Source organism: Cricetulus griseus, assembly GCF_003668045.3.
Source record: "Cricetulus griseus strain 17A/GY chromosome 1 unlocalized genomic scaffold, alternate assembly CriGri-PICRH-1.0 chr1_1, whole genome shotgun sequence".
NCBI classification, from domain to species: domain Eukaryota; kingdom Metazoa; phylum Chordata; class Mammalia; order Rodentia; family Cricetidae; genus Cricetulus; species Cricetulus griseus.
Window position 1 is genome coordinate 30,231,383 of NW_023276807.1, and position 144,179 is coordinate 30,375,561.

Below are 144,179 nucleotides of genomic sequence, written 5' to 3' on the forward strand. Positions count from 1 at the left end.
TAAAACTGGTTGATGCTGGGATGAACAGGGAAGTCTAACACTCAGGGTCCAGGAGAAAGTCCAAGCAGTCTTAAGTAGAGTTGGCTAAAGGAAATACTCTCCATCACTCCAAGTTGTTAAAAATGTGTGAAAGGTGGACCTGGGGGCTTCAGGACTTTTGCCTGGGGGAGACTGAGAAAATGGCCTCTCTTCAGGATATCAGAAAGATGTGTAAATTCTTCAGAAATCCAGGTGTTAGAATTTCTGCCTTGGCAACCATTTGGAAGTGTTTTGACTTTTTCAGAATTCAAAATATGTATGTAATAGTGTGGTTTATTTGAAGCAGAGATTTGAGGAGAAAGAGAGAAAGAGGAGAAACAGGGCCCTGGAGTCAGTAACCAAAGGTGAAAGGGTCCCAGGGTATCATTTGGAACCATGGCTTTAGTCCTAAGAAGTAACAACTGCAACCAAACCCAGACCCTTGACCTCAGCCCAGCAAGCTGCAGTCCAGACCTGACACATCCCAGCTATGTAATCCTGAGCATTTAAGCCCCTTGGGGTGTATTTATTGGTACACAAACGGGGGCACTAACAGTGCCCACTTAGGGAGAGTTCTTGTAAAAGCTAAACGGAATGACACAGCAGAGCATCCAGCTAGCATATTGCGTAGCACAGGGAAAGGCACCGATACAATAAATTCATAACACCTAAGCTGTGTTTATTTATAGCAGCAGTCTGGAACACCTTAAAATGGAGTCAACTAGTTATTACTCATCACACGACTATAGGTGATTTATCTTGTGAGTCACAATTAAGTGCAGGAAACGAAGGGTGAGCAAACTCATGAAACTAAAAGCAGAGAACTTGAGTCTACAAAGTAAAGTCACTAGAAGACATTTATTTTTTGCCAAATCCCTTATAAGAGCAGTGGCAAATTCTCACAATTGTGAAGTCTGGGCTGGAAGGTAGGAGAGGCATCTGCTGGGAGGAGAGAGGGCATAGCCTGGCTGTTGTGGGGATGACTCCTAACTCAATGCCAGCAAATCAGTTCTCAGGTCTTAGGAGGAAAATACATAGCTAGAGAAGGCGAATACAGGGACTTTACCTGAAGACCCAAGGCTGCAGGATCTCCACCACACAGGGCAAGAGTAGGATATCCAGGAGGAGCCCTACCGAGGGTGCAGCATCCATAGTAGTAGAAACCAGAGGCCTCAAACCGGACCAATGACTCTTCTCAATGAATACTTGCAAATAAAGATGTATGGACATAGGGGTTCATGGTGTGGCTCACTGTGTCACTGCAACTTTCTTGAGAAGATTTTTAAGTTTTTGTTTTATTTATTTTACTATTATTTTCTGTTTTCTCTTAAATCTTGTTTTATTTGTGGGTTTGCAGGGGCAGAGGTTGGATGCGAAGGGATGGGGAAATGAATGGGATGAAGATATGTGCTATAACCAAATAATCCAATTAAAAAGTGGGGTACAGAACTAAATAGAGAATTCTCAATAGAGAAATCTAAAATGGCTAATAGACACATAAGAAAGTGTTCAACATCCTTAGCCATCATGGAAATGCAAATCAAAACAACTCTGAGATATCATCTTGAGATATCAACTCCTGGCAGAATGGCTAAAATAAAAAAAATGCCAACAACAGTTTATGCTGGAGAGGATATGGAGAATGGGGAACAATCTTCCATTGCTGGTGGGAGTGCCAACTTGTACAGCTACTTTAGAAATCAGTATGGAGATTCCTCAGGAAAATGGGAATCAACCTACCACAAGATCCAGCAATTCCACTATTAGGCATATACCCAAAAGATGCACATTCATACAACAAGGACATCTTGTCAACTATGTTGATAGTAGCATTATTTGTAATAGCCAGAACCTGGAAGCAACCTCAATGCCCCTCAACTGAAGAATGGATAGAGAAAATGTGGTACATTTACACAATGGAGTACTACTCAGTGGGGAAAAAAAAAACAAAAACAATGGAATCTTGAAATTCGCAGGCAAATGGATGGAACTAGAAGAAACCATCCCGAGCTAGGTAACCCAGTCACAAAAAGACAAACATGGTGTGTACTCATTCATATATGGATTTTAGACATAGAGCAAAGGATTCCTAGCCTACAATCCATATCACCAGAGAAGCTAGGAAACAAGGAGGACTCTAAGAGAGACATATATGGTCCCCCAAAGAAGGGGAAAGGGACAAGATCTCCTGAGCAAATTGGGAGCATGTAGGGAGGGGAGAGAGAGCTAGGAGAAAGAGAGGGGGAGAAGAGGAGAGGAGGACATGAGGGAGCAGGAAGATTGAGTTGGGTAATAGAGGAGAGCAAGATAAGAGATACCATAATAGAGGAAGCTATTTAGGGTTAAAGAGAAATCAGGCACTAGGGAAATGTCTGGAGATCTACAAGGATGACACCAACTAACAATCTAAGCAATAGTGGAGAGGTTAAATGCCCTCCCCCGATAATGAGATTGATGACTACCTTTTATGCCATCCTAGAGCCTTCATCCAGTAGCTGATGGAAGAAGGGGACACCCACAGCTAAACACTGAGTTGATCACCTGGAATTCAGTTGCAGAGAGGGAGAAGTGATGAGCAAAGGGTTAAAGACCAGGCTGGTAAAACCCACAGAAACAGCTGACCTGAACAAGGGGTTGCTCATGGACCCCAGACTGATAGCTGGGAAACCAACATAGGACTACTGATCCAGAACCCCTGAATGTGGTGTCAGTGAGGAGGCCTTGGCAATCTATGGGGCCTCTGGTAGTAGATCAGTATTTATGCCTAGCATATGAATGGACTTTGGGAGCCCATTCCACATAGGCCTAGGCCCTGCTCCAAATGATATGACAGACTTTGAAGATTCCCCCATGGAAGGTCTCACCCTCCCTGGGGAGCAGAAAGGAGATGAGATAGGGGGTTAGTGGGGGCCAGGAGAGGAGGGCTGGGAGAGGGAACTGGGATTGACATGTAAAACAAGCTTATTTCCAATTTATATAAAAATAGAAAAACAAAAAACAAACAAAAACAAGATATGTGATGTAAAAGACACATAGAATAAATAAATAAAATAAAAACCAAAGCAGACAACAGCCCAAAAAGAAATCACATCCTTTTTTAGAGTGTGCCACCGAACACACACACACACACACACACACACACACACTTGAGAGGGGTTTCACATTTTCACTAAGCCTTAGCAAAGGCACTACTGTATGCTTGGCATGACACACACAACATGAGGCAGTGAAGAAAGCTGACCAGAAATGCATTTTTGCAGACTACATTGCAATGCAGGAAGTCAGGCAAGAAATTAGATAAATATATATTCTGCAAAGTTGTTATAAAGTAAATGCCAGGGAGAAAAATGCACCCGGGAGAAGAAGTAGGATGTGTTAAAGTGAGGAGGGGGTGCAGTCTCAGGAAGGGTGTCTCGGGTAGGCTTCAGAGAGATGCTTCAGGAAGATGCTTCAGCGAAGATTTGACAGATGTCAGTATGCAGTGCATGTTGGTACTTGGAACAAGAATGTTTAAGGCAGAAGGAACAGGCTGGAGTGGACATAATTCAGATGCCAGCCAAGAAGCAGGTGTGACTGACAGAGTAAGTCAGAAGAATAATAGCCTTAAAGAGGCTCATTTCTTCTAAGAACCTTGGAACCTGGGGGATACCAAGGAACATGTGCTCCTCCCTCTTAGCGTTAACAGCTTGGAAGTCCTGAGTGGTAGCACCCTTAACAGGGTTGCCAGCAAGCACACAGCATTCACAATGGTATGAGAAACCAATGGTTCAGCTTGTGTGATAACCTCTAATGTCTTAGACCAAACTGAGTTGGGCAGATCAAGGTTTACATAAACTCCTAGATCCAATAGTGTGGCATTTGGTTACTTAGTTGCCCAAAGGCTAGGGGGTATTTGAGTAACTGCAGACACATCATACTATGCAACTTATTACTGACTCTGCATAGGAGTGCCTTGGCTAATTATGGTTTAACATGCGCTTAATATCTCTGCTCTACCTCACGCCCAACCTCAGCCGACCCTTGCGTAGCAGAGCACCAGTTCTTTCCTCTTGTAATTGAGAAGCTAATGGGGAGGGGGCTGTGGCTAGCTTCCACTACCCAGCACACTGGAAATGGGGTTATTGATAGAAAAAAATCAAACCAAAGTACAGGTTTATAGGCATTAGTTGCCTGTTGCTGTATTAGAGCAACTGTGGAGAAAGGGCATATTTTGGCTTCTAGTTCCAAGGGGGACACCGTCTAGGGTAGGGAAGGTGTGGCTGCAAGAGTGTGAGGTAGGCTTGGGGAAGTAGGGAAAGTGCACAGGAAGTGGGGCCAAGCTCTATAGCCTCAAAGTCCCGCCCCTAGTGATGTAATTCCTCCAGCAAGGCTCTACCTTCTAAAGCTTCCTTACCTGTTCCAAATACCACCGGCAACTGAGGACAAGTGTCCAAATACACAAGTCCAAGGAGTACATTTCATTTTCGAGAGACCCCTATTAAAAATATGCTACCTTCAGTGCATGACAAAGCTGAAAAGGCCCAAGTTCAGTCATCATAAATTAGGGTATTTGAATATTAATCTTAAACATCAGTTTGTCTTCCAAAGGTTGCCCTTTCCCTTGTCTGTGATGTTGAAAGAGCCATTCTGGTCATGAGTGCTGATCTACCATCTCAATAAAGGAAGAAGGCAACTCCAGCCTGAGAGTATAAATTACTTGTTCTCTCTCACCTTACTTAGTTCTCTGTAAAGGCTGACCATAATTAGCAGGCAGGGGAAAGATTTGTGCAACAAATATACATTATAGGGAAAATCTGTGTAGGACTTTGAAAAGACCCAAAGAGGTGAAGGATGTCTTTACAGGGGACCTGAGGCATTGTCTTACCTCCCATCCAGATTAACTGAGTTCATGTGGCCTCACAGCTTTCTTGTGAGCTACTGAAGACTTGAGACTGGCAAGATCCAATTCTCTATCCTACAGTAGGCAAAGCCAGTTTGCACATATGAAACCAGTTTCAGACTTACTAATAGCTTTTTTATGTCTGTGGTTCTTTTAACCTGGTTTTAAACATGTTATTTCCTTATTTATAAAATAAGATTTTAGATTTTTTACACTTTTATTACTAATGCAATTTTTCATGAAAAGTGTGACTTTACTTACTAAAATGTATTATCCCTTGGGTTGACCAGATGGCTCAGCAGTTAAGAGCACTCATTGCTCTTGCAGAGGACCGGGGCTTGGTACCCACATGGAGGCACACAACAGGTTATAAGTCCATTCCCAGGAAATTCAATGCCCTCTTCTGGAGTCCACAGGGTTGTACATATACATGATATATATAAAAGCTCACACAACATATACATGTACACACAAAAATAAATAGGAATGAATAAATAGGAATAGCTAATTTTCAGATGGGGATGTAGTTCTGTGGTCCGATTTTCAACTTTATCATGGCATGAATTCCAGACATTTTCAGTAGAAGTCTACTGTGGTTTGAATATGAGATGTCCCCCACAATTTCCTTTGCTAAGTATGTGTGAGGTCCTAAGATCAACCTTAAAAATTTATCTTTCAAGCAGACTCTATAGTCATACATGTTACACTTCTATTCTCTCCCAAGATAAGAATGCCACATGTAAATATAGCCATTGTCCCACTGCACCAGCTATTCCTATCTTTGGTTTCAAGGGTATGCTGTTAGAGGTTCAGTTATTCCCATCCAGTCTATTTATATGTCAAATTTTCTTGCTTCTTTCTATTTTTATTTACTATCCTAGTTTTCTGAATGGGCATGATTTAGCCACTCTTTCTTTGGCAAGAAATATGTGATTCTATACTGAAGTTTATTTCAATTAAAAAATCAGTTAAATGGGACTTATTTCTTACCAAAGACACTAAAAATACCAGATGACTCAAATATCATATATTAAACCACAATTTTATGATGAGTTAAATCAGATTATGCAGATATGTAGAACCTAGAATCATAACCTAAGATAATACCCAATAGAGGAAGCCAAATGAACAGCACTATTAGACATTAGCAGAGCCATGGACCACTGTTGAAAGACTTGTGAGGGAGACATTATTGCAATGTGAAAGGCCTTTCCAGAGCTTTGGGAATGTATCAGCAAGTGGCTTTTGCAAAGGACACAGGTTTGTTTGGTTCCTTGCATCCACATGGAAGCTCATAACTGTCTGCAACTCCAGGTCTAATGGAATAGCCATCCTCTTCTGGCCTCCAGGGGCTCTGAACACATATTGTATATATGCATGTGTGCAGGCAAACATTCATACATATTAAGTAAATAAATGAATAAATCTGTCTATCTTAAGAAAATAGCAGCCTGGTCACTCTGTATCTCCATTCTACTTTTCCTTGAGTATCCTAGACTTTCTATCTAGAAACAAAATCCAAATATTAGTTAGGGCTCCTGTTGCTGTGAAGAGACATCATGACCATGACAACTCTTGTAAAGGGAAAACATTAAAACCTCTTACATTTTCAGAAGTTTAGTCCATTATCATCATGGTGAGACATGGTGGTGTGCAGGCAGACTTGGGGCTGGAGAAATAGCTGAGAGTCCTACATCTTGACTCACAGGCAACAGCAAGGGGTCTGTCTCACTGGAGTGGTTGGAGCATATATGAGACCCCAAAGCCCACATCTACAGGGGCACACTTCCTCCATCAAGATCATGCCCACTCCAACAAGGCCACACCTCCTAATAGTGCCACTCCCTTTGGGGGCCATTTTCTTTCAAACCACCACACTGAAGTCCCAAACCCAAACTGAAAACCTAGAACCTTGACATGGTCGGGTCACTAGCAGCCTGAAGGCTTTTAGAGAGGACATAGCAGGATGACTTGATGGTAGCGTAAGAGTGTGGCCTTGTTGCACATTTCCTTACAGTGGTTGCATTGTTTAAGTTTATAATGAAGGGGAAACACACAGCACCTCTTGACTGGTCCACTTATTATAGCTAAATTAAACCCATGTTGCTTTGATTCCCTTCTCTTGAGCAGGAAAAGAAGACAGTTTTCTCTGTGTCAATATAAAAACACTTAGTCATTTTCATGTATTAATGGCACATGTCCTTGGCCTGTGTATGGTCACAAACCCTCAATTGGGCCAAGGACAAACAGGTTTGCTGAATCATGGTGTTGCCTGATGCTGAACTTCAGAGTCTATCCTAACACAATGTCCAAAGCAAGTTCATCAGTTTGTGCAGTGAGCTTGATTTCAACTCCAAACCTGATTAAAGGTTTAGTTTCCAAATGCCTCGTTTATTGCTATTTTTCCTCTGTCTCAGTTGAAATCCTCCAAGCCCCGATAATAGGTATTTGAAAAGTTCAGATAAAAATATATGAACTCTCAGTATCTAATCCAGCTAAAGAAAAATGACCATGGGATTAACATAAACCCCACTCACGGTGCCAAAGATATCCCAAATCTTTCTAATCTCCACAATGGAAACTTTGGCAGCAGGGCTCTGTAGTGACAAACAGACTCCTAGCAACCCTTCCTCCAAGGAAATCCCACTAATCCAGACACCCATGAATTTAGGTGTCACTTCACACCAAGAAAAACTAGCAACCAGTTCTTGAATAGAGAATGTTATAAAAAGTATTTCCTGGGACTGGAAAAAATGACTCAGTGGTTAAGAGCACTTGCTGCTCTTGCAGAGAACCCAGCTCTTATGCCAGGCGGTTCATAACCACCTTTAACTCCAGCTTCAGAAGATACAGTGCCTTTGTGGGTCATCCACGGACACCTGGGTTGTACTCCCCCTACTCACCTACCTATTATCAGCAAGTATGTCACCAGCCTGGCTTTTCCCCTTGTGTGGCAAGGTAAAACTTCATGAGATTGAACCAGTACAAGTTTTGGTTCATTTGGTCATGTAGCACCAAAGAAATGATTGGCTGATCACTATAAACAAAATATAAACTGTGTATCCTGTAACCCTGGCTTTTGCTTTCTCCTCCCTAATCTCCTAGCCCAGTAGTGTCTTCTTCAGAGGAGTTGTGTTGAAAGATTTGCCTCCTGGAATAGCTTCCTTCAAATTTAGGTCTCTGAAAACTTTGGTATAGGAAGCTGGGTCACACACAGACCAGGCTGCATGTGTGATACCTGGGAGCTGGAAATGCAGAATCATAGACCACTCCTCAGAGACACACTGTAACAAGGTTCTCTGGGAAATCATACCACAGCCAAAACTGAGAAGCTCTGAGTTAGGAGAGCTGGCCATTTCCAAAGCTCATCAGTAGATGGCACAAAGGGACAGGACTTGTGTGGGATGAAGAGGAAGTCAGAGGAAGTCATACTTACATTCAAAATGTAAGTATGAACTTCTAAATATAGATCTCTAGAAAAATAATATAACGAGCCAGTTCAAAAAATAAAAAATGATAAAAACTTTGATCAAATGTATGCGAGTACTGGTAGAATAAAACTATTAAAGCAATCAGGTCTTGCTCCAATGTTTCTGTCTTTCTATGACTTTACTGAGGAACAGCTCGAGTCTCCACATCAAATGATGAGTGACATAGAAGGAATTATGTATGTCCCTGCTACCTTCTCACTTCTTAGGCAGACCCTCTTCCTCTCCAGGTTTTGGAGTCTAATCATGGTGTCTAGGTTACACGATAAGATCCCAATATATTTCTGTTATTGTCTTTTCCTCCTTCTGATCATTAATCTTAACAAGGAATAACTTATTGTGGGCCTGACAATGAGTTAGCTGGCAAAAGTATTTGCCACCAAGACTTTGCTTCTAGCGATCCATGTGATGGAAGAAGAGAACTGACCTTTTTAGGTTGTTCTCTGACTCCTTCAGGAATGCACATCCAAGCACCTGCATACACACACACACACACACACACACACACACACACACACACACACACACGAACATGTGCAATGCACACACACACGCTTGTGCACACACACTTGTGACAGCATTTATGTGTATTTATTTACTTACTTACTCATTATGAATTATTTTCTCTGCAGTGTCAAAGCATGGTACCAGGGCTGGTGAGATGTCTCAATGGTTAAGTCTGCTTACTGATCTTGCAAAAGATCCAAGTTTTATTCCCAGAACACATATCTGATAGTCCACAACCATCTTTAGCTCTAGCTCCAGGGGGATCCTATGCCTCTGGCCTCTATGAGCACCTGCACTCATATTTACACCAACACACACACACACACACACAAAAAAAAAAAAAAATTAAATATTATCCACCAGTCCGGAAGCAGTCATTTCTAACATATGATTTCTGCATCAACAGCAGCAGTATCTGGGAGCCTGTTATAAGTGCATTCTCACTCCTTAACCTAGACATGGGGAACCTGCATCTCAGGGGTGACACCCACAAATCTCTTCTTTAACAAGTTTTCCATATGATAATGATGCATCTAGGAACAGACTGCATTACAGCTAACTATAAAACAGGGAGAACGTGAGACCCCAAACATAGTAGTATTTTCTAGATGACATAACCCCTTACTTGTCACCTGACTTAGGGCCAACCTCAGTGTGTATTTGAGTCACCTAGCAACTTCAAAAATTATTACCCTTGGAAATGAGAATTGATCAAATCCAAATGTCTAGTTAGCCACTGCCCCCCACACACACACACACACACACACACACACACACACACACACACACACACACACACACACACACACACACGTGTGTCATCTATGTGACTCTAAAATGCAACCAGAACTGGAAACCAGAGGACAACTCTGGGCAATGCATCCATCACGCAGAAACTTTAGCAACACCTGAATCTGGATCTGCCACAGACAGTACCAGAAACAAGTCTCCTTGGGCCAGACAACCTGTGGGCTAGAAATGTCCACTTCTCTGCTAGGCAGGAAGGATGAGAGTCACTTGCCCTTGAATGCCTTGGCTTTCTATGTGAATGAACAGTGGAAACATCTCCTAGGGGTCCATGCTTGAGTGCCAACATCTGCTCATGTTCTCACTCCTCTGTAGCCTTAGCTGGGAAAAAAATTTTAGCTACAGCAAAAGAAGTTTGGGGACAGGAGAGAGCCAAGCACTTCTGGTGGCCTTTGGAGATACCTAGGGTCTGGGGCCTTAGCCCACTTCTAGGACATCATTGCTTCCTTTCCCACACAGATGCCTTTCTGATGTGCACTATCATAGCAGGTGGAGGCCTCAGACATACAGTGTGCTCAGGACCAGAGGGCATTTCCTGGTAATTTGATGCATTCTGGTTTATAGAGTAGAGGAAAGTGTTTTTGCACATGGTTGGCTGGTGCTTCAAAATACCACCACCATTATTCCCAGGATTGAAATATGTTTTGCTTACATAAATGTCATTATGGACTTAAAGCACAGTTGGAATTATCACCATGCTATTTAATTTCCTATCTGTACTTCTAATTTGATGTCGTCAAAAATAAAGGTTCCCCCACACAAAAATATTCATCCTGAAGTGGCCAGAGAGATTTCTCGAGTTCCCATTAGGTTTGTTGTATCCTCTGGTAAAAGGAAGATAAAACTTGCCTAGGTGTTGGAGGAGAGTCTAAGACATCAACACGTCTCTTCTGGCCATGGACAAGGTGAAACTATTAATACTTGACGTAAATATCTCCATGTGTCAGCCTTTTGCATGTAGTCTGCTTTTCCCAAACCCGTTGCAATTACCACAGCTGATGTCTTCTGGGGCTTATTACCATATTAAGGAAGGTTTTACTAACTGACAGTCAATGTTGGCATCCATACCAGCTAGTTGTGTGATCTTGAACCTGTTCACCTTCCTGGAAGTCTGCTCTTTGGAAAGAGAACACAGGTACCTATCTCCATCACTGGGTTCTTGAGATGAATTGGCTAAATACAGGACTTAAAACACTTGGTGGCAAAAAAATTATGAATGTTGGGTATTGTGATAGCACTTTGCATATTTCCTCTTAAAATCTCAATACAGAATAAGTATTTATTAAAAATACAACAATAGGGCTGGAGAGATGGCTCAGCCATTAAAGACTAGGCTCACAACCAAAAATATAACAATGAACCTATGACATATTTAACTTATTGTTTTTTGTGTCACCAATTACCAGTTAACCCTTAATTGCTCTTGACCAGTATATGATTTTAATAATTTCCCTTTAGAGCCATTTCCAATGTTCTGAGTTGATTTTAATGGCATAGTTAAAATTGCCCTCCCTCTTTAGGGTTTGATGAACACATGTTATGGTAGTTTGAATAAAGACATGTCCTCCACAGGTTCACATCTTTGAACACTTGGTCTTACGTCCATTGGTGGTGCTGTTGGGGAACATTAGGGAGCTTGCCTATACAGCCTTGCTGGAGGATGGCACTGGGGTGGGCTTTGAGGGTATATAGCCTTCCCTCACTTTCAGTGTGCTTTTTCTGTGAGTGAATAAAGACACAACCTCTTGGCTTCCTGCTCCTGCTTGCTGCTGCCATGCCTCTCCCCGATTTTGGACTTGACTGCTGCAACTGTAAGCTGAAATGATAGGGATGTCTGACCATCATTGTGCATCACAGTATCCTGAGCCTCCAAGGGCAGAAGACCACGACAGCACTTTACCTTCAGTGTGTGGGTGTTCCCTAAATAAATGTTTGCTATTCTTTTACTCGGGTGTTCACAGAGTTCCTTAACCCGCCCTTTATTGACAGAGAAAATCTTTCAACACCAAAATGAGCCCCTTCTTCCATACGTCACTTCTGGTCATGGTGTTTTCTCAGCAACAGAAGTAACTAATACAAATGTTCTGGAGGAAATCCTTAGGACACATGTATGCCATGTAATCTGTCTGAGATTTAGCTTCAGTGTAAAAGCCGGAAACTACCTCTGTTGGCCCAAAACTGAAGGAACATGCTGTTTTTGCCTCACTCCACAGCCTGTGGACATCTGGTAGCCTGTCTCTTTGCAGAGGCTGCTCCGCTATGAACTCTTAGTGCTGACCCCCAAATGATGGCACTGAGGAGCTTCTGTGGCACACCAAGGTCCAATTCCTGAGTAAAGACAGGTCTCACAAAGCAAACATTGGAAAGACCTCGGAGTTCTACCAGTCTCATTATTTAGCTGTTGAACTTGGTGGGGTCCGTCAACTCCTCTGAGACTCCATTTTCTTATTTGGTGAATTTGAGGGAATCCAATAACTATCTTTAAGTGTAGATGGAACAATGGATCTAGACATGAGGATGAATGGATCCTCTGTGTGTGTTCATTGCACACAGGGACTGGGTTAGAATCCTGCTTCTCTCCTACAGGAACACACTCACCCCCTTGTCCTCTAACTGCTTTTCTCCATTTCTGAGCCTCTCATTTCTCATCAACAAAATTAGGGTCATGGTCTCTCTGTCTCTCTATCTCTGTCTCTTTCAATGAGTTTTTATAGAAGCACAGGCACCTCTTTCCTCTAGGTTGTCAATTTCATTCCTGTATAATTATTGATAATTGTACTTTCTGTTCCTTTTTAGTTTTGAGGCATCTGTTGCAATGTTTATGCTGTTTATGTCTCTCAATATTTCCTCACTGGCTGTGCCTATGGACATGTGAATGTTGTTCAGAAAGAATCTTAATATCACACATCACATTGGGATGGCCCACAGCACCTCCTAGCAGAGACATAGAATTTTAGATGGAGGAGAAAGTCTACTGCAAATTCAGTGGCATTTCAAGTCATTGTCTAAGTAATATTTTTGGCCTTTTTTGGAGTATTTAGAGAAACAATCAGTTATGTAATATGAATAATTTGCCATTCAAGTATTCCTATTAAAATGGAATTATGCTTATAATTACTTTTCATGTGGCAAAGGTACTTATTTTTTATTATTTTTGTTTTGGTTTATTTTGTTTTTGAGACAGTGTCTCACTATATATCCCTGAACGAGTTGGAAGTTATGTAGACCATGCTGACCTCAAACATATAGAGAGCCACCTGCCTCTCTCTCTCTCTCTCTCTCTCTCTCCCTGATGCTGGGATTAAAGGTGTGTGCCACCACACCCAGTTGTGTATATGTTTTAATGAAATAAGTACTGAATCTTTTATGCATATTGTCTCTGCCAGTGCAAATAGTCATGGGGAGATTTTTAGGGCTAGCTGCTGTCCATGGAAATACAATCTAGGAATTACTAATAAAATTAGTATAAAATTATATAATCACCAGCATTCTGCCTGGCGCTTATATAAACTCTCTCCTGAGATTTCCCTGAAAGTTGCCATGACTATTAGAGAGCTCACATTATTTTGGTTGATAATTTATATACTATTTCTTCCTGTGAATATGATAAGTTTTATAGGAGGGGATTGAATACAGGGTGGCTGGCTCAGTAAGGTCAGTGACTACCAGTCCCCTGGCCTGAGTATGGAGCTTAAAAAGGTGAGTCTGGATTTCTGCCCTCAGACACTCTTACTTAATTAGTTCAGGGTGTAGTCTGTGTTTTGGAATTTTTAGACTTTTCATCTTAGAATAATTATAGAGCTGTGGGAAACTACAAAGACAATACAAAGAGGTCCCTTGGGCCCTCCACTCAGCCTCCCTCAGTGCTAACAGCTGACGTGACTATAGCTAAACATCAGAGCCAAGGCATTGGCATCAGAATAATCAGGCTTACAGGCAGGAGCCACCAACCCCATCTTTTCTGTCTTATTTTTTGAGACAGGGTCTCTCATTGAACCTGGGGATTACTGATTGGCTAGACTGGCTAATATCATCCAGGGACTTGTCTCTCCCCTTCCTCCCAGTGCTGGGCTACAGGAGCATGCTGCAGTGCTGGCTCTGTAAACAGGAACATGCTGCAGTGCTGGGTGCCGGGGCATGCTGCAGTGCTGGGTTCAGGGGCATGCTGCACTGCTGGGTACAGGGGCATGCTGCAGTGCTGGGTGCAGGGACATGCTGCAGTGCTGGGTGCAGGGGCATGCTGCAATGCTGGGTACAGGGGCATGCTGCAGTGCTGGGTGCAGGGGCATGCTGCACTGCTGGGTACAGGGGCATGCTGCAGTGCTGGGTTCAGGGGCATGCTGCACTGCTGGGTTCAGGGGCATGCTGCACTGCTGGGTTCAGGGGCATGCTGCACTGCTGGGTACAGGGGCATGCTGCACTGCTGGGTTCAGGGGCATGCTGCACTGCTGGGTACAGGGGCATGCTGCAGTGCTGGGTGCAGGGACATGCTGCAGTGCTGGGTGCAGGGGCATGCTGCAATGCTGGGTACAGGGGCATGCTGCAGTGCTGGGTACAGGGGCATGCTGCAATGCTGGGTACAGGGCCATGCTGCAGTGCTGGGTGCAGGGGCATGCTGCACTGCTGGGTACAGGGGCATGCTGCAATGCTGGGTACAGGGCCATGCTGCAGTGCTGGGTGCAGGGACATGCTGCAGTGCTGGGTGCAGGGGCATGCTGCACTGCTGGGTACAGGGGCATGCTGCAGTGCTGGGTGCAGGGACATGCTGCAGTGCTGGGTGCAGGGGCATGCTGCAATGCTGGGTACAGGGGCATGCTGCAATGCGGCCTGTGTAAGCAGGGGCTATGGGAGCCTCAGGCTTGACAGCAAGCACCTTACCAACTGAGCCACTCCTAGGCCAAATGAGGTCAAGTGGTCTACCAAATAGTGAAGGTTCTTGGAAACCCCCTACCCAGAGTGGTATGCACAATTCCTTTTAATCACAGTCATTTATTCTGCACATGAACACATGTACATGCATGTGTGTGTTCACACACACACACACACACATCACACACCACAGAGATATGTTGTATGAGTGTGTACAGTGTCAAACGCTCACAGGCACATAACCTAAAATCTCTAAACTTTTAATAAAAGACTCTGAGACTGAAGTGACTGACATCCAAGAGAAATTGTCACTGTAAGAAGACAGCAGTTGATGATTGCACAAAACAGATCCTGGGTCAGACCCTAAGTCAGGAAGAAGTCTGTCATTCCTAAGACAATAGACAAAGGTGTATGGCTCCTTGGATTAAGGTCCATATCAGCATTGCAAAGGAAATACCATGGATTTTGAAAATGTCACTTATACCTACAATGGATTAAAGCTTGATAACATGGTGTGTGTGTGTGTGTGTGTGTGTGTGTGTGTGTGTGTGAGAGAGAGAGAGAGAGAGAGAGAGAGAGAGAGAGAGAGAGAGAGAGGATAAGCATGCCCATTGATCATGCTGAAAATGCATGTTTGCTACCACTCTCCTCTATAAATAAATCAGTGCTTCCTTCTCTGCCACTCGGGAAATTAAACTCTGTCCCAGCAACTTTGCATAGTTTTTCTCTCTAAAAGAGTGGAAATGAGCATTAGTCAGAGACACAGCGTGGGTGATGAATGGGCCTTGCATCTCTGAACTAACTGTGGTTACCCAGGGATGTTTGCCATCAGAACAGGTTCCTTCCCAGCCTGTGTCTGGAGCTAAGAACATTCCCTGGCCATATGAAAGGAGTACAGTCCCCTTTACTCAGAGCAAAGCATGCACGGGGATGGTGGTGGGCCACTTTTGCCATGCCATCTGTAACTAAGGTTTGGCCTTTTGGGGTCTGTAAGATCTCACCAGGTCTCGCAAGTCCCACAGCTCCACTTTTCTGGGGTACATACAGACATATTCCAGCCCTTCAGAATGTCCCACCCCCAAATACACCCACAGAATATGACAAAGGTGCTGGGTGGTGCATGGGAGACTTGTCCTCAGATCCTTCTTAGATTGCCCTTTGTCATCTTCCTTTGTGGAAATGAGACTTCTCTTCCTGTGACCTCTCTAAGGCTCCCTCTCAGTGTCCCAGTGTTACCCTCACAACTCTTGTTTCTGACCAGGAGCCTGTGTGTTGGGGAAGGGGGGGCTTTCATCTTCCAGAAAGTTACAGAGCATGAGGCATGTTTGGAAAGATTCTTTATGCCTAATGTGTCGGAGAGAGGGTCTGGTCTGAAGTAGCTATTTTTGTGAGTGCTGTCAGTGGCCCTGCGGAGTCTATGACCTATGACCATTCAGTCAAGGGGACGATGATGAAGGTACCCAGTTCTAAAAATGCCACTTTGCAGCTCTGGTCACAGATCCCTAAAGTCAGTGCTGGGAAGGGAAAGAGGCAGGATGAGATCAATCAGGAAGGAATGCATTCTTCTTAGAGATTTAGCTACAAACCACAATTCATTCATTTTTATCAATCCATCCTTTTCACTTCATTAGCCGTGGACTTGTAGCATCCTAGGTAGAGCCATCTGAACATGCTGGTTACCATAGATTGGCTGGGGTAAGACAACAGTGTCTTGGAAAATCACCAAATCTAACCTTTCTGTAAACAGAGGTTACTGGCTAGGAACTGCAATTTTGGAGCTGTGGGTGAGGTGTTCCCTGCAGTTCCCTTCTTGGCTTTAACACTTAGGTTAATCTCCACCTTTCTGCTCAGTTTAAACCTCCTACTGGCTGTTGTGATCTAGTGAGATTCTGAGAAAGACAACAATGCTTAACAGCTGAACCACTGACTTGTAGTTGAACAGAAACAGGTGACTCTCTCATCTACAAATGTTGACTAGCAGAGGTTAAAAAAAAGGGGGGGACAGTATAAGCACACTGAGTTCCAAGTGACAACCTATTTATAATAAAAACCAAGTCTGAGCTAGAGAGATTTATCAGCATTTAAGGAGGCTTATCAGAGTCCACTTCCCAGCACCCATGTCTGGCAGCTCAAGCCAGGAAGTTCAGCTCTGGGAAATCTGGCACCTTCCTCTGGCCACCGGAGGCATTGGCACACAAGTGTACACATTTACACAAAAAGAATACATACAAATAAAATAAATAAATTAGTAAGTAAAATAAATCTGTAGCATTAACTGCAAGAAACATCCATGGCTAGGTGCAGGCTTTGTTTTGGTTCAATATGGCAATGGTATCTATCTCTCAGGTCCTACTGAGTCACTGTGCTGGAGCAGAGCTGGCCAGCCTTGCCCGTGCAGTGATGTGTGCTGTTCACCAGAGGAGCTTTTGTGTTTTTCACCTGTTTATCTTGTGAGAGGGCTGCAGCTCAGTGATAAAGCCTTTCAGAGTGCAGAACATTGCTACACAGGGCATGGCTTCCTGACTGAGGAAGCCAGATGAGAAGCAAAAGGAGGCAGCCACAACTGTCATGCTTGTAGATTTCACTGGTCAGCAGTAAGAAGTCAAGTTTCCAGGCCTGAGGCTTTTCCATTTGAATGCTAGGTTGTTAACAGATTGACACACAGAAATAAAACTCGGTGTCACAGAGAAATGCCAGCAATGGAATGGAAAGCTTGGGCTGGGAGCCCTCAGATGCAGGAAGAGTCCTAGGCTCTGGAAACACAAAAGCTGGGAACACTGGGTGAACAAGAATGCAGAGGCCATGCATAGCTGGGCATGTGTCCGGTGCACGACTCTGCATGTAGCCAAGCAATAGTGCTTCTATTCAAGATGGTCCTCTAGCTACAAAGATGGTAGCTCCCCCAGTTCTCACTTTACCTGTATCTATTAACTCATTTGAGCCTCTCAGAAAAAACAAATATTGATGCTTCTGTTCCCTACAGGAAGGGCAGGTGCTGGGAAGGTGGCTTGTTGAACTTACTGTAAGTTACTCAAGTTAGTTCAAGGGCTATATGTAGTCTCCCCAGTTGAGAAGTGGTGTGTGGTTAAATGAGCTCCACTAGAAACTTAGGTTTGGCTCTCAACTCTTTGGTTAACTGACTTTTTAAATTCAGTTATTATTTTACTTTATGTGTATTGGTGTTTTGACTGCATGTATGTGTGTACACTACTTTTATGCCTGCAGAGGCCAGAAGACGGCATCAGATCACCTGGAACTGGAGTTAGAGATTGTTGTGAGCTGCCCATGGAGATGTTGGGGATTGAACCCAGGTCTTCTGGAAGAGCAGCCAGTGCTCTTAATTGCTGAGCCATCTCTCCAGCCCCTCTCCAGCCTTTTCCTTTCCTTTCCTTTCCTTTCCTTTCCTTTCCTTTCCTTTCCTTTCCTTTCCTTTCCTTTCCTTCCCTTCCCTTCCCTTCCCTTCCCTTCCCTTTCCTATTCTCTCTCTCCCTCCCTTCCTCCCTTTTTAAATTGATCTCACTAGCTGGCCTGCAACTCACAAAGGTTCACCTAACTCTCCCTTCCTCCTGAGTGGTGAGATTGGAGGCATGTGCTGTGTTGTTGGGAGCTTAGAATGGTGCCCACAGAAAGGCAAGCTCTGGGATAGTGTTCTGCTTGAGTTAGCATCATCCTTTCCCAGGTTCCAGATCCATGAGTTCCAGAGACCATGAGTGCCTGCTGTTTCAAGGGAATTTCCAATTACAGGAGTGCAAAGCCTTTTCAACTCAGCATATAAACAGCAGTGATTCCTCCCCGTGGCCCTTCTCAGATCACCACTTGTCTCGGTATGTGAAGAATTAGACCAGTTTTTAACATCACCAACTATGTAGTTGGTGGCTTTGAATTCCCCAGACCCAGTGGGGCTACCTGCCTGAAGCAGCCTCCATCTTTGTATTCAGCTGCTCTCCAATTACTTTGGTCCACGCCTTATTACCTACTCAAAAATCTTTCAAGTCCAGCTTTATCACCTGCCCAAAACTCTTTCAACATCGAGCATTGTTCTGGCAAATAAATAAATGAAAAAAGGAAGAAAGCAAGCTGGAAGTTGGACACACACTGTGGATACAGTATTCTTTTGTGATGAGTAGTAACACATTTTGCTTTCATTTTTTCTTTAATTTTTATATTTAATTAATGTGTGTATTGTCTATTGTAGCAGAGTGTATGGTGACAGGAGAACTAATAGTTGGACTTGGTTTTCAACTGCTTTTATGTGTGTCCCAGGGATCAAACTCAGGTCAGCATGCTTGATATCAAGTGTCTTTACCAACTGGGCCATCTTGGTAGACCCCTTGCTTCAATTTCTTCCCATTCATTAATTCATGCATCAAATATTTAGTGAAGGACTACTTTTTCCATACACTACTACTGATGCTATGGGATTCGATACCCAATAATCCATCAGTGTTCCTGCCCTTGTGGATATCATTGCTATAAGGGAAACCAATTGAAACATGAGACAATAGATGCAGAGATAATAAGTGATGCTGGAGAGAATAAAGGATGGAGATTTAGATAATGGGTCAATGGCATCAAAGGATATTGTTGGAAGGCTGAGAACACATGATGTGGACCAATAATGGCTTTATAAAAGTTGAATTAGCCTGGCCTCTATGCAATGTGGATAGAGAGTTTATTGAAACCAGGAAGGAAGCTAGGAGACCAGCCAGGGTTCTTGGGCAGGAGTCTAGGTAATAGATAAAAATGGTTGTAATAGATGCCAGAGAAGAGGGATTTGTCAAATGTGAGATGGGCTTTGAAGACTCTCAGCAGGTGTGGTAGGAAGCCTGGATATGAGTGAGAGAGGCCTGAACAGTGCCGCTCATCCAGAGATGGGTGTGATTTACTGCAAGGAGCTAAGCTGGTTGACCAGTAAGCCCAGAGATCTCCCTATCTCTGCTTGTCCAGCTTTGGGTTTAAAATTCCACACCACCACATTCAGCTTTATTTTTTTAAACATAATTTCTTTATCGCTTCTTTGGGAATTGCACATCATGCACCCTAATTCTGCTCACTTCCTGGTCCCCCCACATTCTCCCCTCACTCCTGCATTGCCTCCCCCAAAGAAAATTTAAAAAATCAAACCAAACCAAACAAAACAAAGCAAGCAGAGACAGAACAAAACAAACAAAAGTCCCACAAACAAAGCAAACAAACAAACAAATGAAAAATCTCTGTTTCTTCTTTCCCACCTCTTCAATACCTCTTCACTCGTCCTGGTGGCATTGGGAGCAGTGTGTCACATAGTTTACCCTTTTGTTCAATCACCTTTACTAGCAAATGTTCATTTCAATGAGTCCTTCGTCTGGTTCAAGGCCTCTCTGTTCTGGTACACCATCTTCTTTGGATGCTCGGTGTAACTTCTTTGGGATCTCCCACGCCCACGCTAAGACATGGAGATACTGTGGGTATTATTCCACAGGGCCAGCACCTTCGTGAACTCTAGCAGGTCCCAGATGGGGCAGATGTTAGGGTGGCCAACCCAAAGCCTAGCTGTGGGTCTGGGTGGTAGCTAAACTGGTCATTCTGGGCCACTATGGCTGTCTGCCTCAGACAAGAGGGCAGAGCCAGCTCCCCAAGCCCACACCAAAAGGGTCAGTTCTCCCTCCCCTGTGAGAGGTGTGATAGGTGACCAGGGGTCAATTCTCCTGTGAGGGTTGGGCTAGCTCTCTTGCTGCAGTGTTCAGTGAAAGGTAGGGCCAGCTTTCCCTGGGCCAGTGAAGGGCAGAGCCAGCTCAGGATGGACCTCTAATTTCATACACATGGTTCCTATGGCCCCTGAGGTGACATGGTCCACAGACATCCACACAGACTCCAGCTGCAGTTGGACCACGGGCCCAGATATGGCCCTAAGCAGCAGCTTGGGCCTGGACAATATCCTGGCTCCAAGTAGAAGCACTGTCCACTCAAATTAGGATAGTTCTGGTGCCAGCATGGCCCCTGGGGAGATACCACCAAGGCCTCAAGTTGCGGCCCCAATCCAGGGGTTTGGGGTTCTGTATGACCTTTGGTGGCAATGTGGGACTTGAACTACAACACGGACCTCAGCCATGGTAGGACCAGAGACCCAGATATGGTCCTAGGCAACGGCCAGATCTGGATGTCACCATTGCTCAGGTAGCAGTACATGCCACTCAGAGCAGCATGGCCCCAGCAGCAGTGTGGCTCTCAGACACCAACATGACCTTCAGTGGTAACAGGAGCCTCGGACATCAACACAGACCCAGGCTGCAGTAGTCTATGGACCCAGACATAGCCTTCAGCTGCATCTCTGATTGAGATATCACCATGGCATTGGGGAGCAGCACAGGTCACTCAAATCTGCATGGTCTTAGCTGCATCATGACCCTCAGACACCAACATAGACTGTGGTGGCTGACCTGACCCTGGGCATTCACATGACCTTTGGTGGAAACAGAGTCACATATGTCCACGCACACTATGGCTGTTATAGGTCCATGGATCCAGACATGGCCCTTGACAGCAACCTGGTTCCAGATAATACCATGATCCCAAGTGGCAGCACAAACCAATCAGATCTGTATGGCGCCACCTACAGCATGGCCCTCAGACTCCAACAAGGCCACAGACTGTGGCCCAGACCTCAGGCTTCCATGTGACCTTTGGTGGTGACATGGGCCATGTACTTCAACACATAACCCAGCTGCAGCTGGACCACATAGCCTCAGGCAGCAGTTTGTCCTGGTTGACATCCTGGCTGCAGGAAGAAACACTGGCTACTCAGATCAGGATGGTTCTGGCAGCTGTGCAATCCCCAGACACCAAAAACATCACAGGTTATTGTCCAGAACCTGGCTGTGGTAGGACCAAAGACCCAGACATGGTCCTTGGCATCAGCCCAGGTCTGGATGTCACCCCACCCAGATAGGCAAGGCCCCAGTGGCAGTGAGGGTTCCTGGACACCAGCACGTCCCCAGGTAAAGGTCCAGACCCCTGGAATCAGCATGGCCCTCACATGACAATGACAGCATGGCCCAATCGTAGCAACACACATCCAGATTTATCAGTAGTATATTGTCACTACAGAGGTTCTGATCAAACTTAGGTCCCTGTGCTTACAAGGCAAGCGTTTGCTAACTGAGCCACTGATGGGGGATGTCCTTCTGTATATATGTTTCTCTTATTGGTTAATGAATAAAACACTGCTTGGCCAATGAGGCAGGAGGACAGGTGACAGGAGGACAAGGAGAATTCTGGGAAAGGTAAGCAGAGTGAGCCCGCTACACAGAGTCTCGATGCTGCTAAGGTGTAACAACATGCCAGGGCATTACCAGGTAAGCCACAGCCTCATGGCAAGACATAGGTAGATAGAAATGGGTTAATTATTAAGACATAGCTATCCAATAAGAAGCCCTAGTCACTGACCAACAGTTTCATAGTTAATATAGCATTTGTGTGTTTATTTGGGGCTGAGCAGGGTAGCAGGAACAGCCGGGCCAGAAAGCTCTCGTTACAGAGCCACCTCCCAGCCCTAAGACCAGGGGCTCTTAACAGCTGTTTCTTCATCCAGCCTCACTTTACTTGTAACTCCTGTAGTACTTTGTACATGATAAATGGATGATAAAATTCTTGAAACGTGTAAAGCACATGATATTATCAGTGAACCAATATTCCTAAATTTTGACATTTGTTCTGAAGTTGCTGGTTTGGGAAGAAAAAAGGATTTTTTTTCTATCTTATTTTTTCTATTGAAAATCAGGATGTTTTTAGCAATGTACTTCATGCTGATGGCAATCAAGTATGGATATGGGTAAATGATGCCTCCATCAAATTAGGCTGTAGACAATCTGTGGGATGTTTTCTTGATTAATGATTGATGTAGGAGAACCCAGCCTACTGTGGGCGGCACCTTCCTTAGGCATGTGCTTCTTCTGGGCTGTATATTAAAGCCAGCTGAGCATGTGATACCCAGGGAGCCAGCAGGCAGCATTTCTCTGTGGTCTCGGCTTCAGTTATTGCCTGACTTCCCTAAGTGATAGTTTGTGACCTGGAAGTGTAAGCCAAACAAATCCTTCCCTCTCCAAGTTGCTACAGCATTTTATCACAGCAACAGAAAGGAAGTAGAACAGACCCAACAGTCAGTCCCATTGGCGGAATGGCGAGGGCCCCAGAAGCTGTCTCCAATATGACAAGGAAAAGCTTTAACGATATATACAGAGTGACCACTGTGGGGCTCCAGCTTGACAATGGGATTAGAGGGATAAAGATCCCCCCCTCCAATACCATGTCTCTTATATCACAGAGGAAAGGCTGGCCACTGTCTCAAATTCTTGCTTCGCATTATAACTCCATAAAGACAAATGGCATATCATATTAATTTTCATGGAGGCTGTGTTCCACCACACTAGTCCTGCCATTAAATGTGAATCTTCCCATTGTTCTCTTGTTAAAATACTTAGGGAATTAAAATGTACTCTCGAATTGCCTACTGACTTTCAGTTCAGCTATCTTAGATATACCCAAAAAATGGTCATTTGATCTCATCAACTTACAGAGTGATATAAAGGCCACCAAGATGGCTCAACAGGTAAATATATTTGCTTCCAGGCCCAGGGATCTGAGTTTCACCCTGGGGACATGGTGAAAGAGGAAAACAAACTCCCCCCAAAAGGTGTCCTCTGACCTCTGCACTCTTACCAGGGCAAATGCACACCCTCACATTTACACAAAATAAAGTCATACACTGTAATAGAAAAGAAAGCGATATGAGCATGACCCCAGTTTCCTGACTGTGCTGCTGTGGCTGGAAATCTAGACAAGACAGCTCACAAACAACGGCTGCTCATTTTAATCACTCACTAGCATTCTGCTGGAGTCCTGCATCTCACCCCTTTGCCTTCTCCAGACTGTGCTTGGTGAGACATCCTGCTCACGTATTCTCACACAGTTTTGATTGACTTATCAGTATTCCAAGGAAGACATGCAGCCTTTGTTCTCTGAAAAAGTCTCTGTTACACAGATGTCTCTGAGTGAGCTGGCCCAAATACTGAGTTGGAGATGACCCCTGAGCAGAACAGGGCAGGTTTTCTGAGGGCTGGTCAATTTATTTGAACACTCTGAATAGTGCAGTAAGCACATTTTTATGCTTTTGGTAATTTTATTGGCTGTCTGAAATTTTGCTAATTTGTTACATTGTAGCAAACAGAACAATATTAAAATGTAAGGAGGGACAAAAGTCTACCCTGTTTTTATTGAGCTTATTAATGGTAGGCTTCCTTGTAAGTATAGATTCTAAAGCTTTACATTTGAGTTAATGTGCTGGTTAATTTTTGTCAATTTGATACAAACTAGAGAAAACCTTCATTGAGGGCTTGCCTCCATCAGTTTTGCCTGTGTGCTATGTCTGTGGGGCACAGTCTTGATTAATGATTGATTTGGGAGGCCGCAGCCACTGTTGGTGATACCACCCTTGGGTAGGTGGTCCTGGATTATATAAGAAAGCAAGCTGAACAAGCCAGAAAGCAAAGTTTTCCGATGGTCTTTTAATTTTGTATCCACATACCTGCCTTGAGTTCCTGCTCTAGCCTCTCACAGTGATGGACTGTTGACTGGGGGTGAAGCAAGTCCCTTCTTCCCAAAGTTGGTTTTAGTCATGAAGTTTTATCACCACAAAACTAGGACAGTAAACCAAGACAGAATAAATCCTCTGGGCTCTTGGGATTAAGATAACTGAGTAAATCTGACGAGTTTCCATATGCTTGGTATGATAATGCACTCTGCATGGCGTCTTAGGAAGAAGACAGGTGTGGGGAAGAGGGTGATGGAGATTTTGGCTTAATTCTGTCCATCATTGCTGTGTCACGTGATGTACCAATTAAGTATGTCCACCCCAGATGGGACGAACTCAATTTTCCCAATATAAAATACAGGTTTAGACTCACTAATTTCAAAGGTCCTCAGAGAAATACTATCATATGAATTACATATAGCATCCCATCCAGAATTTTCTTTTAAACAACCAGTTAAGGTTTTATTCTCTCCCACAATTAAAGTGGCCTGATTATATCACAGGGGGATTTAGGAAATAAAATGAAATAAAAAGGGAGAGCAGAATTAGTGGTGATTCCTTCTATCTGGAGTTAAGAGCTGTTAATACACTGACACATTTCCTTCTCAGCTTCACATATGTACAAGTATTCTCACAACAAGGAAACATAATTATATGCATGTCTCACATAACTTACACCTTTCCTTATAGCATTAATTGCCTTGAGAACATACTTGCAAAAAACTGTATAATGATTCAACCCACAGACTTACAATAATTTATTTGATTAGCCTTTAGTACTTGGTGCAAGTCAAAGAGATACTATTAGGAATATTTTATTATTATGTTATTGCAAATAGATATTTAGACAACTTGTGATTTTTGTGTCATCACTGAAGAAAGATTATATAAATGGCTTTGCTAAATGTCAGGAATTTTATTCTGCTGCCCTGGTAAAGTGAATAATGAGGTATTTCCCCCTTCTCTGTTATCTGAATGAGTTGGTATTGGTGCTTAATCTCATTGGCTTTTACACTCTTCTTATTGATATGCACCCAAGGCTATGAAATCCACCCCAAGTCCTGCTTTAGTTGAGATTGATTATGCCACTATCATTTGGTTTAAAATAGTCTTTAAAAATTCTTTCTTTTAGAATGCCTCTCTGGCTGAAGGGTGACTCAGAATAGGATAATTTGATTTCAGGCACCTGAGGTTACTCAGTATCCTATTTTGTAGGATTGTAGCTTAATTCCATGTACAATCTTCATGTCAAGAGTTATGAAAATGTTGGCCTTTTCACATAAAAATTATTAAACATTACTTTCTTCTCTGCTACTGTGATAGAACACCTTGACAAAAGCAAAGTAGGGGGAAATATCTTATTTTAGCCTACAGGGGCTGGAGTCCATCACTGCAGGGTAGGCATGGCAGCAGAAGCAGAGAGGAAGAGAGAGAACAGGAAGTGTGACAAAAGAACAGGAAGCGTGACAAGGCTGTACAACCTCTAAGTCCACTCTCAGTGACATACTTCCTTTAGCAAGACTTTACCTCCTATAGGTTCCATAACCTCCCCCAAAACAGTGCCACCAACTAGAGACCGAGTTGAAACACAGGAGCCTATGAAAGGGTGGGCATTTTTCAGTCCAAACACAGCAGCGGGCATTCTTGCGTGCACACGAAAATCATTTGTGTTCTTTAGCTACTGGGTGAGTCTATGAATATCAATGAGCTTAGGTTTGCTGGTAGAGCTGTTTAAATCTTCCTTTATCTTTGCTGACATCTTTTCTCCTAAGACTAGGGGGAGGGGCATTAAAACACCTAACTGTAAGTGCAAAGCTGTTTGCGTCTTTAATTGTGTCACTTTCTTCCTTGTGGACCTGGAGATTTCATCGGGAGGTGCGCTCACACCAACAGCTGGAATGCTTTTGCTGATTGTAAAATGGAGACATATGTATCCCTGTCTCCTAATCGCGCCTCTTCATCTACCTCCTGGGCTATCAATGCAGACACTCCTGATTATATATACTTGCTAGCCTATTTTCAGTTTGGGTCTGTAGATTACAGATCTTTATCTAAGGGAGGGCCTGTGTTTTATTTCTATCTATGCAGTCTGATCGTCTGATTGTTTCTTCTTTGAATTGAAATGTTTACCATCCATTGACATTTAAAGTCATTATCAGCTGTTTTCATTTAATCCATCATCTTAGAGTTGATTTTCGGTTTTTTTCCATGTGCTCAACATTCCTATTCTTTTTCTCCTTTTCTTGGGTAAAACTTGTTTTATTTTGGGTTTTTTTTTTGGGGGGGGGGAGTATCATTTGTTCTCTTCCATGGGTTTGTCATTTAAAGTCTCCCTTCTCTACATTTTGATGTTTGTCTGGTCTAGCAATGACAAATATGTCTTTAACCTACCCTTATTTACTTTAAGAAATATCATTATTACTTTTTGAAAGTAAGAAAATCATGACAGTACATTTTCATTTGTATTCCTATGATTTTTTTTGTGTTCTTATTATATATTTTACTCCCATATAGGGTAAAACCCTAATATTCATTATTGTTAATTTTTTGAATAACTGTGGTTAAATATGAATATAATAAGAGCATTTTTTATTTTCCTATGAATTCATTGCTCTGGTGCTCCATATTCATTCCTCCCAACCCTAGTTTCCACAATTATTCTGTTTTTTCCCCTTCTTCCTCTGAGCTTCTAGTCCATAAAATTTTGCTTCAACATTACCAGGCTGGTCTCAAACTCACAGAGATCTGCCTGCCTCTGCCTCCCAAGTGCTGGGACTAAAGGTGTGTGCCACCACCCCTGGGTATTTTTCCCTTGAGAAAGTTTTTCATCTTTTCTTTACATTCCTTAGTAATATTATCAAGGTGTATCTTTTATACCTTAAGTCTATTCATCTTAAGTATACACTTTAGTGATCACTAATAACTGTGTAGAGTTATGTTGCTCTCTCCAGAAAACTCCAGCCCCTCCCCCACCTACTTTTGGGTAGAAATTTATTTTAGACTCAACAGTTCAGGGAAACCACTGATCTGCCATTAGGGTCATTTCATATAAATAGGATTAGACACTAATTTTGCCTATTGAAGTTTTGCCTTCGTATTTGAAAGTCATTTCTTTTGCTGTAAGTAGAAATGCAAGTTGGTAATTGAATCTTTTTCCTCCTGTTTGATTTTAAGTATGTCGTTCCATGTTTTGGCTGCCATCGTTTCTGATGCCAGTCATCTTTCTTATGACTGTTCTACGTGTAATGCCTTTTCCTCTTCCTGCTTCTGCTAGTCTTGTTTTGATTTGGGATTTTAAGAGTTTGTGATATATCTGGAAATGGTTCTGGGGCCTGAGTGGGCTTCACTCAATGGGCAACATGGCTGTTATGTCTTTGGTTGCTTCATGCTGCCTCTCTCTTCCTTTTAGAACCTCAGTTGTGTATGTTGGCTTTCCTCTCTTCCTGTTGTCTATACAGCTTTTTCTTCTGCTTGATACCTGACCTGGATAAAGTACTGGTTTGAAATTAGTAGGGATATGGGACTAGTTTTTAAATTATTTGGACTTTCCTTCTCAAGATGGCCCTAGAGTGGTTAAAAGTAAAATAATTTGACATCTTTCCCTTCCATTTTAAGCAGATTCTCCTTAAAACACAGTACAGTCCTAACCCCGAGACACAATTATAATAGATTTTAATTACTTCTGACTTTCTTATGTATCCCAATATTATATTTATTTAAAAGTTTACCAATTGCATTCAGTGTTTATTGTACACCAGCATTTTTAAAGAAACAAACCAAAACTGCTTTTTTTGGTTTTGCTTTCCTGTCCATTTTTCAGACTCCTTACTTCTTAGTCCTGTTTTGATAAACACCTCTTCCCATTCTTCAAGATGGTTCGCCCCTTGTTTGTTGCTTTCAGATGCTCCACAGTTAAAGTTAAGATGAAAAGTTCTCCACATTCAAAGATTAAATTCTCTTCTCTTCCCCTTCCTGTGATTCAACTAGGTTAGCTGGTCAGCAAGTTCCAGAGATACCCCTGATTCCACCTCCCCACAACTTAGTTTATACTTCTGAGGCATGGAGATACTATATATACTTGGAAAACAAAATTAAATTTGAAGGAAAAAGCAACCTATAAGAACCATAAATGAAATAAAACAAATGAATGAAACTTGGCATCTCCTTGGTAGGAGAGAGGGATGGCTTTGCCTGACAATGGAATATAATCATCTGTATGTGCTTCCTGAGCTACATCCTAAAGCTAAAAAGAGCTAGAAAGAAAATTCTCCCTGATAACACTCATCCTACCATCCCGAGGCTGCTGGGTAGGCACACCAGCATAAGATACAACTGATGACTAACTACCTTGTTGGTTAGACTTGATGATACTTGATGGGGAAGGAAGTGAACAAAGATATATGATGAATAAGTTTCGGCATTATCATCCAGTATTAAACTTGGAATTATAAGTCTGAGCTCATATGTCATCTTCAAAATATATTTAGGTGTTTCCTAGCTCTGTCCAGTTGAAAGGCTTATAAAAAAATAGCCAGTGCAGTGCAAAGAGCATCTTGAGCTATGTTGATTTCGATCTTAAAATATTTTGAAGTACTTAGTAAATGGAACCATGACTCCTTGGAGAAAAGCCTGACTCCCTTATCTGGGGCAGGAAATGAACAAGATGGGACTGGAACATCTTGTCATAACAGAAGGCACGGTACTCCCTCAAAGACTGCTGGCATCTGTTAGAAGGACTCTGAAGCCAAGCCCATCAGACTCCCAACAGCCACAGTTGAGATGTGTGGACACCAATAAGCTCAAACTGTAATGGATTAGAAGTCATTGAAAATGTCTAATCCATAAGTTTATATATAGTTAAAAAAAACTATGCATGATCTTTGGAGCATTATAGGAAAGCATGCTGTGAAATACACAAAAAGAAATGCCATCAAGAATACACGAGCAGGATTTAGCATTTGGGTTGAAGGCCCCTAGCATTACAAAGGGAGCCAGCCAGCAGTATGTGCCTGCTCATTGCAGCATACAGCAAGGTTCATGGAGGAACCTCCCCAAGCCTGAGTGTTTTACAGCTCTGGGTCCAACACACAGGGTCTTTAGGGAATGAAGAAACTCACCACACGGCAATGTGTATAACTCATCAATAAAACCCAGATGGAGGGATTTATAAGGGACAAATCACAGTTTCACGATCAACACAATAAGCCCCAAGGAAGAGGGAAAAAAGAGGTATGGAAGAAAACTGTAGACAGTGTGGCTAAAAGAGCTGTGAGAGGCACAATAATTTGGATCTCAGTTTAAATAAGGAAAGAGTTACAGGGGAGGGGAGGAAAAGAAACTGCAGCCAGAGGGGATGATGGGTGAGGAGGAAGGGAAGGTGAAAGAGTATGGCACAGTTGGAGAACAGACTGTTGTGATACTTAGGACCACCAAGAACTACACTAAGAATTTTTTCTGCACCTTTCTCTGTTTTGAGTGGGTGACGATAGACACTGTGATTGCTAAAGAGGACCGTAATAGAGATGCGTGCTACTGGGATATTTACCTCTAAAATGCCCCAGGGAACTTGCTTTGAGACAATTGGAGTGTGGAAGTGGGTGGGGCCAGAAGCTAGGCTCTAAGATCAAAATGTACTTACGGATCACCTTCAGGACATATGAAAGAACAGATAAATGTCTGATTCAGTATTGTGGGACCCAAGGATCTGTCCCCAAGTGATGCTGATACTGTTGGTGCAGGGATATCACTCAGAGCAGTAGGTGCAAGACTAGACCCGAGTTAATCATTCTTGTACCTGGACAGTGAGAACATGCAGTCCTGCTATTGTGTCCTTTCTACTTCTAAATGGGTTTGAAACTCTAATAAAAAGAAACTTTAGGAATCCAAGAGGACATAAAAAAGGAGCTCATTTTTTTTTATAACCCTCAGTGTTAATGAGAACTTCTGTGCTCATTAACAAAACAGATGTGGGAGTTGTTTCCAAGGCCACCTCTGGGTCAAAGGTGCACCGCTCCTCTTGCCCCATGGCAGTGAGCATGTCAGCTCAGCTGTCTCTCTATTGACCAAAGCAAAGTGTGCTTCCTAAGATGCCCCTGTCATGCTGTGCACTGCCCTTCCCTATGCTCACTGGTAAAGCAGTGGTTGGGTGAATTCCAGAAGGTTCTGGCAACTTCTCCTGGAAAGGACACTTCTGAACAGAGCTGTGTCCTGGCTCAGCTGTCCTAGATTGGAAGATGTCCAAGTTTCTATGTGAAGAAGCTTATCCCTCTGCAAGAATCTCCCTGGGATGACTAGTTCAGGAGGCAGCTCTACTGGGCAGGGTTCTTCTGCTCACCTCTTAGCATTCATATGTGTGTTTATCTTCTCATATTTTGGATATTTGTTGGGGTATCCCTCAAAGGTTAGGCATTCATTTAGACCCTAGAAATAATAGATTACAGAAATTAGAAACCTCATAAATCAGAATTTTAGTTATAGACAACTCTTAGACATTTACCTGCATGTTACTACTGCTATGAAATATTTTTATTTTATTTTAAAATGGAGAGAGAAGGGGGGAGGGAGGGAGAGGGAGGGAGAGAGGGAGAGGGTGGTGGTGGTGGTGAACTTATCCATTGTGGACACCCCAGAAGCCAGAGGTTGATCTCTGGTATCCTCTTTTATGACTCACCACCTTACTTTTTGAGGCAGCATCTCTCACTGACCCTGAAGCTTGCCATTTCCACTAGATCAGCATCTGCAGGACTCTGGGACCCACCTAGTCTTTTCTCCCAGCACCTGGGATCCTGATACATACTATGGTACCCAGGTTTTATGTGGATGCTGGAGATCTGACCTCAGGTCTTCACACTTGTGCTGCAAACTCCTTACCCACTGAGACATCTCCTCAGTTCTGCAGCTGTGCAATCTTAAAGCAAACTCTGAGGTATTCCGTGGGATGTGGGGAAAAAATACCACTTTATTCAGCCTCTTAAGTGGATGATGCTGCTGTTCACAATCCTTCTTGTTTTGGATATACTTCATAGGTTTGTTGTATTTACATATGTGAGATCCCTTTGGCCTTCTTAGAAATTTTGCCTAACACTCTTTCTTGTCACTGCTTTTTTGCTGTGAATAGACAACATGACCAAGGCAACTTTTATAAAAGAAAGTATTTAATTGGGGACTTGCTCACAGTTTCAGAGTTTTAGTCCATTATCATCAGTTGTGGGGAGCATGGTATTGGAACAGTAGATGAGAGTTACATTCTGATGCCTGCAGAGAGAGAGAGAGAGAGAGAGAAGAGAAAGACACTGGGTTTTTGAAACTTCAAAGCCCACCCCTCAGTGAAACACTCCCTTCAACAAGTCCATATCTTCCAATTCTTTCAAACACTTTCACTCCCTGGTGCCTAAGCATTTCAATGTATGAGCTGAGCATATGGGGACCATTTTTCTTCCAACTACCACATATTCCATGGTTGACCAGATAGACACTAAGGACCCCTCAAGGTTTTACAGCATCGGGTTCTGGCTTCCCTGTTTGCTTCACGTTTAACTTTCCATGAGACTTAGCCCAAATGTCTTACTGTTTCCTTGCCTTGTGGAGTTTTCCAGCCACTGTCTCTTAGCTGGGGAGCTCGCTTCATCCCCCAGTCTCCCAACATCTTGCCAATATGTCAAGGTCTGAGAAGAGGCCTGGTCCTAGTTCCTGGTGCCCATTTTCCATCCTAACCTGCCTCCAAACATCCAGCATCCATTGCTCTTCTTCCAATGCTCTCACTGAATGCTTCTTGGACCACTTCTCTATCATCACTACCGCTTTGTATAAGCATCTCTGTGTCATATTTTAAGTTCCTGGATGATGTGGAAACTTAGTTTTTTTAAAAAAATCTTTAAGAACATCTGGTACAAACTATTGTACACATTCATCCTCAAAAAGTGCTATTTGAGTTCTATGAATGTGTGATTACATATATTTCCTACAGTGCTTGAACAACATGCACACACACACACACACACACACACACACACACACACACACACACACACACACACTTCCTCAGTCTCAGTATCTACTTGCAGAAGAATTACCTTTGAATGCCTGATTAAATCCTGGCATTCAAAGTTTAACCAAGCATAAAACGTCAACCCTCAGTCTAAAATGCCACCTCCACCTTTCTCATCTGTGGATAAAGTTAGAATATTTTATCCAATGATGTACTGAAAAGGCACCTGTTTGTTCTAAACCATGATCCTCTTCTGGCCACTAGAAATACAGCTCCTTTCTATTTGTGATAAATCCTGTAGGGTGTTGGTGTATTTTCTTGAGTCCTGTGTGACTAATGCAGTTTAAGGCAGTCTTATATTGTTCCTTCTCACTCCTACTATGAAAACAAACAAACAGACAAACAAAAGGTCATTCCCACTTGATTGGTTTAGTTATTACACATGTGCCATCCTCTGTCCCTGGAACTCCACAAGGCTCAGGACAGCCACAACCCTGCCCTTCAGGGATTCACAATCAGGACAAAGAGAAAGTAAAGATAAGTGTCCCTTCAAAGTCTCAGGCAAAGCTGAGCCCTGAGGCTGTGACAATGACCCACATGAATGGATTTACCCATTAGACCCTGCCATCTGTCCCTGGGTGCGACAGCCACTGCAAGTCCTTTCCACTGACTGCTTTTGGTCTGAATGACCTTGGAGATAGCCTGGAATGCTGAGCTTCGAAGGGTGCTTTTGAGTCCCTGGTCTGCACTTAACGTGCCTCAAATAGAATTTGCACAAACCTCTAATTTTTCCCTCTTACCCAGAAGCCTATCTCGATGACTGACAACCAGCTCTTACCCCCTCCACTAATGGATTTCTATTCAGCCCATGTCTGGCATGCACATAGGTGCCCAGAACATATGTGGCTACTCTGAGTGGCATGAAGCAATTAGCAGAGCCCAGGCAAGCTGCAAAATGCCCCAACTTCCCGCTTACCGTCCCAGGCAGAAACCTGGCAAACCTTAACCTAGGGAGGCTCCTCTGCTCAACAGCTCTCACCCTCCCCTCCCAAAGCAGAACCTCTGCTGTCAGATTTTTTTTCCTCCACTGCTTTTTGCAGACATAAGCTGAAACAACAGCCATGACTCAGTTCCTCACGAACACTGCCTGAATTGATTTAGTCCGAGTTCAGATTTAGCACGTAATCATGTTCAATTTGCTCTACTGCACTGCCTAGAGATAAAAGGCTTGTGGAAGGGGGGTGGCAGCTTCGGCTTGTGTCGGTCTCTATGATGATGTCATTGGCATGAGAGAGCCAGCCGGGCCCTTCTTTACTCTGTTGTGCTGCCTCAGACGCTGCGTGCAGCGGGAGCAGGCTCGAGGTGTCTGAGCCTCCAACCAGCTCTGCAACCCACTCCGCAGGAGCAGGGCAGCCCCAGGACCTGGCCACAACAGTACCCATCCAGACGTGCCCGTTCACTCCCAACTCTGAAGCTGCCTAACTCTTCACTGAGAATTCCGAAGGGGGGAATGCCAGCCCCTAGCATGGACTGTGATGTTTCCACTCTGGTCGCCTGTGTGGTGGATGTCGAGGTCTTTACCAATCAGGAGGTTAAGGTATGCAGCTGGAGTCTTCCTTTTCATTGTTGCTGTTCCCGGAGCTACTTGGCAGAGCCTTTTCTAGTGTAGGGAAAATATGACTTGGGTTAATCAGTTGTAGCTTTATTGTCTGTGCTGTGAAGACAAGCGAAAGTGCATGGTGATGCTAGCTAGACTAAGTTAGGCGAGACCAGCATGCTTAATTTGAATGTGATTGGATATTCCATGGTCAGTTTATTCTTGTCTTCTGCATTAAGTGACCTATGGTCACCCCTTTCCCTGGGGACATGTTTTCCTAGTCTCTTTACAGTTTCTCCATCAATCTGGTTAATGTTCAGGTCCTGGGTATTGAGAGGGGTTTGAAATCATTGATGAATAGAAGAAAGTACAGGCAATCACCAGTACATTGAGGATGTCCTGACAATGGGGTGATACCCTTTCATGGCATGTCACTTAAATGCCCTGTGATGTGGCGCTCAGACTGAACAAAAGCGGTCCTACAGCAGTGTGTAGAAATTTGAAGTCAGAGAGCAGTGCTTAAAGTTGCTTTTGTCAGGAGCAAAATCAGCCAGTTGTTGTGCTCACATAGCTGTCTGTGAGGAAAGTTCAGGCAGAAATCCATGTCTCCATCCTAAGACTTAGAGTCACACTCATGCTAACCTTGGGTGTGCAGCAGCTGGGTCTGTTACCGGCAACTGTCCTCTAATTGCAATGATTCTCTTGGGGATGCTTTTTTTCAATTTGGTTTTCTATTATGAAAAAGATTCCTTGTAAAATGAGAATCTTTCCTTCTCACTGTCTAAATAAAGACCTAGCTGAGCTTCTTATTTATAAACAGAGAGGTAAGGGAGAGGCAGGGGAAGAGAGAAGAAAGGAGACAGTAACTCATGGGGAAGCAGGAAGAAGAAAGGGAGGATGTGCTACAGTCAGGGACCACCAATGTTCTAACCCTTACCTAGTGAAGCCCTGATTCTTTAAGCTGTGAGTGCAGGTGGAGATTAATATGTCACCAGCCCACCACACATGACTGTATCACTCAAGCCTGCAATTCTGCACACACTTTTGTATTGATCAGTCTTCTGGTTTGTTGTTCTTCAAATCTGAAGCATGCACCTCTGTATGTACCCAGTGTAAGTTCAACTCTCTACTGCTTCTCATAGGGAGGGTTGAAGAATTCAAATAGGAAGGTCTGGGCTTAGTTGTCAATGTCTCCTGGGTGGAAATGTGTGTGTGACACAGTTCTTCCACCCTTATGTGGCATGCACACTCTAAGAGGGACAGCTGTCATTAAACCCCCTCCAGGTTGAGGTTAGAGGGAGCTTCAGATCTACTATGGGTCACCAGCTAAAGTCACCCTAGCACTGCTGGGTCAGCACGAGAGAGTAAAACTGCATAGCCCCCTCTGTCTCCCCAGTTCTTTGCCTATATCCTGTCCCAGAAATCTCTCTAGCTACTCTCAACTCTTTAAAGCTCAAGAGACACTAGTGAGGAAGATATTTGTTAGAGTAAACTGGGTACTATACCTATATAAGAGGGATTAAAAACACACATGCATGCACATGCAAACAGACACACATATGAGCACACACACACACACACACACACACACACACACACACACACACACACACACACACACCATGTCTCTGTGATAAGGACATAAAATAACCATTCACTCAGTGTGTCCTGGAGATAGAGATTGTTCTGTGGGGCCAAAGGGACACATGGTACTTAGGGCTGGCTGAATTAGAGGGGTTGGTTGGCTTCCTGGAGGGACTGGCAGGTTTGTACCACCCTGCACTTGAGTGACTCAGTCTGTTGGACTGCAGCATTGTCTGTGATGTCAGAGGGGGAGGCAGATGGCCAGAGTGAATGATCACCAAACAGCCCAAGCTTCCCTCAGAGGCATAGAGTCTGGAGAGAGTCTGTGTGCTCTTTCCACCACCATCTCTGAGTCAGGGTGGTTTTGTTTATTGCGAGAGGCTCCTGATTTTCATGCCTCAGTTTACTCATCTATAATGTGGGAATAGTACTTTCCCCCATATTGGCTTATCCAGAGGAATAAAGAGATGTACAAATGTGAGAAAATTGAATGCACTACTCAACTTGTAGTCAGAAGACAATAAATGTCAGCTCTCTTTATTATGGTCATCATTTCCAACATGCTCTGAAGGACAGGGAAGTCTGACCAACTAGCCAAGGGAATCCAATTCCAGCATGGGATAATTCAGAATATAGAGAGTGCTTCCCTTCCACTCCCAGTGTCTCTCTCACACACACACACACACAACCACCACCACACTATCTAGAAAATATGGGTTGCCATTTCAGATATGTGGTCATTTAATTTAATTGGCAGCAGTGGCATCCTTATTAAGGCAAAATTTGTATTGTTTACTAGATACAAGGGAAATCAATGAGACTTATAGAGTTTTATGAGATCATTATGACCTACTAGATATTGTCTTAGGAGATTCAGATATAAAATTTCAGGTGGCAAAATGTGCCCAACTTTAATATTCATAGTTAGGTGCCAATAATAGACAACTGATAGTCAGAAATTCCACACTTCAAATCCTCTAATACTTGATGCCAATGGGACAGGAGAGATGGCTCAGCAGTAAGAATGTACCACTCCTGAAATATATCAGTTCCCAGTAACCACACTGGATTTTATGTTACCCACATCACAACCTCCTATAACTAACTACAGCTCCAAGGAATCTGACTCCCTTCTGGACACTTAGGACACCTGTACCCATATGCATATATACATACACACATAAAAATTTAATAAATACAGGCTGGGGAGATGATTTAGCTCAATTCCCAATACCCACATGGAAGCTTACAAATGCCTATAATTCTAGTTCCAGGGAATCCAGCTTCCTCCTTTGTCCTTCATAGGCACCAGGCACACACATAGTGCATGGATATACATGCAGGCAAAGCACTCATACACATTATATAAAATAATTTTTAAAAATAAAATAAATCTCAAAAAATGTGATGTCAACGATAACAGAGGCCTGCGTCTGGATTGCTTGACTTCAGGCTTTTTCATATTTTCACAGGCCCCCTTTTCTCTATGTAATCCCTACAGGAAAGCTGCCATATTGCAGAGATGAAGCCAATGGGCACTCTTTACAAGTAGGGTGGTTTATGTGAGGGAAGTGTAGCCTGTGCACATGCTGTTTCTCATGGTGACCTAGAAAACCACTCCCACCTGGCTTTTCACCAGGTCCAAAGGGGACCATTCAGACATCAATCCCTGAAAGGTTTTCAATGCTGCTGGAGCAATAGTATAGGAGAAAATCAGACCACTGGTGGTCAGCCGTATTTGCTCTTCTAGAAATCCCATCACTGGTGGTCTTGTGAACTTAAGCTGTTTATTTAGTTGCATGAGAACATGAATAAATACCTAGAAGTGTACAGGCATCACTAGAAAGAAACTGTGGTGATGAATTGGGAGGCATGTATGTGTGGGGGGAGGTGGCTTTCCTTGAATATTTTCATAGTTCTGAAATTAGTCATCTCACATCACCAGGAGCCAAAACTTAAAAAATAATGAAAGGTTAATAATGAAATTTGCTGCTCATTGTCTTCCGGTTCTTAGTTGTAGTAACATTGCTATCCCCTAAAGGGCTTTAAAAAATATTGACGATGCCCAGGCCCTGTGCCCAGAACTTCTAACATATCTGGTATGAATGGAATCTGGGCACAGAGCATCATAGAAAGCTAGTACCTTGTCTCTTCTAGTCATAAATTTGATATATCAAGGTCAGCCAAGAGTTGCCTCTGCTTAAGTACTTTGATCTATATCCTCCAAGCTAAGATTTAATCTATGCAATGTTGATCTTCAAGCTGTAAGAAATCCCAAGACTTTCCCAAAACTGTTTGACCAGTTCACCACATCTGCAGTTTATCTGCCTCCTCTGGGATGATGGTAAACTCTCTCTAGAAACACCACTAGAAGTTATGGGTGGGCAGCTATGTGGGCTCCATGGAGTATTCCGTTCTTCCAGGAGGCATCCAGACCTGGGGCCTCCCCTTCTTGGCAATGGTGGCTTCCCTCACCAATAAAAGGGGAGGGGTTCTTTCTCTATAGGCTGGAGGGTTTCTGATTCTTCAGTAGACCCCTGTCTCTGTGGACATCTATACTGAAGTCAGAAAGCCCACAAAACTCCTGTTTACTAACTAGAGCAAAGGAGAAACATGACAAGTGTCATGGGAAATATAGGCATTTCAAAGAACTTCCAGGCCTAGAACTTTGTTCATTCATTCGAGAACTTCTGCAGAAACAATTGTTATCTCCCAGGCAGTGCGTTCAGCACTAAGGGATAGGCAAGGCAGCCTGTCCTCAGAAAGTGCACATTCTCACTGGGGAGGCACACAGTAAATTAGCTTCCTGAGGGAGGAACTGCAATGGAAAAACAGCTGTCGCTGAATATATGGTCAGTGGAAACCTCTCTGGTTTTAACTGTTATTTAAAAACGTTGTTCAGAGAGATCTGAGACAGGTATAGATCTTAGACAAAACCATTCCAGGGAGAAGGAATGGAAGATTAAAAAAAGAGGACATCCCGCATCCCGTTTCACCTCTTGCCTTTTTCTCTGTTCACCAGAGACCCACACCCACGGAAGTCTACATGTGAACATGTCTGAGTATATGTTTGTGCACTACATGTGTGCAGGAGCCCACAGAGGTCAGAAGCTGCATCATATCCCTTTGCACTGGGGTTATAAGCAGTTGTGAGCTACCATTTTGGTGTAGGGAATTGAAGGCAGGTCCTCTAGAAGGGCAGCAAGTGCTCTTAACCACTGAGCCGTATCGCCAGCCCCAGTAATAATTCCTTATAAGTGCTTAAAAATATGAAAAGCCAAGGTCTTTTCCTTTCTTGTTCTATTTTTATTTGTGGTTTACAAGTAACAGTTGTGTATATCTATGTGCTATTGTGATATGCACTTATACTCTATATTGCTTGACTCAGGTCCCCCCTGGCATTTCCATCCTGTTTCGTAGCAATCCTATCTTCATGGGAGATGTTCAGAGGCCAGTCTACTGCACATTTCAAGACATACAATACCTTATGTGCAAGAGAACACTCATACCCCACGTCTCTAACTGTAAAATGGGGCATGTTGACCACCCTCTCTCCGTGTTCCCCACCAGACCTCAGGAAACTAACTGCTTTTCCACCAAGGGCTCCTGAGATAAGCTACCTGTTTTTAGACTCCATGAATGTACCAGCTCCTTCATGTGACAGTTGTTCTCTGTGTAACTTACTCTTTGTAACAGAATGTCCCCTTCGCATGTTTGTATTATCACCAACTGTATTGTTAAGGTCACTCATGAGTTTCTCTTCCCATTATCTTCCCAACCCATTCAATCTTGGACACATCTCTTAACCGTCTAGGTGCTCCATAATCATGCTGACAAAAAGAGACTGTGCAGTCTGTTTTTTTTCCTATAGAAGTATAGGTGACTGACTCAGTCAGTGTCATGCTGTTGAGTGGGTGATGGAAGAGACCAGCACTGAAGCCTGTTAATACAATGCCATTTCCTCAGCATTTGAACCACTGGGGATGTCAACTGACTTGCATTGTTTGGCAGGAGCAGTGGAAGGATGGAGAGAGGGATGCAAGTGAGCAAGTGGGCCTAGGGGTTCAGTAGCTGCCTTGTAGAGGAACTGGTGGGTGTCCGTTAGAGCTGGGGGAGGGGCTTCATGACCACTTCCGGAACTTTTCACAAGTGATAGGTGAGGATCTGGGTGTGAGCATTACCTTAATGTTTTTACTCTTTGGCTCCTTGTGGGCCTCACCATCCAGCTCCCAAATAAATACAGAGTCTTATTCTAACTTAACAATGTCTGGCTTTCGCTTGACTTGTTTCTAGCCAACTTTTCTTAGTTAGAATTACACCATCTATCTTTTACCTCTGGGTTTTTACCTTTCTCTATTTCTGTGTACCTTTCTTTACTTCTTACTCCATGGCTGGCTGTGTAACGGGTGGCCAGCCACTTGTGTCCTCCTGCTGCTCAGTACTTTCTAGTGAGCTTCAGAATCGGTGTATTAGAGAGAATGTGACCTCTGATGTACTTATTCTTATTTGTTTTTAAGTCAAAAGTTTAATATAGTTGCTACATACTGCTGTTCTATACTGAATAACCCAGCTTCCCAAGGGTTTATGACAACTGAAGGCATGGCAGTTTGCAATTTTATTTAACGTATACCTTTTGTGTTTTAAGAATCTTGTTATACATTCCTTTTTCTTTTTATTTATTCTTCCCTCATATGATACATCCTGACCCCAGCCTCCCCTCCTTCCACTTCTTCCAGCCCTCCTCACCTCACCTCTCCCCCAGATCCACTGATCCTCTATTTCCCTTCAGAAAAGAGCAGGCCTCCAGGGATATCAACCAAACACTGCATAACAAGATGCAATAAGACCAGGTACAACCTTCATGTTTAGGTTGGGTGAGGCGACCCAGTGGCAGGAGGTTAGGGGTCCTAAGAGCAGGCAAAAGAGTCAGAGACAGCGTAGGGTTGGAGGAAGTTTTCTGGGGCTCACTGTGAGCCTGATGTACAGGGTTCACAGTATTCCATTTACTTGTTTCCCCAAGGACTTGATGAGAGATGAACCACAAAGAATTGTAGAGCTTTCCAGATTGTTTGGAATTCAGCTTTTTCCTAGGAAACTCACCCAGAAAAATGAATCTCAGACTCTCAAGGGAGAAGACTTGGTCTGGGATTTTGTTCATGATACAAAATAAGATCTCCTGGTATATTATTATAGCCACATCAATAGTCCATCTAATAGAATTGATTTTTTCTTCTATGACTTGGCTATGCCTTTCTGTACTGACTAAGAACATCAACTCAGGCCATCTTTTTCTAGAACAGGATACATAAGCAATGAACAAAGTTAAGAATAGCAACAATATATTGATCATTTACAATTTTCAGTCACTACACAAAGTATTGTTTCATTCATTCACTCATTCATCAAATATGTATTGAGGATTTTCCAGGGCCAGGTACTCAGAATGGCTCTGGATAGAGAGATGTGCAGACCTGTTGGGCACCAAGCAGTCCTGGCCTTTGTGGCACTCAGTGTTCTTCTCCCCTTCCCCAAAAGGGGAGTGTCATTTTGACAACCGAAGAGCTTCCTTTACTGACAAAGGTTATTTGAGAAAGTTCTAGAATTAGACATCCTGGTCAGACTTCTCTAGTTGGCTATTTATGGTCATATGGTATGATCATAGACGATGAATATTACTGCTCTTATGCTTCAGTTTCCTCAACTGAAAATGGATAAAATCAATTATGCCTACATCAGAGTTTCATGGGAAGGACTCATACATTAGAGATGTAAAGAAGCAATATGACAGCTGGTACGGACAACGGGTGAGACTTTGTCTGGAAATTCCAGCAGGGAGCACAGCTGCTTTTACACTCCAGACTGAAGACCAGGTCTCCCCTACCTGAGAAGATTGTCCTCTTTGACTATGTGCTCATCTGCATGGGACATTCACATGGAATGACAAAGAGAAGAAGGGAACACACACTTAGCCAGCCCGATCCGCCATGATGGCGATAATAGGATCCCACCCCCATTTTTTTCAATTGGGTTTTGAATTTTCTTTCCAAGGCTCTCTTTATCTCTCCCTTACCTGTCTCTCACCAATTTTCTTGGCTAAAGGTGTGAACTGATCTTTGTCCCAGTTCAGCACTGCCCTCACATCAGGGACACCAGGATCCCTGAGCTTTATAATAGAAGTCACTGGCTCTGTGTGCAAATAGAATTACAGCGATGTGGATGCTGACATCCTCTTTGTGTTTCTTCTCTTCTCTTGGTTGTAATTTTCCTGGTACTTCCAAGCCTCCATGGGTAAGACCACCTCTTGAGCTTGAAATAGCAAGAATGTTGGGGGGGGGGGTGTCTGGAGAAACAGGAAGTGTCTCCAGACAAAAACAGTATGTATACAGAAACTTCCTAAAGGGGACGCAGCTAGGTGGAACTGAAAATTTGTCAGGCATAGATAGAACCCTTGCCCCAGCCAAGGAGATTTGGTGGCTATTGTCAGACTCAAAAGGAAACCCAAAACCTTGTTGGGGTCTCCAGGCCCAGAAGACCTTATCCTAGCTGTCCTGCTAATCCCACCTCCTCCTTATCTTTGTTCTTAATGTTCTACAACCATACTCTCCCTGCCCTTGCATCCCACTGAGCTAGACTGCATATGTCCACATGCCTTGATCCTCACTTTCTACAGTGCCATTGATTCTTTTTTCTTTTGTGGTCTTTTGGGACAGGGTTTCTCTGTATTAAGAACCATGGCTGTCCTAGAACTAGCTTATAGACCATGCTGGCCTTGCTTATAGAGATCTGCCTGCCTCTGGCTCCCAAGTGCTGGGATTGAAAACATGCACCACCACTGCCCAGCTCTTTGATTGTCTTTTGAGAGGGTAGGGAGTGCTCTCAAGTAGCTTGGGATGGCCTGGAGTTCACCACATTACTGAGTATGACATTGAACTTCTAATCTTCCAGCCGCTATCTCCCAAGTACAGGGATAATAGGCATGTGCCACTATGCTCTGTTTATATGGCACTTGGGATGGAACCCTGGGTTTCCTGAATGTCAGCAAGTACTAGAACTGTGCCACATCCCCATCACCTAGAGCCATTGATCCTTCATTGCAACATCTAAACCAGCACAACCCACTGAACACTCTGCATTCTTCAATCGGCTTTGCCTTCGGTACAGTCACAAGACAGTATTTTGTGTGTGTGTGTGTGTGTGTTATTAATTGTTCAACTTCCCCACTGGAGGTAGGTGTCAGGAGGGCTATTCTCTTCATCCACTGCTGGTCTGTCCTAAGCATGTGTAGGTCATAGTGCAAAGACTCTGTCTGTTTTAGAAGTACAGTAGGCTGCAGTTCTCAGCACCCAACTGCTCACCACCTCTTGGAAAGGGCTGGGCAGAAACTCCAAACCTAAGCTGCTTTAATAAGAGACCAGTTTGCATGGAAATAACAGAGGTTTTGATGCAAGATGCCCATTAAGGAAAGGAGAGGTTGAGCCCAGAGCTCATTTATTCAAAAATATCTTTAAACACCTCCTTGGGAGCAGGAATGTTAAAGGGAATTACAGACTGATCTCATCCTAGTAATGCTAAACTATAATTACAATACTTTCAATATTGACCTTCAGATATCATTTCTACTTTAAAACTGTGGAGATAGCTGGAAATTAGATTAATTACCCAAGCTGAGTCCAATTTCCCTTTTGCTTCATAGGCATTTTGCCCTAAAAATTCTTCTCAAATGCTTACTAACTTCTGCCATAAAAATGGTTTTCAATTCTGGAATATTTAAAAATAAAATTTGAACTAAAAGCCCTCCTATCCAATGTCTGAATGAATAAGCAGTAAAATCTGAATTATTGATGAGAAAGATAGTGGATAGTCTATTTTATATTCTGCCTTTGAAAGGAGATGCTCCATGTGTTGTGGTCAGCAAAATGGTGCACTGTATAACTAAACATATCATTAACAATAGTTAGCATTGTGCAGCCTCAGAAGACTTGAACTCTTTTTGAAAGAGTGCAACCATGTGGCCACAATTTGATTTGGCTAGGTAGCATCAGTCTTTCAATGCGAAGTTTGGTAGAATCTCTAAATTATATAAGAAAGGAGAGAGTCAAGTTTGTTCATGTTTTAAGTGTGTATGTGCATGTGTGTTTGTTTGCCTGTGCGTGAAGTCCAGAGGATGACCTTGAGTGTTGTCTTCAGAAATGGTGCCCCCGTTCTTTGAGAAGGTCTCTCATTGCCTAGGAACTCATGTATAAAGCTAGCGTGTCTGGTCAGCAAGCCACAGAGAACTTCCTGTCTCTGTTACCCAGCACTGGGACAGCAATCGTATATAGTATACAATCTTACGTTTTCATTTAGGTTCTGATGATCCAACAAACATGTCACTGATTAAGTGTCCAGGCTTCAACTGTATCACAATTTGTGTTGCAGTTGGTTGCAAAGGTATGATAGAAATCTGCTTGGTCTTTGGAGGCAAAGGGATATGGTTACTCTTATGTATGAATTTCTCCATGTGTAAGAAGGAAATACAAGTTTGGATGAAAAGTTGTTGGGATGATAATCACTCAGTGGAAGGAATCCTGATCTATCCCTTTGTGTGCCTTTAGGAATCCATACACTTTCACAATCATGGTTGAGCATGTGATGTAAAGTAGGAGATACTTATACATAGGAAGGGTGGAATAAGAGGCATAGTTTCAACCTCCTAGGCTGGTAGGGGAGTGAAATAGACACATAGAAATGAGGGGAGGCCTTGGTTTGCTCTGGTTTCATTTTATAGACGACTGGAAGTGGTTATAAGCTGGTGTTCTGGGATGACAGGAAACATTCCCAAGGGGTAATTACTGAGTTACAGCTTTATAGGTTAAGAAAGTACTCACCAGATGAGGGCAGGGGGAAGGGATAGAACCCCTGGAGGGGCCTGCCCCAGGGCAGAAATGCCAGGGAGGGTGATTCTAGGAAAAAAGATACCTGGGCAGTTATGAGGTCATACCAAAACTGGGCTCACCTGAGGAAGGAGTTTGGAATACCCCCTCAGTGTCAATAGGACTGGGCTATGGAAGCAATTTTTTTTTTTGGCAGATCAGAGACTTGTCACCAGCTTGGACTGAAAGTTCTTCCTGATTATGTTGTGACTTGTGGATAATGCTGCCAAGAGGGGAGCAGGGAAGAAATGGCTGCAGCATCCCCAGCAGTGAGAGCCTGCAAGGCTCAGCCCCTAGGTCCCAGGATCCTTGAAGCATGCTGATTGCCTTCTAGTTATTCCTCTGGCTTTCTAATGAGGGGAGACGTTAAAATAGGAAAGCAATCATCTTGAGGATATGATTAGGTTCCATTCAATGGGGTTTGTGGGGAAGGAGCTCGAGTCAATGCGATGTGTGTAAGATCAGCATGGTTTTCTAGGATCAGGGATCTAAAGTCAGGCCTCCCATCCCTGTTCCTTTGTGCTCTGTGGGCAAAGCAGAGATACTCAGAGTCACAGGTGGATTTTATGTATACAGCTATTCTGCCTTGATGCCCTCACATTTCTAACAACTTCAAATGAGAAATGCAGTGATTTCCAGTGCTGCATCTAGAATATTCTAGGCTATTCTGGAGGCAGAATGATACAGTTCTTATTTGTTACTTTCTCAGATGTAAAAAGAAGATAAAAATGTAGAAAAAGTACTGTTGGGGCATACATACAACCTCCTACACAAACACACACACACACACACACACACACACACACACACACACGCACACGCACACGCACACGCACACGTACACGCACACGCACACGCACACACACAGAAATCCAATTATTACTTATAATATTCTTATGGGATAACACTCTCAAAGTTGACCATATAAAAAGGGAAAGGTCAATGTTATGTCATTTTACTTGACTGTCACAGCATTCCCCAGTCATTCTCCAACACAGAGCTCCATAAAGGTTGGAGGGAGAAACAGAATGGAGGAGGTGGCAAGGGGATGAGACACCCTTCCCTCTACCCTGGAAGAACAGACTACAGACATTGCACAGACCACTTCATCCCACATTCAACAGAATAGAGTGTGGCATTTGGACCCATCTGTGTGCAAGAGAGGCTGAGAACATCACCTTGTTCTGCATGACCCTCTGCCCAGGCACAAAACCAGGGTTATCTCAGACACAGAGAAAATGGATGGTAATTTCTGTGCAATTAACAGATGCATCCTTCAAATGAAAGACTTAAGCCAATTCCTAGGTTTTCATCTGCTAAGTAGAAGAAGCTAATGAGGCCTTAAAGCATACATCTCAGGACTTCAGTCTGACTATTGTTTCTGGGTCATATAAATTTGGAGTCCCTTAGGGCTTCTTGTCTATATCGCCTATTCAGTTGAGTCTTGAATTGAATCTCAGGCTTCAGAGTTAGAAAGGAGAAAATTAAGGGCCTGCTTCCCAGCATAGCCATCTCTTCTTTAGATTCTAGCCTACCTTTGGAGTCCTCCAGTGATGGGACCCATAATCCTTCACGGATTGTACTGAAGCCCTATAAATAAAAACTACTTATCCCAATTGTTCTGTGCTCTGCAGAGCAAGACTATTCTTTGGCTAGAAAAACACTTTTGGTCTTTGATGCCAACTGATTGGCCCTGACTCTACTCCCCAATCTACTTGTGGTGACTTTTTTCTAGATTATTTGTTCACAAGACATCAATCAAGTTCCTGCTGCCCATAACACAGGTCTGGCTGACTTGCGTTGTTTCAAATTATCCTTTGGTTGTTCATCCCTTTTCTCATCTCTTCAACATGCCTGAATCTCCACACTTCAGCTGATATCCTAATCCATACCAGTTGCCAGCCTCTCAGAGAACGTGCTAAAAGATGATTTAAGGGTGAAAGAAATCACTCGAACGTCAATCATGGCAATAAATTCATTCCTATGGCTCACCTCACAGCCTCTCTTTCCCCATTCTCTACCAGAGCACTTCTTTTCTTTTTTTAATTTTCATTTTATTTTAGTGGTATTTTGCCTATATGTATGTCTGTGTGAGGGTGCTGGATCCTGAAGTTACAGACGGTTGTGAGCCTCCAGGTAGGTGCTGGGAATTGAACCCAGGTCCTCTGGAAGAGCATTCAGTGCTCTTAACCACTCAGCCATCTCACCAGCCCCAAACACTTAATTCACTTATCTATTTTGTCCATTAACTGTTTCTTTTCACGAGAATAAAAGTCTATAGAAACAGAAATTTGTTTATGAATGAATCCACAGATCAGCATGGAATAGGAACACAGAAAATATGTGCTGAGTAGATGGTTGAATATCAATAATAGAGTGATTATATCACCCTGTGAATCCAGCCATTTATGTCTATTATTCCCGGCTTCTGCTATGACTCCCTTCCTCTTCTTTCCCTATGCATAACTCTAGTGAGTGGCCATATAGCCATGAAGCCTCAGATATGCCAGATTTGGATTCCTATGACACATCTTGTTTGACGTGTAAGATACACACACACACCTCTGCCTAGTGCTCCCCTGATATCTTGCATCATCTCTAGCACTGTATTTATTTCAGTGTGTCACCGTGGCCTTCAACACAAACAGTGAGCACTTCGAAGCCAAGGGTCCTGTTTTCCTTCATCTTTGTTCTCCATCACTAAACACTGTAGCTGAAAAAGACAAAATAAGCCGTTGATAATGACTTATAAATACTATTTGGAAAGGTAGGCATGTGGCATATACCTATAATCCCCAAACCCACAAAGCTGATCCAAAACAAACAAACAAACAAACAAAAAAAAAACATGAATTCAAAGCCAACTTGGGCTACAAAACAACACTTGTTAGAAAAAAATCAGTTTCTGTAAATATTTGGCATGAGCTACTCCTGAGATCTGAAGATTAAAGTTTTCTGTTCGGGCAATGTTTATGGAGTGCTCATTATATTCCAGACCTGTGTTAGACTCTGATGATACTGGAGAAATCAGAGGCCCTTTTGGGTTTTGGGGGGAATCTTAGTCTCACTAATAAAATAATCTAAAGATGGACTCACACAGGAGCTTAAGGTTAATTTTATTGGATTTAGAACATAACCCCTCAGGGCAGGCAAGCTGTAACTCTCAGCAACTTCTTGGAGGAGAGGAATATAGGGGAAGGAAGAAAGCTATACGGCTTCCCTGAAGAAGGAGGGAATACATGTGGCAGAGAAGCAGCCACATTGAGGGGCTGTAGAAAAAGAATAAGGAAGTCCAAAGTACCAGAAAAAGCATATTTAGGTTCAGCTCCAATGTGCATGCAAAGAAGAAAAGGAAATAGATCTATCTGAGTCAGGACATCATGGTTCCTCACGGGGACTCTGCTAGGGGCAGGAGTTTGGGATGGAAAAGTCTAATGTCTCATTAAAGGAATGATTGCTCACTTATTTCCTTAGCATGGCTTAAGGGGTGCTTGCCTTCCTAGGGGTGGTCCCTTAGCCAGATGATGGACTGGCCCAACTGGAATGTTAGTTCCGTACAGAGCAGAGATCCTATTCTCATGACAAGAAGGAGTCTTCTTTTAATGTTCCCTTGTTATACCCAATATAAAGAAGTTCCATCAAATAAGTCAATAAAAACACTTCCTGTTAAGCTTTCTCTAGTGGGAGAGGAGAAATGATAAGCAAAGTAATAAAGTTTGCTAACATGACAGGAGTGCGACCTTTAGGAAGAAAAGGGTAAAGGTCAGGAAAGGAAGAGAGCAACTCAGGTCGGATTCTTCCCTACACAGTGGCAGGCAGAAGATGACACTAGCAGAACCTGAAAGCCTCCAGAAACAGAGTTCTTACAGTGAGCACGGCACCACACTGAGGCTCAAGAATTCAAAAATAGAGCTCTCCAGTGAGAAGACTGGTTCGTCAGCCAGAGTACAGGAAGTGTGAGAGCAGCCGAGATAAAACGGGATACCAGTGGGCTATGCGAATAGAGAGAGCTGACTTTCCAAATGCTATGTAAATGTCACCATTGCTATCCTCCTCGTCATCTCTCTGTCCTCGGCCTGCCCTTTTCCTAGTGTCTCATTTCCTTTAGAAGTGTCTCTGCCGCTGGTAGGGTGGTAACCCCCTGTGCCGTGTGCATTTATTCAGATGAACTGCAGAAGTTCAGCTCTCTGAGGCTATAAGAATATCGAGGGTTTTATAGGGCAGCCATTGTTCTAGAATATTCAGTCATGACCATGGTCACTGTGGACCTGGAGAAGGCTAGGAGGAAGGGGTTTGGGAGCATCTATTGACAACATTCATCATTTGACTTCTTTCATGAGAGATGGCCACCCTTGAGGCCACACAGCCTCCTCAGATGTTATCATCTGTTGACTCACTGCTTACTACCCACTCTGCTTCCTTCTACCATCAGAGAGAGGGAGAGAGAGCGAGAGTGAGTGAGAGCGAGAGAGAGAGAGAGAGAGAGAGAGAGAGAGAGAGCATGCATGTACACTTGGGTATGCTCTGCTGTGCATACACTCCACAGAATGCTGCCTTTGCTGCCTCTTGCAGTACCCATCAAAGGCTTCCTCCCCACCACCTCAGCAGTGTGGACTGAGCACATAGGAGCTCGGAGCTAGGCCAGCATCCAAAGCAAAGACTGTAATCAAACAGGTTCAGATGAGAACAGGACAATGCCCCAGTTGTAGGACAGTCAGCTTCTTAGCATGTTCCTTATAGACTGAATTGGTCTGAGTAAGTTTAGTGTCTTAGCCTAATGTCCTTAAAGTCTGATCCTGGTCTTGGCCCCTCTTCATCCACAGAGAACTACTTTCAGCCCTGTGGTTAACAGAGCTACACTGATTCCAAAATAAATGGATAAGGTAGCTGCCTTGTGTTAGCCACTCACACTGAAAGGTGTGAGTTTTCCTTTGAAGCTATAGTAGGGTAGAAATTGACCCACAATGGAGATCTGATAAAACTACATCAATTAAGCAAAAGCCCTATTCATAGTCATCTTAGCCTGGGCTCCCCAGAGAGCTAAGCCAAACACCAAAGCTAAATGAAACAGCCGTGGTAATGACTGAGAGCCAAGAAGCAGGGATGGGACTGAGTAGCTTGGAGCACAGAGGGTCTTACAAGTATCAGGGCAGGTATGGGGCAGATATCCATTATAGGAACTGGTCACTGAACTCCATGAAAAGTGTGGGCAATTGTACATAGCAGGATGCAGAACAATCTGTCCAGGAAAAGAAAAGAAGACCATTTACCCGTTGGCTCCCAGATGCCATGGGAACTTCTTACACGTTAGTAGAAAGTGAATTCTAAGGGTATGCCAGCACAGAAGCCTGGGATGGAAGGAGACAGACATGGTGGAGAAGCCTCCAAGCTGCAAAGTATAAAATGTTAATCAGAATGTGCCTGGGAATCGATGGTGCAGCCAGGACTGGTTAGATGGGAGCTAGGTTATGAGACTATGGAGTGATGCCCTGGGGTTATCTAATGCAGTCGTTTCGTAGTCCTCACTCTTTATTGTCAGCCCATCTTAGTCTAAGAAAGGCATAGGATTGTTTGTATCCTTAGCAATTGCATGCTTCTCCTCAGGAGCCCCCATTCCATGCATAGCCAGGAAAGTATAGTAATTATTCAATGAGGGTTTAAACCCCCACCATCCTCAAAACCCTGGAGATGCTTGCAGTGCAAAACCTTCAGTGACTCAGACGATGTGATAATTGTTCTGTCATTTTCTCTCAAGAAAATCTTCCCTTCCAGCTTTAATTGTAGATTCGTTGTGTTATTGTTGGCCTCAGCAGGGTGTGGTTGAGACAGGCTCTCACGTAGCAGGGGGTGTCCTTGAACTCTAGAGCTTCCTCCCTTCACCTCTCAAATGCTGGGATTGCTTGCATGCTTCACCATGCCCTGTGTGGTACTTTGAATGTAATTGTCCCATTAGGTCATAGGGAATAGCTCTATTAGGAGGAGTGGTTTTGTTGGAGGAAGTATGTCATTTTGGGGTAGGCTTCGAGGTCTCCTATGCTCTAACTCTGCTCAGTATGGTACACAGTTCACACCTTGTTGCCTGAGATCAAGATAGAGAAGTCTCAGCTCCTTCTCCAGCACCGTGTCTGCCTGCATGCTGCCGTGTCCTGCCATGATGATATTGGACTGAACCCCTGAAACTATAAGCCACACCAATTAAGTGTTTTCCTTTATAAGAGTTGTCATGGCCATGGTGTCTCTTCACAGCAAAAGAAACCCTAAGTCAGCCTGATTCCCCCCTCCCTCCTGTCACTTCCACTTGCCTCAGTGCCATCCTGTTGCTTCTTTTCTAACCTCTCCTCATCTTGTCTCCTTTAGCTGACACAAAGCTGTGTTACCTGCATCTCCTAGACCTGCTAAGTCAGCAGGAAATGACTAGATGCTCTGACCATCCCCAGTTAGAAGAGGCAAGGTTTAGAGTAGGTAGACTTGTTAAATAAGACCAGGGCACACGACACATAATAGGTAGAAAACTGGACTTCAAAAGAACTCAAAACAGTGAGATGGCTCTGTGGCAAGGGTGCTTGCTGTCAAGCCTGGCTATCTAAGTTCCATCTCTAGTTCCCACATGACGGAAGGAGAGGACCAACTCCCGCAAATATTCCTCTGACCTCTACATGCACAGCATATACACATGTACACACGTGCATGCACACACATACATACATATGCACAAATTTAATGAATGAATAAAAGAAAAATTAAAAGAATTCCTATTCGTTAGAAGGTACTACTTAGAACATTCATCTTTTATATCTGGCAGAGGACATGTTCCCAGGATGTACACAGCAAGTGCAAAACCAAGTAAAAGAAGAATCCAATTAACGATTGAGAAAAATATGTGAACAGATATTTCGTAAATGAAGATATCTAAATGAAAGAGAAACATTAGTCTTCAGGGGAATGCTAATTAAAACCATTCCAAGACACCATTGCACAGTTAACAGAGTGGCTAAAAAGCAAAAAGACAGCCAGTGCCAAGCATTGGCAAGATTGTGTAACAACTGGAACTCTCATACATTACCAACAGGGGGGCAAATTATTACAACTTCTCTGGAAAGTCATTCACAGTGTCTTCCAGAACTAAATATATGTCTACCCTGACATCCAGGGACTCAAATTTGTGAGATAAATGAGTTCATATGTCTACCAGAAGACACAGACAAAAATGTTTATAGAAACTGACTCATAACAGCTTTAAAGTGGGTATGTTCCAATGTCCCCACCAGGAGAACAGGTGCCTGAGATTATGTGACCTTACACAGCAGAAGGTTATACTCTCCTGTCATATTGTAGAGTTAAGAAGTCAGGCTTTAAGACTACCTAATTCCCACGTACACAATGTTTGGGAATAGGCAAAACTAATCTATAGTGACAGATGCCGGAAGGGTGGCTACTCCAAGGGCTGGGGAACGTGGTTCATTGCTGGCCAGTTAGCATGGAGCCTCCTAAGGTACTGTGAGTGGTGGTTGTGCTGTGGTTAATTATTCTGTACTGTAACTACCCAGACAAGCTGATGTGTTTTGTCTATGTGTCTTAGATATCAATAAAAACAAATTAAGAAGGTGAGTAATTCAGGACAGAAACTAGGTGATCCATCTCACTGGGAAGAAGGTCCAGGATGTACTGTGGAATGAGAAAGACAATGTCACCATGAGGAGATTAGGCACAGACCCAGAAACCTACCCTTCAAAACTTACCTCTACCAGTTAGCCAACTAATTCTGGAAAGTAACCAGTTCAGGCCTTGGTATCCCCATCTACTAAATGGCCAGTTGCTAAGGATACCTTGTGTACCTTAGAGTACACATGAGTCTAATGACTTTCTTCTCTCCCAAGACCCAGATGAGGACACATGCCTTGTGTTAGTCTTGCCCTGCTCAACAACACAGGGCCCTTAGAAACAGCAGGAGGAGGGAGCTCAGCAGTCTGTAGAGCCTACTTAGAGGTCTGCCAGGGTTGCCTGGGTTATGTCAGCACTGTGGTAAAATGAGAAAGTAGGTTCTGGAGTCCTGGGCCTGCCTCCCCCACCATGGATGTGAACTTGTTTCTGGGCCCTTGCTGGCTCATCTCCTGTCCTGTTAGGGAAAGCCTGCTCCCAGCAGGGCAGTGCAGTGCTTAACTAATGCAGTAGGTGTTTGAAAACCAGACCTAAGATTTACTACCACAGGGGTCTTACAAGGGTCCAACAGGTTTTCCTGAGCCCTGGCTGTGAAATTAAGTGGTCACCAGCACATTTGTGAGAAGGAATGAACTGAAACGTGGAAAAGCCCGTGGTGCCTCTCTCAAAGCAAGTGCTGACTTCTGTAAGCCATTGTTTTCCGTGGAGCACATGCCCATTGAGCTCACTGACAGTGGCCTCTGCTTCAGCAGATACCATAGGTAGTGATTAAAAAAAGAAAAAAGAAAAAAAAAAGCTGCTGAGTTGCATAAAGTAGCAAGGCAGGAAAGAACCTTAGAAACGATCTTGTCAAACGTCACGGATTTCTTAAGGTCTGTGAGGGTTTTAAATAATACCATCTGAAAAGCTAACTTAGGCAGAAATGGCAGCTTGTTGAGAGACTGCAGGAGTGTGTTCTGCAGTTGCAGCAAAATGTGAACGGCCCTGCAGAATGGCAGAACTCGTGCCGCCCTGGTGACTTTGGCAGGCCAGCCTGCAGAACCTCACTTGGGTGTCACAGTTAATATGACTCAGCTTGATGGCCCCTGGTGCCGGCCTCAGTATTGTGGCTTATTGTCTAATACAGTATTTGTGCTTGGCCAGAGTGGAATTCAGGGTTATATGCACAAAAACCTGGTTTTCCTACCATGCTGTTGTTCACTCTAGAAAAATAGCCTCTTCATCAGTCAGCCCCCACTCCAGCCACAGACACAGCTTTCTGAATGGACTGGTTTCTCTCCCACACCATTTTATTCCAGCTCTCAACTCTCCTTCTCACCCCCTTCACGATAACTTTGTCCAACAATTTCCCTCAGACCATACAATAGTTTCTTTCACTTTTATTATTCACAGGGCATTTGTGTTTGTCCCTTCATAGTTTCATATATGCAAATCCTGTATTTTTGGTCCCTCTATCCCTCTCGAATTTCCTCCCTGCCTCTACCAGCCCTTTCCCTACTTGCCATAAGTCTCCCTATTTAGACACTTTGGTTTTGTTTAGTGTCCCACAGACATTTAAATCAGGGCCATGTTTGTGATCCTGAGTTTGGAGCTCACCATCAGAGCCTGAGGTCTCAACGGTCCCTCTGTCTCAGTTTTGCTAAGATCGGGTCTCATGTAACCCAAGATAGACTCAAACTTTCTATGTAGGCGAGAATGACCTTGAATTTAGAGTCATCCTTCCCTTAGCTCCCCGCTGCTGGAATTACAGACACAAACATCTACATGCAGTTCCCACAGTGCTGGGGACAGAACCTGGGGCTTGGTGTATCCTAGGCAACACTCTCCCACCAAGGCACACCCTGCCATTTGCAATAGTTTGGGCTCCTTGCTCACCTGGGCTCTCCTTTACTCCAGTTTCAGCAGTGAAGGCAATTTTTCAAAACTGCAAACAGGGTCATGTTTCTCTGTGTACAAAACCTTCCCCTTGCTCCCTATTGTACTCGGAATAAACCCAAAATGGTTTTATGGTCTAGGATGCCCACGAGATTTGATCTGCTACCCACACTCTGAGTTCCTTCTCTTGTTTGTTTGCTTCGGGGCATTTTGGCAGCTTATCTACCTGAAGATCTTTCCCACAGTTTTCTGTGGGGTTGGCTCTTGTTTCCAGGTTGTACCTGGTTGAACCTCAGTTCCCCTGAGGGCCCCTCACCATGGAACCTAAAGTAGCCCATCCCTAACTCAATAAGCCACTCCCCATCCTTCGACCATCCCAATATTCTCATCATCGAATAAGCTCTCCTAGATCATTTGCGTGAACCCTGGGAGGATACCATCGTAGCCAGTGTTGGTCAACAGAGACAGGGCCAAGCTCTCAGTGGACATATGTCCATAGATTGGTGGAATGAAAGAATGTGTCCAATGCCTAGGAGAGCTCCTGGTTTTGGCTTGGGGAATAAATGACTATTTGGATCATTTTCTTGTAGCCAAGCATCCAGGGTTCCTGAACACAAGTATGTATGGCTCTCTGGAGGGCCACTCCATGTGTATCTTTTTACTCCTAATGACCACCCAAAGAAGGCTCAGATGACCCACTGCACAGATGCAAACACTGAGGCCCAGAACAGATACAACTTTTTCAATTATCAAATTCTGCTATTTTCTGTTAGCCAAGTGTACTTGATCTGTTCTTGTTAAAAAAAAAAAAAAAAACAAACCCACATTTCTGTGTTTGAAAACTAGTGGTGTTAACTGCATGTTGATAAATATTTCCCTTCATCTACACCTACTCCGTTTTAACACCAGAGTCTGGATGCTTGTTCCCTCCTACAAGAAAGAAATATGGGCCCAGATTTTCATTGTGAGACAAGATGGCTCGGTTTCCCACACAGATTTCTCTCTCTCTCTCTCTCTCTCTCTCTCTCTCTCTCTCTCTCTCTCTCTCTCTCTCTCTCTCTCTCTGTGTGTGTGTGTGTGTGGTGTGGTATGGTACCTCCTGTTTTTGCCCCTTTGGACATCATCTTAGTTTAAACAGCATTTCTCTACAGTTTGATTTATAGAGAGTTGGGCTCTTGCTGTGAATCCTGGAAACAGGATTCCCCTTCAGCTGTTCTGTTCACTAAATGAACTTCTCAGAACATGGCCATTTAATGGTGAAATATAAATGTCTTGCTGGTGCCAAGAGTCCAAGCTTCTTTTCGGTTACTTAGAATTTCTATCTATTTTCAGTCTAACATTTTTCATTGCTTATTAAACCGTTTTCTCTGGATTTCATCTAAGGAAACGCTTAGTATAGCCTTTCAAATAAAATTTTAAAAGATTAAAAATTTGATTTGGGAGCTGTATAGAACATATAAGCCTAGAGGAGAAAATGGGATTAATTCCATTTTATTTCCTAATCTTTTTTCTCAGGGAACTGAGTTCATTGATAGAGAACTAGTTAGAGGGAGAGCTGGAGAGCTGGCTCAGTGGTTAAGAGCATTGGCTGCTTTTGCAAAAAATTCACGTTTAGTCTCCAGCACCCATGTCAGGGGCTCACAACTGACTGTAATCCCAGCTTCGGGGTGTCTACACCCTCTTCTGGCGATTCTCTGGGCACCTGCACTCATGTGGTACACATATGGATACACACATTTAAAATTAAAAAGACAGAAGTAAAAACAAAAAGAAACAGATAGACGTGGTTATTATTTGAAGCATGATGTAGTATTTCCATAATGACTCCATAGTAAAGTTACCTTGGTGTGTTTCCCCCTTTTTCCCAGTTTTACTTTTATCCTATAGACAATGGACAAATCACTCTTGTTGTTTTGGTTGGTATTTTGTTATTGACACAATCTAGAGCCCTCTGGGAGAGGGAATCTCACTTAAAGAATTGCCTTAATCACACTGGCCCAGGGTTGGGTCTGGGAGAGACTGTCTTGATTGATGGTTGATGTGGGAGGGCCCAGCCCACTGTGAAGGCTGTTACCTCTGAGCAAGCCTTGGGGAGCAAGCCAGTAAGCAGCATTCCTTCATTGTCTGTTTCAGTTCCTTCCTTGAGTCCCAGCCCTGACTTCCCTGGGTGATGGAGTGTGACTTGGGAGTTGTAAGATGAAATAAACCTTTTCCTTCCTTAAGTTGGCTTTGGTCAGTATTTTGTCACAGCCAGAGAGAAGCCAACAAGGACAGGTGGATTTGTATTTAAAATGGATTGTACAGAATACGTAGTTGAACATTTATCTTGTAAATGATTTGATTATCTTTGTCTTCTAATTCATTTGTCCCAATCACTTACATCAAGTGTTATGATTGGTATGGTTGGGCTAAAGTAGACTATATTTTCCATATTTTTCTGTTAAACCTTTTTTGGCCTACTTCTGGGTTGAAGATTTCAATAGTTTCATTTTATCTTAGCTATTGACAACATTACTTTTCAAAATTCTTACTAGTCACCCTAAAGTTACTTTAACAGTGAAAATACAATACATGCTTAATTTGTCTTTTCTTTGTCAAAGATGAATTAGATTCTGGTTTATTCATATTATCATCTTATAATCAGCTGAGCCATGAAGCTGTCTTCCTGTTACTGTGTTCATTTTTCTTAATAATTATACCTAAAAATAATAAATACTGAACATGTACTGGATACCAGACATTAATAGTAATGAATATGTCATTTACTAACTCAGTGAATAATATTCACAAAATCTCAATGAGAAGAAACCCCATGAGTTAATCCCCATTTTACAGATGAGAACAATGAAGCAAAAGGAAGTCAAGGCACCTGAGCTGGGTTGCAGAACAATCATACACAATAGTACTTTTATTTTAGGAGATGGCAGTACTTTTATTTTAGGAGATGGCGACATTGAGTTTGATGCAGTAAAGAGAGCTGGAGGAGGCATAAAGGCTTCTCAGGAGCTCAGGTTTCCAGCAAGAAGAGGGGAAGCTATTCTTAGGACAGGGTGGTGATGCGATCACAGTTGAACCATCTTACGTCAAGAAGCCAGAGCCCAAGCTGTGCCATGAGATGCTAATGTGAACTGGTGAATTGTGCTGACGTGGAATGTGTGCCTAATTTGGACATTTGGCTTTGATCTATAATTGTATGAGCTTTAAAAACAATAAGGTTCTATCAAGTTCTACATTTATGCATATTTAAACCATCTTAAAATAAAAACACCTTAAGTCAACACCGGAGTTCTTTATTGAAGCTGTCTAGGGACACTAGTTCAAAGACACACTGATGGTGTGACTGTGATACACTGCAATAGCTTCCCTAATGTTAGCCAAGGAAAGATGGTTGTTCTAAATGTCCCTCATTATCACCTTGCAAGCTCAGTACAGAGATCCTCGAGAAAAAGTCCATGTAGTCTGCCTTTGCTCTAGTGTTTAAAGACATTGTGCAGGGTCCTGTGAAGAAACTTTCATGTCTAGTCATGAAGCCTTATAGCCCTATATGATCTCTCTGAGACTTATTTTTCTCATTTAGTAAGTTGGAATAACTACGTTTTAGATTTTCCATGAAACAGAGTAGGAAAATAATGCAAGTCACATTAGGTGGAGAATAAAAACAAAAAATAAGTCATTATTGCTGCTGTCTCTGTCATTGCTATACTGAGCAATTTGGTACCAAGTTCTCAGTCAAGACTACACATCCTAAGTATGCTTGCTGTGGAGGCATGGTACACTCTTGATACCACAGTCCCCAGAAGCCACCCTCAAGTCCCCACCTTTAAGTTCATATTATATTTGGTGTCTGCTCTTTTCAATCTGGTAGCTTTATAAAAGAAGCCTCTCCAAGCATGGCAATTTGTATGGTATTCACCAAAGTCAGAGAGAATCTTTTGACTCATGAGTATATTAAGGTTTGACAAAAATTAGAAGAAATGGAGTAACTATTGGCTCAGGGTAACTACTGTCAACATTACATATAAACTTCAGTCATTCCCAGAGAGGAGAGCTAACTTCAGCAACCCTGAGCAAACCTCTGAGAGCCTGGTACCTGCCAGACTTTCCTCATAACCGCCCCCACACCATCCCCTAACATTGTTTTTATTTAAGTTGAATATTTATATGCTATTACCACCTTACCCTGGGTGACATCTTTGACACTCACATGAAATCAGTCAATCATATTACCACCAGGAGTGACTTGGGAAGGCATGTGTTTTACTGTACAGTATTTGACAGAGAGGCTTTTATATAAATTATTTATTTTTAGCATCTCCGTTCCCTTCCAAGCCACTGAGAAGATAATTACATTTCAGACACCACAGTATTAATGCCAGACACTCTATCACAAAGAGACAGAATAGCCTTTGTAATGTCATTTACATAAATTAATGAGTCCCTTCTGGTGTGTCTTGGACCTTCAGGGCTTAACCGCAGCTCTCAGCCAGTTTGACCTTTGGTGGGAACTGAAGCAGGTGGAATGTTTCTAGGGCATTCTGCTTCCATCTCTATTCACACCCTTCCTCATCTCAGACTCTTTTTCTTCCCTCTCTCCCACTGAAATGTTCTGGACTTCAAGAATTACATTTGAGTAACTTGTTTCAGAGGAAATGGAAATTCATTATTTTAGTCAGCACTAGTGGGAAGAATCCTGGAAAACATTTGTCCTGTAAGGAGGAGACAGGAGAGGAATAAAATTCTTCCGTCGTAGCACTTGAAGTATTAGAGAGTGCTTACTGCTTATTGTCCACAGAGCCACTAGGTCCACAGTGACCAACGGCTTAGAATGAGCAGGCATGCTAGAATTCCATTTGATTCTTCAGGGAATCAAGCCTACACATACATGCATATATTCACATGTATCTACACACGCATCTATACAGATTCTCTGCTCGTGGGAAACCATAGTTCTTCAGGATGACAGCTTTGCTTTCAGTTCTCTCTGGACCTTTTAGGAGTTTGTATCTCATTGGGGACCCAGATGCTGGGTTGGTGGACATGTCTGTACCCTCTGGAAGCTGAAGGGAAAATGCTAGTGTCTAGATCCCATTCCTCACAGCAAGGCCAGAAAGTTTTGTTCCTGAGTCTTCCTTGGCTGAGAGTCACCTGTTCCCTTATTCTGTTTGCAGTGACCGCTGGCTGCATCTTCTCCCCTCTCTGGCCTGGCAGAGCTCATGTGTAGTAAATCAGTGTCTGTGCAATCTCCCATGCTGAAAACCCTTTCTTGGAAAAGGTGTTCCACCGAGCGCCTGATACAGGGAGGGGTTTGTCTGTGGGATCATACAAGTTCAGGATTAGGCCCCTCCCTAAAAGATAAGAAAATGGCTTTATGGGAGCACAACCTTTATCTCAAATTTCCCTGAACAGAGCTCAGTCCCAAGGAAGAAAATGAGAAGCATTCTCACAGTGAGAAGAATGGGGAGGGGCTTTAGAGTGCCCTTCTGTTGGTATATCTTGGCAGAACAGAAAGATGCAGGGTGAGACCTCTTCAAGGCCTGGCTTTGAACCCCTTCTGTGTGGTGTCTATTAAAAGCAGACACCAGTAGCAAGGAAGACTCTTAGGAGAATCATATTTTAACCATACAAGAAAGCCATTCACTGTTGGGATGAGTCTTGTTATAGGCAATTGCTAGCATTTTTATCCCATTTATCTCTTCCTGAATTTCCAGAAGACCAAAGTCACTTCTTAAAGAGATATTTATGCACAAATAAGAGGATCGATTGTAAGCCAGAGAGATGACTTAAATATTCTCTAAAGCTACTCCCTCTAGGATGATTTCATTTTAGTGGCTTATGGTGGAAATAAATTCTTTAAAATTTAAAAGTGTAACACCATGGGAAGTTAAATTAGACAAGAATTATGTGTTGTGTAAATTCAGCCTTAAGCAAGTCCATGGAATCATTAAGATCCTGTTTATTAAGTATCTCAGAAGTCAGATGGGAAGTCCTAAGGATTAATTAATCCCTCTGCATAATAATTTTTAAGTCAGAAGGAAATGTGTGGTGGTAAGGTGTGTCGCCAGGAAAAGCAATAAGAGAGGTCCTAAGGCCTGTGGCATTTGCCAAGTCTCTATGAGCCATCATAACGTTTTCTACTTTTTTGACTCAGAGCACTGTATTATTGGTATTCCCAGTGTGGCTCAAGTTTTCCAAACTGCATGCATTTTAAGCCTCTCTCTCTCTCTCTCTCTCTCTCTCTCTCTCTCTCTCTCTCTCTCTCTCTCTCTCTCTCTCTGTGTGTGTGTGTGTGTGTGTGTGTGTGTGTGTGTGTCTGTGTCTGTATGTATGTGGATGTCTGTGTGTGTTGTATATGTGCTGTTTTCTCTCTGTGTGTGTGTATGGACTTGTTTGTGTAGGTGTTGACCATATGTGTAGAGACTAGAGGTCAAAATCTTTTCTTTATTGTCTGCAACCTTTAATTTTTTTTTTTTTTTGAGTCAAGGTCTCTCACTGAACCCACCTCTTGTCTGTTCAGCTAGATGGGCTGGCCAATGAGCTTTTGAGATCCTCCCATCTGTATCTCCTACCCTGATACTCTCTGCTGGGAACACATGCAGAGACACTATGCCTGGCTTCTTAAAGTGGTTTGGGGAATACAAAGGTTCAGCAGGCACCTTACAGGCTAGGCCATCTCCTCAGTGATATCTTTTTTTTTTCTTTTTGGTTGTTTTGAGGCAGGGTTTCTCTGTGGCTTTGGAGGCTGTCCTGGAACTAGCTCTTGTAGACGAGGCTGGTCTCGAACTCACAGAGATCGGCCTGCCTCTGCCTCCCGATGCTGGGATTAAAGGCGTGCGCCACCAACGCTCGGCTTCCTCGGTGATATCTTAAGACATTTCTCTATTTCCCTCCTTCTCCTTCTTCCTCTTTCTCTCCTCTTCCTTCACCTTCCACCAACCACATGTAGCTTGAAATAGTCCTTTCATCATTACTGTAGACTACAGGCATCATCTGATTCCTTATTCTACGCCCTCCCCCCCAGCAGGATAGATACTATTTCTAAGGGATCTTCCTCTGAGCAGCCTCCACTGTTAAACAGTACAGTTTTGGAAGAGTGTATGCTTTGTGTATGTTTGGTTTAATAGTACTCGGGGTTGGACCTAGGGTGTTGTGTATGCTAAGAAAACACTCCACCCCTGAGCTATAACCACAACCCTCTTAGTAATGTTTCATTTTGAGACAGTTTCTCACTAAATTGCCCAGATTGGCTTTGAACTCACAATCCTCCTGCCTCAACCTCCCAATTAGATAACAGGCCTTTTCTGCTGGTCCTTGATGGAGGTATCTGTTTAAGAAAAAAATTCCTTTTAATTAACGCCAAGTAAACAATTCAGTGTTTAGATCTTTACTCCCAATGCTCATTATTTCATTGGTAAAGGTGGAATTTGGTAGTCAAAGATGATGAATATTTTTGAAGGTTTTTTGTGAATCTTACCCAGGTGTTTTCCAGAAAAGAGAAAACTTATTCTTCAGTGCATGAGACCACCTATCTCACATGTACACATACACTTAAATAATATATTGGGATTGAGTTACCTATTTAGGTCTTTGGTTGTCTTTAGATTAAGGTTTTGGATGCTCTACTTTTAGCTCTGTTCTGAAATGCACACCTTTTTTTACTTTTGTATATTTTTATTGAGTCTTTGTGGGTTTCACATCATACATCCAGATCCATTCATCTCCCCATCTCTTTGTATCCACCCTTGCGATCCCCCAAACAGAACAAAATTTAAAAGGAAAAAACAAAAACAAACTAACATACACAAAAATGTCTGGGCATGGAAGTTTGCAGTGTGACACAGTGACACAATGAGTCACACAGTATATATTATATACCCTTTAGTTCTACATCAGACTGGTTCCAGGCCTCACTCTTGATACTGGGCCCCACTGGGACTCCTCTTGGATATTCTGTTGTTGCCCTGTGTCATGGAGATCCTGCAGCTTTGGGTCTGCAGGTCTGGTTCCTTCACACGTTCCAGAAGTTCATAGGTGAAGTGGGTGTTAGGGTGAGCCAACTCATAGCCCTGGTTCTGCGTCTGGATGGTAGCTGGGTTGGTCAGCCTCCGTCATCGACACCACAAGAGTAAACTCTCTAACATTGCCCTGGCTAGCTCAACCCACTGCAGCAGGCCTCAAGAAATTGGGCCAGTTCCCCTGCTCTCATGCCCTTGAGGCTGGTTCACCGGTGCCAACACCACCAGGGCCAGCTCTACTATTTTTCCCAGGCAAAGTGGAAGTGCAGAATCTGCTGTCCTGGGTGCTGCAGTGGAGAGTACAGGGCTGGCTCTCCTGCTCTTCTCTTGCTCCAAAGGCCAGCTCTCGCTCATGCCACATCGTTCCCTCATCCATGCCACAGAATGGTACATGAGGAAGGTTAAGCTTCCCTGCTCTTATGCCCTCAGAGCTGTCTCACCTTCACCCCTACCAGCAGGGTCAGCTCTAGTGTGCTGTCAGACAGGGGCTGCTCTCCAGACACCTACCTTTCTTAAACATCCTTTATTGTTCCTTACAAATCTCAGGGCAAGGTTGAAATCCCTCAACTTGTTACAATTCCCCCATTATTCTGTCCTTGATTGTCTGACATCGGTGTGCCAAGAGACCCACAAATACACTTCAGGCCAATTGTGAACCATTCCCCAGCTCTCAATATCATCTGTTTGTCCCTTAAACTGCATTCCTTGCAAGATGCCCAAACCAGTGCTCTCTAGGCACCTTCTCCCCGTTTTCTAGATAATTGCCACTTACCCATAATGTGTCCAGGAGCCACCTCCTGTTGTGGCTTGATTGTGAAATGTCCCCTGTAGGCTCATGTGTTTGAACACTAGGTCTCCAACTGCTGATGCTGTTGAGGAAGACTTTAGGATGTGGGGACCTACTAAAAGAAATGGGTAGCTGGGGATGGGCCCCCACTTCCTGCACTTCCTGTTCATTCTCTGCTCCTGAGAGCAGATAAAACATAAGGAGCCAGGGTACCAGGGTTTCTTCGGGGCCACCAACCATTTCCCACATCATGGCAGAGAGACTTATCATTAGCTATGAATGCTAGGCCTTAGCTTATGATCATTTCTGACTAGCTTTTTTTTTTTTCTTTAACTTGAATTAACCCGTTTCTCTTCATCTACATTTTGCCTCGGGGCTTTTTAAACTCTCTTTTTGTATGTCCTGATCTGTGTCTGCTGCTGAGTGGCTGGCTGGCTGGCTGGCCCTGGGTGTTTTGCTCTCTCCCTCGTTCTCTTCTCTCTTCTTCTCTCAAGCCTAGATTCCTCCGCCTATTTATTCTCTTTGCCTGGCAGCCCCAGCTCTTCCACTTCTGCCTAGCTATAGGCCATTCAGCATTTTATTAGACCAATCAGATTCTTTAGGCAGGCAAGATGAAACAAATGCTGCACATCTGTACCTAATCAAACACACATCCTTACATCGTTAAACAAATACAGCATAAAACATGGAACACATCTTTGCCTAATTAAAGTAATATTCCAGCCTCTGCTCTTGCCACAGCATCTCTTCTGCCATGATGGCCTCTATCCCTCTGGAACTGTAAGCAAGAACAAACCTTTTCTCTTCCAGTGCTTTTGTTGGGCTCTTATAACACCACCATGACAATGAAACTAGGCCATCTCTCTTGGTGAGAAATACTCTTACCAATTTCAGATCCCCCTTCTGTGCTCTGCTGGCTTCTGGGCAAGTTTCCCTCATAGCCCTCAGACACTGTATTGTCTTTACTGCTACTTCTTGGGACCTGACAGTAGCCATCAGGTGACAGCTTCCTGGTGTGTGCTCAGGAAAGGTGGAGGAAAAGGGGAAGCAAACTATCATTCCCCATATTAAAAGTCCACATTTGCCTTAGGAAGGGTATCCCCATTGAATTCTTGATTCTGATATTATAATAATACATCCTGCCTCCTCCTCTCACCAGATGGGTAGAGCTCTGGCATTTACTTGCTAATTGACTAAAACCTTTCAATACAAAAGTATAGTTACCATATGTCTACTGTTTATGATCACCCATGAAATCATAGAAAAAGAATTCTTTGATATAAATTTGATTAGTTCCAAAGCTCATTTATTATTATGCACAAATTAAAATAGAAATTATAATTTTATTAAGCCAGTTATCAGAGCATTTGATTTGCTTAATTCTAAGGAGAAGACAGTGTGATGCTATGAACATTGAGAATGCTGGGATGACAGATGAAAAGGATGATGGATGGATGGGTGGAAAATAAACACAAGAATTTTCTTGTCAAAAAGAAAACATTTTTCCTATTCTATAATAGTGCTCTGCATAATATCCCGTATATCCCATAATAACCCAAGCAGGGTTGCTTCTATATCATTGCCACAAACCATTTAAGATTCAATTAAATTATTAAGGTTTTTTTTAATTAGAGTTCTACCCGATGGATGATGAATCAGCAATGAAATGTTTGTAACACAAGCACAAGACAAAAAAAGTAAAATGAAACAAAAAGTCCACAGAAACAAAAACATGGAGTTTGTTTTGTGTTGACTACTCGTGGGTGCGGGGTCTGCCCTGTAGTGTGGTTGATATACCCAGAAACACTTCACTGAAGACAGAAAACTGACTTTCCCTTTGCTAGCCATTTTCTCTGAGAGTACAGGACTAAGGGCTGTTCACCTGGCTGTGAACTTTGTGGCACCTTCTCACCTGAATGTGTTTCACTAGTTTCACAGAGAGGCTGTGAGAATATGCTGGAGTTTCTCCAAAGTGCGCATGTACCTTTATCTGCTCAAGAATCACACCGGTCACACCACAGCAGCCTTGAAGGACCCATCTTTGCTCTGACCAAAATGAATCTGATGCTTTTCCCCATTTTCTACCCATATTCATGATTGCTGCCCTTGGAAATCTCTTCTATTGTGAGAAGATACTGCATTTGTGGAATCCTTATGGATTTATTTTCCAGCAACAAGATTTCTTTGTATGAATTATAGTGGCAATTTCTGATAGCTGGCTCTTGCTTATCATATTCTATATGCTAGGCATGTTACACGACTCATCCTTAACTCACATGGAGACTCTACATGGTAATCATTTGTATGCCATCTCTAAGACTCAAAGTGATGACTCAGGAATGGGCTCCTTGTCTAATGCCTGTGACAATGGCATAGCCAAAACCTCATCTTTTTTAACTGCAGAGATACCTTGAGAAAATGGAAGTAAGGAAGACATTTTCCATAGTCAAATCAGCATGTGTTTATCTTCAAGTGGCTTAAGCTATTTATCATGAAATTCTTAGTGAGTGCCCATCTGAGTGGTCTTTCTCAAAATTGATGCTCAGATAGCCTGAACCAGAGTAATGTGGACCCATCCCGGCCCACAGATTTAAAGAGTCTGCTCTTGAAGCTATGGAAAGGGAACTTGGATCAGGTCTTCCAGGTGATCCTTACAATCCTGGAGAACTGTGCCCTCAGAGCAGTGCTCCTCAGAGTATGGTGTGGGGCCTTTGCATAAAATTCTTAGGCAGTTATGTAAAGTTTAGAGTTCTAGGACTCATCTCAGATAACATAAACAAAGTCTAAGATATGCTTATATGTTTAATGTGTATTTTGTTGAGTACTCCATTTAACTATTAGTATGAATTTTACAGAGTCACAGATGAGGGGGTCAGTGGGATTCTTGGGTATTCATTTGAATGTAAAAAAATAAAATAAAATAAAATAAAATAAGACCCAGGCTCCATTAGGACCTATTACATAACTTGAAAAAGCAAAGCAAACACATAATGCCAATAAAACAGGGCATAATCAAATGCTGGCCCATGTTATAGCAACTAATCCCATTACAAATGGGTAAGAGAGACAGGAAATAGGGTCAGTATGTTTTATGAAGAACAAGTGTCTTCAGCTATACCATGAAGTTTGAGTTTTTAATATTTTCCCAATTCCCCAACATCTTGATGATTGAGATACCATACTGTTTCAAGAAAGAAAGAAAGAAAGAAAGAAAGAAAGAAAGAAAGAAAGAAAGAAACTGCAGTGAAGAACTCTTTCAGTCCTACGTTTCAGGAAAAGGGTGAGCAGGAATATCTTGAGATTTCAAAAGCCCATACTGGGCCTAGTCTCTCTCTCTCTCTCTCTCTCTCTCTCTCTCTCTCTCTCTCTCTCTCTCTCTCTCTCTCTCTGAATCAGAATGTAGTTCTCCACTACTTCTCCAGCTACCTGCCACTGTGTTCCCTGCCATGATGATAATAGACTCAGCCTCTGAAACTGAAAGCAAGACCCCAATTAAATGCTTACTTATATAAGACTTGCCTGGGTCATGGTGTCTTTTCTCAGCAATAGAACCGCAAGTAAGACTCTATCAGTGAGACCGTTCATTCTGGAGACTGTCTTTGTTAGGGTTTCTATTGCTGTGATGAAACACCATGGCCAAAAAGCAAACTGGGAAGGAAAGGGTTTATTCAGCTTACACTTCCACATTATAGTTCATCACTGAAGGACATGAGGGCAGGAACTCAAACAGGGCAGGATCCCAGAGACAGGAGCTGATGCAGAGACCATTGAGGGGTGCTCTTTACTGGTTTTCTCAGCCTGCCTTCTTATAGAACCCAGGACCAGAAATGGCACGACCCACCAAAGCCTGAGCCCTCCCCCATTGATCACTAAATGAGAAAATGCCTTATAGCTGGATCTCATGGATGCATTTCCTCAGCGGAGGCTCCTTCCTCTCTGATGACTCTAGCTTGTGTCAAGTTAACACACAAACAGCCAGTACAGAGACCTGGGTGGGTGTCGATATCTAACCTGCCAGGTGTCAGGATTCTTGTCTTGACCCAAATAGCCACCTTTGAGCTTATAAGCTTTTCAACTAAATATTATGATTATTTCTCCATGATTCAGTCACTAAGGTTCATTGTTTTCCTGCCTGACAGTGACACTGAGCAGGGCCCGAACAGAAAAATTGCTGAATATTTTGAGTAGCACTCTTTCTTTGGGTTTAAGATTGCTTATCTTTAAAATGAAGGCTTAGGTTTTATCTCATATGTTTAATATTTATTGGAAATGACAGGCTTGACAGGGAGCCGGGGCTCTGCCTTTGCCTCTAGAATTGGTTTTTTTTTTTTTTTTTGGAAAGACTGTGAAACTCTATTTGCATCAACAGCCAGGACGGGCCTCCATGCAGGTCTCTGCCAAATTGATCTGTCTGCTTCAGCCCATCAGTGACCTCAGGTATAAGATTACTTATGTCCCCATCACTGGATCATAAACAGGGATCATTCTCCTGAGCTCTAGTTCAGTGGTCCATGAGCAGTGTGCTTTTACAGTGGGGTTTAGAAGGATGCCTGGGTCCTTGCAGTAGATGAAGAGAGGAAGTCTCTCCAGGGAAGCTTGTAAGACAACAGCACTCTCTCCCGGCCCACCCATGGTGTGACATGTTTGAGGTCATTTGTAGCTGTGTAACTGAGCCGTAACATAAGCTGTGTGTTGGCTCAGTGCTTCTTTTTTGATAAGCATATTAAATCATTAGGAGAGATGATGCTTTGTTCTGAAATACGTGTTCTTAAAGTTTTATATGCAATTAGATGTTTTGAATTTAGCTGTTCTGGGTTATTAGGCCTTGGGAAATAGAAATGTCCCAGAGAGAAATGGACCCTAAGTTCATAGTGCACCCATCACATTTGGCAAACTGTGACAATTATGTAAATGATAACAGGGGCAGAGTAGCAGAGTGGCTAAGGAAATGGGCTTTGGATGGAAAATTCAACTTATTTGTTGCCACAGTAATATCACTCATATCTATAGTCTGTAAGATAAATATTGTTGCTCCAGTTTTACAGATAAAGAGAATAAGGCTTGTTATGTCAGAGAATTAGTAAACATCTCCTTCAAAATCCCACAGCTAGCAACTAAGTTAATGTAACCGAAGACAGATATGCTTACTATGTATCAAATATTATACAATGTTTACAGGTATCAAAACATAGTACCCCATTAATATGCACAATTTTTGTTTTATGTGTCAATTTAGAAAGAAATTTAATTGAAATAATATTTACTTTGTAAGTCTATTGATGAAATCATAAAGATACCTTATAATACCTTTGGAATAATGTCTGATTGTAGCCCCTCATTATGTAATATTTCTAGTTGATAGATTAGAATCACCATTATAATAAACGTTAATTAATAATAAATAATTAACAATAAACATTAGAATAAACACAAAAATAACCAAGTGAGAAAAGCATTTAGCTCAGTTCTTCCCGTTAAGCACCATTTGCAGCCAGAGGAGCCCATTTTTCGAAGGTTAATTAGGCTGTTATGTCATGTGGGTCCTTTCCCTTTTCCAACAGTTACTGGGATCCCGTTGTGCACTTGTTACAGGGACTTTGCTCCTTTGGGACCACCAGCATCTTCTTTACTTGGTGCACACTCTCTTGGCAGAAGAGTAAGAACCTGTAACTGTTTACACCTTCAGGAGCTTGTTAGAAACACAGTCCCAGGCACAAACTCTGAGGATCTGTGTTTCTGGTAGGAAAACCTAGTGTTCTCATACAAAGATCAACTGTGGATGAGAATTAACACAAGGCTTTGCTTTTGAGAACCAGGCCTGGAGTCTCAGGCCTATTAATCAGAGACAGGTGCCATAAGGTAGACATATGTCTAGACCTGTTAGGGACCAGATGCACCTGTTAAAATTGCCAAGTTAATTCCCAGAGAATGCCCCTGGACACACACACACACACACACACACACACACACACACTGAACTAAGCATTTTTTTTTCTCATTTTGCATGTGTATAATCACAAACCTCCCTGGGGCATGTGCAGCTTGATAATGCCTTTCCTAAGATGACATAGTATACACAGTAAACAGTCCCCAGCTTCTATCCCGAAGGGACTAGATAGCATGGACCATGGCCCACCTGGGGAGGATGAATGAACCTCCTTGGCCTATTATTTTTTGAGAAGCTAAAGCTGCTTGGCAGAAGAAATCATTTTCCAAGGTCCCCTGGTCCAGTTTGATATATGACTCTGCAGGGAGAGACAGCCTTCTTAGTTTCAGACACATCTGCTTGTGCTGAGGGCCACGTCTGTGCTACTTGTTCTTAGGCATTTAGCTCACCTGGCTGTGACTGTCTCATATCCTGGAGAGTTCATTTCTACTGTGATGGTCTTTCTGTATCTTCAACAAAAGGCCTTGTAACCATGAAGACTTGAAGTCTCATTAAAGGCCCAGTGTTTGGGTGTGAACACACTTCGAAGGGTTAGATTAAAATACCCTTAATTGTTTTCTGTTTCTTCTTATAAATAGTTACTACCAGGGGATAACATGTAAGGGAGCAAGTGCCTTTAAATGTTCCATTGAATGGCACTGTACTGACATCTCTAATTCAGAATGATAAATCACCTCACCTATTCTGCCAAGCCGTGCCTATTAACAGCACTGTCCAGAGCTAATCTGGCCAAGAGTGCCCGCTTCCCTGGAATTGTCCTTATCCTTTCAAAGCTGGGGGTGCAACGAGTGTGGCTTCTACTCCTACTCCCATCATTAGCCAGCTATGTGGTCTTAACAAAGACACTCAAACATTCTGGGCCACAATTTACAGGATCAATAATGGCAACCAGTAACTTCTTCAAAGTGCCTCCTGCAATGTCAGCTGCTAACACAGTCACTTCATGTGAACAGGCTCACTAAGCAAACCCTTTCTGAGAGCTACCAGATACTAGCACATTTTATAAATGTTCTCATTGAACTTTCTCAGCAACCTCATAGAATGGCTATTGATTTTACTCCCATTTTACAGATGGGAAGAAATAAACTGAGAGGAACAAAAGCAAAGTCTCTTGAACAAAGCCCTGCAATAGAGAAAATAGAATCCAAAAGCAATATGTCCCGAAAGCCATGCTAACAGTTATAAAACATGAGTTTCCCCAGTGTTGTGATTCAAACCAGAATGTCGGCCATAGGCCTAAGTATTTGATCTTAGCCCCCTGTTAGTAACACTAATTGGGAAGATGTAGCCATGCTGGATGAAGTATGTTCCTTTTGAGATTTCAGACTTACTCTACTTCCAGTTAGCTCTCTCTGCTTCCTCTTCACTTTTAAGAATCTGACTCCTCAACATCCTGCTCCTGCCACTTGCTGCCATGGCCCCACTTTGTGGTGGACTCTCAGCCCTCAGGGACCATATGCCAAAATAAACTTTCTTTTGTGGAAGTTGCCTTTGGTCATGGTGTTTTATCATAGCAACAGAAAAGTAATTAATACACCCTTGATCTAGATGATTTTACTGGCCAAGTAGAATTTAGTCACATGGAAGTAGGTTGGAGGAATAGTTTGATCAGAGGCCTGGAGTCAGACTTATCCTGCTGTGCTTCCCTGCAGGGGATAATTCCTTCCTTATATGGAAACAGTTAGCTCTGTCTAGAGACTGTTTTATTATCATAATTATGGGGTGTTGCATGCAGTCAGTGAAGGGGGGGACCATAGGTTGCACTCTCCATCAACCCCCACAACAAAGAATTACATAGCCACAAATGTCTGATCTTGAAACATCCCATAGAAAGATTGTTGTGCTTGCATGTACCCATGGGAGATCTTTGGCATTTTCTTTTATGGCTAAAGTACCCACATGTGTCTATTTGACAATGATGAGTTCCACATTATTGGGATGTGGGCTATGGTAAAGATAGCAGCTCCTTCCACATTTCAGTTTTTATTGATCAATTTTAAACAAGGTAAGTTGAATGGGACAATCTGCCAACTATATGAATTCAGCAGCTATTCAAAAAGACAACAAAAGGATTCCTGGCTGCATACCACATGGATCTGAGAAGCTTTACCAAATAGCCTTGCTCCACAAATTCTGATGCATTTGGTTTTGTGTGACCTTGGTGGCTCTAGCGCATACTCAAAGTTGAGCATCACTAACTGAACTGGATTGAGCTGTGCAGTTGGGTAGAATGGAGATGGGACCGTGACTTTAGGGGTGAGGTCAACATGAAGGACAGAGGGATTTAAAATACTTGCAGCAGCCTTCCAGAGATGCACCACAAACCTTTCATGAGGAAACATGAACCATGCTTTACATCTTCAAAGGCATATTTTACAAAAGACCTGACCTGTATACCTCCCAATATCAATAAACAAGGAATGAATATTATAGGCTAATAGGGATTAGAGACAGGGTAACTGAATTCAGCATTATAGGACTCTCTTTTGCTGTAAGGGACATTAGTGGGATAATCTTCAAAAACTAAGTGTAGTTTGTAGATTTCTGCATTCATTTGTTTCTTATGGCTATGGTAAAACACTGTTGAAAAGTGACTTAAAGCAGGGTGTTGTTCTGCTCACAGTTCAAATCCACCATGGTGGGGAAGGCCAGGTGGCAAGAATCTCAAGCAACTGATGACATTGCATCTCCAGGCAATCAGACTTCACACTGTAAGTCTCCCAAGGAAAGCCAGTCAGCAGGATGACTTACACCCACGGTGGGAATTTATCTAGATCACTAAGCTTCTGTGTTACACAAAATGGGTGAGATCTGGGTAACAGTGTGGAAACTGGAGTCCATTTGGGATAGGACAGAGATGCCTGGCCAAATAGAAGGCAAACACAACCCAGAAAAAAAACAATAAGACATGGGAACAGAAAGTCAGTGGAAGAGGGCAGCTGTCAGTCTTTCATTTTCTGATTAATCTCTGTGCTAAATTTTTTTTTTTGAGAAAAGAAAGCTGTGTTCCCTCCTTGTCTTCTCAGGTAGACCCTTTCTGTGGTCAGGCTGCATTTGAGCTCCACTTCCATGCAAGAAACACTGGGATGCCTGGATGAAACTTATATGTTAGTTACAGGGGAAGTAAACTCAAATGTTAGCCAATGGCTGGCACAAGCTGCCTCATGAGCATTTAGCCATCTCTGGCCCTATCCAGTTCTCAAAATCACACACACACACACACACACACACACACACACACACACACACACACACACAGGCGCGCACGCGCATAGTACTCCTTGAACTCATCTGGAAAGTTCAGTCTCCATCAAGATGAGATAAATTTGAGCTGCTGCTCAGCCACAAGGCTGATTTACTGGAGCCCAGAGAGTTCCCATAGACAGAAGTAGAGCTCCTAGGCTATCAAGTTGAAAAACTACAGTTTAAATTCCTTATTTGTGAGAGATGTTAGGGCTCCTTTCAAACACAGGCAGGCTTTTGTATTTAAAGGGTTCCCCAAAGTATCGTTTTTATCTGAAAGGCCTTGTACCTTGTATAGCTGTTAAGATCCAAGAGAGGAATGTACAAATGGTGAGTGGAGTTGAAATGCATTCCTCCAGATTCAGTGGCTGCAGATGGATGGATAGGTCTCATGGAGCCTGCTCTATGGCCACCTCATGTACTCCTTCACACAGGTGCTCTCCTGTACTAGGGCTTGCCTATCCTCACAGTTAGTGTTAAGGCAAAATACACTTTGTAACCAGCACTACTGAGGTGCAGAAGTCTACTCTCCCCAGCTTTCTGTGTGTATGCATGTGGAACCCTAGGTTGGCATTGGAAGTCATCCTCGATGGCTCTTCTTTTGTATTTGCTGAGGCAGGGGGCTCACAACCAAACTCCTTGATACAGCTGGTCTCTTAGCCTGTTTCTCTAAGAGCTGTCTCTGCCTTCTGAAGCCGTAATTACAGATGGACCCCCCCACACACACACACACATCTGATATTTTCATAGGTTCTAGAGATCAGAACTCTAGCCCTCTTGCTGGGGTGACAAGCAGTTTAACCACTGAGTTAAACTGTTAAACTGAGTTAAACTGTTAAAGTCTCACCAGCCTAAAATCAAATCTTGACTTTCTACCTGTTTTATTCTGAAACATGGAAGAAATTTGACTCCATTTTTGTCTTCTCTCTCTCTCTCTAAAATCCTCTCTGTTTGGGAAAAGGGACCGACTCTCTGGCTTGGTAGTGCCATCCCACTGGATGTCAGTCCACAAGTTCACACCTGTGGAGTATCTTCTGTTTTACAGGCCACTTTTGAATCCTATCTGAACCTTTAGCAGGTATTATTTTCTTGAGCTTGAGACCTAATCAGAACTTTACAGCCAGGTAGGGAAGCAATGTCTATTCAATTGCCTTTCCATCACCCAGTCACCAGTTGGCCTCAGACAACTAAATGGGATTTTTTTTCTTGCTCAAGAAAACAAATTAGAAGATGCTTGTGTTGGACCAGCAATAAATTTAAAAAGCATTTGTGATCTTATGTGGCAAAGTGCTCAGAGAAGAACAGTGATTTTGTGTGTCATCTAAATGGCTTTGTAAAGCTTTGTGTTTGAGAGGAGGTGGCAGAGAGTTAAGTTCAAATTGGGCCAACCCACCAACTATATCTTCATTATGAGCTTCAGAGAGCTGTGAACCATAGGCTCTTGGATATAAATGCAGTGATAGCCTTTATTTTTGTTCTTAACAAAATTAGTGTTTTTCATAATACTGTGCCAGCTGTTTTCACAATCTTAATCTTAGCCCCTTCTGGCTTTTCTCCTAGTCATTATAGGATTTTTCTGAGTCAATTCACTTCCAGATGGATGTTGAATTGAAAATCCTTGTATTTTGTCAGACCATTCAGGTGTGGTTGCTAGGAAAAGATGTCCTTGTTTAAATTTAGCCAAGCAGTTATCCATCACTGCATCCTGGGCTGGTGGTCCCTAATCATCTTCATCCTTTCTCCTTGGTGTGGAGAATATATCCATCACTGTATCCTTGACTGTTGCCCCCCAGTCATCTGCATCCTCTCTCCTTGGCATAGAGAGCTTACACTTCCTGTGAAAATTCTTCTGTCTTCCTTGTTCTGGCCACAGCTTCCTTGGATCTTTTCTTCTTTCCATACCTCTACATCACTTGAAAAAGCTCATAGAGTCCTTTGCAGGTCTTGGTGACACCAGAGCACTCACAGTCTCAGGCCTTTGCCTGGACTGCCACACAGCCACATCCAGTCTACTGCTCTGTATAAAATGGCCATGGCTGGATTTCTGGCTTCCAGGTCTTGGCCCCCTCCAGAAAGCAAGGCACAGGTTCTATCTTTCATCTTGTCCTTTGGAGGTTTTAACTAAGAGCCGGTAGGGTCTTGAACCCTTACTAACTAGACATTTTTAAAAATCTTTTCTTTGGCCTCACAAACATATACCCAAATATTTTTAATATCAGAAGCTAGACCACAGGCAAAAAAAAAAAAATGGCCCTTTTATTTTCTGCTTCCACAATGGAGGAAGTCGATGGACCATGGACCATATGGATAAAGGCTTAGTGAGAGACTCCATTAGCACATGTATCCCTCTAAAAATTATAAAAAATATTCAAAGAAAAAGAAGTCCCCCAGCAAATGTTTTTCTGTTATCAATGGCTTGCAGTCTGGACACCTCCTTGTTGGGTAAAGTTCTGTGTCACTCACAGGCCAAGAAGTGAAGTTCTGTCAATCCCAGTCCAGGAAGGCATCTAACATGTTGCTGGGAAATAAATGATAAAATCATCACAGTGCACGTGTTTCTTCCGGCATGAAATGGAGGAATCTCCACACTGTGGCCCAATCTACTGAAACATTCATCTTTTATCAGTGTCTAACATAGCCAGGCTTTCACAAAGCTGACTGTAGGCAGATGCTGCCTAGAGTCCAATGCCAAAAAGGCACACAAATCACAATTATGTTTTTCATTATTTCTACAAAATTCTTATAGCTCTCTAAAGAGGTGATGGGCATGATCTGACTGTCAGTGCCCTTTGCCTGTTCAGGGAAATGCCTGCACCATAAGGCATGCAGCCATTCTGCTCACTCAGCGTCCAGTCATGGCTTTTGGGACTCTAGAATATTGTAATGGTCCTAAGCTACTGATGATCACACTTGACATTTCTTCCTGCATGCAGGGCCATCCATTTATGAAATTGTGAACTAGCTTTTTCTTTGTGTAGTAAATTATCTAAAGTTAAATGTAAACATTGACCTCAGCAGAGGAATCAGCACACAGCTCCTTAACACTTCTTTATCGGAAAAGTGATAGCCACCCTTTGCCTAGAGACCTGGGAGGGTTAAGGACATCAGTGAAAGAGCCAGCGCAAAAGATAAAAATCTTACACATGAGCAGTGTATGAACCCTGAAGTGATATGTAATAGCCTGATGCTAAGATGCCATCACCATCATGAGTAGAAGGAAGGACCCAAAGCACGACTGCCATGAAATACCATCCTCTGGCATGAACTCGAAGCAGCCACGGATACCCAAACAAGATCAAGCCAGTCAAAATTTCCACATAGATGGGGGAGGTGCTTTCTAGGTCCCATCTCTTGGAGAGGAGCTATTGGCAGTCGGTATCTGCAGAGGGAGAGAACATCACTCTTCTTTGGGGATGTGGCCACTGGACGGTTTTCCATGTCTCTGTTGTTCCACATCCATGCACTTACGGGCACCACTAAGTGTATTTGGACTGTTAAAGAAGAAGAAGACATGGAGTTTGGAAAAGGGGGTATTGAGGGAATATGGTAAGAAGTGAGAAGGGCAATAGATATGATCATATATCATTTTATACATATATGAAATCCTCAAAGGATAAAAAAATTAAAAACTATTTCTATGGATGAAACAGCAGAAAAATGGAGAATCCGATATCCTTGTCTTTTATGAAAGGCAAAAATCGAATGTCTAAATGTCTATCGGCCTCATTGCCTCCCTGTCCAAAATGACACTAACACTAGAGGGCTGTTGAGAAAGCAGCGTGACCATGACCTTCCCACAGCCATTGTTTTTGGGACAGCAGCCCCCCTCCATCACCCTAAATAACTAAGAACCTGGCCATTGCCACCATTCCTTGAGAAAATACAATGAAGACCTGTACAAACAGTGCAGGACAGCGTTCTCTGCTCTTGCCTAGCTGTCTTGGGGTCCATCAAGCTGTAACCTAGCAACCCAACACATGTGTTTCTGAGTCACTGTGTATACCTCAATCCTTGAGGACGCCACCAGAAACCAGCTGAATACCTCTGGCACAGTGAAAACTACCCATTTATTATCAAATCTGGAATGCAATTATGAGCCGCCTTCCTGGGTATTGAAGAAAAAATGAATTTTGTACAACATGCCCTTTACAAAAGTTGTTTGATTTTTATGTCTTTAAAGTGCATTGTGAAAGAATTCCTTGGTTTGTTAGTTTTGTTTTATAGTGCCTCGTGCTTTTACTTATTTTCTGCAGGTTGAACAGCACAAATTGTCAATACTTTATGGTTTTTGACCTTCACGAAATGCAATTTCATGCATTTCAACCCCATATAATCTCAACAAGAAGTCTCTGCTGCACTTCTGGCTTGAAATAGCAAACATTGCAATTATCTGTGTCTTAGTCCCTGTTCTTGGCCTGTGAAGAGACACCATGACCAGGGCAACTCTTATAAAAGAAAGCATTTAATTGGAGGTTTACTTACAGTTTCAGAGGCTTAATCCATTACCAACATAGTGAGGAGCATGGCACTGGGGCAGTAACTGAGAGCTACATCCTGGCCAAGAATGAGAGAGAACTGGGCCTAGCATGGGCTTTTGAAACCCCCAAGCTCACTCCCAGTGGCATTCTTCCTTCAACAAGGCCACATCTACTCCAACAAGGCCACACCTCCTAATTCTTCTCAAATAGTGCCATACCCTGATGATAAAGCATTCAAATATGTGAGCCTATGGGGGCCACACTTATTCAAACCACCACAGTTTGATTTGTCACTACCAAAGTCTCTGAAATGGCAGGAACAAAGTGAAAAAGCTATCTACATCTTAAATATAGGAAAAGGTACCACAAGCCAATCTGATATCCTGCTTACTCTATGTTAGGAGACACAAAAACCAGAAAGGTCAGGGGAGGAAATGGCTCAGTGGGGAGGAGTGTTTGATATGCAGGCAAGAGGGCCTGAGTTCAAATACCCTGCATTTGTGATGAAAACTGGGTGTGGTCATGTGTGGGCCTGTTAATCCCCAGCTCTGGGATTCTGGAGGAGAGACAGGAGGAACCCTGGGGCTTGCTGGCTGCCAGCACAGCTCCAGATCCAGTGAGAAATCCTGTCTCAGAGGAATAAGGTGAAGCCTAATAGATTAGGACATCCAACCTCCTCTGCTGGCCTCTGCAAGTGACTGTAGGTGCACATGGACACACACACAAGTGCACATGCAAAAGCACAAGCTCCCACACTCCCGCAATTGTGCACACACTTGCATGTGCACACACACACACAGAGTTTTTTTAAAGAAGAGCATATCGGTACATATTTTAAATTTAGGGGACCCCATGCCTTGATTCAGCATTGCTACTCTAAGTTTCAATATGAAAGTGAATGTGGTCCAATAAAACTTTATTTGCATAAGCAGGCAGAAAATTGGAATTAACTGTGGTTTGCTAACGTGCTTTTCAGGAAACAAGAATGCTAGTAAAAACATATATCCCTAAATAAACTTGTGTGCCTATTGCTGAACTCCAGACAACAGGGGAGATCTGTGATCCCCAAAGACAAAATCAAGTGACAGTCATGCTTCTGTTGATTCATAGAAGAGGGCATGGTGTAAGACAGTTGGCTAGAAATTGACAGAGTCTGAGGAGAGAACGGGGTGATTGTTAGCGTGCTTGTCTTGCCTCACCCATACAAGGTTCTAGGTGCCACCTCCAGGAGCACATTTGCATACACAGGTTCTGGAATAAAGTAAAATGGTTGTTTTTAATTATTCTTGTTGGGTGTGTGGTGTACGTGGCAAGTACGCAAATGTCATAGCATACATGAAGGTCAGAGGAAAACTGTGGAGTTATTTTCTTCAATTTTATTAGGGTTCTGAGATTTGAACCAGGGTTGTCCGGCATACAGGGCAACAGGGTTACACACTGAGCCATTTCACTGTCCCCAAACTAAAGCGTAAACCAGGTTTTCTTATCAAGCAATTCTTGTGTGAAGGTGAAATAAATCCATTCTTGGCAATTCAAGGACTCAAGATGCTTGCTACCAATTACCTTTGGGAAAGGCTATGACTCAAAAATGTCTGTCCTTCCCCACACAGCAGAAAGCATTGTCCAAGGAAGAAGGGGACAAGGAGACACTTGAGGCCATGGAATCATGCAAGACTGAAAGGGAAGCCTCACGTGACTGTCCTACGGTGGGCCCATATGTGAACCTGGGGGATATAGGGGGAGGGGCCCAAAGAGGACATTTAATAGAAAAATCCTAATAAGTTGGAACCTGGAAGGACAAGATTTTGTTGTTAATGAGAGGCCGAAAATCCAAGTTCCTTCCAGTGAGGAGACTGACAGTAAGGCAGGATGGGCTGCTGGCCTAGCATTCATAAAGTTCCGGGTGCTAGCAGACAGACTTGGGTCCTCTACAAGAGCAGTACATGCTTTTAACCACTGAGTCGCCCCCCAGCTCCAGGGTCCTTGGTTTTCAACATTGCTGTGATGACTTCGAGTTTTGTCCTGTTCATGCATCAAGTCCTACCCAAGGTCTAGTGTCATTTCTGCCCTCAGCCGTGTGGCTCCTCTGATGTGTGTTTTATATCATTCAACTTTGAGGTAAGGGTTTGGAATGGGTCATTGCCATATCCTCTCTCAGAAGAGAGGGCTGAAGAATGCTAAAGGGCAACATAATTGGTAGGGACCTCTGGAACAAGAAAAGCTGAGTAATATTTGGAAACCTGATGTTTATTTTCATGTCGTGAAGCCTGGGGGGAAGGTCCTATATTGTTCTTAGGAATGTAGTGCCTAGCCTCAGATGTGACACTGAAGTGACAGGGAACAAAATAAATTGCCCTAGGCTTACCTGGAGGCATGCAGGCACATGGCTCAACAGCTCAGACACGATCTTATGCCATTTAATTCGTTGGACATGGGGTCTTCTAACACAGTGTCCCACCTACCCAATGGGCTGCCCGTAAGAGTGAGACTGTAAAGTACAAACAATGGTTGCAAGAATGAAGACATCAACTGGAGTAACTAACTACAACTCCAAATGTACTCATTAATGCCAAGATGAAGGGCACTGATACACAAGGACCGCCCTCATAAGTGCCAGCAGCATAATTGTAAATTAATGCCTTAGCATGTGCATAAACTCTTACAAGTGTCAAATGGTCCAGTCTGGGATCTTTTAACCTTAGTCTTATGGAATACCAATTATCTGTGGATCTGTGGGAATGAACGTTGTGAATTAATTAGTAAATGTGAGGGCTTGGGACCAGGGCACATTCAATAGCATTGGAGGATATAGAGAAGATGCTGCTCCTGGTCCTGGTAGGTGCTGCTGGTGTTGTTGGTGCTGCTGGTGCTGCTGGTGGTGTTGGTGATGCTGGTGCTGATCTTGGTCCTGGTGCTGCTGATGTTGTTGGTGATGCTGGTGGTGCTGGTGGTGCTGGTGCTGCTGGTGCTGCTGGTGCTGCTGGTACTGCTGGTGTTGTTGGTGCTGCTGGTGCTGCTGGTGATACTGGTGCTGATCTTGGTCCTGGTGCTTCTGGTGCTGCTGATGGTACCCTCTTGTCCACAGGCTGGACTGTAAGGATGTACACCTTTCTTTTTAATTAAAACAATGCTTTCCTTAAAAATATTTTGTGCAGCATGTACAGGTCCACATGTATGTGTGTGGGGGAGATGAGTCACTATTCATTTTATTTTTGAAATGGGGTCTTTTACTGGGTCCTGGGGCTCATCAATTAAGGTAGACTAGCAGGCTACCTAGCCCCAGAGATCCTCCTGTCTCTGCCTCCCTGGCACTGGAATTACAAGTGTACCCCCATAATACCTGAAGTTTTCATGTATGTTCTGAGGGTTGAGCTCAGGCTCTCAGGCTCACATTACAAGCACTGAGCTCTCTCCAGCCCCACTGTATGAAGAAGCTGTTGAACAGGGATTGTCTTGTGGGGGAGGGGTCCAGTAGGTGTGAGTAGTTGCTGTTATTTCTGAAAAGTGAAAATATTCAAAGCCTCTGTGCTCTTGGGAAGAAGCCAAGAGATGTGCTAAGCAGCCAGACTCTGTGGCTGAAAATACAAGCACCATCCTTTTCATTAGCCCACCTAGGAACTTCAGCCACAGCTGAAATGTAGTCTATCACTACATTAACAGCCTTTGGTAGAGAGACACTGGTGGGTACTAAGCTTAGGCAGAGGAGGCATGCACATCTGGGCACATTTCTTCTGTACACAGGACAGCTATGTGTCTCCAGGGACTAGAAGGACATAGTTTAGGGATCACTGGCTCAAAGGATCAGTCAGTTGGGGACTATAGAGCCACTGTGCCAAGACATCCCTGAGGCCACAGCATAATGAATAGCAACTCCCAGCTTCAATGCCCTGGCTTGAACAATGCATTATATAATAATTCTAATTATAGTGGTCACTAACTATGAGTTACCAGTTTCTCCAGCTTCCCTGTCTCACTCCATACTTTCATTTATGCCACACAGAGAGAAATAATTCTGTGGAAATCTTAGTCAAACCATCTTACTTGGCCAGCAAGGGTTTAAGACCTAAATCAAGTATGTGAAAAAAGCATTGAACACATATGTGCACCACAGGCACATTGAGGAAGAAATGCAGTTTCATCACCATGATATGATGTTCAGTTGCTTCTTTTTGTTGTTGTTGTTGGTTTTTCCAGACAGAGTTTCTCTGTATTGTTTTGGAGCCTATCCTGGCACTCGCTCTGGAGACCAGGCTGGCCTTGAACTCACAGAGATCCACCTGCCTCTGCCTCCTGAGTGCTGGGATTAAAGGCGTGTGCCACCAATGCCCAGCTTGTTCAGTTGCTTCTAATCTGAACTGCCCACTTAAAAATTCTGGCATTATTTATATATTTATGTGATTTTTTTTTGGTCTTTTAATGATGTGTTTAGGACCCTTAGATGTTTCTGGGGGAGGTGTAAACTAGTCCAACTCCTGTGGAAATCAGTATGAAGGTTCTCAAGAAATGAAAATTAGATCTACCATGGGAGCCAGCTATATCACTCCTGGGTAATTACCTGAAGCTTATCAACTCAACGACTCTCTTCCTTTTAATGGGTGAAGCTTCTTTTGGATCTCCTGCCATTTTTCCTGGGATTACACAAGAGCTTTTTGTGAGTGATATGCACCAGCAAAACTGTCTGAAGACAAAGGCCATTGTCTATCTTTTCAGATGAGATGCAGCCAAAGAGGTGACAGCTGTATTAGATCTGTTTCTCTTCTCCATAGGTGAGCTAGCCAGAGGTGAGCTAGACTGGATGTTCAGACTAGAAGGCCAGGAGCTATATCTCTATGATGAATTTCTAGCCTGTGGCTAAGGATGATACCCTTAGATAAAGCATTATTTCTGTTCCCATGCCCTTTCTTTCTTCATTTCTTTAACTGTTTCAGGGGGATACTGTAAGAAGAAATGAATATACACATAGAAGGAAACATACTGAAGCTCAATATATTTGGTTTTTGTTTTTTTTTTTGGTTTTTTTTTGTTGTTTTTTTTCCGAAAACCAGTTTCTCTGTAAAGCCTTGGCTGTCCTGGAACTTGCTCTGTAGACCAGGCTGGCCTTGAACTCACAGAGATCCATCTGCCTCTGCCTCTGCCTCCCAAGTGCCAGGATTAAAGGTGTGTACCACCAACACCCAGCTCAGCTGCATATATTTTTCTGTCTCATAAATTCCCAAGTGGAAATTTAGTCACTATAGAGAATGGTAGTCCAAAGTTATGCTCAGGGTTAGCTGTGGCCATAGTTTGGTTTTTGTGAATCTGGTTCAGCCTGCACTGGTATTGACTGTTATGTTTCTGTTTGGAAAAGCTTTCATTTAGGTGTCTTGTATCCTGAATTTATGAGGAGATTGAGGCAATCTCAATCATATGAATATTATTTGAATATCAAGAAAGTTGTACATGAGAAATTCGCATACAGTTTTGTCATTCGAGCCTCTCCTGTTTCAAGTCATTTGACCATGAGGAGAGACACAGAGCCTAAGAGGACTAGAGAAGGGGAGTGGGTGGTGAAATGGCTGACGGGAAAGCCCAAGAAGCAGAAAAACTGCACATTTAGATTTTATGATTGACTCGTAAAAGTTGCTCTCATATCTGCCTCTTTAAATAACACAAATGCCATTTCAATTTCATGGGAAGAAATAACTAAAAAGATTCTACACTGCATTTGCAACCTCGCTTTGATCGTATGCCAAGTAGAAAAATGAACGGATTAAACTTCAAATCGCCTGTCTTCAGAAGGACGTGATAGGAAACTTACTTAGAATTTAGCCTTTTAATGACACATACTTCCTAAACATATGTCCATCAGTTATTGACAGACCAATAGGAAAGCAGGCCTCACCCCCACCTTGAGAATCTGGAAAACCTTATTTATGGGATTCCATTTCTTATCTTCCTTTTTTTTTTTAATGAGTGTGTGTGTGTGTGTGTGTGTGTGTGTGTGTGTGTGTGTGTGTGTGTGTGTGTGTGTGTGTAGGTGCCCTGCAGATGCCAGAAGAAAGCATCAGATCCCCTAGACCTGGAGTTACAAGTGGTTGTGAGTAGTCCAACGTGGTTTCTGGGAACAGAACCCAGGTCCTCTGCAAGAGCAGTAATCTCTCTCAACCACTGAGCCATCTGTCCAGCACCTTGTTTTCCACCTTCTAATTGCATCCCAGTGTGGTATTCCTAAGAGATGTACTTCCCCAAATGAGCCTGCAAGCCCAAGAGCATCAGCAGGCCCCTGACCTGCAGTTTAGAAAGCAAATGAAGTGTATTCCCAGAAATGCCTTGATATGGAAATAGATGTAAGACTCATACAGGCGCTGGCTGCCAGCGGATGCTCAGCTCACATTCATTTTCCATCTCCTTCAATTCCATACCTGCTTAATAACGGTGCAATTGTGTAACAGGGCACTGCCTGGGGAGTGAGGCTTAGAAACCCTCAGAAACGAAGAGGAGGAATGGGGCCAGCAGAAAAACCATGGGAAGCATAAAACCTGTACTTTATTTTTAGATTTAATGATTGAGTCATTTCATTTTAAATGCTCATATCTGCCTCTTAAAATAATGCAAATACCATTTCAGTTTTATAGGGAAAAATCAGTTAGAAAACACCATTTTTAAAGAGATGATCAGGTTAATAAGAATATATGTCTTTCAATCATGTTGCCCTCCTGCCTGGAGTCACAATCTCATTTACATGCATCAAATTAAACACATATTTTATATACCATCTATTCCCTGCATTATTTCCTAACATTGCCTGTGTGTGTGTGTGTGTGTGTGTGTGTGTGTGTGTGTGTGTGTGTGTGTGTGTGAGCACACACACACACACACAATGAAGCAGTGGTCTGACAAAAGACTCTGAGTTTGTGAAAGCCTCTAAAGAAGTGGAAATTAAACCTGGACAGAGGAAGGAAATGTGGTTACGGATGTGTCAGATGCAATCTGACATTTTATATCTTTAAATGGGATATCTTAATCCATTTGCTTAGTTCACATGGGTTGATTTGATTAATGAAAAGAGCGAATACTCCAGAATGTGGCATGTGGGTAGAAGGCTACTCTTCCAATATTAACTTGGTCATTAATTAACTTGGTCATTATTAACTTGGCCCGTGCTCTTTGGGGTCTAAACATCCTGTGTGGCATACAGTGGACACTAACTAAGGAAAGAACAAAAGTCCGAGATAATGGGGGAGCCTTTGTCCTCACTCACTAAACTCTAGTGAAAACCCAGTGGGAGGAAGTTCAAACTGGAGTGGTATTAAAGCTTCTCTGGCATGAAAGCTAAGCTTGGCTTAGACAACTTGGTCTCCTAAAAGAAAATGGTGTGGCCAGGAGAAGAGTGGACAAGGCAGGAAGAAAGCATGGAGAGAGAACAGCCTTGGGACCTTTAAGTGGAGTTTAACTTGAATCTAGGGAACAAAATGAGACAGAGGTGCAGTATGAATTTAGTGGACTACATGATAGCCATTTTACGAATGGCCCTGAATGCTAAGCCGGGCTTCATTCTGAAAACTATGGGGAGCCACCAGGCGATATTATAAAGGAAAGGACATGATTGGAATTTTCTTTCTGAAAGTCCTCTGTAGCTGCCATCTTTCCAGGTTGCTTTTAAAAATGACCAAATAGAAAGCAAGCCTGAAATAATCACAGGGTCAGCTGCAGGGAGCTCAGAGATCAGTAGCAAGATGAAGGCAGCAGGAGAGTTTGATTGAGGACTGGTCAATCCAGAGAATTTAGGAGCTATTGACTGCTGAATGCCAGGGGGGCAGGAGGAGGCAGAATGGTTTGCTTCTGGTTTGGAGGATGGGAACATTTGTAGAGACAGGTAGATAGCAGTTTATAAGTCCCAGCAAAATACTTGGCTTCAGGACCATTAAAGTTAAGGTACTTAAGGCCTATCTCACAGCATCTCCCCAGGAAACAATAAAATCTGGGGTGTCATCTTGTGTGTCATTCCTGAGGCATCACCCACCTTATTGTCTGAGATAGGGTTTTTCCTAGCCTTCAGCTTGCCAAGTAATGTAGGCTGGCTGACCAGTGAGCCCCAGGATTCCTCCTATCTCTGCCATCTCAACTCTGGTATAACAAATTCACACCACCATGACTTGTGTTTTATAACATGGTCAGGATTGTGCTCAGGTCTTTACCTGGCTAGCACTTTACCGACACTTGTAAAGCTTTTCAGATAAGAAAGAAATGTCTGTGGTTAAGTGGGGCTCTACATTTTAAGTACATAACCACCAATAAAATCATGTTAGTGTATTTATAGTTAATTACTGTTTTATATAATTATGAGCAGAAGCAAGGATAGATATAGACAGAGACGTAAGCAAAATGTAACTGAACCTAGGCATAGGGAGATTTATACAGCTACAACTAATAGGCCAAACATAGACATAGAAATAAAATACTGTCTGCCTACTTATATGAGATTACTAAGAACAACTCATACACTTACACTAGGCTCAGCATTTCAGATACCTTAGTTATATTGATTTACTTCATATTCAGGACACCTCTGAGAGATAGATACTGTCATTGTTCCCATTTTATATATAAGAGAATAGAGACATGGGTGTGTCCCGGTAGATTAGGACCATGATTTGAACTAGGTTGTGTAGTTCCAAACACTATACTCCAAACACATTTGTATAGTGCTTCTTATTATCTATACTTGATAGGTAAACCAATACTTGACTATAAATTCAATTCCATCAATTGCATAAGCACAGTGAGAGCCTACATCTATCTGATTGGGTTGATGCTAACCACAGATGTTCTTGCACAATAAAGATCAGAGGAGAGAGATAGATGTCCCAGTGAAGGACAAAGCTGTCACTGACCCTCGAGAAATGCCCTGAGAGAAGGCAGTTATCAATACTGTAACCAGAATGTGGCAGCTGTGAGAGGAATGTCAAATATTCCCTTTGTTTGAAACATGTAACAGGCCCAGTGTGCCAGTTCAAAGAGGTCAGCATTCACGTTGGTCCTCAGAGGGCTTGCTTGTCTAGCCTACCCTCCTCCTCATTCTGGAAGACTACCTCTCTGCTACTTTATGCTGCCAGCTATGCCTTTGATGGAGTAGAAGGTGCCATGGGTGTTCTAATTAGCTTCCTGTTGCTGTGATAAGTACTGAGACCAATAGCAACTTGGAAACAAAAGGCTTATACATCCTTGGGCATAGTCCACCACCAAGGAAAGTCTGGGTAAGCACTCAAGGCAGAAAAAACATGGAGGCAGGAGCTGAGGCAGAGACCATGGAGAAATGTTGCTTACTGGCTTGCTCCCAAGGCTTCCTTATACATTTCAGGACCACCTATACAGGGTAGCACTGCCCACAGTAGTCTGGGTGCTCTCAGATTGACCATTAATCAAGAAAATGCCTCACAGAACTGCCCACAGTCCAGCCCTAATAAGGTTCCTTCTTCCCAAATGATTCTATTTTGCATTAAGTTGACAAAATCTAACCAGTCTACTCAGGGTGACCCAAAAGCTCAAAGATACTCACAAATAGATGATCAGTCGTTACAACCAAGTGCCACATATCCTGGGCAGCCTGGATGGGGCCAGTGTGGGCCACCAAAATATTTGGTACATATAGACAGAGACATAGGGAAAATAACTTGGATTAAGGTAGTGGGAGAGTCTTACCCAGAGAGTAACCTGTCACTGTGTGGAGTCTGAACCAACAAGGGTCCTAAGCCCACGATGTCATCTGCAGATTTCTGTCTTCATTCAGTTATCTGACTCTTGATACTCCTGATTAGATAGCTAGGTTCCAGGCAGACAAGATCAAGCAAGGAGGGGATATTCTTAGCCATGGAGACTGTGTTTCATGGCTGAAATTTTATGACTAATGGACCCATAAGTAATAAGAGTGATTGGACTAACTTCATGCTGAGAGATTCAAGTTTCTCTGCTCTTGTTCTGCTAATTGATAAATGACCAAGATCAGCTAAGAGACTGATTCTGTGATCATGAAAAGAAACGTATGTTTATATATCTTCATCCCTGGTTCTTGGGACAAGAGGTTCGAGCCAGAAGTGATGTGTCTCTTGGTGTAATAATGAGAAAGATGAGGACCCTTTTTAGTCTCAGGTGAGAGTTGTGAAGGCAACCTGTGATTAGAAGATGGGTAAATTCCCGGAAGAGTCACGATGAGGTAGAGTTCATCACCAATAGCCAATGAAGTAGTGAACCATGTCTATGTAGGGAGGCCTCTATTGGAACACAAAAGGTCAGAGTTCAGGAAGCTCCTTGTGGAAGGGCTGGAAGTGTGGTAGGCCTAGGAGCATGGAAGCCCGAGAGTAGAGCGCATGGGTTTCCCACTTTATAGGCATAGGCACTGGAACTTAATTCAGCTGGGCTGAAAACCTGGACTCTAGACCTCTGTGCATGACTGCACACTACACACCATCTCGGGTATACTTCTGGAAAGGCTTGAGGCTCTTCCTTAGGGCCCTTGTTGCTCAGAAGTCTACACAATGAGGTCACATAGAGTTCCCAAGAGTTGCAGCAGTTATAATTGTTTTGTTCTAATTCATTTAAAATTCCTGTATAGTAGGTAATTACCAATACGGAGTCAGGTAGAAATATAAGGGTATTTAATAGGGAAAAGCCTTACTTACAGAGCGGACCAGCCAGCCGGTGGTAGTCTGTACAGCAAGAAGCAAAGAGAAACCGAAACCGAAAACGCAGTCCCCCTACTCACTCTGACCACGCCCTCACAAGCCCTCAGGTACTCTTGTAGCCAGCCCCTAAGAAGGCGTGGCTACAGCTTCCCCTACATTCCTGACTTTATTAGCAAGTTGTATATTATTTTGACAAATGAGGGATTCCCCACATTATAAATTTTTGAACTCATCTTTGCTCACAAGACCATTATCACTCCTGTACATATTTTGGCTTTGGATGTTTGGGGAAATCTGTTTGCATCCTTTGTTTAGTTTATTTTTTGTCTCTGGTTTTTCTGTTTGTTTGTTTGTTTGTTTCTAGTTTTAAACATGTGACAGCTCAGTAGAATAAAGGGAATGGAGAGTTTCTGAATAAAACCTACAGGCACAACCTCACATGGCAATGCTCTGTAACCATGGGGGGGGGGAGCAGGCTAGCATGCCCACAGTGTACACACAGGCCATATAAAGTTCTGTACTGAGAAAGGCTCATGGAGACTGAGGCTCCTTTTGAGGAATGGGATCTTTGTTTATAATTTTTCTCCTGTGTCCTTTTTAAAAAAGATTTTATTTATTTATTATGTATACAGTCTTCTGCCTGCATGCCAGCAGAGGGCACCAGATCTCATTCAAGGTGGTTGTGAGCCACCATGTGGTTGCCGGGAATTGAACTCAGGACCTCTGGAAGAGCAGTCAGTGCTCTTAACCGCTGAGCCATCTCTCCAGCCCTCTCCTGTGTCCTTACATTTTCCAGAGACTCACCTTTTCTCGAAGCAGACCTGTGGCAAGAGGTCTGCCCATTGCTTTTTATCAGTGAAGGAAAGTTATGACTCTCCTGTAGAGATTGGATGGAATGACGGGTGTTGTGGACATGAGCAGAGCCGTGTCAAGGACCCCAGTGCCTCAGTTCTATGGAAATGGCAGAGCCTGCTCCAAGTTAGGCTTGGAGATATAGCAAAGCCTTCCTCTGGTCCATGTATGATTTGCTAATGAATGATTGACCTTTAGCTAAGACTGAAGCATCCTATGGACCACAGCTTTCTCCTTGGGGATGTTTACATCCTGAAACTGCTCCCCTCCAAAGACCTCTGACTCAGACTATCTAATACCTCCTCCTCATGCTGTACATAACAAACACTTTGAGTCTCTTGGTTGTATGTAAGTGCCCTCCATCAGAGCCAGCAGGACTCACTAGGTCCCAGCTTTTCTGTATGTGTATCTGTCATTTCTTCAATGCCTCTTATTTCTTTATCCCCGTGTCAACACAGTCAGGTTTCCAGGACCAAGCTGTGCAGGAGATGGAAACCCTCATGTTCATAATGATCTTGCACTGAGGTAACACCAGAACCAGAGATGGAGCAATGCATGCATTATTAATAAGGACTAAGAAGTCATGGCAGATTAAATCCAGAACTAGGAGTCACCACATGCAGACTAGTTATCCTCTTCAGAGTTGCAGGCTTGGCAGCGGGGTCTTCTGATGGGGGCCATTAAAGCCAGTATCACCCCAACAGATGGATGGGGTTATCCTGTGACTGGTCCATGGTTGCTGTGGAAAGGTGATAATATTTATCCAACAAATGAAAAGCTTGTGATTTTTGAGATGTCAGCTTCTTAATTAAGATAACTTAAACCTACAGGGATCCTAAGAGTAAAATTTTGAAAACTATGTAACGAACATGGCCTGGTTTCACATGATACTGAAGGCTCCACAGACGATCCCACACAGCTGTCTCACAAATACAGCACTGGTCCTTTAGGGTGATGAGAAAATCTGCTTTGTTTTTGTCTTGGGAACTTTGTGCTCCCTTCATATTAGCAGCAGTATTTATGTAGCTATCTTTGGCTTTGCTAGTCAGCCAATGGTACAGCTATCTGGCTTGTAGTGCCTTCCTTTGGTTAGACAAAAACCTAAACCCCAGCAGTGATAAGTCCAACTCTCAAGTGTTTTACAGAGCGAGGGAGAGAACCAACGGAAGTTAGGCTGATCCACTATCTGACTGTAATTAAGGCCAGAGTAAGCATTTTAGCTTTGTATAGTATTTTCTAACATCCTCTTAGTTTCTCCAGCAGAAGGTTCTGCTGTCTCCTCAGTTTTACTGAGCATACACAGAAATATTGTTGACTTAGGAAATAGTGTTTGCTGGCATTTTGGTCAGAAACACATCATCCACCATTCTGCCGTGTGTTGTAACAAGGATATTGCTCACTCCTCAAATCCGATGGTCTCTTTGTAAGGACCCTGGACAGATCCAGAGGCCAAATTTTAAGATCACATCCATCTTTGCCATGTAGATTCTGTGAACTATAGAATGTGTGAGAGTTTCTTTGCCCTGTATATGTTCGCAAAGATGGCAGACACTATGTAAGCCCAACTCTGGCAGAGGTCATAACAATGAAGAACTTCAGCTTCATCAAACACATCCATTAGGCTCTAATTCATGCTTCTCCCTCCACCCAATTTTCTTACTCAACTTCTATCTGGTCTTGTATTACCCTGTCATGTGTTTATAAGGTATACCTTTTAAAAGGTATACGGTATACCTTTTAAATATGGGACGCAGACTGTGGATAAACACTGGTTGCAGATATGAAGCAAGAAACTTAAAGAAAACTTTTAGCCTGTAATGTTTTGAGGAGTTCTCAGCCAAAACTCCAGCATGCATGGGGAGGAGGCATGAAGTCTGACTGCTAGCCAAGGAGCTATTGGCAATTGACAGCTGATGGGGGAGGGAGAGTCTTTTTCTTCAGGTAATCAGCCCCTGAGAGGCTGGTTGTCCATGCTCTAGGAGACAGCCCCACATCCATGCACCTACAGGAAGCACTGAGTGGACTCTGTCAATTCTTTTCTCAAATGAGCACATGAGGGACTGGAGAGATGGTTCAGTGGTTAAGAGCACCAGCTGCTCCTGCAAATGAACCATGTTAAGTTCTCAGCACCCACATGGTACCTCACAGCCACTTGTAACTCCAGTTTCGGGGGACTTTACACCCTCTTGTAGCCCGTAAAGATACCAGGCACATATACTGTGCATCATCATCATAAACATAAATGCTTATACATGCAAAATACAAGTAAATCTTTTAGAATGGGCACATGAAGTTGTGAAGGACAAGTAGGGAAAAATGAGGGATGAATTGGAGGGGAGGGAATTGGGGGTGAATTTGATCAAGATACTATACATATATGAAATTGTTAGACTACACAAATTTAAAGAAAGAAAACTTACATTAAGATCCCTCAAGTAAAGAGCTAAGTACACAGGCTACACTTACAAAAACCAAATATAGCTGGGTAGTGGTGGCGCACACCTTTAATCCCAGCACTCGGGAGGCAGAGGCAGGAGGATCTCTGTGAGTTCGAGGCCAGCCTGGTCTCCAGAGCGAGTGCCAGGATAGGCTCCAAAGCTACACAGAGAAACCCTGTCTTGAAAAACAAAACAAAATATTATAAAAATAAAAAAACCTCAAATCTATCAAAGGGTAGAAAACACAAAATGCAATGTGTTCCATGTAATAAAAGACGTGTCCTCTGGGAGTAAGTAGAAGAGGGGAACCTTTGGTGTAGAGGAAGGCAGCATTGGGAAAGGAGGACAGGGTTGAGTGTTGGCACAGCGGGAGGGATGAAGAAGAACACAGTGTAATAACATGGGTGCAATGCTGTAATGAAGCCCACTACTTTGTGCGCTAACTGTGAAAATGGAAAACCCTCCTGGGCTGAGCATAGTCAGGGGTTGTATAGCTCCTGCAGAGGAGTCCAGTTTTGTTCTTAGTGCCCATTTCAGTGGTTCATCAGTTGTAGCACCAGCTCCAGGTGATTCAATGGCCTCTTCTGGCCTCTATTAGCATACACACACACACACACACACACACACACACACACACACACACACACACACACCATTCTTTAATAGCTGCCATGTGTGTTGCCAATGGTAAACCACAAGCTTTAAAGCCAAAATTAATTTGGGAAAAATTTTATCCACCAGACCCTTTTGGTCATCAATATTATTGATTGCCATTTTAATATTGTGTGATTACGCTGATTGTTTTGTAAGGCCATGTAACTTAGAGAAGCTATTTTACGAATGGCAATGTCCACTATTATAAAATCATGCAGGGGTTAACAATAAACTCCACCAAAAGTAAAAAACTATATCAATGAGCCTCAATATAGCTAAAGTGATATTTGGTTGTGGCTTCAGATTTCTGAGCTGCCATAATCTTCAGGAGTGACCCCTTGCCAAGTGGTGCCCTATCAAGGAAGAACAGTTACATTCCTGAGAGGTTATTCCCATAATCCACACTTTTCCCATACTACGTCATACCATGAGTGACAGCAGCTAGTGCACTGGAAATAGATGGAAGATTAAAGGTGAGATGGCAATCTTCTGGCCATATCATGCCACTTTTCTGAAAACAGAAATTTCCCATAATAAGGTTATGTTAACACATAACCTATGTCTTACTCTTACTTGGGAATGCATTTGCAAGAAAGTACTTTCAAACTTCTGTTTTATTTCTGGTACAGTAAATATTAAGAGAGGGAATCTGCACTATAAAAGCTCTTTAGGCTCTTCAATAATTTCTGAGAGTGTGCATCCTAAGACCAAACATTAGAGAGAGCCACCATAGAATAGCACAGACCAGAAGCTATAGGAAGACCTCACAGCCAAATGTGAGGGGTTCCACAATGGAGAAAACTGTCAGGTGGAGAGGCATATTTGACTATGCACTTGATGGATACTGAGCATCAATGCAGTAATAGATTTGCTGTGGTGGAGCAGCTGATCTTTCTATGTAATTGTTTTATCTATGGATATACTGATAGACTCAATATGGTCTTTCTCTAGCCAAATTGTCATGTATACTGTTTGTTGCCTCAAAACATGAATACTTATAGTGTCACTAATGGAAAACCCCCATTCTTAACTAGATCCCACTCACCCCTACTGCAAGCTCATGAAAACTTGTAGAGGGTGCCTTCCAAACACATGGTAGATATGTATTAGCATCACCCCAGGCATATAGCCTCATATGGTCCAATGGAGACGCTGGCCCCTGAGCACTGAGCTGGATCTCCAAGTAAGGGTGTCAAGAGCTCCTTTTGTGGCATCATGCCCTAGGCTGGGTCCTTAACTATGCAAGAGTGAAAGTTAACTAAATAAGCAAGCAAAACCATGGGTACCTTCATTTCTCTCTGCTCCTGAGAGTGGATGTCTGTGACTAGCTGCTTGGTTCCTGCATTGACCTCCCAAATGATGGGCTGTAACTTGGAGTTATCATCCAAATAAGCCATTTACTTCCTTAGTTTCTTATCTTTTGTCAGGATATTTTGTCATAATAACAGAAATGACCTAGGACCAGCAACAATGGTATGGAAGCATCTGTCAAAGATCAGTACAAAGAACAATTCTAGTGCTGCTGGATGGCCAAGGCTTTTCAACATGGACAGAAGAGGGGCCATTTTCCTAGAGCTCTTGCCCAGCTCATTGACTGCTTTTGTCTAACATGAGTACTTGAGGTCAGCAGCTCAAACTGATTAGCATTGTATTAAAAATGAAGAAGGAGGAGGAGGAGGGGGAGGAAGAGGAGGAGGAGAAAGAGAAGAAGAAGAAGAAGAAGAAGAAGAAGAAGAAGAAGAAGAAGAAGAAGAAGAAGAAGAAGAAAGAAAGAAAGAAAGAAAGAAAGAAAGAAAGAAAGAAAGAAAGAAAGAAAGAGGAGAAAGGAGGGGATACTCAATAGGGGACAAAACCTGGCCCCCACTAGTCAGCCTTAGCTGCTCATTTTCAGACCCTGGAGAGGAGATGGGGAGGTGGATCCTCCCTATTAGGAAGATAAGTGACCCAGAAACATGACTCAAGAATTTTGCCCTAAAACACATGCTAAATATAAAATGAGAATTTTAACATCTTAACCCCCCTCATTCCTGAGAACTCACATAGCTAATCAAACCACTGGCTGAGTTTTGATCAGCTCAGACATTTGCACTGTGCAGGGGGTGACATGTGGTGGGTGCTAAATATCAGAATTCCTATCTAGGAAGACACAGGACTGAGAGAAAGAATTTCTTAATGAGCTCCTTGGAGAGGTAGCTAAAGGCCCAGATTTTAGGGCTGGCTGGTTTATCCCAAAACTTGAAAGGTGAGGGGAAAAATTTTTATTCTATGTCAAGGAAAAATGCTTGGTTTGAGTCTTTAAGAATAAAGAAGCAAAAGGAGCCAAAGCTTTGGGTAGATGCTCTGGGCTATTGGAATGGAATGACGTATTTCACATTCAAGAGAAAGTGTCATCAGGCATGGGAGTCAAGCATGGAAAGAGCTAAGGTGGATTCAGCCTGGGGTGCTACCTGAGCCATGTACATGACAGGCTGAGATGAAATCTTCTAGAGCCAGAAAGACAGGAAACCCTTCCCTGACAGCAGAGGTCTAGTCTAAAAAGCCAGAGGACTCATAGGTTCCAAACCTCACATCATATATTGCTCTTTCATTTGGTCACAACTTTAACCCAGGGTCATTTTTATAGCTATCCTACACTGGCTTATGCTAACAGATTTCTTCCCTTCATTCTAGTAGTGCAATTATTTGTAGCCAGAGTCCATAGCCAGGGTCCTAGGGACTTTCAGCAGTCTTGACTTACTGAGTGAGCCAGAAATATCAAATTGTAAAAGAACGCCAGTGAGGAGGGAAAAGGGTAAATTCATCATTCATCAGGTTAAAATTCTATGAGCCTTGGACTAGAGAGATGGTTTAGTAAATAAGGTAGGGAATCTTTAGAGCCCGATTAAAGGCTAGAGATGGTGGCATGTGGCTATAACCCCTGTGCTTGGGGTGGGGCAGGGACAAGTGGATCATAGAGCTCATTGCCCAGCTAGTCTAGCTGAAATGATGAGCTCCAGTTGACTGAGAGATTGTGCTTCAAAAACTGAAGTGGAGAGGCATTAAGAAAGACACTGAGCATCAACCTATGGTCCTGACCTGTGCACAACTCACTGGCATACTTACACCACACACACACACACACACACACACACACACACACACACTTCTATGACTTCAATGGATTCTATGAAGAATCCATTGTTAAGTTGTTCAGGCATTTACTCTTCTACTTGTTGTGACAAAATACTGTTGACTATTGGAATTTAAAAATCAGGAACTTTTAATTATAGAAATTACTCTCTTGGGCTGGAGAGATGGCTTAGTGGTTAAGAACACTAGTTGGTCTTCCAAAGGTCCTGAGTTCAATTCCCAGCAACCACATGATAGCTCACAATCATCTATAATGAGATCGGCATTCAGGCATACATACAGACAGAACACTGTATATATAATAAATAAATCTTTAAAAAAAGAAATTACTCTCTTAAGACCCATTTGTCTAGTAAGAATATACAGTGCTTAATACACTGGCTTTAGGCTAGGAAGAACTCAATAGATGGTGTTAATTTTGTATACACATGTGTTTAGTTCTATGATTTTTTCCTTTTATTCTTCCTTTATCCCTCTCTTTTGGGTGTTCTCTTATTTGTGTCTGTGTTGACCTCTCATGTTAAATTTTTAGACAACCATACATCAGAACAAAATGACCCCGATCTCTGTACCTTTCTAAAACCTAAGGAGAGACCAAGCCTTGTACCAAGTGAACATGTAACGGGTGTTTTTCAGTTGAATTAAAATTGTGAATCGAATCAAACTTTTTAAATTGCTGCTTTGTATTATGGCATCTTGGCTATAATGCAGGAGGTTTAAAAAAATCAAAACCATGGCAGTTTAATGCAATAAAGGTTGGTTGATTTTTTTTCTATGCCACAACAAAGTTGGCTACAGGCTGGGGTAGGTGTATGGAAAACATTGCTTCTCTTTCGCTTGGCTATCCAGGCTAAGGAAACTGTTGTGCCTGGCCACTGTGCCTTGTTTTAACTTTCTGTTTTCAACAGCCTACCAAGGAAGGTTACCTGCTTTTGCCACATGGCATCATATAAGACCCATGACCAATAGATTTCTTTCTCTGTTTGTTTTTATCAGGAAAAATTTGAGGGACTGTTCCGGACTTACGATGAATGTGTGACGTTCCAGCTGTTTAAAAGTTTCCGACGTGTCCGAATAAATTTCAGCCACCCCAAATCTGCAGCCCGCGCACGGATAGAGCTTCATGAGACCCAGTTCCGAGGGAAGAAACTAAAACTCTATTTTGCACAGGTAACTTTTCACCCTGCTGTTTTGGCCAAGAGGTTTGGAGCACTTGTTGCCTTTGCAGAAGAAACAGGTCTGATTCTAAGCACCACATAGTGGTCCACAAACATCTGGTGCCATCTTCTGACCCCTTAGCATGGGGTCAGAAGGCACACACATGGTACATATATGTAAATGTGAATAAAGCATTCGTGTACACAAAATAAAAATTTAAAAAGCCAGTGTTCATTTAAAAATCAATAGATTAAAATGTAAATGCGGACCTGGAGAGATAGTCCAGCAACTAAGAGTATTGGCTGCTCTTCCAGAGGACTAGGGTTCTCTAGGATTAGGACAAGGATTCTCAGCTCTGTCTGTAACCCCAGTTCCTGGGGATCCAGTGGCTTCTTCTGGCCACAGGCACCGTACATGCATGAATTGGTTTACTGTTATAATTAATTCACAAAGAAAGAAATTCATTGGTTGTGTTAATACCTGTACAAGATAAGCCAGCCAACATTCCAGCATGGAGGAGCCTGGGGACCATAAGGTGGTGGACCCCACCTCCAACTGAGGTGTTTTCAGCAGTTGATGACTGCTAGGAGAGGAGGCAGTTTCCTTGCGGGTGTGGCCTCTGGTAGGTTGACCATGTTCAGGTAGATATGGTCCCACACCCATGGACAGCACCAATTAGACTCAGAGGCTATGAAAACATAAAGAACATGAGGTTGGAAGGGGAGAGGAGTGGCGACAAATGTGATGAAAATACATTTATACATGTATGAAATTCTCAACCAGTTAAGTTTTTAAAACAAGAGGTCATCAGTCACAGATTGAGCAGTGTCTGTGTCTGAGGACAAGGACTGTAACCAGGACGAGTCAGAGAAGCTCACTGGGACTCAGAGTCTTCATCTACAAGATGGAACGATGACATGGAAGACTGTGCACAGCAGTGCCAGGATTCTGGTAAAGGCACAGTAAATTCCAGCTAGGAGCTGCAGTGGAAAATCTCTCACCACAGTGACTCCTAACCTTCCTAGAAAGGGTTATGATTAAAATTTAAATGATAGGTTTGATGGTCGGCTAAAACTATGATTTATTAATGATTCAGATTCGTGACAAAGGCTTATAAATCTATGAAAATTAATTTTATGCTTTGCAAAACCAAATGCGCTAAATATGCTAAATAAGGATAGGTAGTTCTTGGGGATATTCACGAGGTCCACAACACTAGACAATCAGTATCCATTATCTCCATCAAGGCCTCATCCATCAGTAGGCAATAGTCACCTCTCGGATGATCCGTGAGTGGGGTTCCGATATTGGACCACACAAACACAGCACAGCAGAAAGATCCCAGGCATCAGCCTCAGACTCCTGCTAAAACCCGACATCTCTTACAAATTCCTGTAGCTAGGACAGATCTCAGAGCATCATTTATTAAAATCTGCATCAGGGTCAGATGTAATGATTCATTCCTGTAATCCCAGTATGTTAGAGCCTGAGGGGGGAAGACCTTGTATTCAAGGCCACCCTGAGCTACACAGTGAAACCCTATCTCAAAACAAAAAGACTCTATGTGTGTGTATGTATATGTATATATGTGTGCGTGCAGTATATGATAGATTAGGTTCCATTAAAAGATAATATTGAGTTACCATGTGACTTGGCAATACTCTCCTAGGTACTGAAAACAGGGAACTCAAACAAATACTTAGGCAACAATATTCTTAGAAGCATTGTTCACAATAAGTCAAAAGTGAGAGCAACCTAATGTTATTCAACTCATAAAGGGATAAAGAGATGGTGGTATGTTCATACAGAGAAATATTATTCCGCTGCAAAAAGAACTATTGATAATCCATCACTAAAGCCTTTAAATGTGATGGGATGCTAGACACCAAAGCTCACCTTCTCTGTGGTTCCAGTCTCATGAAATAGGTAAGTCCCCAGAATAGACACAGCTTCACAACCATCAAGGGGTAGTAGGATACTACAGGGGTAGTCTTTATTTAAGGGGTGCATAGTTATCCTTGGGAAGGGTCAAAACCATGGTTCTCAGCTTTCCTAATACAGTTCCTCATGTTTTGATGTCTTCCAACCATAAAGTTATTTTCCTTGCTACTTCATAACTGTAATTTTGCCACTGTTATGAATTATAATGGAAATATATTACATTTTTGCAAGTCACAGGTTGGGAACCACTGGGTTAGGAGCTCAGTAGAGTTGCAGCAGTGTGCAATTGAAACAGATAAATGAAAAGCAAAACAGAGGCAGGGAGGGAGATGGTACCTGAGGAAGGACATCATGTCCCCACACTCATAAGAGCACACAGCATAGTGCTGGGGTTGGGCTCAGCAACACGTTTTAGAAGTCTTCGAGGTGACCCTGGTGCTTATCAAAAAACTGGAAACCACTGTTTTCAATACTGAATCAGACAATGAGCACCGGGTGTGCGGTAAGGAGGGATTGCCGCTGAAGTCTGGCCATCAGTGAAGCCCTGCCCAGCTGAAGGCCTGGAAGATCACATGTCTCGTTCTTCTCTGTTTGAAAGGTCCAGACACCTGAGACAGATGGAGACAAACTGCATTTGGCACCCCCACAGCCTGCCAAACAGTTCCTCATCTCGCCTCCTTCATCTCCTCCTGTTGGCTGGAAGCCCATCAGTGATGCCACACCAGTCCTCAACTATGACCTCCTTTATGCCGTGGCCAAACTAGGACCAGGTAAGCTCTTGGCCCTTCTTAAAATGAAGCATCTGTCAGAAACCTAGAACTGCCAACAAGATTAACAAGCTTGCATGCATAGCTTTCCTATCACACCTACATTCCTAATGGAGTCCTTGCTCCCTGTGGACACTGGGAGGGAGGGATGATGGATGAGGACACAGTGCCCAGCTTTGTACCTTCTATTGAGCAATGCAGGGGCCTGCACTAAGAAGACTCTGGTTCTGGGTTTGTAGTGCAGGGCTTTAATACGGAGACAGTGACCCAACCCAGTGCTGGGATTGCTCTGCCCAGCCTGGGGTCTGCAGAGAAAGACACTCTCTCAGCTGGCAAGAGGCTACCATGCTGCCTTATCGGTTTTATTATAGCTACAGACATTAGCATGCACCCTGGAATCCTCTGCTAGGAGGCATGCTCCTCATCAAAATGAAGACTTCCAAATCCCACAAGATATAGCCTGTCTCCATACTCATACATACATTACATAGTACATGCATACATACATACATACATACACAGAGAGATAGTAATATTCACTTTGTTCCAATGTTAGGACACTTTAGCTTACTTGTTCATTCTAGTTATCAGTATAACTGCCACACTTTACTTTCCCACTCCATCTACATAATTGGATTATTTCCAATTTTTTGCACTACCATCAAAGCTACTGTTAGCATTCTTGTACATATCTCTTTCTGCACTTGTCTGATGTTATTTCAGATTTTACACCCAGCACTGATACCATCTCCAATTTTAGCTGGCAAAGCTTCTTTGTACTCCAAATGACTTTTCCCTGTCTTCTACAAGGAGAGGAAGTGATTGGAATGAGAGGGGCTAAAACTAGCACTGTAGAGATGAAGGATGAATGCTGGCCCTCAAATCAGCTCTTTGTGCTGGTGATACCTCTAGGGTGACTGGGGACTTTAAAAATACAACTCCAGTAGACTGACTCCACCCTAAGAGAGGAAAAGTTCAGAAATCTCCTGATTCTAACCTACAGGTGAGCTTCAGAGCCACCTAAATGCCAAATTCTGGGAATAATGAACTTACAATGCAGTCTTCTCAGTATTTCTTACCCAGTCATAGAAATGTTTGATGAAGAGTCACTCATACCCGATACCCAGATTCTCATATATATCATCCTTTGTCAACCATGGGAATTGGCATGAGCAATGGTCCTGGTTTGCCCAGGATGGAAAGATTCCTGGGATGTGAGCCTTCTATGCTAAACCAGGAAATTCCCATGAAGAAATGGCCACCCTACTGTGTCCTCAGATGAAGATTGGGGCTGATTTGGTTAATAAGCATTTTCTGTGAGAGAATGAATACTTGTAGAGTGTGGGTCCTGCCTCAGAAGATAGCTTTTCCAGGTGGACCAGTGAGCCACTTGGCTTCTGGGGTCCTAGAAATGGCCATGATTTCACCCTCAGAGAGCTGCTGTGAGAAGGAGCAGGTGTGCAAGATGGACTGGTTAACAAAGTGATGGCATTTATGAGTGAATGGCTCACTCCTTGGAGGCCTGAATCTACATGGTTTCCACTCATGGAGGGCCATGGCTGAGGAGGGCAGTAGCATGGTGACATACACAAAGTCAGGTCTGCTCAAGTCAAGCCTTGGAAAGCCATTTCCCATCACAGCAGGGACCCTCTCCAGCCCAACGGACTCTGTGGGGTGCCAGCTTGACTCAGGGCAGAACAGGCACACGAGTGAACATGTTGGATAATAGATCTTTCTGTAGAATCACCTGTAGGCTGTAGGCTGGCTGACTTGCACTTTACAGGACTGGAGACTGGGGTCCCAGGGTAAGAACATAAATTGCCAAGAATACAGCCAGGTCATCCCATGGCTGTAAAGGCCACAAGTCAAACTCTAGTACTATCTCAGGCACCATCTACATTTTCTGCTTTTGGGGTTTGTTTGTTTGTTTGTTTGTTTGATGAGACAGGATCTTACTCAGCCTGGACCTCACCAAGTAACCAAGCTGACTGGCCAGTGAGTTTCAGGGGTCCATCTGTCTCTACCTCCCCAGCACTGGGATTATACATGTGCATCATCATGCCCACACGTGTTCTGGAGATGAGGTGTTCATGTTTACATGGCAAGCCCTTAACCCGTTGAGCCATATTCCATTCTGGTCTTCATTCTTTACCAAAGTGGCTCCTTGGTATAAAATTTACTGAGATCACAGCTCAACTGCTCTGTATTCTGCCTACTTGGAGCTGATAATTCAGTAAAATTCTAGTCACTTTTGTTTTTTATCAATGATATGAACTTTCATTTGGAGTCAGTGTCACCAGAGAGTGGTACAGAGAGGAGGTAAGGGCCAGACTCAGTCATCCTCACTGGTTCACAGTCCAGGGTCTGGAAGTGATTGTCAGGGACATGTGTGACCTAAAAGAGAGAAGGAATGCAAGGAGCAGGGAGTAGGCCCTGGCAGGGATACTTTCCGAACCTGCCACAGAAGAGGTGGGGGGGGCAATGACTTACCTCAGACGGTCAGGAAAGGAGGGTGGCCCTTGTGAGAACTGAGCAAAAGTGATTGACAGCATTAAAATGCAGGGTAGCTATGGCCTTCACCTTCCTGCCTCACATAAATGCCTCACATAGCATTTTGCAAGTGCCCTGGCTCTATAGTCACCCCATGTCACAGAGTAGGGGCCTGAGCTGTGGGAAGACAGATGGGCTTCCCCAGGGTGATGCAGCTGGATGGTTCTAGAGTCTCTTCTGATTCCAGGCCATGAAACCACCCCCATCCCCTGGCTTGGCCAGATGCTATTCTTTTGTGGAGTATTGCCAACTTTAGGCCTGTTCTACTTGGACAATGGGTAACTTCTGTTCTAACCCTGAGATGATGGTGGTCTTCAACACCACACCAGTCTTGCAAAAAGCCTACCCAGTGTGTAGAGTGAACAACCATGGACCCATTCACTGCCTTGTGCAATAGCAAATGCCAATATTGCCAACATCCAGGGTTTCTTCCTCTGCAAGGACAACTGGTATTGTGTCCTTGGACCATCTGCCACCTGGATGGATTTTTTTTTTTTTTTGGACATTATTATCTGCATTTCTTGCCAGCAGTTTGAGGCTGTTTCTCTTTGCTTCCATATCCCATGTGGATAAATGACTTGTATCCAATAATGGGGATGAAAATATCACAGAGGTCATATTAGAGGCCATCATCATCACTTGTCCGTTGCTGAAACAGAACACCCAAGACTCGATTTATAAAAAGAAATAGTTTTGTTTTGGCTGGTGGTTCTAGAAGATAGGAAGTCCAAGAACCTAATGTCAGTATCTGCTCAGTTCATATGTCACCCAGAGGACACAAGGCACCCAGGTGTGGGGGCACACACCTTTATTCCCAAGGTTTGGGAGGCAGATGCAGGTGGGTCTCTGTGAGTCTGAGCCAGCCTAGTCCGCATAGCAAGTTCCTGGCCTATATTCATTCTGATCTATATGGTGAGACCTTGTCTTTAAAATGAAACAAACCCACAGAGGATATGAGTTTGGGGTATACTCTATATCAGCCCACACTGTGGTAACTAATCTAAGTCTCATGGGAACAAGACTAGCATTAATCCATTCACTGGTGCTCAGTTATCATCACCCAAACCCTTCCCAGCACTGTTGCAATCAGAAGTGATGACCAATGAGTGCGTCCTCAAGCTACAATACAGGCTATTTCAGGCGCAACAAGGAAGGAGCTAGACTACACACTCCCTACATCCTCTCCTTACCTACAAGTCTGACCTATCCTCCAAAACTTCTATCATCAATTTGTCAACTTGACAGATGTCATAGAAAAGTAGAGAGACAGAAAGACAGACAGATAGATATATGATAGATACATACATATATACATAAATACACAAATGCTCATTTCTCCTTGTGGGCATTTTCTGTTGTTCAACCATGGCTCTTCCCTGATTTTTAAAAGGAATGTGTATGCTTTATTCACATTGGATTCTTCAGCTCCCAGGAACATAGTAGATACTCAATAAATACTGGACAGCTGAATGCATAAATAAACCAATGCCTCGGATATCAGCCTGCTTAGAGATAGTATCTTCAGTGGCAAATTGTTGCTTTCTGTAGCTTTAGCCAGTCTGAGTCACATAGCAGTTAATTAATGTTTGCAATAACAAAAGGACTTCCAGCATTGCCATTAAAAATGATTTCATAAAATTCATTTCTTTAATCCTTTGGCAGAACCATTTCAGTGACAAATTACAACTTATTTCATGTTAAGGTTAACTACCTGAGTTCCAGGTTATTTTTTAATATAATAATTTTATTAATTCTTTGAGAATTTCATACATAGAATTTTGATCATATTCACCCCTATTCCTCTTCATAACTCTTCCCAGAGCCCCTCTCTCCCTCCCCACCTATTCCAACTTTGTATCCTTTTTAAAATAACCCACAGAGTTCCATTTTGGGCTGTCCACATCATGGGTATATGGCCATCTTCTGCAACATGGTCGTCTACCAGGGCCCACATTCTTAAGAAAAACAGACTCACCTTCCCCAAGAACCCACCAACAGTCCATGGCCTCCTCATTGGTGCTGAGTGTTCATGAGCCCCTTTCCTCTCCATACTAGGATGCTGCCTGCCTTGGTCTTGTGAAGTCAGCTACAGCTCCTGTGAGTTCATGAGGGCAGAGGTTACATAATTTCTAGACGACACCTGTCACCCCATCCTTCCCACCTCTCCCTCCTGCAATCTTTCTACACCTTCTTCCCCATTGATCTCTGAGTTCTGGGAAAGGAAATATGCATCGATATCCCTTGTGGCTGATCACTCCACAGTGGTTTATTCTCTGCACTTTGAACAGTTCTGAGTTTCTGCATTAACCAACATCCACTACACATACCCCAGGGTTGTTTAGTTTTTGTTTTGTTTTGTTTTGTTTTGTTTTTTGGAGGGTGCATTCCTTGCTTTACCAAAAATGGCCATTTGGGGCCTGCCACACAGAATTTGCTGTCTTCTTCTCTGTTCATGGGGTGTTTACAGTCTTTATGAAATGAGGGCTTTCTGCACTTCTGACCCAGAGGCGACAACATGGAGGTGGGTGATGAGCTAAATCTATCCATTTCTATTTGTTTTATGATATTTGCCATTCCTAATTTGAAAAGCAGTACAGGGTTATATTCTTTTCATAAGGTAATGAAAAAGAAAGGGAAAATAAAATCCCAACCCAGGAAACACAGTATATCCACAGCAGTAGACAGAAATGGTGGATAGGATGTGTCCCAACTAAACAGGAGGAGGATCTGAGCGGATGTGAAGTGCTGGCCTTTGTTCTGCTCTCTGGAGGGCGCAGAAGGTCATGCTCATTGCCACTGAGAATGCCTGCAGGGAGAGAGGCATTCTGTCTATTCCCTTCTCCCCTCCTGCTATTTTTAGCTCTGCTTAGCGAGATCAATTTTAGTTAACTGCAGAGGAGGGTTTTAAATGGTACTTCAGTTTCAAGTTGCCCACGTCTGCTATATTTAGATCCCCCCTACCAAATTCTACTCTATCAAAACATGTCATAGTAAAGAAGCTTTGCTGCGGTCGCTGCTTAGCACACAGTTTCCCTCAAGTGGAAAATATCTGTCACTAATTAACGTAACTCACAAGGAAGACATATCTAGTCCAAGCTCTGATTCACTGGTAAGAACAATTCCTTTTCAAATATAAATGAGCACCTACATTTTGGGTGTATGCCATGAATATTGCTTGAAAATTCACTTCATGTTTTCAAAATGGCTATTCTCTGATCACAGGCATGGACTACACACACAGCAGCCAGCATCCCCCATTCCCAGTTAGCACACACCTTTAATCCCAGCACTCGGGAGGCAGAGGCAGGTGGATCTCAGTGAGTTTGAAGCCAGTCTGGTCTACAAAATGAGTTCCAGGACAGACAGAAATGTTACACAGAGAAACCCTGTCTCAAAAAAAAAAGACAAAACAAAACAAAACAAAAGAATATCCATCATGAAGTTGGACTGTCATCTTGCTTTGGGAAAATGACTAAAACCCAAGGTGTGTGTTAGAATCTAGATTGCATCTTCTATGTTCTCTATGACCTGAAGCAAGTTCCTTACCCTCCTACCCCACTAGACATGATGAAGCCTGTGTCACAGAGCTGTATAGTAAGCATTACTTTTTTTATGTGATATACTTAGAGACTTAGCCCTGTCCCTGGATGTAGTAAGTGCTCAATAACAGAGATATTACTGAGCATGACAGCTTTCTATGATACAGAGTAAGCAAAGAAAACCTGCTCTAAACAGTGTTCAGCTTGGGAGAGAAAGCTAGAACAATAGTCAAGCTATAGAGAGACAAAGCTCATGGGTGAGTCTGTTACCATAGAGACAGTAGAAAGGGACGAAAGTCACAGGTGTGAGAATTCACACAGGGTTTACATGAGGCTCTGGTCACAACCGAAAGGGAGTCAGCACTGACCAAAGAGGAGACCCAGCTGCTCCCAGAATGAAAGTAGAAGTGAGAGCTTATTGATTATCTGGCATGGGCTAATTACATCTCATCATCATCTCCTCACAAAGTTTACAAAGTCAACAAAGTGCTGTACAGGATCCAGATGCCCTGTGTATTTCCCATCCTCATTAGACAGTCTTTTTATATTACTTTACTCTTTCTTTAAAGACTTTAAACTATCAATTTTAAACTATTTATTTTTTCTATGACTGTCTGTACCCATTTTCTCTTTATTTAGCATCTAGGTTCATTGTTAAACACACGATACCTGTTCATAGGTTTTGTTGGCCTGGACCTGGCCTTTTTTCATGTCTTTAGTCTCCTCTGCCTGCATAGGCCAAATCTTAAACTGCTTGGCTACCCCATCTCGGCTCTGCTTAGGATATGGCATGCTGGTGGCTGGCTCCATCTCCCTCAGTTTCCTGAGAGCCTAGTCTCATGTTGGTAGGTACCACCCCCAGAGCCATATTTACTCACCCCAGCTCTGTAAATTTGTTGTGTCTGTCTGAAGCAGGAGTTTGTACCCAGTGCTAGCTGCTCAAGTGCTTGTCTATATATTAGGACTTCTTAAAAGAGCCAAGACTACCAGACAGACTGCTTTCTCACACCCTATGTGGATATTCAAGCCCCATGTTGGATGCCACAGAAGTTTCTTGGCCTTCTATCCTACTACAGTGGTTCCCAGCTGCCTTGGGTGTATACTAGACTTTATGCAGGTGGTTATTAATAGCTCAGTGCCCTCTGTAAATCAACCCTGTATTTATTGAGCATTAACTAGTGGATATTCACTCATCAGTCTACATCTTGACTTCAGTAATATGGAACACAAACTATCACTAGGGGGTCTAGAGAGAGGCCTCGCTGAATAAAAGCCCTTGCTCTGCAAGAATGAGGATTTCAGTTCAAATCTCCAACTCCAATATAAAATGCCAGACATGGCTAGGTATGCCTGGAACTGGGTCAGTACCAAGGAGGTGGAGAAGGGCAGATCTTGCAAGCTTGGTGGCTAGCTAGCTTAGCTGAATCTGAACTTCTGGTTCCATGAGAGACTATCTTGAGGCACTAAAACAGGGAGTGATGGAGAAACACACATGTGCGCACACACACACACACACACACACACACACACGCGTGCAAATAACACTTGGATTAGATAATTTTGGATAATACAAAAGATGATACATTTAAGTGTTAGAATTGAATGGTTCTGACTACATAAAAAAATATCCAAAGTCTCATTAAAATAGCAACTTGCAGTTTTCTGTCTCTTAGTCATAGAGGCATGGATATGGATAGGAAGAGAGGGGAGAAAGAAGATTTACCATTGACAATTCAGAAAACAAAGAGCAGTGGTGGGGGAGAGAGAATGGGTCTGTCTTTAGGACCAGTTTCCTTTGGGACCCAGCCTGTCTTTCACCTTTTAAGGGTTTTTGAGACCCACTGAGTCAAAGCCCTTTGCAATTTTTCTATTGCTTGGTTATGTAAATGCAAAATGATCAGTTCATCATATTGGAAACCATTTGAGCAACACAGACCACAGCGACATTCTCCCAAGTAATTAATATCATGCATCTTGGGAGAGCTTTCTATGGTTGGCATGAATTGACTTCACCATATCCTAGGAACACAGGCACTAACCCCCTTGCACTGATAATTCTCAGAAACACTATACTTCCTCTGAGTCACATTATTATGTGATAAGGCAGAGTCCCCATCTGTCGTTTTAAGAAGATTAGTTACTGTGGTGAGAAAAATAACAGGAAGTGCTCCAGGTGGCTGGAAGAGCATCCCGGATGGGGTCTTTGCCCAGCAGATGTTGGGAGGAAAGCGTGTGGAAATGCTTTAGAACCAAGTTGAAGAAACCCTGGGACTGATCAGTTTTGGTGGATGATGGGAAAAGAATTCAGGTGCCTGGCTTTAAGGATTTTCACCTAGATGCCTGGAGGACTGATAGAAAGACCCTTGAAGATAAACAAGGTAGAAACAGACGGACAAGGTAAAGATACAGTCCATGTTATATCTAACATGTGAGCGTGGATAGGAGTGGCTACTCACAGAGATGTCAGTCAATAGGGTGAGACCAGCCTGGAAATATACTCCTCTTACAAGGGGATCAGTGTGCAAGAGTAGGAATCTTCCAGAACAGCAGAAGGTGCAGCAGAACAAGCCTCCAACACTGTTAGCCGTTGCTGTATTTGAAAGCCCCTGGGGCAGAGAATCTATCTATTCCCCATCAGGACATATGATGAGGACTAGTCCCCAAAGCCTGAAGTCTCAGGAGGGTTTCTTCTATCTTACAACAGAAAAGGTTTTCTTCCTTTTCTTTCGTTTAGAGTATTAAAATCTAAACGATCTTGACTTTGCTTTGGTGCACATTTGCAGCATCTCCAGACCCTCACACCTTTGTAAGAAGCCAGTGCTTACAAACTCTGTAACCAGTGAAGGGGCTCAGTCACAGCCTAGAGTCAAAAGTGGCATGGTGGTGGCTTCCTGTATCATTTAGACTGGAAGACACTACCATTCAGCATTCCTCAGGACTCTGCTCAACACTGACAGGGGAGTATCTTACCTGCAACACAGTCCTTCCTTCATACCACAGGAACTAGGACATTGTCATCAACCTGACTCTCCCTGCTCAAGAAGAGAGACGACAGAACTTTGACATCTATTCTGAACAGTAGCCAAGCCTTGGTTGGTGTCCATGGCCTGAATTGGCATTTGACTCTTGCCCACACTAGACCATTTTTCAAGTGTCTCAGCAGAGGGCAAGGGAAAACCCTGACTGGTACAGTTTTGATGGCTTTTGGCCCTGGCCTCCTTTCTGCACACAAGGGACAGGACAATATAATGCAGACAAAGGAATGAGCATGTGACAGATGAATGTCTTTCTTATCCCATCAAAGAAACCAGTCTGAATGTCCTGTCCTCACTGTACCATGGCAAGACTGTCCCCACCCTGGGTTGATCAAGCTTGACATGCTCTTTGTCCCCCAACTAAGCCCAGTAGTTCCCTTTGCACGGTGACAGCATTGACGTCAACCCTCATGGCAGAAGAATTAACTGAAGCCCGAGGGAAAAGAGAAGCCCAAAAAAGAAAGATTCAATCCAGTAAGGCCAAAGCCATTGCTTTTTAGTTTGTAGGCACTCAGCAGATGTTAAGCTTTGCAGGATTTTGATAGTAACAGAGTTTCCCAAAATAGCAAATGAGATGTCAGCCTTAGCGGGACCACAGCCAGGAAGCAGCCCTCACATCATGCAGTCTGATTTGATGAACATAACTGAGGATGTGCTGTATCCCACACGCAGAGGCTTTGCCAGAGTGGACCCCACAGCTACAGTGCCATTCTGGGCCCACTTCCTCCATTCCAGAGGTGTGAGCATGGCCCAAGGAGGAGTTCATCATCTTAGCCAAGGCAGAGAGAAGACTAATAAAAGCTAGCTTTGCTCATTGGGTTTCAACTGAGAAGGGTGAGAAAGAAGAGGAGAAGGAGTAGAGGAAGGACATGAACAGAAAGAAGAAGGAAAGGGAGGGTGGACAGGAGATTGGGAGGAAAAGGGAATTAGAGAGAGAAGGAAGGAGAGACGAAGGAGAGGGGAAAGGGAAAAAGCAAACGATATCCAAGCGTGGTAGAGTATGCTAGAAACACCAGCACTTCAGTGGCTGGAGCAGAAGGGTCACAAGTTCAAGGCCACCTGGGTTACATAGTGAGTTCCAGACCAGCCTGGGTTACAGAATGGCATCTTGTTTCCAATAAGAATAGCTTTCTTGCCAAAAGATGAGGAAAGGGACTGTTCCTGTTCTGGCCTGCATCAGCGCTGCCACCCCACATCAGCCTTAGCTTTCACAACCTTCACATGCCAACTGTTATAGCAGATCCCTTCTATGGTCTCACACAAACACATACACACACATGCTCCATCTCTGCACTCACAGTAAACAGAGCAGCACACAGGACCACGGTGGTCCTTGGGGTTCCTCGATATGGGCTTTTACAGTGTGACAATCCAAAGGAAATCCTTTCTGCTAATCCACAGTGAGATCTCCACTGACATCTCAGTGGAGGGCTCAGGGATCACTTCCCCCTGTCTCCCTTGAAGAATACCAAGAGGCACATGGGGCTATGGGCATGTACACACACAGACACAGACACAGACACAGACACAGACACAGACACACACACACACACACACACACAGACACACACACACACACACACACACACACACACACACACACACACCTCCACTAGATCAGAGCTGGGAGGGTTGCTGCCCCTTGCTGGTGTGTTTGTTATCTAAGAATCAGTACTCAGAGATGATGCCAATCTGCCATGAACCATCTCCTGTACCCCTCAGATAAAGCTGGTTTCGAGTCCCCCCACCCCTGCTCTATACTGTTAGCAGTAACCAAACAACCTCTTCTACCTTAGCACTTTCATTTTTTGTTTGTTTGTTTACATTGAGACAAAATACTATCAGGGTGATAAACCCCACTCAATTCAATTCATTTCAAGCAACATTAGATAGACCACAATAACATCCCTACAGTGATTTCAAAGGGGGTTAATCCCTTGCTGGGTTAATGCATGTTCTCTTTTCCAGCTCACTACATGGCAGGAATGCCAAACAGGGGCACCATGCTGACTCAGTCCTACCTACCTGTAATTTCAACACATCTGACTCAGAGTCCTCATGCACTGCAGAAAAACAGCTCTGCCTGCTTTTATCTCTTTTGCTTCCACAGCACTCAGAGCCATAATTCTCTGTTTTCCTGGACCATTTATTGTCGTGACTCAGGAAAGCACCTGCTGACACAGTAGAATGCTGATGGAGGGTGTCTGGTAAAGAGTTCCCTGCCTCTTAGACTGAGAAGACAGGTCAATGTCCACACGAATGTGAGGGCCTGAGTTCGGATCCCTAGAGCCCACAGAAGCCAGAGGCACGAGTGTGTATCCATAGCCCCAGTGTCCCTATGCTGACACAGAACAAACAACAGGGAAACATGTTGCTGGAGATTCTCCTGTCCAGTCACCCTTCTCAGACATGGATGCTATATTAGTTATATAACTGTTGGCTGGTGGCTAGCTCTGTCTTAAATATTAACCCATTTTTATTAATCTATGTTTTCCCACGTGGTCTTATCTTACCGGAGAATGCCTGGTGTGTCCTTTCTTCCTGGTCCGTACATGGCAACTCTGTCTGCCTCTGTTTCCCAGAATTCTCCTCTTCTCCTAGTCCCCCCTATCTTCTACCTTATTGGCCAGCAATGTTTTATTCATCAGCCAATAAGAGAAACACATATACAGAAGGACCTCCCCCATCAGAATCATAAACAGGCATGACCCAGCTAGCCTGGTGTATCTTGTAGCAAAGGGACCCTTCCTCGGATAATGACTAGGCAAGGAAGAGTGCCCAAGGTTGTCCTCTAACCTCCACACCTGCTCCCACAGGAACATGCAAACATGTATGTGCATACAAATACATACATTCAACTTTAAAAAGAACAAACTGTTTCTGACTCAATAAAAAAGCAGAATGTAACTCCATTAGCTTTCTAGGCTGTAGAACACCACAAAGGGAATGGGAGGCTCCAAGATCACGGTGTGCACAGGATCGCATTATCTCCGGAGGTGCTAGAGAAAGACCTGTTCTTGGCTCTTTCCTAGCTTCAGGTCATTCCTTGCCTCTGGGCAGCATAGACCCTTTCTCCACATGGCATTCTCTCTGTGTGAGTTTCTATGTGCCTTGTCCATTTTTATAAGGCTATGGACATACTGGCCTCATTTTAGCATGATCATCTGTAAAGACCCTACTTCAAACCTGGTCACAATCACAGGAACTAGAGGTTAGGACTTTGATTCCTTTAACAGTTCAACAAATAACAGTGACTGAGTGTTCTGGCCTTCCTCCCCAGCATCATTTGGCGAGCTTTGGTACATACCTGCTACATCATCAGGGATCCTCATCTTCAGTGTCAGCATCCAAACTTGAAGTCTATGCCTTGTAAGCTTTCTGTTTCACTAATGTTGCTTGCCAGTATGTGCACAGAGGTACAAATGCTGACACCTGTCATGGGGGTCTAACAGTCCTTGCTCCAGTCATCAAGTAGAGGCTCTTTCCATGTAGATCTAGGACAGCAAGCAAGATTCCTGGATGGGTCAGTATCCAGGTCATGATTCTAGAAAGAGAGCACAATGTAAGGAACTCTCAGACAGAGGTGGGACAATGCCAAGTAATAGCAGCTAATAGGGTGGTGGAAACGTGTGGTATTAGAGTGCCCTCCTCCTCCATCTGATCTCAGCTCACTGGCTGGCGGGGCAGGAGGCAGGCATACAAGGGTCTCTTGATACCCCATCGCCTATCACACAGCCTCACTGAATCCTACAGGGCGTCCCTCACTACATCTTCTCCCTTTACACAGAGCCATTGTCTACCCAGACAGCAGGTTCCCCCTTTTTCAGGGATTCTCAGCAGTGTCCGGTGGTTTTCGTTCCTTAAAGGTTACAAATGGTACCCTGTATTGCAATGATTCTAGAAAGAGAGCACAATGTAAGGAACGCTCAGAGAGAGGTGAGACAATGCCAAGTAATAGCAGCTAATAGGGTGGTGGAAGAATGTGGCCATGATTGGGAGGTAGCGGATAAGTCACTCTGGCAAAGCAAAAAGGGTCAACTTACAGGGAAAGGCTGGTGAGTGATGGCATAGCGTCCTCGGGACCAATTCAAGGACATCTGGACTTGATCTAGTGAGACTTGGGGAGCCAGTTACCAAGAGGCAGTCTAGAACTAGAACACACTGTTTTCAGATGTCTTTTTTCTGTTGAGTCGTGAAGAGTGGGAATGATGGGTGAGGTTTCAGGGATAGATGGAGATATTAACAGTTGTGAAATTAAAAGCATAGACCCACCTTTTCTTGCTTGTGTACCCAGAGGTCTTGTTGCTTCTACTGGATTATGCTGTTAAGGCACAGATATTGTTTAACAGCACTCAGTAGCCAGAATGGGGAAGAACCTGAGGGATGCTCAGGAAATACCTACAGAGGTAAAGCAAAGACAGACAGATTCCTGGGAGTGATCTAATTGTAAAACGGGGCTGAAAGATGGCTCAGTTGCTAAGGTGCCTACAAGCACTAAGTAAGCATGAGGACCCAAGTTCAACCCTCAGAATCCACATCCAACAGGCTGGCCATTTACAAACAAGGTACTGCAGGGTCTAGGGCTTGCTGGCCCTCCAAGGGAGCCTGCACAGTGAGCCCCACGCCAGTGAGAGATCCCATTTCAACACAGCCACAGCAACAACAACCAAAGAACAACACTGGCTCTTCTATGGCTTCACATGTTCATGCACACATATACAACTGTATGCCCATGTACCTCCAACTCACACACACAGAATGAGACTCTTGAAATTAGGGTCTTAATGGTGATCTGCCAGTTATTTACTAGCCACTGAAGATTCCAGACAAACAATGTTCCACTCTTATGATATCTCAGAGCAGTTGTGGTTGTCAATAGTATATGCCTGGAGGAAAATTTAAAGACTGGCTTATTCAAAAAGCATTTGACTGAAGCTTACTCAGCTACCAGCAGCACTACCAGGGATCAAACAGGAACAGGTATGACTAACTGGCTGTGTTACTCAGCTTCCCATCACCGTGACAAAGCTCCTGAACTAGTCAGCCAGTGAAGTTGACTTTAGTTTATGGTTTCAGAGCATCTGGTCCATGCTCCCTTGGCCCTGTGGAACACAGTTCCTAAGGAGGGAGTCGTGATGGAGAAGGCTCACTCATCTCATGGAGGTCAGCAAGCAAAAAAGGAGACAGGAGAGACCAGGGGTCCTATCGAGTCCTCCTATGAGACTTTGACTCACACCATCACCAACAGTGCTGCAAGCCAAGCCTTTGCAGGGCATTGAAGAGCCAAACTACTGTATTTCCAGGCACATTTAGTCTTCACATTTCAACAGAATGGAAGTAACATTTTGAAATTTACAGTCGAGCTTGCTGTGACCAAGAAAGGTTAAGTGGGCTTATTTGGAGTTGGATAGTTGATAGTGGACAGATGCAGTTGGATATTTGATAGATGGTAGCCAGATCACAATGACTAATAGGCCTCTTTCCATCCACTGCCAGATCACAGGTTTTCCAACACACCTAAAAATGTTCCTTCTTTGTAAACCTTGCCAAGACAGCTGTTAAGAATCCTTTCCTTAGCTAGGTATGATGGTGCATGTCTTTAATCCCAGTACTTAGGAGGCGAAGGCAGGCTGATCTCTGTGAACTGGAGGCCAACCTGGTCTACAGAGTGAGTTCCAGGACAGCTACTAGGGCTATATAGAGAGACCCTGTCTTCAAAACAACAACAAAACACACCAAACAAAGGAAAACAACAACAGCAAAACTAAAACACAACAAACCTGAGCAACTAACCAAAAAGAATCCTTCCCTCTTCCTCATCTGATGTCTTGCTTTTCAGGAGAGAAGTATGAACTGCATGCGGGGACTGAGTCCACACCAAGTGTCGTCGTGCACGTGTGTGACAGCGACATGGAGGAAGAAGAGGATCCAAAGACTTCCCCAAAGCCAAAAATCATCCAGACCCGGCGCCCCGGCCTGCCACCCTCTATGTCCAACTGAGCGTGACCAGGATAATATGCATCTCCTCTTATTATGCTTCCCCCCTTGTGGTTTGTCCAAAACATTAATTGCCTTTAAGTCCCTGGGTGTTTGGTTGTTTGCAATCTCTTCCTTGTAATTAAGCCTCTTGGACAAAAGGGCTAGGAAAAGGTGACATGTCTCCCAATCAACTCATACCCATTAACTATAATCCATTATTTAGAAAGTTCTAGAGAAAAAAGGTAGTATTTTCTTATTAAACAATCAGGACAGGCTATATCTCTGTTCTCTCATGTTGATCCAAGTCATTGACATCAGTAGCAAATGGCATTTATGTTGTTTGTGCGATGCTCCAGCTGTGTGTGTGTGTGTGTGTGTGTGTGTGTGTGTGTGTGTTGTTGCATTTTTTCCTGGCCACTTATATAGGACCATAAGTAAACTTGATTTTGACTGCATGGGATCCCCCTAACTGGTCTCACCCAGTCCTCTGCATCCCAACATTCCCAGGACATTGCACGATCACCAGCATTTATTTTGATGATTTGAGGGTACACCCCACTTCACAGTATCCCAGCCGTGTCCTGTATAGAAGGGGTGTCCCTAGCACCATCCAGCTCAACAAGTCTGGGAATCATTTTCAGTTTGAATCAATACATCATATAGCTCTGTCCAAATTCCTGGAGGCAAAATTGAGCTTGGCCCCAAAGATATCCCTCAGTAGATTCTGAACACCACTACACATAATGTCACTGGGGAGGCTTGTCCAGGTGACAGAGACCGATTTCAGACAAATCTATTTATTATAAAAGTCTCATGATGTCTGAATGATTGTCCCCCACCCCTTTGTATATTTGTACAGATGTTTGAGCTGTGCGTTGAAAATCTGGGTGTTTTTTATTTAGTGATTGTTCAACCATTGGCTGCTTAATGGCATCATACCTGTGTTGCTTCTAAAGGCACTCTGATTCTAATGTAGGTAATCCAATGCTATCCCATGCTCTTGCGGTTAATGCTGAGTTGAAAAGGGGCACAGCAATGTCTGGTGTCAATATATAACCAGCTAGCAACCTCTTTGCTGTCAAGACCACCTGTTTTTAAACAAAGATCCAAGTGTCAGTTATAAACAACTTGGATGATGTTAAACCCCAGCACGTAGACACAGCTGAGCATCTCAGAGCACAAAAAGGATGATGGGTAAACAGATTGCAGTTCTACTCATCCAGTGCCCCTGTGCTCAAAAGGTCTTTGTTTTTGTTATGTGTGACTTTTGTATTTCTCTAGCCCAAAGTGCATTACAGAAGATACACCTACAGAACCATACTTTCTGCTCCATGTGTCAAGCCTCATCAATACCTGTTCATTAGCAAGTAATTTTGGATGCAAATACAATTTACCACAAAATGGGCTAGTCCTTTCATGACCTAAGCCTCAGAAAAACACACAAGATCACTAACACAGCCACCCGATGGAGGGATTATTGTGGTTTTTTGACTAAGGTGTATGTTTGTTTCAACAGAAACTTCAAACCTAGACTGATCTCTCAGAAAATTAAAGTCCGTTCTACTGTGAATATAGCAATATAGTACTGGCCACAGAACAGTACGTTTGAAACCGAGGACAGTGTTGCTTGTGGAATCCCGAGTTTCAATGGGGAAAATAAGTCTCCTCTTCAAAATCAGACCTAAGGGGTGTACTACAAGCAAATGCTCTGACTTTCCTTTGTTGTGGAGGGTTGGGTTTTTCATTGACCAAGGAAAGACTACAAATAGTGGAGAGATGGTGCCCACTAGTGGCTGAAACATTGAACTCAGCTGTGCGGACGGATTGATTATAAGTCAACTAACTGCCTGGGGCTGGCTTTCTAATCCACATTCATTTTCAGGATGCAAGAACTGGGGGTGTCGAGGGGGGAATCTAAATGAGTAAAAGCCTTGGAAATAATTTGTGTTTCCAAATAGTGGTAGCAGAAGTTTCCAGTTTATTGAAAGTTGTTATAGATGACCCAGGTCTTGGTAAACTGTATTGCCATGTGTAGATGTTAACCTGCTGCAGATTCTCCTGCTAGGTTGAGCATGGGGAGAGGGGAGGGGGAGCTTTCCCCAGGAGAAACGGGAAAGCCGAGGGACCTCCCAGCACTGCGAAAGTCATGATCTATGGCCTCAACACTTCCATGACGCACATTATGCAAACCTCCTTAGCGCTCTTTTAAGTTTAAAACATTTTAAGTGGAGGGGGAAGGTTTCCACCAACCGAATCATTTGTGCACGTGTACAGCTCAAAGAGCTTAGAGTTCAAATATATCTGGTGAATGAATGTCTGTCTGGTGTCGTTTCTGGTTTGTCTGTACCTGAGTTGCATGCATATTCCCGAGGTGGGGGAATATGCTTAGAGTTTTTCTAAGGGGCCACCAATGTGTGTAACTAACTCAGTGGCATTCTCCCTGGATGAACTGGGAGGGAAGCTGGGTAACTGCCATTTCTTGAAGGAGGAGTTATTTGAGCCAGACCTGGCGAGATGGGTTAGGCTCTGAAAAAGAGGTTGAAAGATAGACTTACCTTCCAATTCAACCATATTAACCCCTAGAGGCATTTTAGAATGTGCTAAGAACATTTAACATCTTCCCGCTATGATCTTTAAAACACTAGAAAAAAATCCCTCTGTGAAAGAGAAGCCTTAAACAGCAGAATCTAAAAGGTTGACTTACTAGGTGTCATTTAAGTCAGAGCATCTGTCTCCCCAAGTAACACAAGTACAAGGAAAATCAAAAAGAAAATTCTATACTGGGAGAACATAGATTATACACATGGATTAGTTAAATAACGCAAAGTCAAGCTCTAAAACAATGGTTCTCAACCTTCCCAAAGTCACGACCCTTTAATACAGTTCTTCATGTTGTGGTGACCCCAACAATAAAATTATTTTCACTGCTATTCCATAGCATAACTGTAATTTTGATACCGTTATGAACTGTAATGTAAATATCTGTGTTTTCTGGTGGTCTTTTGTTGTGTGTGGAGGATCCTGACCCACGAGTTGAGAACCACTGCCCTAAAAGCTAGATGTAAAAGGTAGGCAACACTTTCTCTTTAATGATTAACCTACATGGGGAGATTCCCATATATACACACACCTTAGCTATCTGGATGACCCATAAGCAATAAAAGGTACTCCACATCACTATTTGCCAGTCAGGACAAACCCCAAAGGTAAATATTCCAGGCATCAATCAGCAGAATGGTTGAGATGAAGTGAGTGAGCATAGGGAGGGCTGATAAGGCTACAGGGGAGGCCTGAGAGAAGACAGCTCTCATCTGAGAACACTGGGCAGTAGTAGCTAATAGCTTGTGCTCATGCCTGTCTGAGCTTATAGAGAAAAGTGCCCACAGCAATTAAAAAATGTATACACTGATGCCCAGAGCAGTGTCCAGGAGCCATTAACCGGATACAATTCAAACGCTCTTCAACTGTAGAATGCATAAATAAAAAAACAATGTGTATAACAGCATAAATACATTTCAAAGTTATATTGTTGGGCCTATGTATGTATCTTGACAAAATAAGCATATTGTCCCTGTTAGGGAGTTGAGAATCATGCTAAAGGGTCAGGAAAACAACTCAACAGGTTAAAAAAATAAGAACTTGTCAAGAACACCAGAAAACCTAAATTTGGATCCTAGAGCCTGTGTACAACCTGGACACTGTGGTGATGCCTCTAATTCCAGTTAACACAACGTAGAAGGTGGAAGTAGGAAACTTCTAGGAAACCCCCTAGAAGTTTCTAGACCAGCTAGACTGGAGTACACATTGCAGTGACAACAAGAGAGATCCTGCCTCAAAAACAAGATGAAAATCAACTAACAACAAAGGTTGTCCTCCAACATCCAAAAGTGTGGTCCATGGCAAGAGTGTGCTCTCACAGAACACATACACACACACACACACACACACACACACACACACACACACACACCATATACGTACAAAGAGATATTTTTAGGAAGATACTGGTAGAAATTATAACCAAGGTTGCCTTTGGGGGGTGTTGATGGAGCAGGGATATAGGGGAGCTGTCCAGGGGGGATGCATACATTATATATCTTGATTTGAATTTCCACATAAAATGTATTTAACGAGTGAAATACCAAGAAAGTTGGCTTCCATGAAAATAAAACCATCATAAGAATGAGAAGGAAGGAGCCTCTAGTTGTAAATGGGGGCTGAGGGGAACTGACAGTGTTCCCAGGGTGACTCATGTACAAACATTCATCTAATAGAATATTAAATTAGTATTAATATTGATGTTAGTATTTAATAGAAAGCCTGGGACGTAAGCACAGAGACACCATTCACCCAAGGGACACTTACACTGCCTGTCTCGTGCTCAGTTTTCAATGGTGAATGAGGACTTACTGTCCCAATCATTTCAAAGAATTGAATCTTGTATGGGGATGACACAGAAAACAGCCCCAAATTCTGACCATGGAGTACAGTGAAAAGCACCAGCTTCTCACTGTGAGAACAGAAATTCATGGTGGAGGTTCATGGCAACAAGGCTGAGAAGAAAAGTACATGCCCTCATTTCCTTTCCTTTAATAAACCCTGACAAAAACACAGCAAGGAAGGGTTTACATAGGTTCACAGCTCACAGCTCAGTTCACATCGCTGCAGGGGGTGTCATAGCAGGAGGAGCTAGGGGCAACCAGTCATGTTGCACCAACAGCAAGAAGCAGAGAGAAAGGGATACCTGTTTTCAGCCAGCTTTCTCTTTTCTATTCAGTCCAGGACTCAAGCTTAGGGAATGGTTCTGCTTACTTCTAGTGTGAAACCCTTCTCAGTTAACCTAAGCAGTGTAATCCCTCATAGGCATGCCCAGAGGCTAAATGGTCCCCCACAGGTGTACCTGGAGTTTGGTCTCCTGGGTGATTCCAGATTCTCTCAAGTTGACAACACTAATTATCACAACTCATAAGTGAAGCCATATGAGCTATGAAAGTGTCCAGAGAGGAGCATTGTAGGGGGGAGCAGAGTAAAGGTTGTGAATTCGGAAAGGCTGATCATATTTTAATAACCTCAAGGATGTTGTCAGCATGGTTGACACCCATGATGGAGATCAAGCATGTACCCACATGAGGTAGACAGAGAGAGCAGCATCCAGGATCTGTGAACGAAGTTAGAGCATCTTGGAATTCATTTTCATCACAATTCAAAGAGTTTCCATTAGGGAGATTATATGATTCCATTCATCAGACTAATCCAAGCGCAAATAGATGTTTCTTTTCCAAAACCAGAGTTCTAAGCATATAAACACTCTGCAGTATGGGGCAGGAGCCATTGCCTACTCAAAGACTAAAGACTGAATGAATTCTCAGTATCCACTGTCAATAGACAGTGTCCTATTGTGTTTCTAGAAAAATGGAGATTTTTCTTTCCCCTCCTCAAGTCGCTTAGAAGGCCTTGGTGCAGGAACAGGGTGGGCAGGGAAGAACAGGTTATAAATGATGATAAGTCAGTTATTCAGGAAAACACTCATTTAGCTGCCAGTACAGAATGTCCTTTCCAAGAGCCACCATGCAAGGCATCGCTGAACGTTTGGCAGACTTTCCTCTTCAATTTATGCAATCAAGGTGAAGGAAAATTTCAAGCAAAATGTTTTCTTTCTAACTCGTTTCTACCTGTTCTTTTCAAAGAGAGTGAGTGGGTGGTGGAGTTTCTGGGGATTGTTGCTTAGTGGCAGAAAATAGAAAAACTTTGAATCCAGTAAAATGGCTGAAATATTTTACTCTGAAGTTTCATTTATAGCTCCTTAGCTCTTTTGTATGATTTTCCATTCTTACTCAAGTACTAGGTCTGAAAACTTGGGCTTAGGCAGAACCATGCAGATTCCTTGATTAGTTGTGATCATTAGTAAGATGGTGGGAGTTTCTGAGCAGTCTCCATTTGGCTGTTTTTATTCTTAAAGCGGGATGCATGGTTGCCTCTACAGTGCTCCTAAATTCCATGCTCTGAAAGTCACCCGATATGCTGGGGTGGGTGCTGTGTATAAATCCTGGTTTCTGCTTTGCAGCAGAGGCATTCATGCTCCCAGATGCAGCTCAGGGCTTCCCACTAAGTGGCCAGACACTGAACTATGCCTGAAAGAGTCCCCCATCTCAGATGACATTCCCATCTCAGGGATAGACTACTGGCAGTGCTTGGTCAGCATGGAGTAGAAAGACCATGCCCTGGGCCAGCCCAGCTCCAGAACTACCCTGGGACTGACTGGGATCTCAATTCAAGCCTTCCCTCTGCCTGTTGTCAGTCTCTCATGGATACAGACACTTATGACTCCCCAGTTTTCCTCCCACGTATACGTCTTACTCTCAGAAACTGTATCTTGGGGAAGTTAGTCTAGTATATCTTCAGTAACTACTGTATCTATGTAGCCCTGGGTGGCTTAGAACTCATCATGTAGAACTCAAACTCACAGATATCCACCTGCCTCGGCTTCCCAAGTAGTGAGATTAAAGGTGTGCACTGTCACGCCCAATTTACCTTCATCACTTTGAGCTCTCCACAATGTACAGTCTTTCCTATCAAGCATCATCCTCACATTCCTAATATGGACCAATGATGCCAGAGAGCATCCTTGTGGTGCTGGTAAGTTGCTTCACCATGAGTCACACCTATATGCTACATATGCTAGACAATTCCATAGGTGCCTGCAATTTTAAATAGCATCCAATTGCATAGCTGCTATAAAATCAGAGGACCAGCCACACCTACCAAGCTCACTCTATCCTGCAGTCAGAGTGTTCTACTTCCAAGGATCAACAACCACAATATCTACACTGTTAAACCTCAGAGGGAACATACAAACTTGTGAGATTTTCTAAGCTAAGACATGATACTGAACGTTGTACATGATAGATGGTCTTTCATGTTCACATAGGCGTGTCTATTACGGGCTGTAGCCCAGTACCCTCTTATCGACACAAAAGACTCACCGTGTGTCTTGTCTGGAGGCTCTAAATCTGGTGAGCATTACTTCAGGAGCCACAGAGGGCATCCATCCAGGATGTTATGTGTCTGCAATAGTCTCATCTCCTCCTGCTCACAACTACACTCTTACCAAGTGCGAAGGAGACAGGAAGGTCGATCTAAGATTCCAAGTGCCACGTACTACATATACTGAGTAAATGAAGGTGATTTTTCTGTAAGTTCAAATCTTGGCTTGCCTCATCCACCTGCTTAGACCTCTCTTTTCCTAATCTGTGAAGCAGCTACATCTTCTTCATCTCTTTTGCTACACATATGTTCTTGTCACCATCTCATTCTTGTCATTGTGGACTTTGAACTATCATTCTTTTATTCAACTGTCCTAAGAGTAAAAATAAACAGAAATTTAACTAACCACATGCAGTCAGCGGCTCTCAGCTTTTTTTCCTTCATTCTAAAATGCTGACAGCCTGTGATTGACTGAGAACTCTTGGAAGGAACAGCCTCATAGTCCTTCCCATCTTCATCTCTGAAGGGCTTCTTCACTGTCCTGGGTTTGCTAAGTAGGCAAGGTCAGCTGGCCAGAAACTTCCAGAAATCTGCCTATCTCTACCTCCCCAGCGATGGGATTACATGGGTTCCTTATGGCTTACAGTGCAATCATTTTACTGACCCGGCCATCTCCCCAGCTCTCAATAAACCTCTGAGATAAGAGATGTCAATACCTCAGATGATTTGGAACCCCAGTGGTATTATAATTCTTATAACACTGAAAGGGGACTTTTTGAAAACCATATACTTTTTTATTGAAAAAATAATATGTTGATGTGGCCCGTTCTCATAGATTCACAGAGCTCAAAGTATCAGAGAGTAGTCTATCATTCTTTTTTTTCTTTTTTACTCTTTCTTTTTTAAATTTTATTTTGGAAACAATCTTATTTTACACATCAGTCCCCCCCCATTCTCTCACCCTCCCATCCTCCCATTCCCCCCACACCCCCAACCCACCTAACACCCACTCCCCAAGGATAGTGAGGCCCTCCACGGGGGTACCATCAAAGTCCGTCACATCATTTAGGGGAGAGCCTAGGCCCTCTTTCATGTATCTGGGCGGCAATAGTAACCCTCCACAGGAAATGGGCTCCCAAAGTTAATAGGAATAAACACTGGCTCCATTGTTAGAGGTCCTGGAGACTGCCCAGGCCTCCTAGCTGGCACCCACATTTAGAGGGCTTGGTTCAGTCCAATGCTCGTTCCCCAGCTTTACGACTAGGATCTCTATGTTCTCACTAGGTCAAGTCAACTGTTTCTGTGGGTTTCTGCAGCACCATCTTGGCTCCTTTGCTCATCCCTCCTCCCTCTCCACAAGTGGATTCTAGGAGCATGGTTCAGTGCTTAGCTGGGGCTGCCTGTTTCTGCTTCAATCAGCTGCTGGATAAAGGCTCTAGGAATACTAACCAAGCTAGTCATCGATGTCATTAAAGAGGAAGGGAATCAAAGGCAGCCTCTGCACCATCACCTAGATTCTTAGTTGGGATCATCCCTGTGAATCCCCAAACATTTCCCCAGTGCCAGACCTGTCTCCAAACCTATCATTTTTCCCTCTATCAAGGCATCTCCTTTCTTGCCCTCCTCTATTCCTCCCCTGACTCAGTCCTCCTGATTCCTCCTGTTCTCCTCCCCATTTCCCTTCCTGAAAACAGCTTGTATTGACACAAAAATAGACAGGTAGACCAATGGAATCGAATTGAAAACCCTGATATTAACCCACACACCTACAAACACCTGATTTTTTTTTACAAAGAAGCTAAAGTTATACAGTGGAAAAAAGAAAGCATCTTCAACAAATGGTCCTGGCATAACTGGATGCTGACATATAGAAGATTGCAGATAGATTCATATTCACCATGCACAAAACTTAAGTTCAAATGGATAAAAGACCACAAGATAAGTCCAGCCATACTGAACCTCTTAGAAGAGAAGGTGGGAAATACCCTTGAAAGAATTGGTACAGGAGACTAAGACTGCTTCCTGAACATTACACCTGTAGCACAGACACTGAGATCAACAATTAATAAATGGGACCTCCTGAAACTGAGAAGCTTCTGTAAGGCAAAGGAGACAAAACAGCAGTCCACAGAATGGGTAAAAGATCTTCACCAACCCCACATCTGACAGAGGGCTGATTTCCAAAATATACAATGAACTCAAGAAGCTAGTCCCCAAAACACCAAATAATCCAATTAAAAAGTGGGGTACAGAACTAAATAGAGAATTCTCAATAGAGGAGTCTAAAATGGCTAAAAGTCACTAAATGCCCGAAAGTGCTCAACATCCTTAGCCATCAGGGAAATGAAAATCAAAACAACTCTGAGATACCATCTTACACCGGCCAGAATGGCTAAAGCCAAAAACAACAATGACAATCTATGCTGGGGAGGATGTGGATTCAGAGGAACACGCCTCCATTGCTGGTGGGAGTGCAAACTTGTATGACCACTTTGGAAATCAGTATGGTGTTTTCTCAGGAAAATGGGAATCAGTTTACCTCAAGATCCACAATTCCACTCTTGGGCATATACCCAAAGAATGCACATTAATACAACAAGGATATCTGTTCAACTATGTTCACAGCAGTATTATTTATAATAGCCAGAACCGAGAAGCAACTTAGATGCCCCTCAACCGAATAATGGCTGGAGAAAATGTGGTACATTTACACAATGGAATATTACTCAGCGGGGGAAAAAAAAAACAATGAAATTTTGAAATTCGCAGGCAAATGGATGGAACTGGGTGAAAACATCCTGAGTGAGGTAATCCAGTCACAGAAAGACAAGCAGGGTATGTACTCACTCAAATATGGATATTAGACATAGAGCAAAGGACTACCAGCCTACAATCCTCACCTCCAGAGAAACTAGGAAACAAGGAGGTCCCCAAGATGGCATGGTCATGAAGAAGGGGGGGACAAGAACCCCTGAGCAACTTGGGAGCACTAAGGAGGGGATAGAGGTAGGAAGGAGAGAGGTGAAAAAATCTGTCATTCTTTTATCAATGAGAGTTTATTGAAGACTTACTTTGTGCCCATCACTGTAGTCCTTTCAAAGGCATATCACTGCAAAAAATAGCCCATGCTCTTGCCATATCTGACTGTACTTTACTAACATGCTCTTATCCTATCTGACCATACCTTTTTATAGACATTTAATGACTCTGAAGTGTTTAGGCTAAACTCTTGTCTTCCTAAAAATACTGTTTTCAAGCCATAACTCTGATATTAGTATGTTTGGAGTTAGTACCCAATTACTAATTAGCCCTATGGAACTAGTATCCTTATAAGAAGGGCAAGGGGGATTATGATATGGCTCAATGGGTAAAAGTGATTGCTGCCAATTCCGACAACCTAAGTTCAAAAAAACCAAAAGTACAAAGGTGAGCCCACTAAGGCCTCAATCGCTACCAGGACGTCTCCTGGAGCCGCGGTCGGGAGTCCGAACTCGGAGCCGCCAAATAGAAATGTACGCAGCTGTGTACTACAAACGCAAGCGCAGTTCATAAAACGGATTCAGACAGACAGACAAGACGAGACAAGACAAGACAGCGGATCCGCACAACGGCTTACCTCCCAAACGTGGGTCGGTGGTCCCTGGGCGGGTCTCGATCCCAGACGAGCCCCCAAATGAAAGACCTCAGAAGAGGTACTTTCGTAGAAGGAGACCCGCACCCAGGAATCAGCGAGACCACGGACTTAGATGCAAAACCGCAAGAGGTTTTATTAGAGACGCGGGTACCCGGGGCGACTTAGCTTCTGTGTGGCTAAGCGCCGCGAGCCAAGGGAGAGAGGTCCTTATATAGCAAAAAGCACAGTGCAGAAGCGAAAAGCATAGTTACAGGGATTCTATTGGACAATTTAATGAGGTACAGAGCATTTTCTCAAGGTTTGATAATTAGGCGAAGCGGCCTTGGCTCTATCTCATCTTGGGTACAACAGACTCGGCAGTTCCTCCCTCCGCGTCCAGATGGCTGACCTTGGGACAGAGCGTTCCCATCGGGCGGGAGCGTGGTGCCAGGCGGGGTGGGCCGGGGGCGCGAGCCCCGCCGGGGTGAAGGCTTGGGAGGGAGCCGGTGGCGGCCGAGCGTGCAGCGGCGGGGGAAGTGGAGGCCGGCGGGGGTCTTTCAAGGGGTGCCCCCCAACATCTGCAATCGCAGCTGCAGCAGGGACAGCGGGATGAGGGGAAGCAGGGCGGCGGGAGTGCCCCGTTTCCTCCTCGGCCAACTCTCCTCCCGCCCCCACCCGATCCCCATCCCCCATCCTTCCTAGCCCATCCCGCCTGCTCCAGAGAGAACACCCAGCACCAGCACAAGCGGGGAAGACAGAGAGGCAGCAGCGGGCAGGGGACTTGCAGAAGCATGCCGAGCGGGTCTTTCAACACTTATCCTTCCAATATCTTTCTGTGTGCTGAGAACATGTGTTGCTTTTACTAGTTGATGAATAAAGCTGTTCACAGCCAGCAGCCTGGAAAAATATAGCTAGATGGTAAATCCAAACAAAGATGCAGAGAGAAGGAAGGCAGAGTCAAGAGTCAAGCCATGTAGCTTCCAGTGAAGTAAGATGTGAAGTTACAAGGTTATATGGTGAAATATAGAATGTTAGAAATTGGTTAACTTATAGGTACAGCTAGCCAGTAAGAAACCTGAGCCACTGGTCAGTTATATTTAATATATTAGCCTCTGAGTGATTATTTCATAAGTGGGTGCAAGGACCCGGTAGGCAGGAGAGTAACTGGTCCAGTGAGAACAGGTGAGAAACAAAATGTTCCAACTACAGGTCAGGCTCCTGCTTTTCTTGAGGATCTATCACAGACTGAGCTCAAGTTGCCTAACAGGGCTGGGGATCTGTCTGAACACTTGCCTGGGGAAGGATGCCTTTCCATGCTCACACACTTAGCAGAATTCTGTTCCTTACAAGCTGTTGTACTGCCACTTCGGTTGACTGTGGGGTTGATGGCAGTGAGAACTCAATAATCACCATCGTGGGGGAATATGCAACATGACTATTTCCTTCCCCGTGGCATGATAGCCAAGCAAACAAAGGATGTCTACTAATAAGGTAGAGGTTGTAACTGCCTATGATTTGGCCATGGGTTTCCTCTCATTGCCTTTGCTTGTTATTCATTAGAAGCAAATCTCTAGATCCTAACCACTCATGGCATCAGGAAGTGGGCATCACTGGGTCTCATCTCAGATGCTGCCTACCGGTGCTGCTTAGCACAAAAGATGTCACTGGAATTCAATCATCTCTCCGTTTTTTTTCTGCCTTGCTAGAAAAACCACTTAGCTTATTATTTTGCAAGAAAGGGAGTCTAGGCAGGTGATACTGGTTTGGTTGTGATCATTAATCTTTTGGGGATTAGTTAATTTTATAAAATTTCTTTGCACTCCAGACACCTACTACCTTCTATCAGCCACTGGGGTGACTGACAGGTACCACCTACTAAACCCACCCAAGACGGAACTTACGTAATTCGTGACAAAAAAAAATGTTCTTCTCTCAGAAAATACATCATGCTGTCCTAATTTCTTGAGCCAGAAATCTTTCCTCTCCCTAATTCTGCATCCATGGAGAAAAATATCACGCACTTCCAAACTGGAAGATGAGCTGTATGAAAATAGAGGTAGCTATTTTGTGACAGTGACAGTGGAGACAGACAAAACCACAAATGAATTGCTATGTGATTTTGGTAAATACTGACCTCTTTAAAGCCCTTACAAGAGGAGAGGGAAGTGCCAAAAGGACATACACCAAAAAGCGACTGTGGCAAACAAATGAAATGTTATCTGTAAAATGCTTGGTGCGTTCAGATCCTACCAGCCCTCCAGACATGGTAAGCTTGCACCCATGCTGTGGTTAAGTATCACACTTAGCTGTCATCACTAGTCCACCAACTTAACATTCTCTTACAGTTTTCACCTTAGGGATGAAAAGGCAAATGGTCCATTTCCCCAGACTCTCTTGAAGCTATCGGCATGGTGAGGGCTCGTGGAACGTCTTTGCCTTTCTAAGAATTTCTTCTTTCTTTAAGCTAGTATTCACGGTCTACAACATCAGCAGCCCTCTACAACCATGAGGCAAGTGCTAAAAGAATACCAACACTAAAGGATGGTAGAGTGAAAAGCATGTCTCAGGGATGGTATTGTCAAACAGTAGACCAAAGAGCCGCCACCACCAACCCTCTTATCCTATGAGGAAAGGACATTTCTAGGAGTACTCAACCTGTGGCTACGGATACAGCTTGACACAGAATCATAAACTTATTTAAAGTATTATGAGGGTGGGATTATTTTGCCAGTTTTTGTAATCTGATTACATGGTCCTCCAGCATGAACTTCAATAGTGACAACCCATATCCAAGTGTCAAAAGATTGGACCCTACTTGTGTAAACCTGTTTAATAGGTATTCTGTTACATGTAGCTGTGGACAGGTGATCTAGTTTAGTGGCAAAACAGTTAGCCAACACTTGTGAAGCTGTTTCATCATCCCCAGTATGATGCAATGGAGAAAAAAAAAGACAATAAAAGTGGTGGGTTTTGTTGCTATGCTTGTTGTTTGTTTTACAGTCAAATATCTAGTTCTAGACCTGAGATCTTGGTCAAGATCACAACTGCTATCAACCCCCAAGATTTGAAATTTTGTCCTGCTTTAATTTTTTTCTACAAAAAAACGATACCTGTGACTTGCTGCCGGGCATTGGTGGCACACACCTTTAATCCAAGCACTCGGGAGCAGAGGCAGGCGGATATCTGTAAGTTCAAGGCCAGCCTGGTCTACAGAGAAAGTTCCAGGACAACTTCCAAAACAATACAGAGAAACCTTGTCTTGAAAAACAAACAAAAAAAATTTACTACATTTATTGTGGAGGGTAGGGTGGCAGGGTGGGGCCATGCCACAGCAAAAATGTGGTGATCGGAGAACAACTTTTGGGAGTTGGTTTTCTCCTTCCATCGTGTCCTAAAGATCAAACTCAGGTCATCAGGCTCCACAGTAAACACCTAACCCACTGAACCACTTCAGAAGCCCTAAGGTAATTTCTTATAGGGAGTTTAATATAGGGAAATTATGTGATTCATAATTATATGATTTATAGCAGATTTCATTTGCTCTTCTAACTAATTTCATTGAAAGACTGTGTTCCTGACAGGGAGGATGCAAGGTTTTCAGTACTCAGCTGTCTATCAACAGAGGAGAAAAGCAATCACTAAAAGGGGAAAGGGCCTCAAAGAGACAAACAGGGGAGGAAAGCAAGACATGGATTACCCACCAGTGACACTAGCCTGGGTTTCCAAAGTCTTTATAGGATTAAACAGCACATAAGAATAACCTATTATGTGACTTTCCCCACATTCTAGCTCTTCCAAAGAATTCTGAAGAGTGTATTTCAGCATCTCTGTAGATATCTGGGTAAGCAGAGGAGGTGAAGGGCACAGTAAGGACTCATTTGCCTCAGAACCTTTGGTTTACCGGCTTGCCTAGAGCATCATAATAGCTGGCTGATACGCTAGCTTTTGAGTCACCAGAGTTCAGGTCCCAGTGATGCATAAGCATCAAGTCTAGAACTGGTATGACCAATGACACTGGATTCCAAGGAGCCACTGAGATACCTCGCCATTGTGGTATGCTGAAATCACACGCACTCTATTCACTGAGTGACATGTATTTTAAAAGTTTTTTTTTACAGGCTTCTTTTAATTTTCATATGGCTACTAGAAATTTCTAAACCCTCGACATAGCTCGTATTGTAGGAATCATGGCTGCAGACCACCCTACGGCGCAGTCACACAGCAGTCCAGTCTCATTTATCAGACTGAAAGAACCAGGGCCTGCAGAGACCAATCACAGGATATGGACATCTCTGTAGGGAAGAGAAAAGGGATGGGAAGTACAGGGCTAGCCACAGGTGAGCATCATCCTAAGTGCTAGATAGTCTGTGCTCCACTGGGTTTCCGTGAGACTCAGAAAACCCAAGAAAAGGGGAAGTTGGGCTGGAGAGATGGCTCAGAGGTTAAGCATAATGTTGTATACATAATAAATAAGATCTAAAAAACAAAGAAAAGGGGAAGTCACGAAGAAGACAATCAGTTAATGTGCAATCCCACCTGGTACCCACATCACCCATTTTGTTGGTTTGTTTTCTGTTTCTTGTACTAGTCATCCACAACTCAGTAACTGTCGTAGTTAAATTTTACTGTCAACTTGACACAATCTGGAATCACCTTGGAATTGATGAATTTCCTTAATCAGATTGGCCTGCGGCTACATCTACAAGAGACTGTCTTGATTCATGTTGGAAGGAGGGCTCAGACCACTATGGACAGTCCCACTCCAAAGCAGGTCCTGGCCTTTATAAGAAAGCTAGCTGAGCATAAACCAAAGAGCAAGCCAGTAAGCAATACTCTTCCATGGTTCCTGCCTTGAGTTCACACACTGGTGCCTCTCAATGATGGACTGTGATCTGGAAGTCTAAACCTAAGAAATCCTTTATTTCCCAAGCTACTTTACAACAGAGTGTTTAATCACAGTAACAGAAAGCAAACTGCAACAGTGACCTACTCAGAGACATTCACTCTCCTCAAGATGGTAGGGCTCCTTGAGTGCTCCTTCCCAATCCAATTCACGGCTCCCAATGTGATTGATGGACTCAGGCCCTCACCCAGCCCCGCTGCTTTGGCAGCCATGACAGGCTGCAGAAAAGACCCAGCAAGATGTAGGCCTCTGACTCAGCAACATGTGCTCAGCCCCCACCGTCCCACTCTGTCCTTGACCAACTTTGCCATAGTCACTAGGAAGCCAGATACCCTCCATGTGGCAAGGAATCAATCAGAATTTAGCTGACAGGCTCTGGGTGTGCTTTACTGATAACAGTGGAATGCAAAGCATAGCAACCACTCTGGGAGGGCCTCTAAGCATAGCAACCTTTCTGATCAATCAATACAGAACAGGTCGCCCAAACCCGGAGGTGCACCAATACTGAGACTGTTGCTATGCAACTAGCAGACCTCCAGACAGTCCTCTTGCTTTACCTCAATATATTCCCTGCCCCAATGCAGCTCAAGTCCCTACCTGCTTCACCCACTGCGTCGGATGGATGGGGGTGGCGGGGTTACCTCGTAAAATTAAAGACTCTGCTTTTGCATCAGATTGGGTCTCTTGGTGATTTGGGGGATTCAGAGTTCGGGCACAACAGTGATAAGGACGTTAATGGCCTGGGGCCTCTGCTTTGGAATTATGGTTGCATAGTGAATAAGTAGTACCAAAGTAAGAAAGATGTCTCTGCAGAGATCTAGGTGTTTAAGCCAGGCCCAGAACCACTGAACTGTTCCAGAAATGAGGAGAATGAACATTGAAATCTTTTCCATCTTCTGCTAAAGCACCAAAGACTTCTAACCCCCATGATACAGGGTCAGTTCCCTTAAAAACCTGGGTTTCCATAGCACTTGCTGTGTGGAAAAACCTCAGCTGTGCTAGAGAGATCCACTGCATGGCCAAGTCCTCAAAGCTCCAGTAGCCAAGCCACTCACTAGCCTACTAGGAAAAGACAATACCATAAGGAAGAGATTTCAAACTGCAGTTGTCCCTAGCTGTGCATCAGCAGAAGCCAATTATTTTTGGGCAAAAAGCCACATCACCTGGTGGTTGCTGTGTAGCTTTCTTTTAAATTTAGTTTTACTGGATACCAGCAAGAAAGGAATTTTCCAGATGCCAGTACTTTGTGCTTTATAATCAATCCTCTGTGAGTCCAACCAAAACCATCTACATTTTTAAATTAATGAAGAAAAACATAATAAGGAAGAGATGTATTCTCTTGGGGAGAGGTGGTGAAGTCATATTGAAGGATGTTTAATTCCAGAAAATGCCCTCATTATAGCAGTCTCTTGGCAAAGACCTTCTCCTGTCTTTGCAGCTGAGGCTAAATGCCACAAGGCATTTAGAGGCCAGCTCAATATGAATGAGACAAACAGTAATACAATCACTCAATCTCACATGCAAGAAACAGTATTCCCAGCTGCCCCCAAATCTGTGGGTGTCAAGCCACCAGAAAAATCACCTAAGTAACTACCAGTGAGTCAGCAAGTTGGATTTTTTTGAAAATCTGTGTGTGTTTATGTAAGGGGAGGGTTATATGTGTGCTGTGCAATTTGTGTGTGAATATAAGTATGTGCATCCCATAGCATCTGTGTGGATGTCAGTCCTTGTCTTCTGCCTTGAGACAGGGCCTCATACAGGCCAGGCCACATGACCCTCAAGCTTCTAGGAATTTTGTATCTGCCTCCCATCCCACTGAAGGAGCCCTGGGATTACGGTTTGTACTGAGTTCTGAGGACTGGAACTCACTTTTGAAGCAGGTCCTTCACCTATTCGGCCGTATCTCAACCCTTCATTGCTTTTTTGCAGGGTCTTGCTGTGTTGCCCAGGTTGGCCTTGAACTCTTAGGGTTGAGCAACCTTCCCAAGTCAGCCTCCTGAGTAGCTGGGAGTATGGGTGCATACCTCCAAACCTAGCTTCGTCGGTCTGAAATTATACAAAGGTAGAAGCTGGGAACACACCTGTCTTGTGGTGGATAACATCTCAGAAGGCAGAGTAAAGAGTTGGAAGGCAGAGTCTTGAGCTGCATGTTGCCAGGGAAGCTTACCCACCTCTGCAACACTTCCCCGCCCCCTCAGTGGACTTCACTTGCTTGTCTGTTGACTTCCCAAGGTCGTCCAAGCCATGGCAAAGTGAGACCTGATCCCTAGGAGAGATGTCTGTCTCCCAGGCAGTGTTTGTGTCTGCTTTGTCACAGCAGAACATAGCACCCATTGACTTGTGTGGTAGGAAAGTAAGCCTGGAGCTGGGTGCTGGTGAATGTGTTTAAGTGAGGAATGCAGTAAACCCTTGGATCCCCCAACAGGAGTACCTTGACATTCAGGGGTGCATTTTGCTTCTGCACCAACTGTTTCCCTACACCAACTATGATAGATCCTGTTAGATGCCTTTTCTCAAAACTGTTTCTATTTATGACAGCAGGTCCTTACTAGCAGACCTTTACAGAAGCTAAAAGAAATGTCAGGCACACATTTCTAAGCATTCTGGAAATGAGAGTCCTTGTTGTTGTTTGGGTTATTTGTTTGTTTGGAGACAGGGTTTCTCTGGATAGCCTCGACTGTTCTAGAACTTGTTCTGTAGACCAGGCTGGCCTGGAACTCAGAGATCATCTGCCTCTGCTTCCCAAGTGCTGGGATTAGAGGTGTGTGCCTCCACTGCCTTGCTGAAAATCCCTTTAATGGGACTTGGGCAGGAAGTCAGGGGAACTGCAAAGAGGCTTCTGAGATTTTCTGTCTTTTAAAGGAAGCATCTTAAAAGAAATCTTGATTTTATTCCCTATATTAGTTCCAGTGAGTGCCCTAACAATTATCACAAACAGTGGTGAAAATAGCAGAAATTCATTCTTTCACAATTTGAAAAAACTGAAGTCCAAAGTCAGTATCATGGGGTAAAAAACAAGATACCAGTGGGGTCAGACTGCCTCCAGAATTCCTAGGGGGTGAGTCATTCCTCATCTCTTGTGGTTTCTGTAGCCACTGGCATTGCTTAGCTTCTATCTGCCTCACTTCTGGTTCCTGTGTCTCAGCCATACCACCTTCTCCTCTTCTGTAGCCAAGTTCCTTCTGCCTCCTTCTTATTCAGGACACTGGTGATCACATGTAGAGTACATCTCTACAGTCTCCACATTCTAGGTTAGTGCCTTTAAAAGTTTTTTATATAAAGTAGCACTCAGGTGGCAGGAATTAGGATGAATCCCTCGGAACAAGGGGCAAGAAGGCCAGATGCCTAGAGCTTATGACAGCCACCTGCCAACCTTAGGTAGACAAGACAGAATACACAAGCAGAAAGAAGGTACACAACTGTGCCTTATTGGCATGGGATGCTCCAGACATAACTAAATCTGGAATCATCTCCCTTTGACTGAATTTATTTAGGGAAGTTTGGGGTGTTTTTTGTTTGTGTTTTTTGTTTGTTGGGTTTTTTTGTTGTTATTGTTTGTATATTTTTTTGAGACAGGGTTTCTCTGTGTAGCTTTGGAGCCTGTCCTGGAACTAGCTCTTATAGATCAGATTGGCCTCAAACACAGAGATCCACCTGCCTCTGCCTCCCATGTGCTGGGATTAAAGGCGTGAGCCACCACTACCCGGTTTAAAAGAATTTTTAATAAATATTTCATACAATATTTTTGGCCAAATTTCTCCCTTCCAAATTCCTCCCTGATCCTCTCCACTTCCCTACCCACTCAATGCCCCCCATCAAAAAGATGAAAAATGTCAGAACAACAAAAGGCACAACCCTCCAACACACACACACACACACACACACACACACACACACACACACACACACACACACAAACTTCATTTTGTGTTGGTTAATCACTCTTAGGCATGGGGCCTACCCGAGAATGTGGCTGATAAGTGCAATAGCACTCTATTGGAGAAAACTGATTTTCCCTTTGCCAACAGATATCAGCTGCAAATAGCTTATCAGACAGGAGTGGAAACCTGTGTCCACCTGCCCCTCTCAGTGTGGGACTCCATCGGCCTTGGACCTGTATAGCCCCTGTGCATGCTGCTGCAGTCTCTGTAAGTTTGTATGTGCATCAGCCCTGCTGTATCTGGAAGACACTGCCTCCTTGGAGTCATCCATTACCTACATCATTCTGCCTCCTCTTGCAGATAGATCCCTGAACCTTGAAAGGAGAGATTTGATGAAGGTATCCCATTCAGGACCTGGTGTTCCAAAGTTTCTTCTGCACATTATCAGTTGTGGATCTGTGTTAGTTCCCATCTACAGCAAGAAAAAGTTTCTCTGATAATGATTGAGCAATGCCCTTATCTATGGGTGTGGGTAGTACTGTGTCAACTTGACACAAGCTAGAATCATCAGTGGAAGGAGCCTCGGCAGAGGAAATGCCTCCTTAAGATCCAGCCGTAAGGCATTTTCTCCTTTAGTGATCAATGGGGGAGGGCCCAGCCCATGGTGGGTGATGCCATCCCTGGGCTGCTGGTCCTGGGTTCTGTAAGAATATGGGTTGAGTGAACCATGGGAAGCAATTCAGTGAGTGGATCCCCTCAATGTCTTCTGCATCAGTTCCTGCTTCTGGGATCCTGACCTTTTTGAGTTCCTGTCCTGACTTCCTTCAATGATGAATAGCAATGTTAAAGGGTAAGCTAACTAAACCCTTTCCTCCCCAATTTGCTTTTTGATCATGGTGTTTCATTGCAGCAATAGAAACCTAACTAAGACAGTGAATGATCTCACAGATAGGAAACTATGAACTCAGGGTGGTTGAATCCCTTGGATATTCAGGAACAAGGATAAGACAGAGGAAGCTTTCATTAGACTACCAGCTACTTGAGCAATTGTAATATCAACATCCTTAATTAAAAGGGATTGTCTTTGCAGTGTAATATCTGTAGGCTTCACATGCAAATAATAATGGAGTTTGCTATGGTAATGACACTATAGTCACATTTCATATAAAAGACAATTAATATTATGGTCTTGAGTGTTTATGTTGCTCCAAGTATTATGCCAGACAAAATATATTTCTCTTCATTCTTTCTCTACCTCTTTCTCTACCTCTACTCACACACATACACACACACGCACACACACACACACACACACACACACACACACACACACACACACACACACACACATTATTTATATCTCACAGTGTTATCTTTGACTTAGAAATGAGAAACATGAAACAAGTACTGAAAAGCAAATCACCCAGGGTCCCACAGCTAAGATTCCCACCATGCTCCCTCCCACCATGTTATATAGTTCCTATAAAGTGATCTAACATTAAGTCAGAAAAAAAATTGTGGGGCACAGCTTTAGCAATTGGAAAATATTGAATGAGTTGGCCATCTTACCTGTCACTTGAACTCTAGAGAAAAAAGAAGGATTGATTATAGGGTCTGTTGCTTTTCTGGTTGAAGCACCTGTCTAATAAAAGAAAAGTAGAGAAGACAGTATTGGAAGAGCAGAGTAAATCAGAGGACAGAAAAAGGACCAGCATGATCTAGGACTCTTAGAGATGTGTTCCTTTAACCAACAAGCAGTAGGACCATGTGCAGGGAAAAAAGGCCAGCCAAAGAAACACACTTTGGCTCTGCAGCCAGAACCAAAGAAATGCACCCTTACCCTGAAACCAATGTCAAAGAAACACACTTTGTCCCTGGAATCAGAGCCAGTGAAAGAAATACACCCTGGTCCTAAAATTAGAGCCAAAAGTCTAAAATGGACCAGTGAAAGAAACACACTTTGGCCCTGAAACCAGAGCCAAATCTGACCCTAAACCTAACCTAATTGGTTAGTGCAGAAAACTAACCAGTCCCCGAGCAGGAGATCTAGCCATCCTAAACTCAGAGATTGAAATCCGAACAATCCCCACCCTGGAAAAACTCTGCTCCCTAAGAATCCTATATAAATCCTGTGTCTGTTCAGGCTGCCCAGCTGGGTGGCAGAGGGCAAACACTCTCCTGAATTCTTCCCTCCCAATAATATCTTGAATGAGGCTTGGGTGAGACCTTGTTTTGTGGGAGCAGAGTGAAGCAGTACTGTAATACTTAAGCAGAGCTGTTACACTCTACTCTCTTAAAAACATCGTTATGGAAACCCTCTCCTGCTGGAGCAGAGCTAATACACTGGGAAGCCTTTCCCTGAAGCAGGGCTGTAAGCTGCTATGCTTACTGTGACCTGTGGTATTCCTTGGCTCCTGATTGCCAGAATACCTTTCCATCTGAGCTGTAACACTCAGTATTCTGTGACTCCTGAGTGCCAGAATACCTGTCCCATCCAATCTGCCCAAACGCTTACACCATGACCATCCACTTGGGTAGACACCAGTGTTTTTTTACAGTAACTGATACCCCTTGATAACCAACATTTCAGAACTAAGGCTGGACTGGTCACTTATCGTCACCATAGAAGTGCCTATTGTGAAAAGAAACCAAATTTCATCCTGGGCTAATTCCATCAAATAAAGTAAACTGTATTGTATGTGTGCAAGTGTTGTGCCTGTCTGTATGCATGTGAACTATGAGCACACCCATCGAGGTCAGAAGAGAATGTCAGACCCCCTGGAACTGGAGTTACAAATGGTTGGGTTGTGAGCTACCATGTGGGTGCTGGGAACTGAACCTGGGTCCTCTGAAAGGACAGCAAGTGCTCTTAACTACTAAGTAATCTCACTGGCCCTTCTAAAATATGTTCTTTTTAATCTCCACTTTATTTTGCTTTGGAAATTTTCAAGTCCTAGGAAAATCTGACAGTCTAATACCTATTGTAAGCTTGCTTGTTCTTTCGAATTTTGCCAGCCCCCAATTTTTAAAAACAAATAGTATCTGAGACTGAGTTCTTGGTGACTAGCAAGACAACATCACAGAAGGGGGAAATTTACTTAAATCTAAAGAATTTATATCTGGAAACCCTGTAAATACTTAACTTTGAGTCAAGGTGGCTGTTCCAGAAAATGTATGTCCAGGAAAAACAACCAATAACTAAGTTGATTGTGTTGATTCCTGCAAACATGTTTGTCTGGACAGTTTGCTTAAATGGAGCACCAGTCCTCCTATTCAGATGGAAGAGTGGCAGTCATCAAGAAATCAAACACAAAATGCTTGTCAGGTATACAGAAAAGGGAACCTTTATACTCTATTGCCAGGAATATGAGCTAGTCCAGCTGGTAAGGAAATTAGTGCAGAGTACTAGAAGAAATAGAGCTACTGTCTGACACAATCATCTCATTCCTGGGTATTCATCCAAAGGACTCCAGCACAGATGCCTGTGTGTCAAGTATCCACTTCAGCACCACTCAAAATAGCTGAGTCATGGAGTCAACTCATGTGTCCAACCAACAGAGGAATGGTGGTGGAGAGAGAGAGAGAGAGAGAGAGAGAGAGAGAGAGAGAGAGAGAGAGAGAGAGAGAGAGAGATGTAGGGGAAGCTGTAGCCACGCCTTCTTAGGGGCTGGCTACAGGAGTACCTGAGGGCTTGTGAGGGTGTGGTCAGAGTGAGTAGGGGGACTGTGTTTTCGGTTTCGGTTTCTCTTTGTTTCTTGCTGTACAGACTACCACCGGCTGGCTGGTTCGCTCTGTAAGTAAGGCTTTTCCCTATTAAATACCCTTATATTTCTACCTGACTCCGTATTGGTAATTTAGTTATATTTTACCTTTATACTGTTAAGTTTTAATCCTCTTTTAGACTAAAAGGGGAATTGTAGGGGAAGCTGTAGCCACGCCTTCTTAGGGGCTGGCTACAGGAGTACCTGAGGGCTTGTGAGGGCGTGGTCAGAGTGAGTAGGGGGACTGCGTTTTCGGTTTCGGTTTCTCTTTGCTTCTTGCGGTACAGACTACCACCGGCTGGCTGGTTCGCTCTGTAAGTAAGGCTTTTCCCTATTAAATACCCTTATATTTCTACCTGACTCCGTATTGGTAATTTCCTACTATAGAGAGAGACTTGTTTTCAGCCATGAAGAATAAAGTAATGAAATTTACTGGAAAATGAAGGTAATTGGGAATAATCATACCAAGTGAATTATGTCAATCTCAGAAAGACAGATATCCCAGTTCTTCTCTCCTTTGTGGTTCCTAGATTTTGTATAGATACATAAGATCATGTATGAATATATGGCATGAAAGAACAGGTGAAACTGCTTAAGGGGACAAAGAGTACTTCAGGGAGGAAGGGTCTTGAAAAAGAGGCAGAGGAGTCATGGGCAGGATGCTCAATGTGCAATGTAAGGCTTATTAGCATGTCTTATAACAATAGCACCATGCACATTGACCATACAAATTTACATCAAAAAAAAATAAATTGAAAAAGAGATTTGTACTTATAGTGACTTCCACAGTCTTCTTTATTTATTGTCTCAGAAATACATTTAGATTTGGTACAGATAGCCCAGAAGTTAAGAGCATTTGCTGCTCTTACAGAGGACTGGTGCTCATTCAGTTCTCAGCACCCACACCGGGAGGCTCATAACTGCCAGTAACTCCAACTCTATGGGATCTTATGCCCTTTTTTGGTCTATGTGGGCTCCTTGTCCCACCCCATACACATGTACGTACGCACACAAATAAATAAATAGATAAAGTAATTCTTTTAAATATTTTTGGAGGCCCCATTTCTGTGTTTCTAGAACAAGGGTTTGGCATATTCTTCATTGCAGACAACTACAAAATATCAGAGTATCAAGAAGAAGTGGTAGATTTCAAAGTAGGCTCAAGCGCTATGTGGTATGGTTGCTAGACTAATAAGGTGATCTGCATTTTCTTTCATTTCCCCCCACAACTTTTGTTTGGGGGGAACTTCAGTTTGCCCAGAACTGAAAATACACCCAACATAAGAATCAGTACTTAGGTCTCTACATATGTATAGTATCTATGTATGCATTTGGTTTACATGTAGCTGTTGGATGAAGATGTTTCTGAAGTATTTGCCCTTGTTACATTCGGTGTGCTCTGATCATGTCTATTCTGACACACTGTGCTTTTTCATTATTTTAGGGGCTGCAGAGATAGCACAGAGGTTAAGAGAGCTCTGCTCTGCAGATCTGGGGTCAGTTCCCAGCACCAACATCTGGCAGCTCACAAACACCCACAGCTCCAGTTTCAAAACCCCTGATGTCTTCTTCTGGGCTCCATGGCACTCACACACATGCCACACACACACACACACACACACACACACACACACACACACACACACAAATAAATCTTTTAAAAGCATAGTTGACAGCCATTACGTAAGTTTTAACAACCAATGAGTCAATCTCCACATTGAACAATAGTATCAGAACTGAGCCATCAAATGAAATGGCATTCAGCACCAGTCTGGCCTTGGACTTTGGAATCTCAGGCTTATCTTTGTATAATTTCCACCCAGAAAAGGTATAGGCCCAAAGTTCTACTGGCTAAATTGATTTCATACATTTCATTTCTGACATACTATCAAGTCAGAGGCTGCAGAACAACAACAACAACAAAAACACTAGGAGGGGGCTGGGGAGATAGCTCATTTGAGAAGGCACTTGCCAGACAAGTGCAGGGAGCAGAGTCCCTATTCCCAGAACACATATTGAAAGATACATTGCAGACATGGCAGCGTGGAGAAGCTGAGATGGGGAATTCCTGGGGCATGTTGAATAGCTAACCCATTAGAACTGGTTGGCTTGAAGCAGAGATTCACAGCTAACCACTGACCCAAATTCCTGGGATCCAGTTTCAGAGAGGGAGGAGTGATGGGCAAAGAAGTCAAGACCATGCTGGGGAAACCCACAGAAACAAGTTGATCTGAGCAAATAAGAGCCCACAGGTCCCAGTCTGACAGCTGGGGAACCAGCATAGGACTGAATCAGAACCAGGCCCCCTGAACATGGGTGTCAGTTGGGGGGCCTGGGCAGTCTATGGGGCCTCCAGCAGTGGAACCAGAATTTATCCCTACTGCATGAATGGGTCTTGGGAGCTCCATTCCCTATGGAGGGATACTCTCTCAGTCTAGATACAGGGGCGGGGCCTTGGTCCTGCCCAAAATGGTGTGACAAACTTTGAAGATCCCCCATGAGAGGCCTCACCCTCCCTGAGTGTGGAATGGGGAGCATTTGGGGAATGAGAGGGTGGGAGGGAGAGGAAACTGGGATTGGTTTGTGAAATAAGATGGTTTTTAATTTAAATAAAAATTAATTTTAAAAAGCTGGTGGGTTTAAAGTTCAGTTAGAGACTATCTCAATAGATCAAGTGGAGGACAACTGAAGACATCTGACATCAGCCTCTATGCATGTGAGCCCACATACATGTAAACACACACACACACACACACACACACACACACACACACACACACACACACACACACACACACACCTAACAAACCGTGGCTTCATTCCCAGACTTCCTTGGAATTCCTCATTCTCAAGGTGGTTTGAGAAACATAAAAGCCAGAGACTTCTCTCTGACATTGTAACACAATTTTTCACAATGTTCTCTTCTTCCCTGTGGATAGTGATACTGAAATCCAGCCTAAGAGGAAACTCATGGACCTGTGGTAACTGGAAAAGACACGACCCTCCAACCCCCACGTGAGGATCTTGGCAGTGTCTCTTGGAAAGACTCTTTCCTGGGGGGAGGAGGGACTCCATTTTGGTCAAGATGGCCAACTGGCTAGATGATGTGAGCTGACAATGAACACCTTCTAGCAATATCTCCCAAAGAGGCAAAATCTTTCTCTGCATCTCCTGAGAACCACAGCAGAGAGACTTTCTGTAGAAGTCTAAAGAGCCCAAAGAGTTGAGAGCTGATGCTGGCCATGCTTTTGGTTCCATTGAGGAGAACAGAAGGATGGGGGAAGTTGGAAGACCAACTTTCATGATTCCATCATGAACAGATCTCTCTCTCTCTCTCTCTCTCTCTCTCTCTCTCTCTCTCTCTCTCTCTCTCTCTCTCTCTGTCTCTCTCTGTCTCTCTCTGCTTTTCAGAAACAGACTCCCCAGCTAATCTCTCAGCATGCTCCATGTCTGCCTCTCAAATGGCCAGCTGGGCCATTCCCACAGACACAAGCAAAAGTGGCAAAGCCTGCTTCCTGGAGATGTTGACCATCCTTTGCTCTTCATAATGCAATCCAGGAGAGAAGAAATGGCCAATTGCCCCTACGCATGGGAGCTCACCCTGCCCAAGCCAGAGCAGTGGCTAAGGAATCACATTACTAATAGAGAAAGATACTGGGAACTAAAAGATAGGGAAGACAAACACATGCACCCATGGCTTATAAACTTCCCCATGAGCAAAAACATGGCAGCTGATAAGCTGGATGTCCTTCATGCCCCCCTCAAATACTTCACAGCCTTAAGGCCATTCGCTACATTATATCAGTCTGAGGACTGATGGGGGCTGGGGACAGGAAAGAACACTGTATAACTTTCCCCACATTAATGTCCCCAAAAGTGGTTCTGTGTTTCCCCCCAACAATCTTCCTTGCAGGATGATGGTGTTAGAAAATTGGGTACCAGGTAGAATATATACCAGATATAGCATCCCCACCCAAAGGAATGCAGAGCTCCATAAGGTCCCAATGTGGAGAACCTTTAGCCTGGAGTCAATCCCCACTCCTGCAATAGATGAAAAGGCCTGCTAACACAGGGAAAAATATTGGAGCATTGTGGGGAGACAGAGTGACCCAAGGCTTTCTCAGAGGCCCCCATGAAAGGACAGAGAGAACTTTAGTTCCATGTCCTTGTCTAGGAGATGGCTTGGCCAGGCTGCTCTGAGGCTGGAGGCAGTGCCTCTAAGGAGTGGAGTCAAGGTTGCACTTCCTGGGAACCTGATTCTGCCCCTGTCCCCGGGGCTGTGTTATCAGTCTAAGGCAGCTGGGTCTGAGGTATCCTGTATTCTCTTAGCCAACATTTTCTGACTTCACTCTCTGCTGAACTTGTCCCCACCCCATGCAAACAGTACATCTGATTCTGTATTTCTTAAAAAAAAAAAAAAAAAACTTTTTTATTTAAATTAAAAACAATCTTATTTTACATATCAATCCCAGTTCCCTCTCCCTCTTGTCCTCTCACACCCCCTACCAACGCCCCATCCATTCCCCAAGGAGGGTGAGGGCTCCCAGGGGGATCATTAAAGTCTGTCACTTCATTTGGGGCAGGGCCTAGGCACTCTCCCATGTGTCTAGGCTGAGAGAGTATCCCTCCACAGAGAATGGGCTCCCAAAGTCTACTCCCTAGGGATAAATACTGGTTCCACTGCCAGAGGCCCCATAGACTGCCCTGGCTCCTGATTCTGTATTTCTTAATAAGCTAGCTTGGCATAGGTCATCAGTTTATGCAAGACCTCCTGGTTCCAGATACTCTCTTTTATCTTCAGTATCTTCTATCCTTTCTTTCTCATTCCCAGTCTTCCCAGTCCACACCTTGCTGTTTCAATACCCTGCAGGTTTGGGTCAGAGCACATTGATTCTGTGAGAAAAGCAAGGAAAGGCTAATGGAATCTACAGATCAGAAAACGAACTCAATTTCTGGGGTAGTGGGTTATCCATTGAAATTCTCCAGGAAGCCTCAGAACTCTAGGCAGGACTCACTGTCTTAGTCGGGTTTCTATTGCTGTGAGAATAGATGAGGACCAGACACATCTTGGGGAGCAGAGGGATTGTTTCAGCCTACAGCTTGAAGTCTGTCACTAAGGGAAGCCAGGGCATGAACTCAAGGCAGGAGCCTGGAGGCCGGAACTGAAGCAAATACTGTGGAAGAATGCATCTTGCTGGCTCTCTCCCCATGGTTTGCTCAGCCTGCTTTCTTATGCCACCCAGGACCAGCGCAGGAGTGGCACCACCCACAGTGAGCTGGGCCTTCCCACACCAATCATTCATCAAGACAAAAATGTCAAAGACTTGCCCTCAGGCCAATCTTTTGGGAGAATTTTCTCAACTAAGATTCCTTCTTCCTAGATATGTCTAGGTTTGTGTCAAGCTGGCAAAAGCCAGTCAGCCCATTCATGCTCCACCATCACATCTGCCACAGCGAAGAGTCCCGGGACACTCATGCTCCACGGTCACACATGCCACAGGGAAGAGTCCCTGGAGTCTGTGTCTTGGACAAGAGCAGTAGGGAAGTGCACTGGGCAACAGGACTGAACTGAGGGCCCGGAAACTCTCTCTGCAAACCCTTCAGTGTTCAGGCACTGATAGTCTAGGTAAGAGTTCACTTCTAAGCTGCAGGAAATCAGATTGCCTCCATGCCCCATTTTATTAAGCAGTATTTACCTCGAAGATAATGAAATGATTGTTTAGATATAATTTTGGAATGGTGAGATTTAATTCCAAAGACCTGTATGCTTTTCGAATTGAGAAAGGGTGTACAGTCTGATTGGTTGTATTAGTGACTTTCTGGTGCTGTGATAACACACCATGACTAAAGGCAAGTTATAAAAGGAAGGAGTTATTTCCACTTACAGTTCCAGAGGGCTACGAGTCGGTCATGGTGGGAGGCACTGAGCAAGCAACAGACATGGCAGCAGGAACAGGAAGCTGAAAGCTGAAAGCTCACATTTTCAAGGGCAGGCACAGAGGAGAGAGAGTGAACAGGAAGTAGTTTGAGGATTTCATCTCAAATCCTGCCTCCAGTGACATGCACCTAAATGTCCCCAAAGAGTAGGACCAGCTGGGACCATTTGGACATTGATGCAAATCACTGAACCAATGGGGAAACATTCCTCTTTTAACCCACTGTACTGATGATCAACTCGTCTCTCTCTCTCTCTCTCTCTCTCTCTCTCTCTCTCTCTCTCTCTCTCTCTCTCTCTCCCACTTGAATTTATTTTAAGTACAAACTTATACACACACACACACACACACACACACACACACACACACACACACACACTCCATACCATCTTTAAAGTGTCACATGTTTGTGCAGGCACTTGGACGTGTTGCATAGATGTGTGTGAGGAAGTTTACATACACATATTTGGGGTGCATGTGGATGCCAGAGGTTGAGATCAGACACCATTCACCTCATTCTGAATAAGGTCTCTAATTGGCCTAAGCATCACTGAGTAGGCTAGACAGGTTGACCAGGGATCTGCCCTTCTCAGCCTCCCCAGCACTGGGATTACAAGTATGTGACTCCATACCCACCTTTATGTACATGGGTCCCAGTGGTCAAATCCAGACCTCCTTGTTTTCAAGTCCAGTGCTTTACCTACTGAACTTTTTCTCTAGTCCTGCAAAGTTTTCTTAAAGCAGAATATTCTGGAATCAGTGTCCAAGGGGATCCTGGCCGCTGCTTTGTGCATATGGATCAGCAATATTAGCTTATATTGAGTAATTATGTACAGCTTGCAATACCTTCCCTAGGGTTTAATCCATTTCATCTACTCAAGAAATGCTGAGATGAGTGCATGCCTTGTTCCAGGCTGTGGTGGGTGTAGGGACACTCTGGTCTCTGCTCTCTGGGAGCTTGCAGACAAATAGAGGATGCAAGATATAGCCAGAGTGGAGGAGGCAAGATATACCCAGAGGCTGACAGCACTAGACAACAGATGGTTCAGGGCAGGCACACTGGAAAGCAAAAGACCCACATGTGGGTTGTAGCTTCAGGGCTCTTGGCACTGTAGCTTGGCAAGATTTTGACCTTGTTAAATCCATCTCGTCATTTGGATAAAAAGGTAATAACAGGACCTGGCGTACAGGGTTTTGGCAAATATTGAACAAGCAAATGTTCTGTGTTTCCTGTTGCTAAAATGTAAGGAGGGATACTAGATAGATTTATTTAGTTTAAAATTCCAGGGACTGAAAGCCCAAGTCATGGTGAGAGTTCCGGGTGTCTAGGACGGCGTCACGGTGTGGTGTGGCTGTGGGCATGAGTGATTGCAAGGTGAGACAGGAAGCTAGGCTGACTGAGCTCTCATTAACCCTCTTGTCTCCTCCCACGGCACCAAGTTTGCAAGTTTGCATGGCCATGCCTGGCTTTTTTTTTTTTTTTTTTTTTTTTTTACTTGAGTGCTGGGTTTTTGAACCTAGGTTCTTACACTGGTGCAGCAAGCCCTCCTACCCATTGAGGCATCCCCCCCCAGGCTTTTTTTTTTATCATTTTTTTAATTTGAATTAGAAACAAGATTGATTTACATGACAATCCCAGTTCCCTCTCCCTCCCCTCCTCCCCTACCATCCTCCCCAACTAAAACCCTACCTATCACATATCCTTTCTTCTATTCTTCCCCTGGCTCAACCTTTCTGCTCCCTCAGGACCTCTGCATCCTCTTCTTTCTATGCTTCACAAAACAAGAAGCCAAGAAGCTCGTTCTTGGCTTCTTGGAGTTTTAGTAAGTGTTTGCTTCATATAACCTCACCCAAGTATTTTGGCCCGCTTAGACTAGTGTGATTTGAAAACATAAACCACACACACACAAATGACGCATTGTGCATTCTAAGGTGTTTCGGGGGACAGACAGGGAAGATGGAATGAAGAAGGAGAGCTGGGAAGAACCAGGCCTAGCAGCTTATGCTTTTGGCTTATGATTTCTTTCCATTTCTCCCCTGTCTTCTAGATTTATATCCCCAACAGCCCCCAAGACAGTCCTCTGCTATTTTCTCAAGAACTATTATGATAAAGTTTTATAGCTTCTCTATGCTTCGGGGCATCATAGGGTAATGGTCTCTGCTTGAATGGTCTCAGGATGG

The 144,179-nt window shown here is 43.4% G+C and overlaps 1 protein-coding gene across 1 annotated transcript; it reads left to right on the plus strand.

Annotated features, from left to right (window-relative positions):
• Window positions 1-33,633: 33,633 nt before the first annotated feature.
• Window positions 33,634-115,241, plus strand: Rcan2 (regulator of calcineurin 2). Its single transcript, XM_027387447.2, has 4 exons — window positions 33,634-33,720; window positions 94,948-95,121; window positions 97,649-97,820; window positions 112,781-115,241. The coding sequence occupies exons 1-4, from the start codon at window positions 33,634-33,636 to the stop codon at window positions 112,939-112,941; spliced, it is 594 nt and encodes a 197-aa protein (XP_027243248.1). The 3' UTR covers window positions 112,942-115,241.
• The last annotated feature ends 28,938 nt before the right edge of the window (window positions 115,242-144,179 follow it).

What these genes read in the sequence shown, in the direction of transcription:
- Rcan2 (XM_027387447.2), top strand. Translation starts at nt 33,634, where the DNA reads ATGCCAGCCCCTAGCATGGACTGTGATGTTTCCACTCTGGTCGCCTGT. An exon ending in TTACCAATCAGGAGGTTAAG is followed by an intron (nt 33,721 to 94,947) that starts GTATGCAGCTGG and finishes TGTTTTTATCAG; the next exon opens with GAAAAATTTGAGGGACTGTT. An exon ending in CGTGGCCAAACTAGGACCAG is followed by an intron (nt 97,821 to 112,780) that starts GTAAGCTCTTGG and finishes CTTGCTTTTCAG; the next exon opens with GAGAGAAGTATGAACTGCAT.